This window comes from Mastacembelus armatus, chromosome 3 (genome assembly GCF_900324485.2).
Source record: "Mastacembelus armatus chromosome 3, fMasArm1.2, whole genome shotgun sequence".
NCBI lineage: Eukaryota > Metazoa > Chordata > Actinopteri > Synbranchiformes > Mastacembelidae > Mastacembelus > Mastacembelus armatus.
In genome coordinates this window covers 19,061,711-19,195,205 of record NC_046635.1, presented here as the reverse complement: position 1 = coordinate 19,195,205, position 133,495 = coordinate 19,061,711, and the positions used below count along the sequence as shown (strand labels likewise).

Below are 133,495 nucleotides of genomic sequence, written 5' to 3'. Positions count from 1 at the left end.
GTGATTATACAGTCTGATCAGAAAGGCATCTGATCAGTCTCAAAATATTTCTGCAGCATGACAAGTTCAAACACACAGCCAGGGTAATAAAGAATTACAACGTTCAACCTTAAGGAGAATAAGGATTCCTGTAAGGATTCCAAAATATCAATCTGGGATTAGATTAAGACAGCCTGACTGTACAGAAGAATCGCTACCTACCTACCTATTAAGTACCATGAAAAACAGTGCAGCTTCTATGAAGTTAATTGAAAAATAAGCACTATTGATCATGCTTTTGAAAGAATCCTCACTTGACTTTTCATAGCAAAAACCTTTGCACAGGACTGTATGCTCTGTATTTTCACTCATACGGTATTAATGTATTTATTTCCTTTTAAACATTTTCACTTTTAGACTATCTAAATACAATTAGAATCCATCCATCCATTATCTATACCTGCTTATTCCTAATTAGGGTCACGGAGATCTGCTAGAGCCTAATTTTCAAAACATGTTTGAAAAATAAAAATTATGTATATGTGAAAATGTAATATACTGTATTGTGAAAGAGAATTCTGACTATAGGACTGTATGTAGAAAAGGAGGACATGTATCTTACCGTACTGTGACTAGTTGCAAAGCTAAAGTTGGTTCTTGTCTACAGCTTTGAGCTAAATACTAATGCTATAATGGCAACAGGCTCATAAATACAATGATAATATGCTGCTGGTCAAGTATAATGTTGAACACCTCGGTTTTGCATTCTGTCTAATTAGCAACATATATATATAAATAAAACAATAACAGAAATAATGACAGAACATTAGACCATCACCAACTGGGACACATAATGGCCTCACATGTGAACAAGGCGCCACTATGCACATACCAGGCTGTCATACATTGCATTAAGTACACTCAGTACACATACACATACACACATGGCAGTATCCCACCCCTTATCGTCTCTGTGTGGGAACAACAAGCTCATACATTGTGCTTCCATGCAGAGATGCTCCGCATTAACACTAAACACACACGGCTGATAAGCCTACACGCTTCCAAACACTGAAACTCTTCAGACTGTTATAACATTTCAGAGAAAGGCTACTGGTATTGCTACTCATAACAGCTCAGTCCATTAAAGGACTTTCCACTTTGCATTTTAAATTAAGTTTAAAGTCACTTCCTCCTCTGACCACCAGGAAGAGCCTAAACTCTTAGATAAGGGACTGTCAGCTTATCCAATGTTAATGTGTTTGACAAGTTTATGGTAAATAATATTCTTGTGATTTCTATGAATTATAAAAAAAATAGATTTAGGTTGGTGTCGGATTGGGGTTGGGGTTTGGATTAGGGTTGGACTTTAGGTGCATGGTCAAACTGATTGAATGTGTGTGTGAATCACAGAATAAACGGCTGTGATTGGCCCAGCTCGTTTGATGCTGGAGGAAGAGACTCTCTAAAGGCAGGGGGTTCAGATCAGTGTTAATTTTGACAGCAGATTTTAATTTAGTTTTAGTCATAGTCTTTTGACTACAATGCAATTTTAGTTTTAGTCATATTTTAGTCATCCGCTTTGTTTTAATTTTAGTCTAGTAAAATATATTGGGTTTAATTTAAGTGTAATTTAGTTAAACTATTGTAATATACAAAATAACTTAAAATTAAATTAAAACAAGTTTCATTAAACATATGGAATATGGCCTTTTCATAAAATAGCAAAAATTAGATATGCATTGTTTCTAACTTGCATATGACATTCTTCATTCTTTAAAGCACAAGTGCAACTCCAAAATATTTAAAAGAAAAACTGCTCCACACGGTTTACACAAAGTCTTGTTTGTCTTGACATCAAACGTAAAATTGACCCATATATCTTCTCTGTGTTTTCTCCCAGCTGTTTCCATTTCATTATAGTTTAAGTCACACAGACACCCAATGTACGATGATGTTACTCGATGATGATACTCGCGCATCCCGCGTCGCCGGGTGGATCAGTTACTTTTCAAATGTGCTCGTGCATCTTACATGTCTTACAAGATTAATTCTGATTGGATCTTTTCCAAAAAACGTCACTCACATTTTCGTCTCGTCAGATGTTTCCTGAGGCCAGAGCCACATGAGTCAGATCTGAAGCTGCTGGCTAAGGCTAATATGGTCAGCTTGTTATTGACGTCGGCAGCATTGACACCACTGTTGCCAACTTGGCGACTTTGTCGCTATATTTAGCGACTTTCTAACCCCCCTTTGTGACTTTTTTTGTCAAAAGCAACTAGCGACAAATCTAGCTACTTTTTCTCTTTTTGTTAGCGACTTTTCGGAACTTTTGGAGACTTCGACGTGAAAGCACGTATCGTTCTACTACACTGTACACGACACAAACAGCGAGTGCTTTTGTGAGCCCCTCCCCGTCCCAAAGCACTCAAATGCGGTCAGTCTCACTGTAGCCTCCCGCAGCAGCTGCAATTAGAGCAGAGAGGAGGAGAGGAGACCCACACACCGCTGTGTCAAATGGCAAATGAATCGCGCATGCGCAAAGTCGCCACCGTGCCCGCCTTGTTTACAGAGCGGCAAGTAAAAGTTAAGTTACTACACTGTCACTCTAAAATAAATCATTGTCAACATTTGACTCGCTGCATCAGACGTTCTCAGTCACCTATACCACCTCGTCTACTCTGTGTCTGTGAGGATCTAGCTAGCTCACAATGTCAGTCAAAACTATACAGTCAAAAATACTCCAGGCTCCAGTCCTAAGTGGAGCTAAAACAAATTTAAGAATAAAAAAATAAAAAACACAAAAACACACACACAAAAAACGCACAGAAAACCCCCCCAAAAAAAAACCCACAAAAAAAAAAAAGTTACTCCGCCACTGTGTCTCTTTTAGGTCACTTTGCTGGTCCCAAGCCCAGATAAAGGAGGAGGGTTAGAATACAAGACAAAACTGATTATATGTAATTTGGGTTATTTTGAAAAATAGTCTATTAAATGGCTAAATTAAAAAATCAAATTGACAAAGGATCAACTGAAAAGACATTTACAGTTCTAAACATATTTACAGTGTCTTTTACTCACTTTTTTGCTCTCCCACAATATTATTCCTTTCTTCCACAGTGTCCATTACAAATTGACAAGCAAAATGACACTTATGTAAATTAGGCAATGGCGTCATTTAGCGACTTCTAGCGACTTTTAGGACAGCCAATAGCTACTTTCCTTACTGAGGAGTTGTCAACAGATTACGCCAATCGGAGATCACTAAAATTAATTTTGAGTCGGTTAGTACCCCTCTGGTAACTAACTGACTGAGGAAGGTAATGGCAAATATTGATTGTCTTGACAGATCATGCGATTCCAGAAAGATGACTACAAAGACATTATGCAGAAAGCTAAGCAAGGGGCTGAATTAAAAATGCTGAATGACCTGAGACATTCCAATCCCTAGCCTGCAATTGTTAGCAAATTAGACCTGGAGCAACTGACCAGTAGCAGAGATGAGGATCAAGTGCTTCCTCTGTCCCTGGGCCAAGTCAACCACAAGTCCTGCACAAGTGTCAGCCCATGTCACACCCTGAAGCTTAAAGTCTGTGTCCTCGAGAAAAGACTGAAAGCTTTGGAACCTAACCCCATCGCTCTGTCTTGGAGAAACTATGAGAGATCACAATTGAACCAAACAGCTACACTGGTCTGCGCGGACCTACACTCCCCTGCTTTGGTATGTATTCTGTGACAAAGTTGTATTTCTTATATAAAATAGATTGTTGTTCTTACTCACATGTATTTGATCAGAATATGTTTTTATTAAAAGCATTCTACTGTACAGATATACATTTTGACAATAGGTGTTGTACCAGGATTGAACCTAGGATTTTAATTTTTTTTTTTTAAATTAAATTTGTAGTTGAGCTACAGGAAGCCTGTCTAACACAATGCATTGGCAACAGATAACTATATGATATAATATATAATATAATATTACTATACCATTAATTATTACTGCTTTATACTGCCTGTTAACAGAGAAAGTGCTAATCACATGGTTTCAGCATATTACTGGGCCTGGCAAGAAAAAGGAAAAAAAAGGAAAAAAAAATTGAAAAAAAAGTGCCTGCGATGATGTTTGGCTTGTTGCAGAACAGATAGAAACTTCTTAAGTAAATAGTTCAGAAATATTTCTTAGATTGTATTGACATCCAACCATTTTCTATACCCGCTTATTCCTTAACCAGGGTCAGGGGAACTGCTGGAGCCTATCCCAGTGCTCTTTGGGTGGAAGGTAGGGGTACACCCTGGACAGGTCTCCAGTCTGTCACAAGGCCACATATAGACATACAAAGACAAACAACCACACACACTTACACTCACTCCTATGGGCAATTTAGAGTCACCAATCAACCTAACATGCATGTTTTTGGACTGTGGGAGGAAACCAGAGTATCTGGAGAAATCACAAGGAGAACATGCAAACTCCACACAGAAAGGTCCCTGCTGGGTTCGAACCAGGAACCTTCTTGCTGTGAGGCAACAGTGCTAACCACTAATTATAATGGAATTACAATGGACCCACTGTGAGAGTTGTTCTCAGTTCCTCTCTGCATAATAGACTGAATTTTTTAATGGGACTCTTGATTAGGTGAACAATCTTGATGTACCTAATACAATGTGTAATTGTGGGCTGACGGCTTTCTACAACTTTCTTTCAGACATGCTTGTGAAACCTGCTGTCACTACAAAATTCCTGCTGAAAGTGCAAAAGGAGATGCCAGGAGTTCTCTTTAAGTACAATGCATAATGGTGATGTATACAATCAAATAGTGGCAGCAGATCAGTGTGTATTAATTACCTTTTATTTTCCTGTTACCTTTGAGTGGTTCTGTGGTCTCCTTTCTGGATTTATAATGTGTACAACTGGGCATCAGAAGGGTGTCATCCTGAACATGACGTAAGAGAAGGTGGACAATGTAGAGGAGGATGGTTCTGGAAGGCGAATAATCCAAATAAGAAAATGCTGATGTTTTGGTGTACATTGCTCTATACGTTTAGGTTAGTGGTTAAGCATACACTGTTGTCAATTCAATTCAGCTTTCGCAGGTCCCACTGAAATTAAAAAAGTACATATTTATTATTTTGTCTGTGTATTGAAAAAGTATTAGGTGTTTCAAATGCAGTATTATAATCGCTAATACAACAATCCAATAATGAACTTTTGCGCTCTTTCCTATGTACTGCAAAGCATTGATAGTTACTTCAAATGTGATATTTTATCACCTAATGCCACAATCAATAGTGAAATCTTATCTGTTCTGTGTACTGGAAAGCAGTGGTAACTATCCCAAATTCAGTATTATGTTCCTGAGTCTAATAGCTTTCACTTATATAATTACACTGACTTAATATTTAATGGTATTAGTGTTTTGAGATATACACTCACCAAAAAAATGCTAGATAGGAAACTCCTGCCCTAATCCAGAACTGTGTATTAATAAGTTTGAGATTTGCATGGTTTCCAGTACATGTCAGTGTGTGTTTGCTTTCACAGGTAAGGGAGCATAACACCAAGGAATCATTTAGCCATGCTCTGATTCCACTGTCAAAGTTTGACTACATGTGGATTTACCACTTCATGTGCAACTGCCAAAAACACCCATGTGATGGCTCAACACTACTACTTTCAAACAGCAATGGGGGCCAGTACTGTGTGCATTTCAGTATTGCTGAAAGGAGTTTGGCTTGCTAAGGGCACCAACCTTTTCACTGACTCGCAGCAGCTTCAGTGCTTTTGTAAGACATTGTTTTTTTTTTTAAATAATTACATTTTTTTTGTGGTACAAAAAGACAAAAATTTTCATCTCCAAAGGCTGCAAGGACTTTATTTAGCCCCAGACGACTTTGTAGCAAAAAGTGGCAATCTTTGCAGGAGACTAAAGAAAGACACAGACAAAGAAACAGAGCAACACACAAGAGATGACTCAAAACCAAGAAAATGACCTTAAGAAAGACAAGACAGATTTCTCTCTCTAAGAGAGAATTCTCTCTGATCTTTCTCTCTCTGAGGGAGAGAAATCGCAAGAAAATGAGAAGAGAGACAGCCAGCAGAACAGTCGAAAGAAGGAGAAACCATCACAGATGACGAAATATTGGTTATAAATCACTAAATGTTCTTAGTGTCAGGATCCTGGTCGTTGGACTTCCTGCCCTGGACCTTTATTTTGACATTAATTTCTTGTATTCCCCTCAGTTTTCTGTAACTTCACTTCGTAATTAATTTTGATTGGTTTCACCTGTACCTGCTCTGGCCCCAGTAACCAACAAGATCTGCTTCACCTGGGACCTGTATAAAAGCAGGTCTGCAACCACACATTCCTTGCCAGATTGTGACATTACCTTATGGTACTCACCATCCAGCCGTGCCTGCTGTGAATTCTGCCTGACGAAGACCTGATTCTGGACAGCATTTCCTTTTCCAGAAGGTCTTACCTGTTTCCTGAGGACCTAATTTGTTTCCTGAAGGCACTGCCTGACTCTTGAAGGTCGTATCTGTTTTTTTTCCAAAAGTGAACCTGACTCCTGTGGGCTAACCTGATACCTGAGAGCTCACTTGGTTCCTGAAGGCAGACCCTGATTCCTAAGGCAGTACCTGTCTCATGAAAGCCTCAGCTGATTTCCAAGACATAACCTGACTTCTGAGGTCCTCACTTGACTTCTGATAACCTGACCTTAAGAGGTATTACCTGATTTATTGTGAACTGTTAATATTATTTGACTTTAAGTTCCTGTCCTGGACTCTGAGGGAGACCATAATTTGCCAGTCTAATCTGACTCTGTAGTAAACCTGACTTTATTTTCCTCCTAATTATTACTTGGCTTTTCTTAGTTACTTGTTATGAACCTGATTTGTTTCTCCCTCATGAATTAAATTAAGTTATATATTCGAGTTTCAATTTTGCATTGCCTGTTCTGACCTGAACTTGTCCGTCTCAGCAATTTACTTTGTTCTTTTAATAAAGCACTGAAAAACTCATTCCCAACTGTCCAGCATCCTTTTCTGAGCTCAAACTTAAAAACCCCTTTCCTCAGTGAGTAAAATCCTGAGAGCCAGAAAAATTTAGCTCTGCTGACTGAGGATTTGGTGACTGAGATCGGGATTGTGTTTTCTTAGTTTCTGATTTCTGTTCCCTGAACTTCTGAAATTAAACATCTCACTACAGTATTAGGAATCCAGGTGAAATATCACCGTTCCTATCACCCGCAGTCTGCAGGGCTAGTGGAAAGAATAAATGAAAAAATTAAAGCTCAGGAAAAGTATGGTAGAGAGAGGGAAAACCTGGATGCAATGTTTACCAATAGTGATGCTACACATGCACATAGCACCAAGTGTGAACAGACTATCACCATTTGAAATGCTGTATTGTAGACCTTATCATCTTCCTGAGCTAAAACCATTCATTAAGGAAGATGCTCACATGACTGAGACCATTGCTGATTACATGGCAAAAATGTTGAATAATAAATGTATCTGATTAATGCACAACAGGAGGATCCTGAGCCTGAACCTGACTCTAGAGTGAAACCAGGAGACTGGGTCTTTGTAAAAGTCCTAAAAAGGAAGCATTGGCATTCCCCACGCTGGGAAGGACCTTACCAAGTATTGCTGTGAGAATTGCTGAAAGACCTGGATTCATCTAACACACTGCAAAAAGGTAAAGGTACTGTCTGAGTAATTATGTCAAACCAGCAGGGACTCACTCTAAACTCCAACTAACCTGTGGTGAAGCCTGGCTACAAAGGGGGGTGGGATCAATAGGGACCACTTGTCTCAAACCAGTGAAGAAATCAACCACACCCAGGGGAATTAGGTGAGTGAGGAGTAGAGTGCCTGGGGAGAAGACTGCTCAGAAGTACATTTTGCCATGGAGAGTCCAATATATCGCCACTGGCACCCCTTTAGACTGCTTTGTGGGGTGAAACTGACAATAAGCATATTGACTGTCATATCACTGACCACAGTTATGTTGATTTTGTTTCTCTTTGAGAAGGGTTTGCAACAGCTGGAGAATGCTGCTAACTCCACTGAGATAAGACCTGGCATCTTTTCCTCCCTTGAGAAGGAATTGTGAAAGCCAGGTAATATCATGAACACCACCAAAACAAAACCTCGGACAAAGAGAGCTAATGATGTGCCCACTTTTATCTTTTAGGCCAATCAGGCTCAAACTGTCCAGTTTAATTTTTGTAAAGTGGTTAACTGTGGTAATGTATGACAGGAACAGCTAACATGGGCAGACAAGTATATTTATGTCACTAAAAGATGTAGGTTACACTGATAACACTTAGCGCACACAATGATCCAACAGGCCTGAACTGAACACTGCAGCTGTTTACTTCCACCTGCCCTCCAGCCAGTAAACAATGTCTTTGCATTATTTGATGCCACCTATTCCTGCTGCTACTTCCTTTCTTTACACCTTATAGTACTAATTATACCTGTTTTTTGAGAAATTCCACTTCAGGGAGGTAGGTCAGTGATCTCCACTGGTGCAGCTCTACCACCAATGTGACCATTCCTGGGGCAGGCTGTGACACTTCCTGGTTCACTGACCATGTTACTGCACATGCTGACCTGTGGTGGTATTGTGGAGGAAACCAATTGAGACCAGTGCTCCCACCTGATTAGCAGGGAACCTGTGCTCTTATACAATTGGTGATGCCATTTTGTGTTACCTCTGTCTGGTTCTTCCCTAGACAGCCCACACAATGTGAAAAGACACACTGCAACAGCCGACAGTTTTGATAAGAGTGTATATTGATGCCATCGGAGTGCCCAGAGGAGCCCCTGATGAGTATGAAGCTAGAAACCAAGTTGCAGCAGAGTTTGAATCTTTACTATTTTGATGGTCCTCCATTAACAAAAATGTTGATTGGATAAATTATTTGTATTACAACCAGCAGAGATTCATTAACTACACTAGAGATACTGTCAGTGGCTTAGCAGAGCAGTTGGGTAAAACTAGTCTTGACCTGGCTAAGGAGGGAGGTGTTTGTAAAATGTTTGGATCTACCTGTTGTACCTTTATTCCTAACACTTCCCCAGATGGATCTTTCACTTGAGCTTTACAAGGACTCCAAGCCTTATCTGAGGAGCTCACTGAGAATGCTGGTATTAACAACTTCACTTCTTGGCTGGAGGGAATGTTTGGTAAATGGAGCAGTCTGATCCAGTCCATACTCATCTCAATGGCTGTGATGACTGCTATTTTAGTTACCTGTGATTGCTGTTGCATTCCATGTATTAAAGGCATTTGTCAACGCCTTATTGATACAGCAATTAACAAATGTATCAGTCCATTTCACAGGATGACTAGGACCCTGAAACCTCTCCAGAACCAATGAAGGAAGACATGACTCTCTTTTACAGACTATAAATTTGTTTTAACTTCTGAACTGTAAGGCATAAATGACTCCGACATTGAAAATTCCTACAGAAAGTGATGATGTGATGACTGTTTGCCCATAAAGACAGAAAGTTAAGACATTTATTTCTCACTTCTACAAGTTATATTTCAGTATGCTAATAATCTTAGATTTGATTGTGATCTTGTTTTAATCATAGTAGTTATGATTTTACTGTTTTACCAGAATAATTATCATTTGTGATTTGCTAAACATTTTCATATAGTAGTTATGCTAAGCATAAACAGGAGGGATGTGTTAGATGTGTTGCTCCAACCTTGACTATTTGATAAAGGCCCAGATGTCTTTCTGTGAGAGATCATCTCCCTTTTGTGTTACCATGAAAACTGATGTGTTGGGCTGCAAGCAGCCAGTGACCCTCATGCTCATGCTCAAAGTTCATCCTCTGAGTCTATTTGTTAAAAGAATTTACCTAACAGTGGTCCTCCTCCTGAATCTCCTTATTTAGGAACCTGCCTGGCTATTCACCTGAATAGGGTTGGGAAGGAAACATTAAACACCTCAGAAGAAACTGGTTCCCAAGCCTCAAGCACCAGCTCACAGCCCAGTGATCTAGTCTACTCTGAATTTGCATTGAAATTACCTGCCTTTCCATGTCAACAATCATGTTCTGAGCCTGCCTACCATTCTCCACCACCACCATTTCCCCAGTTGGCTTCTCCAGGGGCTGTGCCAGAGTCCACAGCTCTTCAGAAACCGACTTTTTCAGAACAAAAGGGGAAATCTTATTTAAAAAAAAAAAAAAAAAAAAATCTTGACAACCATAAAGGAACCATCGAAACCAAGCAGGAAATATGTTGAAGTAATTTCTGTCTGCAAGACTTTGTACAGTGTTGCCCCCCCCCAATGGCTGTGAAGACATCACTGCCCAAATCACAATGTTGGTTTCTTCAGTAATCTCAGCACTTATGGACTGTGAAAAACCTGTTCAAGCAATCTGCCCTAAACTTTCTGAACTCCTTGGTCTCCCTCCAGAGTCTCCATTTTCCCCACCCAAGTCTCCAGACCCACTGCCAGAAAAGACTGACTTCATCTCCAGTTTCGCAGCCTCCAGACTCTTCTGCTCTCCAGCCTGGAGAGCACAGCTATTCAGCCAGTGTTCCAGCCAGTCTTCCCTGCCTCAACCAGCCAGTTCACCAGCCAGAATTTCCAGAGTCCCTGCTTGATCCACCTGAGGTCCTGTCTCCTGACCCTCAGTGTGATGACGGGCATATTTTTACTGAGGCTCTGCTTTGGGTTTTTGACCATAAGTATGCCTGCCAGTGACCCTTTTGATGATTACATGCCTGACCCAGCCATGGGTCCTCCAGCAAGTCACCAACACCACTGTAACTTCTATCCCTGACCTGCCCAGTGAATTGGCCTGCACTGCCAATACTGTTCCTGCTTTGTCCAGTGGGTGGGTTGAGACCACCAACACCATTACACTACATCTGGTGAGTAAAATCCTGACACTTAGGAGTGATGTGTTCAAAATAGGGCTCTCAATCGATTAAAATATTTAATCGCACGAGTGTCATAAGTTAACTCGTGATTAATCACACATTTTTATCTGTTCTAAATGTACATTAAATTAATACTTTTTAAAAGTTTACTCTAATCAACCTGGATGCTTTATGCAAATGTATGTTCATTAGTGAAACTACCCTAAACATTCAAAGACGGTAAATATGTTTTTCAAAGAACTTGTCCATGTCTATTAAACACGGGGGGGATAAAACATTTCTAGTTTCTAGAAAACTAGAGAATGTAGATTAGAGAATGTAGCATCAGTCACATTCTCTCTCACACACACAGATTTTACAGCACATAAAATATCTTCATTCTTTTTCAAAGTCCATCCATTTTCTTATGCCTTATCCAGGGCCAGGTCATGGGGGAAGTAGCCTAAGCAGACATGCCTAGACTACCTTCTCCCTAGTTAATTCAAAAATTGAGTACACTGCCTGGATGCTGAGATTTGTACAGACTGCAACAGTCTGAGACAATGAGTCTGCCGGGAGAAACTTCAGCAGATACAGTCCAAGGTCTTTGTGAATTTTTATCAAAAGATAGAATTGTCTGGGTGATGGGTCATTTGGTCCATATAAAGTCTCTGTTTAGCTGTGATTTATTTTTGATTGTAAAGTGCATTGATTATCTTAATTGGGTTTCGGTATTAGCTTGAATACTGGCTAGGATGGGTTTGTAGTGATTTGTTAGTCAACTGCCTATTTGCTGTAAGTAGATATTGTCTGTCCATAACTATGAGGTTGAGTCTGTCTGCCAGTTTTATCATTATATTTGAATTATGGATAAGTTTGTTGTAGGGCCTTGCGTTCAGCCCCCCTACCCCCCCACCCCGTAAGGTATCAGAAATGTCGCCCAGGGACCAAAATCTGCTCAGTGCCTGTGTCTGGCCAAAAGAGCTTGTGTATGTGGAACCCCAACTGGGAGGGATGAGGTTTCCAGTTGGAGGCATGAGTGAATGGCTGGTTTGGTTGTAGATGAAAATAATCCATGAGTTTGATACATCTGTGGTATTTGTGTAGATCCCTCTGAAGTTCCTCCCAGATACAGTATCTCACAGAAGTGAGTACACCCCTCACATTTTTGTAAATAATTTATATAAACAATATAAACAATACATATCTAATTTTTGGTCTTTTATAGAAAAACCATATTCCATATATATTTAATGAAACTTGTTTTCCATTTAATTTTAATTTAGAATATTTTGTATATTACAGTGGTTTTACTAAATTACACTTAAATTAAACCCAATATATTTTAGTCGACTAAATCTACAGTAGATTTAGTCTAAAATCTTATGCTATTTAGTCAACTAAAACAAAGCACATGACTAAAATATGACTAAAACTAAAATAGCATTTTAGTCAAAAGACTATGACTAAAACTAAATTAAAATCTGCTGTCAAAATTAACAGTGTTGGCAAGGGATACATAAATTTGCAGAATGCATTGGGTAAATCTTGTTTCTCTGTAGATTTACCAAACTTTTTCTGTTACCTCTCAAAACTGGGATTGAAACAGCTATTTGCATACTGGGCCCCGGCTTTTCCTGGAGAGAGCCATGACTAACAGTATTGCAGCCTGGACCCAGCACATATCAGTTAGAGCTTACTGTGCTGTTATCAGGCTGTGGAGACAAAGAATGATTTCGGTGACGGTGTGGAGAAGGGGGTGGTGGATGTTGCAGTTGTGATGATTGCAGTAGAGCTTGCTGAGGAATTGGTGGAGCATGCCACTTTGAGGGGCTTCTGGGTGTGAAAATGACACTGGGGGAGGTAGTCAGTTTAGGCCCAGTAGTGATGTGCTTCATCTGGTTGGTGAGGTTCTTGGTGATAGGGGGTAGGATGCCCAGGGAAGATGGTGAACTAGGTGGGGTTTGTGGGGTTGTGGGAAATGAATCCTCACAGGCAGTGTCTGTGTTTGCACGGGGTGTGGCCTCCTCATCTTTGCTCTGACTTCTCTCCATGTTAGAGCATTCGGGGGAGAGTGTTGGCTCTGGATGTTTTGGTGTTTCGTTTTGTTTTGATTCCCCTCGTATCTTGTCCTTGGCAGAGGGAAGATTGTGGCGCAGGAAGAAAAATAGGCTGGATGTGAAAGCTTTTACTCCTGATTTATTTAGGGACAATCCATCTCCCTTAAAAAGATGCCTCCAATCCCAGAAATGGTTAAAATAAAATAAAATGTACTGAATGGACATCACATGCAGTTGAAAGCCATGTGTTCAGTGCTAGTAACCTGCTGAATTTCTCAATTCCTCCTATGACTGGTGGTAGAGGTCCACTGATTTAAAAACTTCTGCATTTAGCGACCTTACTGTGTTTAGCAGATTATTAAAGTCCTTTTGAGGATTTCAGCACAATATCACTTGCCCCTGTGTGTAGTATGAGGTTTTTCAGAGTTGGATTTTCTGCAACAATTCTCAGGATTTTGTCAGTTATGTCAGAGACCATATCTTTTGGGAAATACAGCACTTTTGAGTTGTTACTTCACATCCGTTTCACTTCTTTTATAGCAGAGTCGCCCACAATCAGAGTCTGAGGCCCTGTTAGCTTTCCTCTTAGCTTTCTGTCTTCTGATGTGCTTTCAGACCTTACCCCTCTCTGTGGATGTGGGGGATTGTCAAAGTCATCAGATGAAGATCCAGGGTCCTGCAGCAGTGGCCCGAATCTATTTTGTAGCTGTACAGTTGGTTCCTTAGGAGTTTTGTTGCTCTTCTTCCCTTTAGCTGTTATCCATGGCTGTGTTTTCCTCTGCACAGGAGTTGAGGAGGATAATGCTGGCCAGCCTGTGGCATCACAGATCTCTGAGCGCTGAGTTCTGCCTGTTGCTAGTCCTCTCACATCAAAGGGAAGTGATTTAGGAGGACTGATACCAGTAGTTTTATTTACCCGGACACAACCCTCCTGTTGCTCGGTTTTGTTAATGCTAGTTAGCTGCTAGCATGCTCTTGTCTGCTACTATGATAGTGGTAGAGTAGTGTAATCTTTCCCAAACAGTTCATTTATCTCCGCGTTCATCTCTAACCTTTGCACTTTAGTTTCCAGCATAGTAATTTTCTGTAGGAGTTTGCTGTAATTGTCCTCAGAGAAGGGAGGCATGGTCATGGAAGTTTGATCAAAAAGAAAAATCCTCACTAAAATTCCAAGTACAGTTTAAAAAATAAAAATAAAGGGCGTAAAATGTTAGTGTATTATAAAATCATTAGGTAAGAATAAATGAAAGGAATAAAAGCAAAGTAAAACTGGCAGGAGCAAGCAGAAGAGCGTCTTCACTCTTCAGAAGCAGGAAGTCTAGGAACTATGCAATATGGTTGGGGGGGGGGGTTAGATCTTGTATTGGTTAGATTGGTAGACTGCTCCCGTCGAGTGGGCTTCAGGCCTTCATCATTATTAAATAAGGAGGAGAGTTCAGATTGGGCTTCTGCATCATTGCATCAAGGTCATTTGGACCTTCTCATTTTCTCCATGCTTTGTTTACCTGGATAATCAGTTATGTGCTTCTCTTGGGTTGATTGCATCATCTGACAGGAGGAGTCACCAGCACTGTGTATGGGAGTCAAGGGCATGGAAGAGATTGTCATCGGTTATGACAGAGACATTAGATTTATTGTCAGATTTGCTTAGTGTTACAGTAACTAGTTCCAGCATATGGTTATGTTGTACCTTGGGTGGTGGATGGATCTCTGCTCCCACTATAGTCTTTCCTGGCAGGTGAGGAAGTTTAGGTCTGGACAGCTGGTGGTATGTTGTTAAAACTGGTTGTTATTCTCAGGGTAGCATCAACTGGGTGTTCCTGTGAGGTCTATTCGGAACCTCCAGGTCCCTCTTCTTTGCTGGGTTGGATTAAATGTCAGTGTGATTATTATTATTTTTGTTTGTTCAATTTCAATTCAATTTCAATTTTATTTGTATAGCGCCAACTCACAATACAAATCATCTCAAGGCACTTTACAAAAACTAAAACTAAAAACCCAACAATTCCCTTATGAGCAAGCACTTGGCGACAGTGGAGAGGAAAAAACTCCCTTTAACGGAAGAAAAAAACCTCCAGCAGAACCGGGCTCAGTTTGGGCGGCCATATGCCTCGACCGGTTGGGGTGAGTGGATAGAGCAGAGAGAAAAGAACAGCAACAATAAACAACAAATAGACACTGCAAGTTGGTGGGGCCAGTAACTGCACATCAGCGATAAACAGCTCCAGGACCAGGGACACCTGCAGAAGGTACAGAGAGAGCACAAACTAGGGGAGAGAGAGAGCACAAGGTTAGTAACATTCAATGGTGGAATATACATGAGGTGGGAGAGAGGGGGGGGGGGTTAGGGTAGGGGAGCTCAGTGCACCGATGGTCCTCGGGCAGTCTAGGCCTATAGCAGCATAACTAACTAAGGGATGGTTCAGGGTTGCCTGAAGCCAGCCCTAACTATATGCTTTGTCAAAGAGGAAGGTTTTAAGTCTAGCCTTAAAAGTACAGAGAGTGTCTGCCTCCTGAACCCAGGCTGAGAGCTGGTTCCACAGGAGAGGAGCTTGATAGCTAAAGGCTCTGCCTCCCATTCTGCTTTTGAGAACTCTGGGAACCACAAGTAGGCCTGCACTCTGAGAGCGAAGTGGTCTATTGGGATAATATGGTACTATGAGGTCTTTAAGGTATGAAGGAGCTTGATTATGAAGGGATTTGTATGTGAGAAGAAGGATTTTAAATTCTATTCTATATTTTACAGGGAGCCAATGAAGAGAAGCCAATATAGGAGAAATATGATCTCTCTTGCTAGTTCCTGTCAGGACTCTGGCTGCGGCATTCTGGATTAATTGGAGGCTTTTTATTAAGATATTAGGACATCCAGATAGTAATGAGTTACAGTAATCTAGCCTTGAGGAAACAAACGCATGGACTAGTTTTTCTGCATCATTTTGAGACAGGATGTTCCTAATTTTGGAAATGTTGCGCAGGTGAAAGAATGCAGTTCTAGAAATTTGTTTTATGTGTGAGTTAAAGGACATGTCCTGGTCAAAAATAACTCCAAGGTTTTTTACAGTAGTGCTGGAGGCCAGGGCTATGCCATCTAGAGTAGCTATAATTTTAGAAAAGTTATTTCTGAGATTTTTAGGCCCAAATATAATGACTTCTGTTTTCTCCGAGTTTAAAAGTAAAAAGTTACTGGTCATCCAGGCCTTTATGTCAGTTAGACAGGCTTGAAGTCTGGTTAACTGGTTTGTGTTAACAGGTTTAATAGATAGATATAACTGAGTGTCATCCGCATAGCAGTGGTAATTAATAGAGTGCTTCCTAATGATATATCCTAAAGGAAGCATGTACAGGGTGAACAGAATCGGTCCTAGCACAGAACCTTGTGGAACTCCATAACTAACTTTTGTTCGTGTGGAAGGTTCATCATGGACATGAACAAACTGGAATCTGTCCGATAAATAGGATTGGAACCACTTTAACGCTGTTCCTCTGATACCAATCACATGCTCCAGTCTCTGTAATAAGATGTTGTGGTCAATGGTGTCGAATGCTGCACTAAGGTCTAGGAGGACAAGTATCGAAACAAGTCCATTATCTGAGGCTAAGAGAAGATCGTTGGTAACTTTCAACAGTGCTGTTTCTGTACTATGATGTGCTCTAAATCCTGATTGGAAATCTTCAAATAGTTCATTCCTGTGTAAGTGGTCTGATAGCTGCTTAGCAACAGCTTTTTCTAGGATTTTAGAAATAAATGGCAGGTTGGATATTGGTCTATAATTAGCCAAGACACCTGGATCAAGACTAGGCTTTTTGAGTAAAGGTTTGATTACTGCAGTCTTAAAGGCCTGTGGTACGTAGCCTGATACTAGAGATAAATTTACCAAGTCCAATAAAGATGAGTTCATTAATGGCAGGGTGCCTTTAAGCAGTCTAGTCGGGATGGGGTCCAAGAGACACGTTGATGATTTCGATGAAGCAACTACTGATGTAAATTCAGAGAGATCTATAGGAGAGAAGCAGTCTAAACATAACTGAGGTCCTACAGATGATTCAAGAGCTACTGTAGTAAAAGATTCATTTATTGCAGGTATAGGAAGCATCTGCTGAATTTTATCTCTAATAGTTGTGATTTTATTTGTAAAGAAACTCATAAATTCATCACTGCTGAGAGCTAAGGGAACACTGGGCTCAACGGAGCTGTGACTTTTTGTCAGCCTGGCTACAGTGCTGAAAAGAAACCTGGGATTGTTCTTATTTTCCTCTATTAGTGATGAATAGTATGCAGTTCTGGCTTTACGGAGAGCTTTTTTATATGTTAGTAGACTGTTTTTCCAGGCTAGAAAAATTTCCTCTAAGTTTGTGGAACGCCACTTCCTTTCCAGCCTTCGTGATGCCTGCTTTAAGGTACGAACATGTAAATTATACCATGGGGCTAGTCTTCTCTGAATCACTAACTTCTTTTTCAGAGGGGCTACAGAATCAAGCGTTTCACGCAGTGAGGTTACAGCGCTGTCAACAACATGATCAATTTGGTAGGGAGTAGGATTAAGGCAGCTGCCCTCCATTATGTTTATACTTGGCATAGATGCAAATAAAGATGGAATCATTTTCTTAAATTTATTAACAGCGTTGTCGGATAAACATCTGCTGTAGTGGAATTTTCTTCCAGACGCTGCATGATCCATCATTTTAAATTCGAAAGTTATTAAAGAATGATCTGACAAAACAGGATTTGGGGGGAAAATTATTAGATGTTCAATTTCGATGCCATAGGTCAGAACAAGATCAAGGGTGTGATTAAAACAGTGGGTGGGTTTATTAACGTTTTGAATGAAACCAATTGAATCTAATATAGAATTAAATGCAATGCTGAGGCTGTTATTTTCAACATCTACATGAATGTTAAAATCTCCCACTATAATGACTTTATCTGATCTAAGCACTAAATCAGACAGGAAGTCAGGGAATTCAGTTAAAAACTCTGAGTAAGGAACAGGTGGACGGTACAAAATGACAAGTACAACTGGTTTTTGTGTTTTCCAGTTTGGATGTGAGAGACTAAGAGTGAGGCTCTCAAATGAGTTATAACTGTTCTGAGGATGAAAGTTTAATAAGTTTGACTGGAAGATTGCAGCTACTCCTCCACCTCGACCTGTGCTTCGAGGAACATGATAATTTTTATGACTGAGGGGGGTTGATTCATTCAGACTGACATATTCATCCTGCTGTAACCAGGTTTCAGTAAGATAAAGTAGGTCAATTTGGTGATCAGTTATCAAATCATTTACTAACAGAGATTTAGAAGAAAGGGACCTAATATTTAATAATCCACATTTGACAGTTCTGTTTTTCTGTTCAATAAGAGGAGTGGTCTTAATTTTTATTAAGTTTTTATGAATAACTCCTCTTCTGTTAACTTCTGATTTGTTTGATTTATATGTTCGAGGGGCAGACACAGTCTCTATGTGGTTTGAAGGGGGCGGCGGCTCTAAGGAAACTGCAGAGAAGCGTTTTAGACTGAGTCTCTGCATCCCGGTCCCCACCCTGGATTGTCAGGCTTTAGGTCGGCTAAGAAACTCGGCCAAATTCCTAGAGATGAGAGCTGCACCATTCAAAGTGGGATGGATGCCATCTCTCGCTATCAGACCGGGTTTTCCCCAGAAAGTGGCCCAATTGTCTATGAAGCCCACATCGTTTGCTGGACACCACCTAGACAGCCAGCGACGGAACGACGACATGCGGCTAAACATGTCATCGCTGGTCAGATTGGGGAGGGGTCCAGAGAAAACTACGGAGTCCGACATTAATTTAGCAAAGTTACACACCGACTCAACATTAATTTGTTGTGCGCTGGCATCAGGGCTCCACCCCTTGTCACCTCATCTCACACTCAGTCCCAGGGAAATGGGGCAAGGTAAGATGGGATAGAGGTGGGGTCGAGGTTGTGGTAGGGTAAGGTAGGAGGTCGATTAGATATTATAGGTGGGATGGCGGTTAGGGTCAGAGGGTGTTACAGGTTAGGTTTGGGTTAGGGTTAAATTATCTCAATAGATGTCTGAAGTACAGGCCTATGGAGGGCTACTAGGGGGGTATGGGTCAGTTAAGGGCCCCCCCTGGAAGAGGCTGCTGGTGAGATCTTTGGTAATAAAAAAGGTTTAAAAGGTAAGTAACACAGGGGCAGTGGTATCCTTTTTCAGGTGCAGAAATAAAAATCATAAAATCAAGGGAGAAGGGATTGTGCTTGTGGTTCAAGTCTGAATCTGTTCGAAGTGGGATTTGAACCCAGCTTCTCTGGCTGTTGGGTATATGTGGGTAACCTTTGTGCTACAAGTACGTGGGACAAGTAAGCTTATAAAATGTGGTCATTTATTTTAGGAATGGTCGCCTTAAATTAAAGGGATGGTGATTTTAAAAAAAACTGATAGTGTTACACCTGGCTCTCCTGCTGCCTAAGTCTTATATTAGGAATGTAGTCTATTGTAATTTGTATCATCTTATATTAATATATGGATGAGACAGGAATGGCAGTTATTCCTGGAGGCAGTTATGAAGATGTAGTAATATAGATAGAAATAAAGGTTTTAAAAAAGGGGGGGGGGGGTTAGGTACATGAATGAATGAATAAATATAAAAAAAGTGCTAAAAAATTTGGCCAGGAGGATCTATTATAGGGATTCCCCCCACACCCTAAGTGCTTGAGTAAGTAGTAAAAAAAAAAAAAGTGCTTAGCCATTGGCTTTAAAGCATAGTCAAACATATGCTGGACACAAGTATAAAAAACAACATACAAGATTATAAAACAGACAAGGTTAGTGACAAGATATCTTTTATTCATTCATTCAATAAATATATTGCCCATGAAAGGGATAAAAATTACAAAATAAAAGAATTAAATTTATTAACACAAATGTAAAAATTAAAACCTGTCCCTGCAGTGATGGGGGAGCCTGGCCACTAGCTGTATCTATCCTGGAATCGAAGTAGTTCTTTGGGGGGGCTATCATGAAGGGATAGTGGGAGTGAAATAAGAGGACAGTTGGAATGGGTCTAATAAGAGTGGGAGAGTGATGAGGAAAGGGCAGGTAGAAGTGAAGAAATAATTTAAGGTTAAGGCCTTTTAAAAGGATCAAAGGTTAGGTTAGGGTTAAGAAAGTCGGGCATGGGTGGGAGTTAGAGAAGTCAGGGATTAGGGTTAGGAGAGGTAGAAAGTTTCAAATTAGGAAAGATGGAGGTACAAGGGTGGTTAGGGCAGATCAGGGATCGGTTATGGTTAGGAAGGTCAAGGGTAGGTTAAGATTAAGGGGGTTAGGGTTAGGAAAAGTAGGGAGATTAGGTTTGGGAGAGGTGGAAATAAAGGGATGGTTGGGGTTAGGGCAGGCCAAAATAGGGTTAGGTTTAGGATTACTCCAGGTAGAGTATAGATTGGAACAGAGAGGATGTAAGGATGATAAATAGTGGGAGCCATTAATGCGGAGGGATGGAAAAGGTTAGGTTTGTTAAAGGTAATGGGTGGAAGGAGTGAGAACAATAAAACTGGGGATGGAATGGGTGGGGAAGGTGAAGATGAAGGGACCAGTGATGTTTCTTAAATGATTTAAAATAAATTAATAAATAAATTAAATAAAACAGAAAACAGTGTTATTAGGGTCAACAGGTGTAGTAATGGTTGAGGATAAGAAACAGTTCTAAAGAGCAGCCTGGTCCAATGGGACCCTGTGATATTAAAGGAAAAGACAAGAGAAAGGGAAGGAGAGAGGGAGAGTAAAGTAGATCTGGGAAGAGGGTTGTTATTATGGGGCGTCATTAAGACCCCTAGGAGTTGTGGTCCCCAGCTTCCGTATCCAGAGTTTTTCTGCACAGGTCCAACGGTCGTCAGCCTCCACTACTGTGATGGTGAGGTGGTTGCTGGAATGCTGCCGGAAGTGTGTGTATAGGGGTGTATCTTGTTTGTGTTGTAATATTATAAAGATGTTGTTTTAGCTGGGTGAGTGGGGGATGTTTGGTCTCCCCAACATAGTGTTAGTGGCAGAGAGTGCAGGTGATTATGTAGACGATGTTGCTGCTGGAGAGGGAAAAGGAAACAAGGGAGGGAAATATGGTATTGCTGTGGGGGTTGTGAATACTTTTTCTATCTACATAAAGACCTTGATGTGGGTCCTGTAGTGTGCGGCTGTTACTTGTATATTTGGAACGGACCAAGTAGTGTATTTGACCTTGATGGCTGGGTGATGGTTATTGAGAGTATGTATTAAATGTGGGAATAGACTGATGTAGTGTGTCCATGCACCTGTTATATTGTCTAGAAATCTGAGGTAGAATAAAGGTTTATTTGAGAAGCTCCAGTCAGAAACATTAAGTTAGACCATAGGCAGATGTTTCCTGAGGCCAGAGCCACATGAATCAGTTCTGAAGCTGCTGGCTAAGGCTAATCGGAAATACGCTGAGTGTTTTATTTACGTCGGCAGCAATGATACCCAATTTTAGTGATCGGAGAGTCGGTTAATACCCCTCTCTGGTAATTAACTGACTGAGGAAGGGAATGGCAAAAATGTTTACTGCTGTGTTTTAAAATGTTGTGTGTCCATGCACCTATTATATCATCTGAGGTAGAATAAAGGTTTATGTAAGCATTTGGCCAGTGCCTCTTGCTCCCACTCGCTCATATATATGTTAACGTAGGATGGTGCAAATCTTTGGCCCATGGCTGTCCCGTGGATCTGGATGTAATGCCAGTCATTGAAGCAAAAGTTATTGTTTAGACAGATGGTGAGAAGTTGGATGATTTCATAGTCCGGTCTATTGCAGTCTGGATACTTACTGAAAATGGCCTGTATTGCTTTAACTTCCAGATCTGTGTCAAGATTGGTGTATAAACTGTCAACCTACGGTAAATAAATATGTGCAGAGCGGGACAGCCATGAGCCTGATGATGTCTAGGAAGTGGTATGTATCCTTAATGTAGCTGGGGTGTTTGTTGGATAGGGGATTAAGAAAGTGGTCGGTGTATAGTGAGATATTGTAGGGAAACACTGTTACAATCTGAAACTATGGGCCGTCCGGGAGGAACATCAGAGGGAACTGTCCAGGTGTTTGGATCCTTGTGAATTTTGGGGAGAAGATAGACCTGCCGATGACGTGGGTGGTCTGGTCCAAATAGGAAATCCCTTTGTTTGGCTGAGATGTACTTTTTTTTTTTTTTTTTTTTTAGATGGAGTGACTGAATGATATTTCTAAGTTATATATGTGTAGTGGTCTGTAGACTATCTGGGATGAGTTTGTAGTGTTTGCCTGTTTGCTTCCAGTGTATATTGCTGTCTATCCAAAATTACTACTGCTGCACCTTTAATTCAATTTCAATTCAATTTTATTTGTATAGCGCCAAATCACAATACAAATCATCTCATCTTTATCCGCTGGTTTGATTATTATGTTCGGGTTATGGATGAGTTGGTATAAGGCTCTGCGTTCGGCCCCCGGCAGGTTGTCCGACACATCAGCTGGGGGCCAAAATCATGTGTGGGCCCCCAGCTGGGAAGTGGTAGGTTCCCAGTTGAGGGCATATGTGAAAGGTTGTGGTTGGTGGTCCGGTGTTTGATGAAAGTAATCAGTCAATTTGAGCCGCCTGTGATATTTGTGTATGTCCCTCTGAAGTTCCTCCCAGTCTAATATTTTGGGGTGTGGAATAAATTTAAGGCCCCTCTCCAGCAGCTGAAATTGCACCTCGGATGGAGTAAAGAGTTTGGATAGGTTGTATATGGAGGGTTTATGTGGGGAGGGCTGTGCTATGGTGCGAGTATGTGAATTGTTTTTATTGGCCGAGTAGGTGGAGGATATGAATGGGTTAGGGAAGATGTTGTGAACCGGATGTGTGGTAATTATAAATTTAACTGCCTACACCAATAGGAAAAAATCTGTTGTGCTGTATGAGCTGTCCAATGGATATTATCTTTTTCTGTATGGAACGTATTATGTGGGATCTCTGTCAGAAGTGGAAAGTAGGTGGCAATAGTGTTGTTGATTAATGTCAACTTGTGCTGTTGTGTTGGGGTTAAGTTGGGTGAAAAATTGAAAATGGGAAAGTAAATATCGGCATTTGGAAAGGTAGTAGTGGCCTGTTTATAAAGAGCTTTCAGCTGTTTGATTGAAGTTTGTTTGGTGTCTTGATCTTTGTTTATTCATATTGCGAAGACTACGATTTTGGTGGATGGAGATGGTGTGGTGTTTTTTTTTCCCAAGGGAGGGAAATGTGTTGCTGTGGGGGTTATGAATCATTTTCCTATTTCCTAAGTGTCCTGAGGAGGTGGTGGAGTTGAAGAGCGAGTGGGAGCGAGGGCAGCCAAGGTGCTATTCTTAATGCTTCGGAGGAGACGCTTAGAATAGTGCCTCCTCTTGAGGCTCTGGAAAAGTATTTTAACAGCCAATCTGAAATCTGACTGCAGGGATGAGATACAGTGGAACCGGATTATTTGTGATTTTAGAATACCTTTTAAATGTGTGTTTGGGGTGATAACTAGACTTATGTAACAGGGTGTGGGTGTCTGTATCCTTGAAAGAAACTTTAGTTAGCATTTTTTTTTTTTTTTTAAAAAGGTCTGATCAACGGATTGAAAAAAAAAACTGTGGTACCTAGAAAATGGACCTGTGTGGAATCTATGGTATATTTGACTTTGATGGCTGGATGATGGTTATTGAGTGTATGTATAAAAAGTGGAAGCAGACTGATGTTATGTGTCTAAGCGCCTATTGTGTCGTCTAGGAATCTGAAAAATAACGGTTTATGTACGCACTTGGCCAATGCCTCTCACTCCCACTCGCTCATATATATACAGTGGGTACGGAAAGTATTCAGACCCCTTTAAATTTGTGTCATTGCAGCCATTTGCCAAAATCAAAAAAGTTCATTTTATTTCTCATTAATGTACACTCGGCACCCCATCTTAACAGGAAAAAACAGAAATGTAGAAATTTTTGCAAATTTATTAAAAAAGAAAAACTGAAATATCACATGGTCATAAGTATTCAGACCCTTTGCAGTGACACTCATATTTAACTTGCATGCTGGCCATTTCTTCTGAGCCTCCTTGGGATGGTTCTGCTCCTTCACTGGAGTCCAGCTGTGTTTAATTAAACTGATTGGACTTGATTAGGAAAGGCACACACCTGTCTATATAAGACCTTACAGCTCACAGTGCATGTCAGAGCAAATGAGAATCATGAGGTCGAAGGAACTGCCCAAGGAGCTCAGAGACAGAATTGTGGCAAGGCACAGATCTGGCCAAGGTTACAAAAGAATTTCTGCAGCACTCAAGGTTCCTAAGAGCACAGTGCCCTCCATAATCCTCAAATGGAAAAAGTTTGGGACGACCAGAACTCTTCCTAGACCTGAACATCCAGCCAAACTGAGCAATCGTGGGAGAAGAGCCTTGGTGAGAGAGGTAAAGAAGAACCCAAAGATCACTGTGGCTGAGCTCCAGAGATGCAATAGGGAGATGGGAGAAAGTTCCACAAAGTCAACTATCACTGCAGCCCTCCACCAGTCGGGGCTTTATGGCAGACTGGCCCGATGGAAGCATCTCCTCAGTGCAAGACACATGAAAGCCCGCATAGAGTTTGCCAAAAAACACATGAAGGACTCCCAGACTATGAGAAATAAGATTCTCTGGTCTGATGAGACGAAGATTGAACTTTTTGCCGTTAATTGTAAGCGGTATGTGTGGAGAAAACCAGGCACTGCTCATCACCTGTCCAATACAATCCCTACAGTGAAACATGGTGGTGGGAGCATCATGTTGTGGGGGTGTTTTTCAGCTGCAGGGACTGGACAACTGGTTGCAATTGAAGGAAAGATGAATGCGGCCAAGTACAGAGATATCCTGGAAGAAAACCTCTGCTCAAGACCTCAGACTGGGCCGAAGGTTCATCTTTCAACAGGACAATGACCCTAAGCACACAGCTAAAATAACAAAGGAGTGGCTTCGGAACAACTCTGACCGTTCTTGACTGGCCCAGCCAAAGCCCTGACCTAAACCCAACTGAGCATCTCTGGAGAGACCTGAAAATGGCTGTCCACCAACGTTCACCATCCAACCTGACAGAACTGGAGAGGATCTGCAAGGAAGAATGGCAGAGGATCCCCAAATCCAAGTGTGAAAAACTTGTTGCATCATTCCCAAGAAGACTCATGGCTGTACTAGCTCAAACGGGTGCTTCTACTCAATACTGAGCACAGGGTCTGAATACTTATGACCATGTGATATTTCAGTTTTTCTTTTTTAATAAATTTGCAAAAATTTCTACATTTGTTTTTTTCTGTCAAGATGGGGTGCTGAGTGTACATTGAGAAATAAAATGAACTTTTTTGATTTTGGCGAATGGCTGCAATGACACAAAGAGTGAAAAATTTCAAGGGGTCTGAATACTTTCCGTACCCACTGTATGTATGTGTGTGTGTATGTGTGTGTATGTGTATATATATATATATATATATATATATATATATATACACACATATACACACACACACTGGATATTTACTGAACATGGCCTGTACTGAATTAACTCCCAATTCTGTATCAATATAAACTGTCTATCTATAGTGAATAAATATGTGCAGAGTGGGCCATGGGCCTGATGACATCCAGAAAGTGATATGTATCCTTAATGTAACTAGGGTATTTGGTGGACAAGGGGTTGAGAAAATGGTTGATATATAGTGAAATATTATAGGAAGTATAGACTATGGGGCTCCGGGAGGAACTAAAGAGGGGACTGTCCAGGTGTTTGGATCCTTATGAATTTTGGATCCTTATGAATTTTCGGAGTCCAGTGTTGGTTGGCTTCCAGTACTGTAATGGTGAGGTTTTTTGTGGAATGATTTTGAAAATGAGTGACAAGGTGCATGCTGAGTCCACCTCTCCTAATATTATAAAGATGTTGTTTAAGTCTGGAATGTATGTTGTTTTGTGTTTCTCCTATATAATGTATGTTGCAGAGTGTGCAAGTGATTATGTATACTGCGTTTGTTGTGTTGAGCATGTGTGTGCCAGTGATTGGATAGTCTAAATTGGTGCGTGTGTTGAATATGAATTTCCTGTGTGTATAGTGTGGGTCTGCATTTTTAGTGGGTCTGTGATCTTTAAATTGTGAGCGAATGAGAATGTTGTGTAGGTTTTTGTTTTTCTAGAAAGCTGAAATAATATGTTGTTGTTGTAATGTAGGGTAATGTTGTTGTGGTTCCTGGAAAGATATTTTTACTTCCATGTTGAAGATGTAGAATTTTGAGAGAACGTGGAGACGAAAGGTATTAGTTCTCCTGGGGGGTGAGAGCGTCCAGCAGGGTGGGGGGTGTGGGAGGGGGAGGGAGTGCGGTTCTGATTGGAGTGATGAACTGGGAGAATGTAGGGGGGAGGGGCATGGCAGGGTAGCGAGCCCAGTCCTAGGGTCTGGGGTGGAGGTTGGGCACGAATCGAGTGAGCGGGAGTGAGAGAATTAAGTGTTTGTGTCCGAATGGTTCTCAGGTACTGCTTGGAATAGACCCTTGAGCGAAGAGTGGAGAATAATATTCTGGTTGCATGACTTAAATCCTGTAAGGTAGTTGAAATACGGTAGAATCGGATAAGTTGAGATTTAATGATGCTGGAGAAGGTGTGCTTTGGGTGATAACTGTTTGTGAAGAAGTGCATGTGAATCTGTAGTTTTAAAGTAAACCTTAATATGCATTTTTTAAATGTGTGGAGTCTATAGGTAGTAGACTTGTGTCCAAAAAATTGATCTGATAAGGGTCTATGGTAGATTTGATTTGATGGAGCTAACTGGAGTGTTTGCTGGAGAGGCGATTAAGGAAGTGGTCCAAGTACTGCGCTATGTTGAAGATCCGATACTATTGGTCGGCCAGGGGGAACCTCAAAGGGAATAAGTCCAGGTAGTGGGGTCTTTATGTATTTTGGGCAAAATGTAAAATTATCTAGGGCATGGGTTGTCTGGACCTGCGAGGAATTGTTGTTTGGTGGTGATGAATTTCTTGCTATGGAGAGTGTCTAATATGGTAAGAATTTTGGACTGGGTTTGTGGTTGTATACTGTTGAGTAATGGTTTTTAATGTGATGTATTGGAAAGTTGTCTGTGAACTTCAAATTTGTATTGCTATCTATCCATAATTACAGTTTTAGATCCTTTATACGCAGGTTTGATGATTATGTTAGGGTTGGTTCTGATTTGATGTAAAGCCTTTCTTTCTTCTGGAGAGAGATTATCTGGAATGTCTGGTTGGGGCTGCAAAGTTTGAAGAGTTTTGAGATTTTTTTTTTTTTTGGATAAATTTTTGTATCATTGCTGTAGTCTGGGAAGTGGTCGGTTCCCAGCTAGAATGTTTAGTAAATGGTTGGTTTTTGGTAATTCGGTTTAGTTTGAAAATTATTTATAATTTTAATTTGACGGTGAAACTGGTGAAGGTCCCTTTGAAGCTCCCTCCGGTCTAGCTTTGTGGGGCGAGGTATGAATGAAAGTCCCCTCTCCAGCAATTGAATCTGTGCAGGGGTGGATGTGAATAATTTAGACAAATTAAGAATATTAGAGCCCGAGCTCCACCCCAGATCCCGCCGCAAATCCGTCGACGGCAGGTTGAAGACATTGGCCCCCGGATAGCTGTCCAGCTGCAGGTCCGGGTTATCATGTTCGGCAATCCGGTTAATGTTTGAGTCGCCCAGTACCAGAATGGGTCTCCTAATCCTAAGAAACCAATCCTGCAGTTTGCGGTTGGGTCTGGCTATGTGGGATGTAGGATGAAAGTCAGGTGGTTTAAGAAGTGTCTGATGTGAAAAAGATTGTACATTGATTATCTGTGGAGGGGGGTGTACATTGACATTGGGAGGGGAAGGCTGGGGTGAGGGGCCTCAGGCCTGTTTGGCAACCAGGGAAGGAAGTCCAGCGGCCTGAGGAGTTTCTAATTCTTGTGGGGAGGAGGATTCAGAAAGGGTCGTTTCCTTGGTCATTTTGACCTTTGATGGACTGGTCATCAGCTCCTCCTCACTAATTGAAGGTGGTTTAAAGTCATTGGTATTTTCTCCTCCCAGTGCCGCTCTCATTCCGTCCCCAGTAATGCCTGTAGTGGGAGCCAGGGAGGTGCTTATATCGTCTACGTATATGGAGATATCGGACTCATGGGTGGAATTAGAATGAACTGATAAGGAATTGGAGTGGTTGGTAGTTTGCTAGGGTGCGTGGACCTGGGCTTGGACCTCCTGCTGTATTATTTCCCTCGGTGTACTAGAATTAAGGGGTCTGAAAAAGTTCCCTGTCAGAGTCCTTTGTCACTGTGCCACTTGTTGAAACAGTCCCGTTTGGCCACAAAGCAGAGAGCCACTTGACATGTGGTACAAATGACTGGTGTCTTTCGGCCACACTGCCTGCAGTTTCTCCTGCCAATTGTACTGTCCCCCTTGATGTATTCCGGTTTGTGTGTGGGAATGGGGGCTGATGTTGGTGGAGCTGCTGATGTCGGTGGAGCTGCTGTTGTCGAGGCCACTGGACTGGGGGACCCACAGTCTAGCAACTGCAGTACCAGGGCCTCTCCAAAGCTCTTCTGTGTAAGAGCCTTCTGTTGCCGTGATTTTGCAATGTGGCAGTGCAGGATGTATGAGTTGACTACTGCAATGTCCAGGAAATGGTAAAAGAAGGTCTTGTACCACTTCCTTGTCTTGTGGACAACATATATAAGAGCGTCAGATATGTCAACTCGTCCCATGCTCCTGAAAAGACAGAAAGAGACAAAAAAATGTTATTACAACAGAATGCATAAAATTATGTGACTGGCTGATAAAATTGAAAAAAAAAAAAAAAAGTGAAAAAAAAAAATACAATAACATACTTGTACTCCTGCACAGCAGTTGGTACAGGGACATTCACCATTGTCCACCAGTTGGTCTTGTCTTTGACACGTCTCTTCACTTTGTCCCCCTCATAAGTCCTGTGCATGGTGGAGCACATTATAACCTCCCGCATGTCCATCCAGCGGACAAACAGCAAGCTGTTCACACGCATTCACCTAATTGTGCCCCTGGCAGCTTTTTTTTGGCATTGAGTTCACCTCAGTCCTTGGAAAGCCAATCCTGTTATGACGAATGGTGCCACGTGCCATGGTCTTCCTTTGTAGAAGATCCTGAAAGAGTGTGAGGCTGGTGTAAAAATTGTCAACAAATAGTTTGTAGCCAGTCCCCAACACCTTGTGCTCCAGCAGCACCATCACGGACTCATAGTTGAGCCCTTTGCCGTGTTCTACCACTGCCTTCCCTTCATAAATGGAAAAAGTTCCAGGGGTAGCTACATGAAGAGTCAGCCAAAACAAAGAGTTTATACCCCCATTTTGTGGGCTTGTCCTTCGTGTATTGTTTCAGTGAACTTCTGGCCTTTGACTTCACCATCCGTTCATCTATGGAAATACACTGAAACGGTTGGAAATTAGCCTTGTTATTAGTTCCTTTTTTTTTTTTTTTTTTTTTCCCCCCCATTCTCAGCATCCGTCTTGGGATCACGTAGATGGAGGAATCTCAAAAGCTTCTGGAACTTCTTGTCTTGATGTGGGAAGGCAGTGGGAGGGAATAGATTTTGGGCCTGCTCCAATAGTCCACCAATTTTGGGACCCTTACAATGCCCATGAAAATGATAAGAGCCAGAAAACAGTACAAATCCTCCATAGTAAAGTCTTTCCATGGTTTCTGACCATCCTGCTGATTCATGGCACCATAAGTGTTCGTGTTTGCAAGGATGGTCTGCAGTACAGTTGATGTAAAAAATAACTGCAGCAATTCCACTGGATTGTAGGTGCATGTTGGTATCAGCTGGGGACCTGGAGTTCTTGATGGCTTAAAGGGGAACCTTGGTGGATCGGTATCTTTGATACTGACATCATACCATTGATCTTCAGGAGTTCCGGAGGCTGTTGTTCTTTGTTGCAGTGTTTCCTTCCTGGCTGGAGCTTTTCCCTTCCCCCTTCCTCTAGCTGATCTCCCTTTACCTACTGTAGGTGTGAAACCAGCGTCTGTGGGGGTTGTTCATTGCCCTGCTGATGAGGTGGGGGTTGGGGTGGGTGTTATTGAAGGCCCTGCTGATGAGGTGGTGGGGGTTGGGGAGGAAGCCAATCTCTGCCTCTTGGTATCTGGTTCCCAGTCACTGTCAGAGGTTTGAGTACTGTAAAAAAAAAAAAGAAATGGAATCAAAACTACATACACAGTAAAAACATATGTATCTATATGTGTAATAGTCTCACAGGTCGATAGTATCAATGCATCAACAGCATCTCTGAGAATCTGGGCTGGTTACATAAACATTACCATTTAGCGGTGTAATAATCATTTACTATACTATCATTTTAGTATTCATTTAGCTTTACATAAACAACATAAAAATCTCACACACAAACCCCTCTGACATAAATAAAAGCAAAGACATTCAGAAACTTACCGGTCTAACCCTTCTTGAAACAATTCCTGGTCCAATGAATCGATGCTCGGCTCACTTTCAGAGGACTCTTCACACAACGGAACTTCCTCTCCACTTGAGTGACAAATCTCTGCCAAAATGTCCAATACACGCCTGAAATGCTTCCTTTAAGATGCCATTGTCGAATTCTAAAAAAACCCCCATAATTCTGCCTTTCCAAAACAGTCCGTTTTCTCGTGCGCTCTTCAGGTGATGATGTGTCCTAGTCGCTCCTGTGCGTAAAAGTGCGTCTCTGCCACTGTGCTTCCCCTTTTACGCAGAGCAATTTGCATAACTTCCCAGAACATTTCAGCGTCACATGATACATTCTTGGAAAGGGAATTTTATTTGCTACAATGTGGGTCAATCATTAGTGAAAAGTATTGTGATTGGCAGCTTACAGCTACACGTGAAAAGTTACACCCCTGCTATGAAGTTAGTGTGAAAGGTGGGAACTTTCATTGGTTTACTGGCTAGAAAATCTCAAACTTATTTCAAATTACTTCAAGCTATTTATCATAAAGAAATAATCAACACATGCATTCAGGAACACACTTATCCACCAGGCATGTATAGACAGGTTAGGGTTAGAGAGGGGGAAGGGGGTTAGGTTAGGATTAGGGTCAGGATGGGGTGCAGGTTAGGGTCAAGAAGGAGTGAGGTTAGCGTTCCAGGTAAGGTTAGGTTTATAAAAGATAAGGGTTAAAATTAGGACAAGATACAGGTTAGGGTTAGGTTCAGAATAAAACAAAGGTTAGGGTTAGTTAGAAAGTGGGTAGCAATGGTATTATTTACTGTATTAGAGTTAGGTGGCTCTGCTGAATTGCAGTTAACCGGTGTGAAAAGTTAATAGAATAATAGATATTGCCATTCGGAAAGGTGATAATAGCTTGTTTATGAAGTGCTTTGAGCTGTTTTATTGAGGTTTTCTTTCATCTTGATCCTTTATTTATTCCCAACGAGAGACCAGCACCATTGTGGATGCATCGGGAGATGTTTTCTTGCATATTTTTAGCAAGTGGTAGAAGGTTAGCACCAGGGTAACTCTCAAGCTGGATGTCTGAATTATGGTGTGGGGGAATACGGTTGATATTTGAATCCCCAATGATTATTGGTTTGGTTGCTTGGATTTTCCAGTCCTGTAATTTCCTGTGGGGTCTGGCTAAATGATAATTGGGTTTGAATGAAATTTTGGGGATCTGAATGGGGCACAGCCAGATAGGATGTAGATGAAGCGCTGATTGAGACTGATTTTGTAAACTAGACTGCTCCGATCGGATGGGCATCAAATCTGCTTCTTTATTAAGAGGCAAGGTGGAGAGTTCAGTTTGGGCTTTCCAAGCAGTCAATTGGACCTCCTAAGACCCACTCATTTTTTTTTCTCCACAATGGGTTTATTTAAATTGACAGCTGTCTGGTTGTCATGATCACATTTTCCCATCCGACCGCAGCCGTCAGCTGCACTGTCTATGGGAGAAAAGAAGAAATTACATCCTGAATGACAACTACATTTGATTCATTGTTAAAGTCATCTATTGTTACTGTAGTTAAATCCAGTGTTTGATTTTGTTGTGCCTTTAATGGTGAATGCAGTTGCATTAGGTTGTTTAACCATATTTTGTTTTGGAAGCTCAAAACAAACTTTTTTTCTCCCTCCGGGGCAGAGGAGTCGCAGGATTTGATGAACAAGAAAATGGGGACATTAATTTTTCCCCAGCATCCATTTCTGCAGCAGGTGATGCCGGGGAAACCGATGCAGCCAGCCGAGTTGCCTGCACATAACGCGCAACCTCTTCAGTTATAGAGAACTTCGGGCCCAAATACCAGGACAATTTATGGGTTTTTTTTTGTTTTGGGCAATGGTGGGAAATCCTCCTGGGTTTTCCTGGGTTTACAAATTACATAATTGTGGATGGTCCGTTTCCCTAGCTACCGTCGAGCCAGATTGGATTGGGAGATGAGGTGGATGAGAGTTAGAAATTGGATGTATGTCCAACAGATTTTCAACTGTGTGTATAGTGTCTGAAGTAAGTCTGCAATTTGGAGAGCCAGATGATTTTTCTTAATTTTAGAATGCGCAGACATGGTGTTAGAGTAATGATCCTGGAGAATTATCATATTCTGTTGCACCCAATTGGTGGTATTTTCCATAATTCTACTTCTGGTCTGCTCCATTGGTACTGCTGGTCTGATGAAGTCAGTCAATCGATTAACTTGTCTCATCATCCCTGGAGGGAATGTATGTGTGTGGATAGCCTCATCTATTATCTGCTGGTGGTGTGTTACTTGTATTAACTTAAAATATTGTTTTCTAGTGGATCTGGTCTCTACATCAGGTGGTTCAGTCAATCTAGGAGTATGGGTGTAGATATGTTGTCCTAGTAATGGTAAGGGTACAGTAGGTCTTGTAGTTGTTTATTAATTGCTGGCTGCATTGTACGTGGTCTAGATGGCTGTGGAGTATCATTATGTTTATGTATTCTATGCATATATCTATTCATACCTATACTTCGCTGAATTGCACGGCCAGATGCCTATAAAAGGAAGAAAGAAAGAAGAGAGGGGAAAAAAAAACGTTTTGTTCCTCGATGGTGGAGAGTCCTTACCTTTACCGGTGGAGATTGTAGGTCACAGATTTTCCGAGGCTTCTCTCTGGCTTGTTGTGGCTTGTTGTCCAGTTCAGTTGACGATAGTCCCCAATGTCCTTATCCGGTGGTTGCTGTAATGTCTTAGATTTTCCGGGAGTTTTCTTCGACAAGGACTCCCAAGTGGTGTTAATCAGGTTAGATTTGTGACATTATGCAGGAACCATTAAGGGAAGACCCTCCACCAACAGTTACAAAGTATCTTTATTTAATTTAAAATTAAAAAACGATAATAGGATTTTAAAAAAAGTCCAATTGGAGTATAAAAGGTTATTTTAAAAAAATCACAACAAAAAGAAGAGAAATTCTAAGCCGTACAATAGAGCAAAAAAAAAAAAAAAAAAACATCTGATATTTTGCAATCGTGTTGCTTCCTCAGAGGCGTTCGGGCTGAATAACTTGTGGTGTGTATATATATATATATAAGATTTATGAGTACAATGGGTCAGCCCTCCTAACCAAACTCATGTAGCCAATCAGAAAGTCTGTAGGGTAGGTGGCATTTCCTCTTAGGGCAAGTAAGACTTGAGTTTTCAGGAAGAGGAGGGGTGTATGTGTGTGATTGGTTAACTAAATGGGTATGGCAGGTAAGTGGGTCGATACTTGTGAGACTGTATAGACAGCCAATGCTGATCTGACAACAGGTCTCTTGTGGGTTAAAACAATGCTTCCCACTGGCTTTCCAGGGCACTGGTTCGATCCCCACTGCCGACACCCTGCCCGTAGGCCGTCCACACATCCCGCATGTCACCGCAGGTGTGCAGACTCAGCTGCCCTCACCTTGTGGGGTCGACAATACACAATAATTTTATGACCAAGGATATGGTGTGAATGTAAGGTGTCCAGGAAATCTGTTAACTAGAAAAATAAAACAAGGAATAAGCAGTGTCAAGTGATATCTCAGATTTTGAGGTACTAAGTTTGCAGAAGTCTCTCACTTGTAAAAGACAGCCCACCATAAGAAGATTTTAACTGGATTTCACTCATTGACCACACTTTTGCTCTCCTTTTCCTTTCTTTATTTTTGAGAGTTCGATGCAACGTCAATCAGCCAGGTGAAAAACCTTTAACCACAAATACAAACACCACTTTAGCAGCAAGCACAAGTAGATACAAGCAAACAAAATTTAAATACCAGGTTTTTTTAGATTACCATAGACTAGCACGTAACCATAGCAGATATTTCAACATTTATGCAGTAAATACACTCTAACTAGATGAGTTAAAATGGTTTGATGATTTTAAACATAATCATTTTAAACAGTTTTTTAATCAGAAGATAATATATAAGCAATCACTGCCAAAATATAAATCTATTAACCAAAACAATCATATTGAGATATAAATGATTTAGTTACAAACAAAAGTATGAAAGCTCACCAGCTACATCTCCATTCAATTATAGTGGGCTTACTTCTGCAAACAAGAGTAAGGCTGATGATACACTGGTTTCTCAGTGCTGCTTTCTGTCTTGCTGCTCTACACTGAGTTTGTTTGCTCTACCAATTAGTAGATCAGCTTCACCTGGTGCACCTGGCCAGTGCATTCTGACTAGGAATGGTGCCCCCTGCAGTCAGCAGCAAGCAGGGTTCTGGCCTATAGAGGTTCATCGGACCAAGCTTTAACCTATAATAAACCTAAAGTGAGTGAAAAGGAAAGTAAAGAATAAATAATGCTCCCAACCAAAATGACCAAATAAAATGCTGGACCATTATTCCATGAACATTAGTCTCTGAGGGTAATATTGATTCCTGTATAAATGGAATGTGTGCTATGTCTGTGTCCTTTCCGCTGTACTGTCGGTGGTGTGTTCCAGTTCTGTGTCCATGTAGATGCATAGACAGAGAATCAACAATTGCAGCTATTTTAGAGGCTCACCATAATTAAGGTCAAAAGGTAATCTCAGGGGGGATTTGAACCCAGGTCCCCCAGTTCTAGGATCTGTATCTTCGCATTGCACCATCGTTTTTGGAATTTCTTTAATAAAGATCTACATATCTCTTTGGCTTTTTAATGCTACAGGTCATGCAAGCAATCTACATTCAAAAATAAAAGGAATACAAGTTGTGTGATATTTACATAATGCGAATTACAATCAAAGAGTTAAATAAATGTCATGTTAAGTGCTGTGAGTAGTTCGGCTAACGGGAGGCACGAATTTTGTAGCGCCTCCCCTGCCTAAGTGCTGCAAGGAAAAAAAGAATTATCACTGTCATGCAACTCATCACTCTAAATTCATAAAAAGACAAGAGTTATTTGGTTAGTCATAAAAAATATTTAGTTTTTTTTAGAAAAAGGGTTTTTAAATTTATTTTATATTAATTATTTTCAAATATACAATAATAACTTAAGAATTCCAATTCTAAAAACAGAGTGGCTGTGTTCCTGTTGTATCAGCTCCTGGGAGAGGCGGATCCGCCCCCACCCTGAAACTCCAGGCCAGAAAAAATAAAAATAAAGCTAAAATTAGGGTTGGGGTTAAAAGAGACAACGGGTAGGGTTAGGAGAAAAAAATGGTTAGGGTTAGGAGAAATGATGGGACATCTTTTTTTCCTTGGGTTTCAGAATTCCCTGATTGTAACTGGTCCCTAATCCTAACTGTCATGGACTCGGATTGAATAGGGGAATGAAGTGAGTGAGGACTAGAAATAGGATGTATGTCCAACAGGCTTTCTACTGTACGTATAGTTTCTGTAGTAAGCCTGTTGGCATATCTCTTTCGAGCCCATCCACAAGCAATCTGGAGAGCCAGATGATTTTTCTTAATTTTTGATTGTGCAGAAATGATATAGATATAGTGATCTTGAAGAATTGTTATGTTCTGCTGCAGCCGATTGATGGTATTTTCAAAAATTCTAGTTCTGGTCTGCTCCGTAGGTACTGCTGGTCTAATAGAATCAGTCAATCATTTGACTTGTCTTATCATCCCCAAAGGGAATGTGTGTGTGTGTGTAAACAGCCTTGTTTATTGTCTGCTTGTGGTATATTGCTTATACTATTTTAAAATATTGCTTGCTAATGGATCTAATAACCATATCAGGTGGTTCAGTCACTCTAGGAGCATAAGTGTAAATAAGTGGTCCTAATGCTGGTGAGGGTATAGTAGGTCTAAGTGATTTACTGCATGCCAACTGCATTGTACGTTCTCTAGATTGTTGTGGAGTGTCATTATATTTGCGTGTTCTGTGTGTATTGTGTCCATTCATACCCATACTTCGCTAGATTGCACGGACAATTCCCTGTAAAGAATAAAAACGAGAGGGGGATAAAAATAAAATTCTATGGTGGAGATTGTAGGTCTCGGATTTTCGGGTTTCCAGGGCCTCTCTCTGGTTTATTGTGGCTTTAAGCCCATATGAAAATGTCCAACTGTCAGTAGTCCCTGATGTCCTTATTCTGTGGTTGCTGAGATGTCGGGGATTTCTGCGGAATTTTCCTTGAGGACTCCCAAGTGATGTTAAGCAAGGCAGATATATGACATTGCACGGGAACCAGAAAAGGAGGACCCTCCACCAAGAGTTAAAATTATCTTTATTTAGTTTGAAATTAAAACAAGGCCTAAAAAAAAAGTACCTAGGTTGCCTATTGGACTTTAAAACGTTAAAAGTAATATAAGAGAATCAATTTATTTAAAAACTAGGGAAAAAAAGAGGGAAAGTTCAGAACCATGCAATAAAGCAAAAGAAACACCTGATGTTTCGCAAAGATATTGCTTCCTCAGAGGGTCCTTAGGTTAGGATCGGGTTAGGGTTAGGGTTAGGATCAGGATGGGTTGCAAGTAAGGTTGGGAAAAGGGTGATGTTAGGGATGAAAATGGTTAGGATTGGGATCAGGAAGGAGTGCAAGTTGGGGCTGAGGTCAGGGTGGGGTTCAGGTTAGGGTTGGAAGGAAATTGTTTAGGATAGAGGAGGGGTTATTAAAACATGGAGATTACAGTCCCACCGCTGTCCACAGGCCATTTTTTGTTGACTGAAGGGGAAAATATATCAATAAGTGCTAAAGTCATGTATCACACTAATTCGGAATATATAGGAAAAATTCTTAAAAACACACAATAATATACAAGACATATAAAACATTAAATCTTCTAAAAAACAAACCATACAATAGAGTTAAAATAATTAAGAATACTATTTATTTATTAGAATTAAGTGCTAATGATATTCGATCATTGTCCCCTAAAGGTCAGTCCCAGGAGGAAGTGTGTTAGGGAATTGGTGTGGTGATGGTGAAGGAGGAGAGGTGAGGACCCACGTGCAGGAAACAAACTGACTTTTTCCCTGCATCTTCCAGGGCTCAGGCGAAAACACAAATTATCTTCGCCACATGGCGGACAGGCAGGCAGGCAAACGCCAGTCGGCGTACGGACTGAAAACAAGACAAGAACACTCCTTCAGCGGTAAACGTCAATTCTATACATACGTTACATACACCGTGCAATGCTCCGACGGAGAACAAAGGAAACACAAGAGATACATATAGACAAACCAAGACTAATTAACACAGGTGACACTAATGAACTAACGAGGAATAAAGTTAACTGAAACCACACGGGAGAAAACAGGAGACTAACCAAAATATGAGCCCAGAACCGGAACTCAGAATGCACATCATAACAAAAGTGTTTGTGGCCCCAAGTTATGGGGTTCTGTTTCTCCATGTGTGGTAAGTGCTCTAAAAAAGGTTAAAAGGGAAAGAGAAAGGAAAAAAAAAAATAAAAAGAGAAGGATGTTGGCTGGGGGCCGAAATCTCCACAGGTTCTGTCTGTCCAACTCAATTACTTTTTGTGTCTGAGTCCCCAACTGGGAAAGTGTTGGTTCCCAGTTGGAGGCATGTGTAAAAGGCTGTTTGTGGTCCAGTAGTAAATGGAAATAATCGAGTTTCATCTGCCTATGGTATTTGGTTCTGAACGGTCTGAAGTTCCTCTTAGTCTAATTTGTTGGGACATGGGATGAATGTGAGACCCCTCTCCAACAGTTGAAGTTGTGCTTGGGATAAGGTGAGGAGTGTGGATAAATTGTGGATACAGGATTTGTCTTGGAGAAGCTGTGATGTAGTGGACCTATGTGGTGTGTTCCAATTAGTGGCGTGAGTGGGGGGGGCATGTGTGTTTCGCAAAAAGGTGTTCTGAGCCAGAGAAGGATTTGTTATGATTTTATATTTAACTGTTTACACCAGTGTGTAATCTGCTGAGCTGTATGGGCTGTCCAGTGAATATTGTCTGTTTCTGTTTTGAATGAGCCTACTGAGTCGGTGATGGCGGTTGATGGTGGGGTTGTGCCTATCTTGTCTTCCACTATGTAAAGGCTATCTAAGGTGAGTCTGCTGCCGTATTTCTTCCTGGCCCATCCTATCGCTATTTGGAAGGCACATGGTTATGGGTGACATGTGGATGTGAAGAGATAGTGTCCGTGTAATGTTCTTGTAGAATCAGCATATTTTGTTGCATGTTGCATCCAGTGGGTAGTGTTATGGCTGACTATGGTGAATTCTGTGGGTGCTGCTGGTCTGATGAAATCTATAAGTCTTGTAACTTGCCTTAGCATACTGGGAGGGAATGTTGTGGTGATAGCGTTATCTATGATCTGCTTATGGGGTATTAATTTGAAATACTGTTTACTGGTGCTTCAAGGAGTGCTGTTGTGTTATTATGGATGTGTGGGAGTTGTGTTGCAAAGCATCTACTCTGTCTGGGGTGTGTCTGTTGTATTCTGGGTGGCGGGTATGTCATTGATATGAGTGGTTGTGGAGTGTAATTGTGTCTGTATGTCCTGTGTGTGTTCCTTCCATACATACCTGTTGTTTGCTGTGTGTGGCAGGTTAAAAGAGTTCAAACACTATTAAAAAGCTCCAAATTGGAGTCTCTGTGAATTAACTAACCTAAGGATTGTTAGGATAGGGGATGGGTTAGGGTTAAGAGGGGGTTTGGGGTTAGGCATTAGGGTTAGTGAGGTAGTGTCTGGGGATGGGTGTAACATCTTAGTCCTGTTAGGTTAAATTTTAATCTAGGAAGCGGGGTCTGTGGTGAGGGTAAAAGGTTCAGGGGGTCAAGGGTTGTCGTTTAGACCTCTGGGGAAGATGGTACTTAGTTTATATATCCATAGTTTCTCTGCTCTCTTCCTCTGCCCAATAATCTACTGTTAGGGTACTGTCATGACCCCAGCCCTCTGCTCCCCTGGGCCTGTGTCTGTGTGTCTTGGTTTCCCTTTCTAGATGTTGCAGGACCTGGTTGGGGTGGAGCTGTTGGCACCTGGACGGACCTGGCCAGTCCTCCAGAGGCCTTAAAGCTGAGCTGTGGCAATCATTCCAGGCTCTCTCTCTCTCACCAATGGCAGCCACATGTTTCTTTGTTTGTTTGTTCTCTTTAGGTTAGCTTTTTGCACCTCTACTTCACCTGACATGCAACACTTCTCTCATTCATCACTATGCACACATTTACAGATAAACACTGATTCATACAGCTCATTACTTAAGTTGGAAAGTTAGTTTGATTAAACTTTATTATTTGAACTTCGTCCTGGTCTCCCCTTTGTTTGTCAAGGCCATTGATGAGCCGGTCATGACAGTACCTAACCCCTCCCCCCCTCTCTCAAATATGTTTAAACCAAACAAATTTATATATGCCTTACCTGCTTGTAGAATGCTATGTTTCACTTTGAGCTGTTGCCAGGTGCTTTTGGAACCATTGGATTGCACCTAAATGAATATAAAATGTAGTCACACTATTTTCCATCTGTAGCCTCCTGTTCATAGGAACAGTGTGGTGTTAAAAGGACTATGTGAAAGGACTGTGCATAATGTTACTGTGTTTTGAAACTTACGTGTCAGGCAACAATTTCCTCCCACTCCAGTTCCCTCTTCTTTGATGCTATAGCTCTGTTACTATTCTTTCCTAAAATGTGGTTAAGACCGAATAAGCTCGGTGTAATGCTGTAATAAGTTCATGTTTCTATTTGTTAGACCACTGTAAAACGTAAAAGTTTTTAACAGTTTTAAATTTGTCCATATCAGAAGGAAAATTTAAAATTAAAAAAACTGAAGGTATTTTCATTCCACCTTGAATGTCTGATTCCACTTTTGTGAAGAACACAGACCTTTTTCCTCCAGTTACCACTGTGAATTTTTTAACATTATTTACATTATTTTTTTACAGTCCTCATGCACACTGTTAGCTGAGGGTTAATCTACTCAGAGTTGACTGAACTAACTCTGATCAGCTGAAAACTCAGTTTCCCATCTTAAAGTTAATCAAGTCAGAGTTCAGGGCTTGTCAATATACATTCCACAAGCAGAGAAAACATGACTCCAAATGAATTATATTCTGTAACGACTAGATATCAGAAAAACCAACTGTTTGATCACAAATTTTAAAACACAAACTTTAAGAGATATGTTAATGTGTTGACAGGCTGTTATGCTGCCCACACTGTCACAAAAATTATGCCTAAGCTTACTGCTTCCAAGAAAATTTTAATTACATATAACTGTGAGTAAATTTTAAGTAGTAAATGTATATATTTGTTTTCCCTTCTACTTCTGCTAATTGACAGAATTAACACAGAAAAATAAAAAAAAATTAACAAAATACATTTTATTAATTGTACAAAACAGATGAAATACATTTACAAATTTAACTTATCAAAAACTAAAGGCATTAAATAATATGATTAGTAATTTTGTATGCAGATAACCTATGGAAATGTGTTGAATTGTATTAGGTAATCAACATCCATGGTTAGACCTTCCTTTCTCCTAAGAATGCTGTAAACCTCTGGAGAGTCAGCATTCACCTGGAAAATCGAAAGAAAGATGATGGATGAAAATACTGACACTATCTTAATTTGAACTTTGATTCAGTGTCTTTCCTTGAATGCCAAAAATCAGTCATTTGTCATGTAACCTCCACAGCTATCACTGGTTATAGCATCACTTTCATCAGTTATTAAATTTGACATACAAAATTATAGACAGGTCTTGTTCAAATGAAAAAAAATTAAACCTTATTAGATGCCATCTTATTAAACCACAGGCTCTTGAGTTTGTTTTCAAATTCAAGTTAATTTGTCTTTATCTCAAGAAAGTGAAGGCTTTAATGCTCTTGTGATCTAATATCAACATAAACTAATGTACTGAGAGGTGTAAATAACTGAAACTTTAAATTGTCATGAATTCTGTCATATTATAAGAACAGCACATACAGTGAGTTACAGTTTCTCTTCATCAGTGTCAGCAGTTTGCAGAGATGAGGCCCAGTCCTGGTCTGACGGGTGGTCTGGCAGGATCCAGCCCTGAGGTACCGAAGAACCATCAGGATGATCTGGTGCAACCACAAACACATCCCACTCTCTCCTGAAAGAAAAAGTTATTACAGTGCGCAGATGTGATTACATCATCCTCCAAATGACAGGAAGGTTGTGTATCAGCTGTTTTCGCTGAAGATATGACAGCAGGGAAACCACAAGTGTCATTTATCATCATCGATGTCTGAATTCAACTTCAAATCCACTCCAGTTTGTTTGTTACAAAAGCTACACTGTTGGATAACATTAATACAGGTAGAGTTCTTCAGCAAACATCTAGAGGAAGATTCAAATGGTTGACTTTTGACCAGACTGTTTGAGATATACTGATTACTTTTGATAGTGAAACAAAAAATATATATAATTGAAATGTTACATCCACATTCACAGCACTGAATGTTAAATCATTAGAAATGTTGCATGCTGCTGAATTTGTTTTGGGGTCTTCTTGCCTAATTCACAGTAAATTTAGTTCATAAAGCTGTTTTATTCCAAGCTGCACTAACATCAGAAGCACTAACATTTTCTTCATAGTTCTAGATTTCAAAAACCACTTTTTTTTTTTTTTTTTTTTTGTGAAGGAAAATATGTAAATTCTTACATTTATTTATCGTCAGGGCAAGTATGATGCTCAGTTAGGACTGACTGACCTGATTTGTATTAAAGCATCCAGTGAATGTTGAGCCTGGGTGTAATATTCTCTGAATGGCTGCATAAGTGAATCAGTAGGGTGCTCATCTATAAAAAACAGAGGAAAAAACGAAACATACAATAAATAAACACAGACATGCCTCTATGCAGATGTAGTTTCTTATACTTTTAACTATGATCTTACCCCCAAATAGTATGGAGTCCACTCTCTGCTTCCTTTGCAGCTGTCTCTCTCTCTCCCTCTTCATCCGTCTCTCCTGCTCTTTCCTTCTCTCCTCCTCTTGTTCTCCTTCCAGCATCACCATCAGAGCTTTCTGCTCTGCTGCGTAAACTGCTGTCCTCCTTTTCATCACGGTCCTCAACTGCTCCAGTCTGATGCTGAATGCATCATCATATTCCTGCTCTGTGACGATACCTGATGCGCACACAGACAAAGCATCACACACAAGTTGCTGGATATATCTCCATGTTTGCTGTGGGCTGAGATACTCGCACTAAACTCTCTTTCAGACATGCACCTCTTTATATTAATCTGATTGCAGTTTCACATCTTGGTTCCACATATGAACAAATACCTTGGTCGATTTTATGTAAAAGCAATCTGACCTGCTCTGACAAGACCTGAAATATTTCCATTTGATGACGGGTCTGAACTGAATGATGCCATTTCAACATCAAGGTTTCAGCAGCACAAGCAGAGAGACAGAGAAATGTTTATCTTTCCCATCTCCTGAGACAACTGTAATACGTGCATTAGCTTACCCTTCATTTCTTATGCATAACAAAAATGCATGATCAGGTTATAAAGCATGAAACTAATGTAAATAAGTTGCGTACTTTCATTTTTCCATTTTGCCAGCTGCATAGATTGCTAAGTGAATGGATACATTATTAGATTGAATCGCATGAAATCACTAAGTGAATATCTGAATGTGTTATTACAATGCCTTACATACAGCATTGAACAAACAGGAATTAAATAAGAATCCCAACCTAACATCAGTCAAAGTTTTTGCATATTTGATCAATCAGGAAGCAGAATTTACTCTAACATGCATCCATCGTCTACTGCTTATGCTGGGCCATCCAGGGTCACAGGGGGCTGAAGCCACTCCCAGCTGATATTGAGCAAGAGGTGGGGTACACCTTCATGCACACTTATGGCCATTTTTGAATCACCAGTTAGCGTGAACTCAATCTGCATATTGAGTACCGGGAGAAAACAAAGACACAAGGAGAACATGTAAATGGCAGGAGGGTATGTAATCAATATTCAAATTTATTTATCATTTACCTGACCAAGGAATCCCACAAAGAATGGTTCCTGGACTCCTCCTATTCAATGTTGACATGCTTCTATTTTTAGAATCAAGTTTAGATGTCTTGAGAAAATAAACAACTGAATGGAACAAAACTTCCTTCAATTATATAAAGACAAGACTGAAATTTAGCAATAAATAAAGGAGGTTGACACTCGTGCTCGTCTTGAAACAAACATAATAAAAACAAAAGACGTGTCAAAAATCTAATCATTGATGAGAATTTCAATCTCATTGGCCATATCAAAGAAGTAACAAAATCCTTCTGGTATCTTAAAAACATAGCTAATATGTCTAAAGATTTAGAAAAGCTTATTCATGCTTTCACTTCTTGCCTTGCAGATTACTGCAATGCACTGAGGCTAGAATACTGACAAACACCAAGAAGAGAGAACATATCACACCAATTCCCTGATCCTTACATTTACTTCTGTTAAACAGAACTGAATTTAAGGCTGTGTTTACTGCCTACAAGTCTCTGAAAGGTCTAGGCCCAAAGTACATCAGGGATATATTTGAAGAGAACAAGTCTGTTAGATGTCTCAGATCTGTGGGGACTGGCCCAGAGTACAAACTAAACAAGGTGAAATGGCTTTTAGACATTACACAGCTCAATATTGCAACCTGCAGCATGGTGGATTAGTGGGTAGAACTGTTGCCTCACAGCAGGAAGGACCTGGGTTCACAACCCGTCAGGGACCTTTCTATGTGGAGTTTGCATGTTCTCTTTGTGCTTGCATGGGTTTACTCCAGGTACTCTGGTTTCCTTCCACAGGCTAAAAAGATGTATGTCAGGTTGATTGGTGACTCTAAATTGCCCATAGGAGTGAGTGTACATCTGTGTGATTGTCTATATGTGGCCCTGAGATCGACAGAGAGAGTTGGGTAGCTATAGATAATGGATGGATGTTACAACCTGCTCCCCCACTGTAAGTTATATTTGCTGATGCAACACCACAGGTTTGCATTGCCCTTTAGTCTTTTGATAGGCATGTATATAAGTTTTAGTCAAAATGTAGTCACTTGATTTTTGTTAGCTTTCGTCCACAAAAGATGAAACTATTTTATGTTTATCGTTATGAAATTTTCATCTCAATTTTTTCCTACAAACACTCATTCACATCTAGGGGTAATTTAGTGTTGCCATTACCACAAACTGCATGTCTTTGGAGTGTGGGAAAGAAGCCCTAGCACCCAGAGAAAACCCACATAGTCACAGGGAGAACATGTAAACTCCACACAGAAGGCCCCAGGATGAACAGGATTCAAACCCAGAACGTCTTGTTAGGGCTGCGTGATAACATTTCAGCATTGTCATGTGATGTTATTGCAATGTGGCATGTGCACATCAGGTTTACAAAGCTGAAATGACATATTGTGAGATGTGACAGTGCTACCTAGTGCTTCGATGTGTGCTGCACTGAAAGATGTGATTCATGATTCAAGACTTTGACAGCAACATACATCTTAAAGTTCATCAGTGATGCACTAACATCATCTCACCTTTCCTGGATGCTGCCTCTTTCCTCAGTCTGCGTAGTTTCTCCAGAGATCTCAGGATGTCCTGCATCCTTTTCACGTCTGCCTGTTTCTTCCTCACCTCACAGAGAACCGAGTCTGCAGCCAGCTTCAACTCCTGCTCCTGGCACACAAGCACACAGAAACGTGACCATTAGTCATTAGCCCCTGCTGCTGTATCCACAGTCATCATGTCTACATGAACCACGTCACATGCAGCAATGGATGATCTGGGACCTGCCACCCATTACTCAGTGAAAAAGCCCTCATCTAAGTTATCTCTTTAAGTCTAGACTGTGGATCCCGCGATGACAACTATTCTTACTTTCTTCTTCTCTTCGACGTCGTGTATCTGCTTCATCCTCCACCCGTCTATAGCAGCCTCCTTCTCACGTATGTGCTCCTGTCTGCGGTTCTCCTCCATCAGCATGGCTTGGTTGGCCCTGAGTCTCCGGGCTCTCCTCTTAGAAACACGGGCCAGTTTAGCTTTTAATTGATTTAAACGCTCCCTGTCGCCGACGACTTTTAGTTTGTCCTGTAGCTCTCTCTTCGTGTTTAAAGCAGTCAGATAGGAGTCCGTCCACACACAGTCATTCTCCAGGTTCTGCTTCAGAGTTTGACAGGACTCTTCCAGCGCCGAGACGAGCCGCACCGCCGCGTAGAGAGCTTCCTTCAGGGCGGGGGTAGAGACGGGATCTGGGCGCTGGGTCTGCGGGCTCGTGGACTTCTTAACTCTGTTCTGTACGAACTGTCTGAGCCACTGTATGTCCTGCCTCCTCTGAAGGCCTGCCTCATCCTCCGGTCGTGTTGTTGTCACGGGTCCCCGGTCATAGTCGTGCAGAGGAGGAGGAAGGAGCGGGCCGCCGTGCGGAGCTCCACTATCACGGAAAACCTGTTGTTGTTGCTGCTGCTTGAGGTGCCCAGTTTGAAATGTCCCCGTGCTGCTGGGGTATCCGTGTACCGGACCCGAGGGCACAGTGCCTGGGAAGGGTCCTGGTGGAGGACGACCGAACGGAGGCGGAGGAATGGAGGGGTCAAACCCATACGGAGGGCCCAAGTGAGGGCCTCCCAAACCCCCTCCTCCCGGGGCTGCAAAACTAAATCCATACATTTGGTGTCCGTAAAATCCTGGAGACGGAACCCACGGAGGACCAGTGAGATCCGGTTGTGTGGATTCCATGGAAGGAGCCCACTGTGCCGGTTCAGGAACCGTGCTGCTCGGTGCGCGTCTGTTAGCAGCGTCTGGTATCTGCTGATATGGGTTGTCCATGTCGGCTACGATAGCACACTGTGCGACTGTGTCTGTACAATAATAATATCCAGCCTGTCTATCAGGGTCAAATAGATCAGGGCCAGAAGGGCCCCTGAAAAAAAGCGCACGTTCGTTTTCCAAGCCTTTTCTTCTTCCTCTACTTCTTCTTCGGTGTTTTCTATCTTCTTCTTCGTCGCGTTTTATGGCGGTTGGCAATGTGCGTTAACTCCACCAACTGGACGGGAGTATGGATCAGGACTAACGCTTTCTAAATATTATAAAAAATACATTCAGTATAATACATCATTTCAGATAGTTTTGTAACTGAAACAAGTACCAAGTACTTTTACCACTGATTACTTAGCTGATTTTAGTTAGTGATCAGCTATTGGCTGAGGTTGTATAGTCTGATGGCAGTGGATCATTCTGCTCTACTAAATAAATAAAACGTATCTTCAGAACTTCATTTTAAAATATCTCTCAAATGCTTAATTTCTCTACACTTTAAGATCAATGCTGTTACAGTTATTAATATACACATCCATCGTGCCAAAGAATGGATATGTATTGCAGACTAAAAGACTGCACACCCATAGTCCAATACTGAACTAACACAATATAAATATTCCTTAATGCAGTTGTCTGCTTCCCAATCTCTTACCACGAGACACCACATAACATTTTAATTTAGTTTCTTCTATCAGCTTTTTTTATGTTCACACCCTACATGAGTCTTTCATGCTTCCTTTAGGATATATCATTAGGAAGCACTCTATTAATTACCACTGCTATGCGGATGACACTCAGTTATATCAATCTATTAAACCTGTTAACACAAACCAGTTAACCAGACTTCAAGCCTGTCTAACTGACATAAAGGCTTGGATGACCAGTAACTTTTTACTTTTAAACTCGGAGAAAACAGAAGTCATTATATTTGGGCCTAAAAATCTCAGAAATAACTTTTCTAAAATTATAGCTACTCTAGATGGCATAGCCCTGGCCTCCAGCACTACTGTAAAAAACCTTGGAGTTATTTTTGACCAGGACATGTCCTTTAACTCACACATAAAACAAATTTCTAGAACTGCATTCTTTCACCTGCGCAACATTTCCAAAATTAGGAACATCCTGTCTCAAAATGATGCAGAAAAACTAGTCCATGCGTTTGTTTCCTCAAGGCTAGATTACTGTAACTCATTACTATCTGGATGTCCTAATATCTTAATAAAAAGCCTCCAATTAATCCAGAATGCCGCAGCCAGAGTCCTGACAGGAACTAGCAGGAGAGATCATATTTCTCCTATATTGGCTTCTCTTCATTGGCTCCCTGTAAAATATAGAATAGAATTTAAAATCCTTCTTCTCACATACAAATCCCTTCATAATCAAGCTCCTTCATACCTTAAAGACCTCATAGTACCATATTATCCCAATAGACCACTTCGCTCTCAGAGTGCAGGCCTACTTGTGGTTCCCAGAGTTCTCAAAAGCAGAATGGGAGGCAGAGCCTTTAGCTATCAAGCTCCTCTCCTGTGGAACCAGCTCTCAGCTTGGGTTCAGGAGGCAGACACTCTCTGTACTTTTAAGGCTAGACTTAAAACCTTCCTCTTTGACAAAGCATATAGTTAGGGCTGGCTTCAGGCAACCCTGAACCATCCCTTAGTTAGTTATGCTGCTATAGGCCTAGACTGCCCAAGGACCATTGGTGCACTGAGCTCCCCTACCCTACCCGCCCGCCCCTCCCCCTTCTCTCCGACCTCATGTATATTCCACCATTGAATGTTACTAACCTTGTGCTCTCTCTCTCCCCTAGTTTGTGCTCTCTCCCTCCCTCTCTCTCTCTCTCTCTCTCTCTGTACCTTCTGCAGGTGTCCCTGGTCCTGGAGCTGTTTATCGCTGATGTGCAGTTACTGGCCCCACCAACTTGCAGTGTCTATTTGTTGTTTATTGTTGCTGTTCTTTTCTCTCTGCTCTATCCACTCACCCCAACCGGTCGAGGCAGATGGCCGCCCAAACTGAGCCCGGTTCTGCTGGAGGTTTTTTTCTTCCGTTAAAGGGAGTTTTTTCCTCTCCACTGTCGCCAAGTGCTTGCTCATAAGGGAATTGTTGGGTTTTTAGTTTTAGTTTTTGTAAAGTGCCTTGAGATGATTTGTATTGTGATTTGGCGCTATACAAATAAAATTGAATTGAATTTCATTGAACCATAATCCAAGTATTTCACCCTCTCCGTATCTTGATTTTCTAGTTTTAATTTGTAATATTATTTTTTCCTGATGAAGAGCACCGTTTCTATTTTATCTACAGAAATTCTAAAATCCCAACTTAACTACTCCTTTCCCAATGGCCGTGCTCTTGTAACCTTTTGACAATAAATTATACATTTTTGCCTCTTTTTTAAATTACCCTATCATCTGCCAACAGAAAAAACCCTAGTCCATTTTCCATATTTGAAAAAAAAAAAAACATCATTTAACATAATAAAAAACGACAATAGACTCATTGTACTCTCTTGGGGTGTTCTATTAACCAGTACAAAATTTCCTGAGTAGCTTTTACCAATTATTACTTGAATTGTTCTTAAAGTCTTTAATCCATCCATAATAATCCCTCCTTCCGCAACATTACATATGCCTTCTTTTTACCTAAAATATTGCCATCACACTCGGACAGATTCCAGTTAGTTCATGTCCATGACGAACCTTCCACACGAACAAAAGTTAGTTATGGAGTTCCACAAGGCTCTGTACTAGGACCAATTCTGTTCACCCTGTACATGCTTCCTTTAGGCTATGTCATTAGGAAGCACTCAATGCAGCACATGCAGATGACACTCAGTTGTATCTATCTGTAAACCTGTTAACACAAACCAGTTAACCAGATTTCAAGCCTGTCTAACTAACATAAAGGCCTGGATGACCAGTAACTTTTTACTTTTAAACTCAGAGAAAACAGAAGTTATTGTATTTGGGCCAAAAAATCTCAGAAATAACTTTTCTAAAATTATAGCTACTTTAGATGGCATAGCCCTGGCCTCCAGCACTACTGTGAAAAACCTTGGAGTTATTTTTGACCAGGCCATGTCCTTTAACTCACACATAAATCAAATCTCTAGAACTGCATTCTTTCACCTGCACAACATTGCCAAAATTAGGAACATCCTGTCTCAAAATGATGCAGAAAAACTAGTCCATGCATTTGTTACCTCAAGGCTAGATTAGGCTACTGTAACTCATTACTATCTGGATGTCCCAATAGCTCCATAAAAAGCCTCCAGTTAATCCAGAATGCCGCAGCCAGAGTCCTGACAGGAACTAGCAAGAGAGATCATATTTCTCCTATATTAGCTTCACTTCATTGGCTCCCTGTAAAATACAGAATAGAATATAAAATCCTTCTTCTCACATACAAATCCCTTCATAATCAAGCTCCTTCATACCTTAAAGACCTCATAGTACCATATTATCCCAATAGACCACTTTGCTCTCAGAGTGCAGGTCTACTTGTGGTTCCCAGAGTTTCCAAAAGCATAATGGGAGGCAGAGCCTTGAGTTATCAAGCTCCTCTCCTGTGGAACCAGCTCCCAGCCTGGGTTCAGGAGGCAGACACTCCCTGTACTTTTAAGGCTAGACTTAAAACCTTCCTCTTTGACAAAGGGCAACCCTGAACCATCCCTTAGGTATGCTGCTATAGGCCTAGACTGCCCGAGGACCATCGGTGCACTGAGCTCCCCTACCCTAACGCCCCCCTTCCCTTCCCCTCCCTTCTCTTCCTCTCCTCCCACCTCACATGTATATTCCACCATTGAATGTCACTAACCTTGTGCTCTCTCCCTCTCTCTCTGTACCTTCTGCAGATATCCCTGGTCCTGGAGCTGTATATCGCTGATGTGCAGTTATTGGCCCCACCAACCTGCAGTGTCTATTTGTTGTTTATTGTTGCTGTTCTTTTCTCTCTGCTCTATCCACTCACCCCAACCGGTCGAGGCAGATGGCCGCCCAAACTGAGCCCGGTTCTGCTGGAGGTTTTTTCTTCCATTAAAGGGAGTTTTTCCTCTCCACTGCTGCCAAGTGCTTGCTCATAAGGGATTTGTTGGGTTTTCAGTTTTAGTTTTTGTAAAGTGCCTTGAGATGATTTGTATTGTGATTTGGCGCTATACAAATAAAATTGAACTTTCCTTACCAAATTGTGCTTTCTATATTTCATATTCATATATCAGATGAACTCCTACATATGGACAGTCGACTCCAAAAGCTGTACCGCTCTCCACAAGAACACAACACAACACGTGAAATTCAAAAACTTTTACTGTAAAGGCTCCAAAAAACAAAAAAATAATAATAATTTCAGTGAATTACACAAACACATCCAGAGGTTGTCCATATGTCTCTGCACAGCCTGTCTTTGAGTGTCCCTCTATAACCAGAATGTCCATCTTTTTGTTAACAGGAAACCAGTTTACTGGTGCCACTGTAAAACCATACTATATTTTATACACAGAGTAACACTTGTTTCAGTCCAGGCAGTTTAAGAGTGCAGCAATTATCAGATTTATTTCACATAAGGCAAGGTGCTGTATGTTTTTAAAGCAAAGCAGCTGAGTAACATTTATGTACAGGTTGTTATTAAAATATTGCTTCATCTGTCAAATAAAAAATATTCTCAGTTAACTCAATGATTGACTGCTGAGCTCAGCAGAAAATCTTTAGAATGTCCTGCGAACAAAACTGTTGGAAATGTTCAGAGGAAACAGCTTTCAGGTAAATGTCGCTTCATTGGTCGTCTTCAGATTCCTGGTTACTGCTCAGATGACTCTCCTGCACTTCCAGCTCCTCAGCTCTTACCATGTCAGGACTGATGGCTGCATATCTTGTCCCGTGGAACTGACGCAAGTGAATCTGTATCCAAATTAAAACAACACAGTAAGTAACAGCTGTAGCAGCAAAAAAGAGGGAACTGGAGTGGGAGGAAATTGCTGCCTGACACGCAAGTTTGAAAACACAGTTACATTATGCACAGTCCTTTCATTTATAACTAACCACACTGTATCTATGAACAGTAGGCTACAGATGGAAAATGGTGGATGTGAGTGACTACATTTTATATTCATTTAAGTGCAATCCAATGGGCCAAAAGCACCTGGCAGCAGCTCAAAGTGAAATATAAGAACATTGTACAAACAGGTAAGGCATATTGTATAGGCTCATTATTATAACCTTCTTTGGTTTAAGCATATTTAAGGAAATTAAACATTTTTGACCGATTTTTATTTAAATATGCAGTGGCTTTTGTTCCAAACATGATTCAGTTTCCACATATAGGCTGCATTTCACCTGCAAATCATTACCATCATCCTCTAACATATTTTGTGGCTGACCTCAACATGTAAAAATTTAATAAAATCTTCCCTTGTGGCGCTAACACACCACCTTGAGGCCTGACAGGTGGTGCACTGATTAACAAAATGACAGGTGTTCTAATAGGCCTATCCACAGAGTGCCAGTGTAATAAAACAATCCTGTCAGTAAAAATACTGCCTAACTATTATTCATTTAGTTTTCACTAAACCCACTTTCTGGAATATCTCCTGGCCAGTGATTTAAACCCAGTAATAATTGCAACTAGCTGAACTCCTGTTCATCTTGCTTTCGTGGCTGCTCCACACAGCACCTATTGAAGTTTGGCTGTATTTCTCTTAATTCCTTAATGCTCTTCCTTTAAGCAAAACCAGTATTGACATACCCGTAGAACATAAATATATGTAACTTCAACATAGAGGAGAACTATACCTGTATGTAGAGGTTGACCTCAGCGCTTCTGCACAGGTACGGGAAGTTTCCTCCTGTTTTCAGATGAGCTCGTCTGGCGTTAGGATACAGTTTATACATTTCCTCTTTTGCCTCCAGTGACAGAGCACTCTGATCAAACACCTGAACAACAGTCACAGAGAAATTCTATAAATCAGGTTAGGCCACAGAAAAAGAAATGAATAGATACTGATACAATTCATCCTACTTACATCTATAATGGTGACTGCAACCTCTTTTATTTTATGCGGCTCCACATACGAGTTCTGACAGTTGAGTGTTAGCCGTGATGCTAACTCACTTTGGTTCAGACTCTCCAACTACCACACACACATACACACAGAAGTTAGCATTCAAACAAATAGACAAAATACATTTAAAACTTTGTACCTGTACCATTTCATGACAACAGTGCATTCATCTGCTTGGTACAACTCTGCAGTAGCTCCAGATACAGTGAAGGTTACCAGATACTCTCAATGAGCAAACAAATTAGTTTGGGTTTTCTTTTGGTTTCTTCTTCTTTCTGTGTGAAGCTGCTCCGTCACTACATCCAATTGTTGCTCATCATTAGACAGAAATAGCAGAATACCTACTAAAACCAAATTTTCCATGTGTTTATTGAACAGGCTGACTGAGTCAAATGTATTTATCAGCAGTCAGTGTGGATTTTTTTTTTTTTTTTTTAAAGTCTGGACACTATTTCCCTCTGTCTCTTTATAGTCGGCTGATCTAATCAATATCCTGATTCCAATTCCTTAATGTAACCACAGATATGAGAATGATATCATCAGAACATCTCACTATGAGGAAGAAACTGAATAAGTGACATTATCACTAATGTCGTATTATCTCCAACAGTCCACTCACATCAGACTGATTCACTATTTAAATAAATCTAATTGTTCATTGTAGATTCTGAGGTTTTTTTTTGACACTTCCAGTCTGTTCTGCCTTTTCTGGCATGCTCTGTGTTACATTGGCAGGTTGTCATTTTAAATTTTTGATTGATTATCAAATTCAAGAGGATGTGATATGAGGGCAGAAACCTGGGAGGAAGGGAGAGGGTAGCTACTGACATATTATTGAGCATGATACTTGTGTGCAGTAGATAAACACAAATAAGTAGTATTATTAACTTAAATTTTGGTCTCAGTCAGTCCCTTGAAGCTGAAGTAATTTCATGTTACATAGCCGTAACATAGGTCTGAGCCCTGTGGACTAAACAGATCAGTGTTAATTTTGACAGCAGATTGTAATTTAGTTTTAGTCATAGTCTTTTGACTAAAATGCAATTTTAGTTTTAGTCATATTTTAGTCATCTGCTTTGTTTTAGTTGACTAAATAGCATAAGATTTTATATATTGGGTTTAATTTAAGTGTAATATAGTAAAACTATTGTAATATACAAAATGTTCTAAATAAAAATTAAATAAAAAACAAGTTTCATTAAATATATATGGAATATGGCCTTTCCATAAAAGACCAAAAATTAGATATGCATTGTTTATAACTTGCATATGACATTCTTCATTCTTTAAAGCAAAAGAGCAACTCCAAAATATTTAAGAGAAAAACTGTATCTAGCAGTAATGCCATTGCATCAAAGATGAAACTGACCCATATATCTTCTCTTCGTTTTCTCCCAGCTGTTTCCATTTCATTATAGTTTAAGTCAGACAGAAACCCAGTGTAGGCTATGATGATGTCGTGTACTTGCGCATCCCGCATCACTACGTGGATCAGTTACTTTTCAAATGTGCGTGTGCGTCTAAGAAGATTAATTCTGATTGGATCTTTTCTAAAAACGTCCCTCACTCACATTTTCATCTCGTTTTTATTAGTCAACGAAAATGTCAATATATTTTTATTTAGTTTTCGTCGTCATCACTTAATTTTTATTTAGTCAACGTCTCGTTTCCGTCAGTGAAAACTTGTCGTTAACGAAAATTATAACGAAAATACTTCGTCAACGAAATTAACACTGGAACAGATGGATGCCTCATATGCTACCTTAACATACAGTGGGTACGGAAAGTATTCAGACCCCTTTAAATTTTTCATTCTTTGTGTCATTGCAGCGATTTGCCAAAATCAAAAAAGTTCATTTTATTTCTCATTAATGTACACTCAGCACCCCATCTTGCTCCCCCCCCTCACTAATATTTACTTACCCTGTCAACCATGAAGTCGATGGCATCTGCCATTTTAGGGTCCACGGGTCCTTTCGAAAAGTTCCCCAGAACAATCTTCTTCAACATGAAACCTGGCATCAACCAGAAACTGAGGAGCGACAGAGAAATAAAATATGAATGATGAATGTAAACATGCAGAAGGATACAGTGTAATGGAGTGACTAAGCACCACCTGTTAGCTGTCCACGTCTGATTAAAGATGGAGGTGTCACTGAATGAATTACACAAGATCAGTGAATGAACTCTGGGAGACTTGTGGGTATACTCTGCAAACTTCTGAGCCAAGAATCCACCCAGAGATGCCCCAAACAGATGGACCTGAAGGTTCAGGTGACAAGAGAAGGTCATCATTAGACATATGATTATCACTACACAGAGGCAGAGACATGGAGAGAGGATCATTGTTAGAGCAAAACAACACAAGACCATCATCTCCGAACAGAAACAAAATGTATAAGGTGCATTATTAGCGATGCTTTTTTTTTTTGACTCTCCATGGAAGTGAAAAGAAGTAAATACCACCCCTGCAACAAAAAACACACGTTTCTATAATATTTCTCTAATATTCAGAGTGTGTTCAACAATCAGTAATTCGGGAAAAACATCTGTCCATACTTCACAGACATGGTGGATATGCAGACTGATTATGTTGTCTATGTTTCTTCTAACAGATTTATAACATGGGTTGCACCTGAGATTAGATTCTATCTATTACCTACTGACAGCTTAAGACTTATAGCAGCTTATGGCAAATATGACTCACATTAGGGCTCAGTTTTTTAAATATATAAAAAATGTAAAACTTTTCCACTTGAAAAGCTGCATCCAAGGTGTCTGGCATTTTTGTGCAAACATACTTCAACTACATCACACTTCATTTATGGTTGAATGAAAATGCTGCTGTTCTTAGCGGCACACTGTGTCTATTACAATGCTACATGTTTGTGTTTATCATTGATTACATAGATTTATTTTGGTTATTTATTTTGTTATCTGAAGTGGAAGCATAAAAAATTATCCATTAGGATTGATTGATCTGTAAATGTGAAAACTTTTGTTGTGGTGTCAGAAATGGCTGGTAGGCCATCTGTTCCATTTCCACCACGGTGTGACATCTTTTCCTCAGAAGCATGCTAGTTCCTGTTCGATTGTTTTGCTTCGTGTGAAACTCACTTTAATCTACTCAACCCGGCCTGTTTTTTGATCATAACTTGTTTTTATAAAAACAAAGCTTGAACATGGTCCAGGGTGTATACAGTTAACATAGCTCATTTCTCTATCATTTAATATTTCTATTATCATCTCTATAATTCATGTTTGTGTTATTAGAACACTACCTAAGATATGATACATAAACTATATGCACTACATATCTTTTTTTTTTATCCTATCTCATCTTTTACTTGGTCTATCAACAAAAACTATTATGTTTCATGCCAGCACTGTGGAGGTGATCAGAGTGGGTTAAAGCTAGTTTCTGGAGAGATTAGAGTACGGCAGTCTCACTTTATCCAGTTGCAGGTGATCCAGGAGCTTCCTGAAGCCATCACAGAACTCTGTGAGATCCCAGTAGACAGGATACTGCAGCTGGAAACAGAGGAAACTTGATGGAATTACATCACATCAGTCATTAGCAGTTTCAGTCATTAATATAATGATGAATACACAAAATTATAAATAAAAAAATAATTAGTGCAGTTTTTAACATAGACAAAGTTCTTTTTCAGCTGAACCTCAAAGATTTTGGACATTTTCTATCATGAAGCAAAGGGTTTTTATAGAAAAACTCTTGATCAAAGTAAGTTATTTTAAAAAGTACTGGCCAAGAGATGTTTTGGTTGTGATTAAATCTTTATAGATAATTGTAGAATTCAACAGAAAAGTAAAGTAGGGAAAAGGAAAGTAATGTTCTGTGGCAGGACAGAGGGACAGAGCAGCGTCACTGAATCTTTTTTACTTTTCATTGTTAATTGAGGCATTATGTTTAAAGTGTATTGCAACTGTGATTCCCAGTCTTTAAACCCTTATCAGTAACTACACTGGATAAAATTTAAAAGAACAAACTGCTTTTGCCATAGAGAGTGACTTCAGAGACTTCAGACTTGAACTGGATCGTAGTCAAACACCTCAGACCTTAGTCAGACGTGCATTTTGGGACAAAATGGTAATTATGATGCTGCACAGTCAGAATAAAATGTGAATATTCACTTATGTGATTTCTCATAAGGGATAATCTCTGAAGATAGAAACCGTAAATTAAGTCCACTGCTTGAATGTAAAAAGCCATAACTGATCAACAACTAAAATCAGAGGCTCTGTTGATTGTTGACTGGATAGACATACAGATATAGTATATCCAATATTTATGAGACAGATTACTGATAAACACAAGTTCACATTATCATGTTATCGTGTTAACATTTCAATACCGCTCTATCAGTTCTATCTCTAAGGTGTGTAACGTAAGGTTGGGATATTTGTCTATGTCTTTATTTCTGGAAAAGATCTAGTGTCACAATAAAGATGTCTGTCTTGATGATGACACGTAACGGGCTCGATGTGAAATCCTGAAGCTGCGGTGTCTTCTCAGTCTTGAACTCACCGAGATAACTCTATAACCCCAGCCTGTTAGAGCCAACACCTGCTGGAAGAAAACCTCAGCTGTCCCACTGACTGGAGGGAGGAAGACGATAGGACACCTGATGCTCTTTGGACCGGCATCATACATCGACCATACTTTGCTGTCATCATCATCAACAATAACCTGGAGAAGACAAATACAAAAGTTTAAGAATACAGTTTCTAACAAGAGCAAATTAAGTCTATCTATGTTACAAAATAGAAGATCACTGTCTCGGATTTTTTTTTCCAAGTGAAGCAAAGCAAATTGCAAGATATGTGGATCTATCCATTATCTACACTGTGTATAAAAACATAAAACCTGACACTGAGGATAAACTGCCACCAAACACTAACATTTAACATACTATTAAAATAGATTCCGATTAATTTTCTGTTAAATTAGTATTTAATTTGTCAATTCTACAGAATAATGAACTCTCCACCAAGTATTACCAGTTTACCACATTATCGTCACAGCTTTCAGTACTGCTTCCACACGGAGTACTTGTACTTTGTTACTTTTCACCACTGAGGAGGGGGGCCTACACAGTATTAAGAAGGTGGTTTTAATCCTATGGCTGATCAGTGTAATATTAGAACACGATCAGAATAAAAAAAAGACCGTGTGTCAGGTTATTATTCATTTTCTGCAGTTTTTTTTTTTTAAAAAGCCCTGTTAAAAATGAGGATAACTCATTAGTGTTCATGCAGTGTATTGGATAGAAGTTAGAGGTCAGGCATAACTAGCAATCCTTGGGAATGGGAATCAATCCACAGAGAATGACTAAGACTGACAGACTGCTGAGTTCAGTACACAGAGTGACCTTAACTGATAGCTGACAAAACCAAATGTTAGTTCATACAGATAAACTAACATACGGGTAACTAACAATATTATTGATGTCAAACGTTTACTGTTGCAATTGTGTATGACAAGGTGAGACAACAATCAACACTCCACTAGATGCCTAAAAATATGTGCAATGTGGAAGCATTACTGAAAATATTAATACAAGACAGACAAAAAAAAAAATAATAATAAAATAAATATATATATATATATATATCTCCCATAGAAATAAAAAACTGGATTACTTTATTGACGACTGGGAGAGTTTGCAGCTATGACTGAGACACCTGTGTCACTCAAATCTTACCACATTCAACTGAAACAGGAGGTTTTAGTTGAGTGTCTAAAGGTAGGGTTAGCAGACCATCAGTCCTGGCTCTACAGTAGCATGACATCAAATGATGAGGTAGACCATTGTGACTTATGACACATAGTCAGTAGAAGGTGTATATACTTAGGTCTGTCTGCCTCACTGACTGTTCACCTAACTGACTGGTGACCTGTCCAGGGTGTACCCCTGCCTTTCACCCAAAGAGAACTGGGATAGGCTCCAGCAGATCCCTGTGACCCTGGTTAGGAATAAGCAGGTATAGATAAAGGATGGATGGTTGGTCACCTAACCTGGGATATGCTGTATGTGGGGCTAAGTTATGGCGCAGACTATGACAATGCATAGTAGAGAAGCTGAAATAAAAACAGAAAAGCTATAATAGAATAGGTGAGGGTATTGTGGTAAATTAAAAGATATTAAGAGTTTAAAGAGTAGAATAAAGATTATTTTTTGATGAAATAACTCCAAAAACATGAGGTCTGAATGGTGAGTCAGTTTTAAGAGGAAATCATGTGTGATTTGACATTTCACCATTCAACGCCTGTGTTGTTTTCATCCTCCTTAACCCATTAATATCACGAGTGCCTATCAACACAGGCAGTAAGCTTCCTCCAACATTTACATATCCTGCTAAAAATAAAGTAGTGCCCCACATTACTTCTTTTCACATCTTTACAATTGCATACAAGTACTGTGTTCATGTGCCACTGTGTGCTGATGTGTACTTGATGCTAAGTGTGCCCAGTAATTACACACCTCCACCACCATTACAGATTAGAAATCAGGAGGTACTTACCCTCTTTAGGGGTACTGTGCTTCTGAACCAGTTATAGTCAGGAGACACTTTAATCTCCTCCATCTGAGGCCAGAGAGGAACAGACAGAAAACAAAGAAACTATTCAGTAACAGTGATTCATCTGGGTCTGTGTGTGTGTTTTAAAGGTTTGATTTCACAATTACAAAGATATCAGGGAAAACAAATAAATGTTAAAAAAAACTTCACTTATACTTTCCTGCTTGCATTTAAAAAACACCAAGAATAAGTGGATTATTTATTTTTCACATGAAGCTCTGATCTAATACTGTTTTCTGTTCACATCAAGACAATCAAGAAGGTATTTTCTTCATGAGACAAATCACCAAGAAGGCAACAGGATTTCACTCAGGATTGCAGTCACAAAACAAAAATGGAAACTATTTTGTTTTCACAAGCAGTAGGAGGTCTTTCTGCAAACATCACCCCTGTTTTACAATAAGAGTGCAACATGGTATTTCTTTAGCATTTATAGAAAGGCACAACTTAGCGATTTATAATGAGTGGCCATAGTGTTTAGAGTGTCTGCTGCCCTTAATGGCTTTCATGTTTTTTACTCATATATATAGAGATCCATCCATCCATTATTTGCCTCATCCTGGCACACCCAGGGTCGCAGGGAAAATACTTGCGGCCAGGCACTTGTATTTGTTTGTTTTTTTTCTTGTATTTGTCCAACCTTTTTCTTCATAAACTCAACCAGGTAGTTTGTGCTCTTAACCCTGATCATGTAGGTGTTCTTAAACCTAACCTGTCTCTTATTGTGATACAACTATTGTTATAACAGCATAAAGAAAATTAGTAAATTAAAAAAAAAAAAAAGCATAGATGTGATTAGTGATTGGAAAATGCTGTTATCACACCCCCAAGCCTTTGAAACCACAAGTAGATTGTGGATGAGGGTTAGTGATCAGTGAAAAAGCAGGGTTGGTTATTATCATTAAATAGACGACCTGTGTGTAAACAAGATTTTACCATGCTGTTACCGCCATTAAATATATGACCGGTGTGATGTTAACCGTGCCGTTACCGGTATAAAATATACGACCTGTGTGTAAACACGATGATACCGCGCCCTTACCGGTATTAAATATACGACCTGTGTGTAAACAAGATGTTACCGTTTGTATAAAAAAAAATGTTAACGTGTATACAAATATGATGTTACCGTGCTTGTTGAGAAGCTCTGTCACCGTCTCCGCAGAAGTTTATCCATGTGTCGCCATCATTTTCTCCGGTCATATGATTTCTTTTTCACTTCCGCAAATCTCCTGACCCCGCCCACCCACTTACAGTCGAAACACAAACATGAGTGTGTGCCCGCGCGGATTCACACCGTGTATAACAAATGTGTGTGTCCTGTTTATGTAGAATGAGTGGTGTCTCACACAGTCCAACTCTGACCAGTTTTTATCAACAGTTTAAGGATTCTCCTTCTCTCCCTCTTCTGCTTCTGCTGCTGCTGCTTCTTCTTCTGCTGCTGCTGCTGCTGCTGCTTCTTCTTCTTCTTCTGCTTCTTCGTCTTTACCATGCATGTAAATTACTGCCACCTTCTGAATAGGAATGAGAGTGCCTACATATGTGCCATAACGTTCAGATTCTAGTAATTAATCTATTGTCCTTCAAAACAAACAAACAAAACAAAACAACAAAATATACTTTTAAATATAATTAAGTATATTAATATATATTAGCTTTTTTTTATCCCCTAATTCAAAATCAGATTTTGTTCAAGCTGCAATCTTTGTCTCGCTTCATAATATCTTGGGCACTCTTTAAATATTTAGGCTATGCGATGGTTATTGTGTTAATTCAATAAAAACCATGTACTATTTAGTATTTTATGTCTGTATCTTAATCTTTAAATCTTCCTCTAGATCTGATCTCTAAGAATCCCTGCCCCTGCCTACATTCCTCTGAATTTCTAAGACAGAACTTGCCACTTCTGATTATTTTATCCTTCATTATACTTTTTAAATTCTGACCCATGATATATTTTTAGGTTTAGCTTTATACTAATATTGAAGAATTCAAGTTCACATTTAACATATACATATTTTAAAATAGAACTGACAACACTGTATCCAGCTCACACAATATATTGTGGATGGATGACATTTTAAAGGAAAAACCTAAATAAGCGGAGACCCAAATCTAGATCCTTCCACACAAATGCACTGTATAGTTCAAATGAGCAATTAACATCCATCCATACTGGCATGTATAAATTGCTGATCAGGTCTAGTTGATTCTGATTTTGTTGCAAGGTCACATTACATAGATGTATGCATATTTGAGAGAAAAAATACACACTCTGCTCCTTCTCTACAAAGATGCAGACAAAAATGACATGGTTAAAAGAACTGGCAGGTGCACATGTAGCCTATACATCAAGAGTACAAGCCTTTTGGTTTGGGTCCACTTGAGGGAAGGTTGACTGAAAATTAGTTGGTTCCCTTTATGCTGTGATAGAACATTTCTATCCCAATGGCGGAGTCCACCATCAATCAAGCTGAACACCTATGGGAGAGTTTGGTCTGACTTGTCAGGCAGCATTCTCCAATTTAGATTTATAAGTCAAACACCAGAAATACCAATAATAACAATTTTGTAGAAGTACTATAGATGGGAAAGTGTGGGAAACATCAGCTAACCTCACGCCACAATGTTTACACAACATGATCAAAGTGGTCTTTACTCCTGCAATACTCTCAGATGTGAGATGTGTTTGTGTGTGGGTGGACAGTAAATCAGCTGATTAGGGTTACTGCAGGGTAGTAGATTAAAGCGGCATGTGGTTCTTCTTAAAGCACCTCATCAAATTTAACGTACAGTCCAAAGAAGCTTCACACATGTCTGAGAGGATCCAGAGAACCTGACTGCAGCTCTGACAAAGCACTGGCACTGGTAGGCTTGCATTTCTTTATCATAATATTAACATAGTGTTAATAAAAAAAATATCCTAAAATACAAAAAAATTAGATACATTTCAAAAATCGGTGCAAACAGAGAAACCTGGCCAGTAGACTTTGGTCTGACATTGATAAAAGCCTTAGATATTAGTGATTCTACAGCCTCAAATGTTCTAATCATTTAGGATATTCAGTATCAGTATAATGTATATGATAAATTCATACCACAAAGCTACAGGATTTATTTCAGCAGCTGTAAAGGATTTTCTAGTTTGCAGTTTTGTCTGTCCATTTCTTTCTTTGCTGCAATGCATTTTTGCCTTCATTTCAACACTGTAGATTGATACAAATAATATAACGAATTAGTGAAGCCTTACAGTAAAAATAGAACTGTCTGGAAATTGTTCAACAGCCTGCACATTTTAATCTTTGGTTTAGGTGAAATTACATACTGGATTTAAAGTGGTCTGTGGAACTGCTTTTATACAGTTGATGGCATTTCTCTGGTAGTATGTAAACAAGTGTTTGTGCGTCACCCATGCACAATGAGCTTATAGAGTGTCTGTCCTTTCTGCTGTAAGTCCTGACCATCTGTCTGGTTGGTGTTTTGGTGTTTCCGGGGAAAATATCTGATTAACTTTGACAGGACAGTAGGTAGGCCGAGCTGATTTACCTCTTTGCTTCTGCCTCTGCCTTATGGTATACTCACACTAATACACAGACAAGTGCAATCTGTGTATGTGTGTGCATCTGGTATTACTCACTTTGTAGGACTTGCCTTCCTCATGGGGGCAGATGTTGTTCCTCACCATATGGATCAATTAGTTGTAGAGTGACAGCTTGGTTTAAAGTTAAGGGTAAGTTGGGCTGAAGTTAAAAGCTAGGGTTAGGGTAAGTCCCCAGAAATTATTATGTAAATAAGTATTTGTACATCATCAAAATGTAAAGTTCTCATGATAAATGAAAACAAGGCTGTGTGTGTGTGTGTGTGTGACAGTACAACAGGAACTCTTAGTTCATTGAAATGAACTTGAGGAAATCAAAATATCACTTAATTTCAGTATAGTGAATTAATGACCTTTAAAACCACTGGCAGATGCAGTGACTAGCATTGATTATTTTGTCACAATCGTAACAAGGATTGAAGGCTAAGCCTTTGGGTCTGATCCAACAGAAAAGCTATTGTAGCACAAACTGCTGGAAAAGTTAATGCAGGCTGTGATATACAGGTGTCAGAGAACACAGTGCATTACAGTGTACTTTGAATTTGACTGCATAACTATAGAGTACCCATGCTGACCCCCATCCACCACTGAAAGCATCTACAATGGGCACATGAGCATTAGAACTGGACCAATGGAAGAAGGTTGCCTGGTCACATTATCTCGGCCAGGTGTGTGTGTTTTCCTGATAAAGAGATGGAATTTGCTGAAAAAAACAAGTCTGACCTACGGAGCCCCAGGTGAAGGGTCAGAGCTGATTTCGTGGCATGAGGTGAACCTACATAATATTAGGCAGGTGGTTGGGGTTGTCTGAACAATTCACAGTGTCCATGGACCACTTTATGTGATGGACAATTCATGCACCCCAAGTACAGCATGTGAAAGAAGGTTGATTGACCATTTGCTGGAAATGAAGAAAAGTAACATTTTAATTTGCTCTTGTCTGAAAATTGAATTCAATTCAATTTTATTTGTACAGTGCCAAATCACAAAACAAATAATCTCAAGGCACTTTGCAAAAAACAAAAAAATCCCAACAAATCCCTTATGAGCAAGCACTTGGCGACAGTGGAGAGAAAAAAACTCCCTTTAACGGAAGAAAAAACCTCCAGCAGAACCGGGCTCAGTTTGGGCGGCCATCTGCCTCGACCGGTTGGGGTGAGTGGATAGAGGTGAGAGAAAAGAGCAGCAACAATAAACAACAAATAGACACTGCAGGTTGGTGGGACCAGTAACTGCACATCAGCAATATACAGCTCCAAGACCAGGGACACCTGCAGAAGGTACAGAGAGAGAGAATAGAGAGAGAGGGAGAGAGAGCACAAACTAAGGGAGAGAGAAAAATGATGAAAAGATATGGACAATAATAAAAATAAATATATATGAACAATATCAAATCTGCATAGTTAGATCTGTGCAGTAGCAGATGCATGTATTTTAGTGTTGGATGATGCTGTAAAAATGGATGAAAAGTCAAACTGTGTGTCTATCAGTGGACTGAGCAGTATGGATGGTGTTCCTGTGAAGATACCACCTGCTGTCCCACAGGAAGTTAGAGAACCCATCACAGTGACTGTTCCTGATTATCTCACCGTGCTGCAAGAGACAGAGGTGCGTGTAATTTCCTTGTCTTACCCTCAGACTCACCTGTGCGTGTCCCTCTGTGTGCTTTCTGCCACCACACACTGCTCACTACTGTACCCTCTATGCTGCTCTGCTTTACATGCATAAAGAACACAAATTACTTGCAGTTCTTATGTTTTCAAATTCACTTCTGTGCATTTCAGCTGGTGTAAGAGACCTGCTGCAGACTTCAGACATGACTTTCATTTGACCTGACTCTTTGAAGCTGCCCTAGTGATTTACATTTATGTGAACAACAGATCTGAGTGGAATATAAAATTGTTCCCTTGTAACAATGAACCCAAAGAAATTATCAGAGAACTGCACTGTTTTAGCATTTTTCGTTGTCTACCGGCTGTACAGCCCAAACCTTTACTGTTTCTGTTCACTCTCACCACCTCTCAATGTAAAGGCTTACATTGGCTTCTAAAAACACATACAGGCTAATTCTATAATAACATAGCTAAATGATTATAGACAATGTGAAATAATCTTATATGTTGTGTCTCTGTGTAACAGTATGACTTCAATCTGGAGAACTGGGTGCTAACTGGGCTGCAGAGCGGCTTTACCAGACAGCCCCAGTCACAGCCTTCCTCCTCTTCATCAGGGCTGCTCCCGTCTTGTCCTCCATACTGGATGATGTTCAGAAGCCCTCAGCAGAACCTCCTGGCCAGCTCAGACTTCAGTGAGCACAACCCCCGGCAGCACTCCCACAGCCTCAACCCTGCTGTGCTGCGCACCAAATTGGCCATCTCAGACTCTGAGGACGAAGGAGTGTGCACTGCACAGAAAACCCAGACATGTATGTCAGTGAAAGGCTGTGTGGCTGGAGAGCATCCTGCTGCTTCATGTCAGCGTGGTCAGAGGAAAGCACAGAAAGCCTTCATCCCAGACCTACTGAACCCTCCTGCATGCCTTAGCAGCCTGCCACACCAGCGCCGGAAGAACCTTCGTCAGTGTTCTCTCTCTGTGCTGGATGTTTCCAGCCAACATGATAACAACACAGATGGCCAAGAGCAGAGCCTGTCCTCACCCAGAACCCTTACCACCAGGACTATCAATACCAGAGCCCCCAACACCAGAGCCAATACAGTCAACAACCACAGCACAACACATATGGTAAGAGATTAAAATAAATTTTAATAACTGTGCTCCAGTTTTGCTCACAGTAGCTATTTGAAATAACAGTCTAGCAATTTGGAGTAGATAACAGAAATTCAGTAAGTGTTTAACAGACTATACATGAACAGATCAAAAACTGAGCTGCTTTGAAGATGAAATTAAGATGAAATTAAGAAGTCTACTCTAATATACGTGTGCTTATGTATCTGATGGTGTGTGATGTTTTAAAGCTATATTCTTTCTCACAGCCAATTCAGAGGATCTCATCATCTCAGTTTTTTTCAGCTCACATTTCCAAGAAGTGTTCAGGAATGTGCACTCTCGAAATAAACTGTGTAAAGTCCACTCCCTGAATCCAGCCAGGTTATAAGTGGTTCATATGGATTAGCAGGTGACAATCTTCTGAAAATGGCTTTCCCTGCAAAGATGCACGTCATGGTTCTGTCTTACACAAAGAATCATAGATATAGCCTGATTCAACAATGCAGTCTCTTTCTACTTTGTCCTCACAGCCTTGCTCTTTTTGATAAACATTAATACTCACTACAGTTTCTTCTTTCCTAGATATCTCTTAGTTCAGACTGTAGAGGTCCCTCTGAGACCTCAGCTCCATCGGGTCTCCCCTTGTCTGGTTCAGACTCATCTGCAGAGCTCCTCTCAGCTCTAAGCCCAGAGGAGAGAGAGCTGCTGGGGACCATCACAGCCCGGGGTTACCCCCTGCACACTGCCATCATTGCAATGCAAAAGACGGGTCGGCAGACCCCAGATCAGGTCAGTCATTCACACATATGCTCAGACTTCCATCTTTCCGAAGTTGCTGTTCATCACACACACCATAGATAACAGAAAATGGTCTTTTCTACTACTAATAGAGTTTTTCTGGCCGTTCAAAATAAAAAAAATACTGGCTGATTGTAACACAAACAAGTAAAATGTCTGAAATGTACAGGGTTTAACCTACTTAGCCCAACTTAGTTCATAGACTGAAAACTGCCAGAAATGTCTATGTACTTAACGCCATTACAAGTGGAAAATATAGTTTACAGTAGCTCGGAGTAGAAGCGAACATTGAAATTTAAAATCTTTTCACTTGAGAGTTAAATTGTAATAACAAAATTGAGCCTGCTGTGCATTTTCATACATATGTGTGGAAACAACAATTTATTTTTAACCATCAGAGTTGACTGACAGCCAAGAGCCATAGTTGCTAGGTGACATTTTGCCCATTATGTGTATACAGAGACCCATATACACCTTTTTTCATATTGCCCTAGACATTTACCAGTGAGCCAGCTGGAGGTGGGACTGAAACAGAAATACTAAGCCACAGTATCTAAGCCACTTTAAGCCAGTGTATAAATAGAGCCTCAGAGTTTCCACAGCCTGTTCTGTTGTGGGTGTTTTCCCATAATATGTCTGCTCAGAAGTCTGAATACTTCTCAGGCTGACGGGGAAAATGGCATATCCAGGAAGTGTTACATGTTAAAAATAGCAGATATGTGGTATACATCTGGAGACATAGTTGGACATACATATTTAAAGCTTTCTTGATATAATTCTGACAGATAGAAAACTAAGTTCTTGCCATGTTCCACTTAAGAAACTTATAGTAATATTCTGTGAAATATTCCCCCAAAGTGAATATTTGCTTATTCCAACACTTAACAGTAAATATACTATTTAGCATAAACTTACGGTTGTTTTTTAGAGTTACATGAGTAATTCTGCAAAACATATTATCTGACTCACTGATGAGGTTAATGTTTTAAAGGGTTCAGTATTTCTAAAGCTTTTAGTCTGATTTCAGATCATCCCCTCAGTCTTTCAAGTGGTGTTCAGTGAACTGCAGGGAGAGTTCACTGTCATGTTTATCAGGACACAATAGGTCACTCGGCTCTCATACAGATTGTATTTCACTGCATTCATATCTGAGCATATTCAGTTATCACTTGTCTCAATATGTGTTGTCCCTTAGCGTCTTCACAGATATGCAACAGCGGGGTACATACATGTGTAGTTTGCTTTACAGTGCTTTGCAACCATGGCCTAATGAAATGAATAGTTTAAAGCACAGATTTTAGATTAGTGTGGATTTAAAGACATAGTAATCTTGTAATCCTGTACAGAAAAAACATCCACAGGTTTAATCTTTTATAATAAGCCTACAATCTGACATAAGTAGTGATCACATGCAAAGAGCATGAGGTGTCATCGTATGGTTAGTGCTGTAAAGTAACTAAGTACTCAAGTACTGTAGGCAGGTACAAATTTTACACACTAAACAGTAACCAGTACACTATGGAGTATGTGTCATGAAATGCACATCTAATGATTTCATAGTCACTACTACAGAACAAAAATGGACAAAAATGCAGGTCATACTGTTGGCTAAGACCCACATGTACAGTATGATTAAACATTTTCAATGGTGGTGGGTTCCCCAGTAGCAGGGAAGGTATTGTAGAGCACCGTACACATGAGCACAGTAAGCTTAAAATACAATGCTTTGTTAAAAGTTGTTGATGATGATGTTTTACTTTTTATTGCCTAATGGGAGTTATTTTTACTATTTTCAGACGAGATGATTTGTCAAAGATTTGAAATTTTCTGTCTGGCTGTGCTTGCCTGCAGATCTTGAGTTACCTCTTGGCATGTGACCACCTGTGTCAGCTGGGATACGACATGGCTCAGGTAGAAGAGGCTCTGGAGATGTTTCAAAACAGCAAAACAAAGGTAAGACATGTAGAGAGGTTCTTTAATTGTCTCTGAGACCATAAATCTTTACATCTTTCTTTTCATAAAATTGATCTGATTCAAAAATGTCTACCTCTTGAGGCAGAGGAGTTTCTTCACCTGCTGAGTCAGTTTAATGAGATGGGCTTCCAGCAGAATGCTATCAAAGAGGTACTGCTGGTCCACGAGAACCACCGAGAGCGGGCCCTTGAAGAGCTGATGATGCGTGTGGCATGATGGACAGCAGATCAACTCAGACACACACACACACACACACTCACTTTACATAACTCATGGGCTCAATTCATGGGCTAAAGACACTTTGAAAGAACAACTAAACACCTGACTGTAGTTGAAGATTGACAGTGCCTTCCCAAAGGAAAAGGATACTGTTGCATATATTTATTCCTGCACTGACATGTTATTCATAACTGGAATGAAAGTGTTTATTGGATATAAATGAAAGTGTTAAGTCCCACAAAATCTGATTAGTTCTGTCTGTGACGGTTTTATTAAAGTAATCTTTTTATTCATTCACTTTCTGTTTTTATGGACTTTTTTCTTCTCTATGTTTTGGCTTGATCTAACCCCATTTCCTAGAATTAATCGGTTTGGGAAACAGTTATACAGTTAACCAAGGTTTTGTTTTGTTTTTTTTCCTAGAGAGCAGCAATTTCCATAACAGATTGAGTCCCACAAACACAACGTTTTGAGAAATGTGAACAGGACATACTCGTAGCACAGGATCTTGTCATACTTTAGCTACCAGATAACTGCTGTGATCTACAAACTCTGTTATTTTTCAACAAAGATGTACAAGCTGTCAGACAGTTAGACAGGTTAAAAGCAATCCAAGAGTTTAGACAAGTTAACCCTGATATCTGGCAGGCATACTAAGAGTGAAGCAGATGAAATGTCAGCAGATTCCTCACTGAACAGTAAAAGTGTGAACACAACTATGAGACAAAAGAACGTCAGAATTGAAGCAAAACATCAATCTGTAAACTGTGTTAGATATTTACAACCAAGAGTTTAGGTATTACACAGTTTCTGGTGTTTCTTGGACTTAAATAACATCCAAAATAATAGGAATACAATATAGCAATAAACCAGGGGTTTTTTACAGGGTTTTAGCTGAAATTGTCAGCAGCTCCTATGGGTTATCTGAACATTGTGAGGATAATCTGGGACAGTCACTGAGGTCCCTGGGGGTTTGGTTGTGAGTCAGATCCACGAGGGACACAATGGGTTTAGGAAGCCTCATCAGAAATGTATATATGGATCCAATCCTACCAAAACCTTTCATCTCACACTTCAATCTCCATCTGGAATCTTCCACAGTGTACTCTGTGGTCACATGTCTGCTGAGGGTGAACACAGAGTCTCCTCTGACCACAGCAGTGAGCAGAGAGCCTTTACTGTTGCCATAGTGACCAGGCATGGCGGTCCACTGATCTGAAGTCAGATTGTAGCAGTCCATTACACACATTAAGAAGTCAGCACAGGGTCCATTTCGCATCATATACAGATTATCCTTATGGGCCACCATGTAAAGACCATAACTGTGTTGGCGGATGAGTGTGGTAACCAGAAGCCACTGGTCCCATTTTGGCACATACTCATAGATATCTGTGGCCCCCTTTCCCTTCCATAGGCAGATGAATATCCTGTTCATGGCTATAGCTAAAGCCACTGATGCTGCTGGAGAGGGGAGTGGGGAGACAAAATTCCACCTCCCATCAGAAACACTGTATTGCTCCACAGATGACAGGGTCTTCATGTTGTACTCCCCTCCTATGGCATACAAGCAGCCCTCCGTTCCTGTTAGAGTGAAGTTATAGCGGAGCTGCTGGGTGCCAAGAATAGTGGACCATGTGTTAGCTGCAGGGTCATAACAGAAACCAGTCTCTACTACCTTCTTACTTACATCATGCACCCCTCCGATGATGTAAAGTTTGTTGTCAAGGACAGCCACACCTGCCATGGTGGTGCTGGTGCTCACAGGTAGATGTGTCAGGACCCGCCACTCTCTGTGCTCTTCATCCAGGTAGCACACAGTTCTCTGTGCATCCTGCAGCAGCTCTGTGGAGGGAGAGTGACTGCACACCGCCATGTAGCTGCTCGGGAGAAGAGACTCGATGTGCTCGACCAGTTTGTTGGGCAAGGTGTGAACATCTTCCCACAGGTCAGCGTACATGTCCCTGATGAATAAGGCTGACCTATGGGACAGCTCGAACACGCCATAGGTAGCAGCTGTGTGGTAAATGAGTAAACAGTTTTCAGAATTGATAATATTCATCAAGTGCTTTGTGAGAGCCGGCACCTGGAGAAAAGCTGTACACTCGATTGCTTCCACAATCTGGTCACTGTCAAGCATGGGTTTATCCCCGTTCAGGACCCGCAGCAAGACCAGGAACCCCAGAACCCCCACACATCGCAGCTGGATCTCCTCCTGTTGGCACTCTTTCATTCCTGACTGGAACAATGCTCTGAAGTACTCACAGTTCTCTACCAGAGTCCTTTTATCCACAAAGAAAGCGCTGTCATTAATGTTGATTCTGAGGTTACATGTTGGCATACAGTGTCCTCGTGGGTGATGGATGAAATGTGGACTGCTGCTGGACTCCATCATCTGCAGGGTAGCTGTCATAACATACCCAGCTGATCTGCTCACTCACTACAAAGAGTTTTGACCAGAGTTTGATTCAGACCAAACAAGAGTACAGCCAGAGTGCTTACCATGTACTGCAAGGGAGAGTGAACGCCTCCTATCCAGAGCACATGTTGGCTTGACAGGGGATTCACTATTTGTTTTCACAGCCATGAGAACAGACTCTATACATAGTAGTTCAAGTACATTATGTAGACTTGCAGCCAGAGCAGAAAGAGGAGCTGGACAATGGCAGGGTAGCTGTGAATGTGCTGATGATTCATATTGCCTTTGTGTTAACTGCCAATGGATTTGTCCTTGAGCAGCTGGAACAGCCAAGCTATAACAATAGATTGGTCCTTTTGGTCACATGTTATACATACTATACCAGGATTTCAGCAGTCATTGAAAATTCGAGTGCAGAACCTGCAGAAGTTGTACTTCTAGCTGAATTTTCCATTATGACAGGACTACCTTTTTAGGAAAATATTTAAAGTATTTTACTATTTTTACTTGTACTATTATGTCCATAAATTCAAAATGTTACTTTTATCTCTTCAACATTTGATCAATTGACAGCTTGGAGGTTAACAGTCTGTAATGACAATGAACTGCACCCTGCTAATTTACTCCTTTGCTGTCATTTAAGAATTTAATTGAGTTAAAGTAACATGACACCATTTGTGACCATCAGGAGGGCTTAAGTATTCACACATAAGGAGAAATAAAAATAGCAGAGTTTAATCCATCAAGAAGACATACACACACACACACACACACACACCGTCTGGAAAACTGTTCATCTTACTGAATGTAAATGACCAATATAGTTTCATCATGCCTCAAATGTGAATGTACAATGTAAATACACTTCTATGTGCAATGTTTACATTTATTTTTCAGTGTTTATGCACTTATTATAGTATACTGATTATAGTATATTTTTTATTTGTATTGTGTATACTCTGATTACCTTGGCTATTACTTTTTCTTTTTACACATTATGTGTCAGCCTCCTCTCTGTAATAAAGTTACTGTGTACTTTGGAAAGACCACTGCATAAACTTAAAGAAAGTGTTGATAAAGATATTTATTAATAATAATGATTAATGAAGTTATGCCACTACATGTACGATATGTACACTGCTGGCATTCGTAAATCTAAGTGACTGTTTCAGTTCTGTTCCCTGTAAAAAATAATGAAGTTACGTAAGATAAAACTTAAAATATGAACCCAGCCTGGGGTCTAAAAATAAACTAATTCTTTGTATGTCCAACATACTGTACCTCAACATAGTGTGAGGTTCTTTTAGCTTTGGAGGCGAGGGTGGCAGAAATGTTCTGTTCCTACCAATGATGAGGCCAAACCTATGCCCTGTTTTTTTTTTTATCTCATGATCCATACTACATGATTTTTCACAACATTCTGTTCTAAGGCCTTTTTTAATGACTTGCTGTTCTGTGCTGTGATACATTTTTCAATGACAGACCATATTATGAAGTATTGGTTGTGACATATGTTTGATGACTGAATATCCTGTAATACATTTTCATGACCGGATGTATTTCTTATGGCCATGTTGTTTACTGGAGCAGCTGATTGTGTTCTATAGACTTGAGTTTGTCAAAGACTCGATGAGGTCAATGCCAGTTTTGGTTTAGACTAATATGCCAGACTAAATTAAGGCTGAGGGGGCCTGAAGGATTATTTTCACTATCAATTATTCTCACAGTTATTTTTCAACTGTTCCATTAGTTGGTTGTTAAAACAGTGGAAAGTGAATGTAATTTTGTCCCAGATTCTTTAATAATGTTTTCAAATATCTTTTTGTAGCCAAAACTAACAAAAAGTCTTTTTTTCCCCATTAGCACCCTAAGAGGAGACAGCTTGAGGTTCTCTTTGCACCTCAGAATACGTCAAAAAGAACATCTCAGTGGTCAGTACATTTACTGTCATAAACTGTCAAAACATCAATTTCTTCAATTTCTTTTAAATAGTGGAACTTTGAATAATATAATAGCAAATTATAAAGTGTTTGCTCATCAACAAAGCTTCAGATTTCACTTCATCCAATTACAGGAGACCTGTAATTCAGAATGCACAGATCCACCAAAAGTCATAAACATTTTGTAAATGAAGTCGGATTGAGCTGGGGTGTTGGAGAGGAGCACTCTCTTACTGCAGCTCGCCACTCTTTTGAGAGGGATGCTGTCAGTTGTGTAGAGCTGCCGGTGAGGGAGGGAAGTTCCAGTGCTTGGAGGGAGACGCCATACCTGCTGTAGATATTCAGGGCTGGGTTTAGGAGACTGCTTTAGCTGCTATGGCTCCATGTGTGCAGTGTAAAGAGCTTTGTAACTTCTATGTTTTGTCTATGTTGTTTTCTGTCAATAAGTGTTCTGTTAATTGAGTCTGTAAATGAATTCATTTCCATTTATTACTATTTCTTGGGACCAGGACAAGGTGGCTTCCCTCCAAGAGGAAGACCTTGGAGGAAAGCCACCTGGAACATGATCTGCCACACCTCCTTCTGTCCAAAATGCCTCTTGGAGGGAAGCCACCTTGACCTGGTCCCAAGAAATGGTAAAAAATGGAAACAGACTCATTTTGTAAATGATCTTACAGATTAGTTGTTTGCTAAAGATGTTAATGTGAAACTTCTGGTATGCTTTTCTATTTCAGTGCCTCAGAGGAGCATTATTAGCACTATCACAGTTCCTCGCAGGTTATAGGAGGTGGACTCCCTGGACCTCTTGTGCTCCACCTTCCCACAGATGTCTGTAGTCTCCCTGGCTTTTTTTTTTTATAAAGAGCCACTTTCCAGGATGAAACAGCTAAGATCCATGAATACATCAGAAAGATGGCCCCAAGTGATGATGTTCTTAGTGAATACCTCAGGCAGCAGAACATAGCAGCAGGACATAGCTGGACTGAAAGACACTAATCATGGCAGCACAGGAACAACTCCTAAGTATGAGGTAAATAGAGGCTGAGGTCTAGCACACCAGGCAGAACCCCAGATGTAGGCTGTGCAAAGATGCCCCTGAGACAAGCCAGCACATAAGAGCAGGATGTAAGATGCTAACAAACTGGTAATGGCTAAATGACTGAACATAGCAGTAGTGGACAAACAGGAGAACAAGGCTGTGATAGATATACTTGGCACCTTTCAAAATAAAATAATTTATATTAATCAAGACTCAAACATTTACATTTACACATACCACAAATGAGTCAAATAAAAAAACAAACAAAAACAAAAAAAACTTATTTTTACATATTTTTACAATTTGTCCTACTGTCTCCATGTGGGCAAAAAAGCACATTTATGCAGCTGTATGTATGATAAGCTAAAATAAGTTGCCTTGCTGGTGAATAAAGTTGATAAAGCTGATAAACAAATATTTCCCTCAGAAGCTGATTATGTTGTGACTATCTCTCTCATAGTGAGTGGAGTGAAATGAGCAAGTAAAGACAAATGTCCAGCTGTATGTGTAGATTTCTAGATTTCCAGCTCACTGGATCAGCTGGTATTTCAGTTCAGGTTTTACAGACTTGGTTTGAAGTCTTTTTCCTAAAATGGAGAGGTCAGAGCATGAGTTGCATATGGGACTGTTTTCCTCCTCTCTCTTAAGAGCAGCAGACTCACACAGTGACCACATCACACGATCGGGAATACAATGTTATCGGACCTCTCGGATCTGTTCAGGATTCATTAATTTAGCTTTAACTCATACTTGTCTGCAAGAAAAACAAAGATGCACTTTTCAACCATAGCCTCTCTACATGGAGATTTGTTTTTATTTAATTTATTATTAAGAGAAGAGACCATGGATGATTGTCAAAAATAAGTGCCTGAAGTAGTTTTCTGAAAGTTAAAAACCAATCAACCAACCAACCAACCAAAACCATGTCAATGTTTGGAAAGGTGAAGACTGCTGATAAAAGTCCTGCTGAGTGTAACCTGGTGCTTCTCGGTGTGATGGGCTCTGGGAAATCAGGTCAGGAAAAAAAAAACTTTCTTTATTTTATGTTCAGCCATTAGGGTGACTAAAACTTGTTTTTATATGTAGTTCAGTTCATATAGCTATTCCTTACTACCTTTTGTTACAGCATACTATAATTATCCTCAGGTGAAGATGTTTTAGTTATTGTTTATGGATTGAAAAATGTATTGTTTCCAGTAAGCAGCTGATGGCACAGACCATGAAAATTAAAAGTAATGATTGACTTCATATTTTTTAATGTTCAATTGTATAAGGAAAATGTTTCTTTGTTTTCATGTTTTTCTTCATTCACATGAATTTTGTTACAAATATATTAACTAATTATAGTCATTTTTTCTGAGCATCAGCATGCTTATTGTTTTTGATAAACACCATATTTTTATGGTTTATATGACTATTTCTGTAGCTGGTGGTTTTCTCAGGGCTTTCTCTGACCCCAGTCCCCTGAGGCTTCACAAGCAGCCATGCAGGCAGAAAGTAAAACAGTGAGACAAAGAACAGACAGAGCTGACAACAGACAGACTGTGCTATGTTTTTGTTCTTTGTTTTTGTTTTTTCAGCACTGACAGTAAAATTCCTCACAAAGCGCTTCATCAGTGAATATGACCCCTTTGTAGGTGAGATTTGTCTTCATTCAATTTAATATATAGAAAATCTGTGGTGGAAAGAAAATAAGTCAAATTACTGTAATTCTTGTAATTTACATTTCATCCTACTTTCTACTCCACTGAATATCAGAATGAAATATTGTATTTACTACATTTACTTGACAGTTGCACTGACAATTTTATTCAGTCATATTTTACATAAATAAAAGATTATACACTTTTATTTTTTTATACACTAATGCAATATATTATTAATAATTAAACAAGTGGTTTGCAACCTGGAAGTCTTATGATTTTGTCGTCTGGTTGTCTTCTTGGCCTGTTTCTGGTGTTAGTAAGTTGTTACTGTTTCATAGAACCATTCTCCCCCTAAACTCACATTTTATATATGTTGTCTTATGTCACGGAATCTGAGGTCTTTAAAGGTTAGTAACAAAAATTTAAGAATTACGAAAGTATTAGTATGTTTAATAGTAGTATGTTAATACTAATATATGTTAATATTAATAGTAGTATGTTTAATGTTTTAATCCAACCGTGCATTTTTGCATCTTATCTGGGTCCAGTTTATATGAATTTTTAAACATATAATTTACATGATTAGGAATTTGTAGGACCTACAGAAACCCCTTGTCAAATGATCTAGTGTTTCACTAAAAACCAAGACATAAACAAAAGTCCAAAAGGCAGATTATTCCCTCTTTTTTCCTTTCCCATGAATCATCTGAATCTTCTGACCCTTTTCAGGTCCCTGACTTGAAGCTTGGGATTGAGGAGACTAAAGTAGCTAAGTGTACATACAGTATTTCAGATTGTCTTTACCTCAGTCAGCTCCAACAGTAAAACACTGCTGGAGCATTGATGACAGTATTACATAACAATCTGATCATGCCAGATAGAATCAGATTTCAATGACAGACACCAAACCAATATTTTTACTGCTGACAGCTTAACTACATGAAGTATATATTATACATAGTTTTTGATGCAATACTAGTAATGGACTAATTGATGTAGTTGTATTATATTGTAGTTTTAAATAATCTGAACATATTCAGTATTGTAATAAATATTTGGATCTATTTGTTAAAATGTTACATTCTCTTCTGTGTCCTTGGTGGTCATCTAGAGGATATCTACTCATCAGAAGAGACTGTGGACCAGCAGCCAGTCACAGTGAGAGTGATGGACACCTGTGACCAGGTATAAACATGTGCTCCGAACCACATCAGAGGAAATAAAAAGTGTCTCAGTGGTTTCCAGATTCAGGCACATATCTTTTTTACTCTCTAATCAATCCATGCAACATCCTGAATGAACATAAATGGCAATACAACAGCAACTTGTTAAAGATACTAACAATTATTATTTATCATCATCATGACGAAAAAAATACTTCTAGTTACAAGAAACTTAAATACAAACACTAACCATTAAAAAACATTCAGAACACTCTCCCACCAGTCTGACATCATCAAGCAGTATGTTTGAAATACACAATAATGTTTGTGAAACTTAGAAATTATTGTTATTCTCTCCATATATATGAATAAATCTCCAAGTCTTCAGTGTTGCCATTTGCACATTAAGGACACACAAAAAAGAAATTAAACAAGAAAAGCAGTAAAGAGCACTCTCAAAGATGTGCCTAAACAGTAACAATGTACGTGAAACAAATACTAGTAATACCTGCTATAATAACAACATAAGACATAAAAATGTCAACAGAATAAAGCTATTAGCAGCAGAGTGTAAGCTACATGTTTATTGCTGAAATAAGTGTGTGTTTGTGTGTGTGTTTTACCTTTGTGTGAGTGTGCAATCTTGAGGTCAAGGCCCAGATGCTGCTGAAGCTTTTCCCAGATTGAAGTGGGGTGAAATGTCCATGGGAGGGCTCAGAGGAGTCTTTCACATATAACAAAATGACCATGAGACAAGTGAAGCTATTATCTTCACACCAAACTAAGCAAAACTGTAATAAAACCAAACCTCTGGTCCATTTCTGAGTGAGACCTGACCTCTACTGGTGAAATCCAAGAACTGTTTACAACTGAAGGCCTCAATGCGACAAGATCTTCATACAACAGTCATATAAAAAAAGACAACAAGGTGTCAAGATGACAGATCCACACATAAGTTTTGTGTTATTTAATGAGGACAACTGTTTTATTTTTATGCTCCTTCCAAGTTATACTTGTACTTGTGCTGTCCAGTGGCATGCTGGGATTGTAGCACTACGTGCTGGGATTGTAGCACTACGTGCTATTTTGAATGAGGAAAATGAGGTAAGTGACAAAGTTATGGGTAAACATGATTTACTTCATCCATTTTCACGTAAAAATGTCTTCATGGTTTCTGTCTTTATGACACAAAGAGGACTTGGATTTTTGGTTTGTTTAAAAAAATACAAACACCCTGAGTCCTATCCTAGTGACTTAAACAAAAACTCAAACAACAAAGCAGATTGGTAAATTACTGTTGTGTCTGCACAAACATTTGCACTGCTAAAGTAACACGGCCCCTCTCATTCAATTGAAGAGGGCAAGTACTCTGATGCAGCTGGTAGATCAACGAGGGGGTGGGTTTGTCCAAAATGACACAGCATTGTGAGGAAAAATAGCTGAATCTGGTTCCTACTTTAATGCTTTTTTTTGTTTTATTCTTTTCACAATGTGATGCCATGCAGAAAGGCACTACTTCCATGCAAATGCCCATTCCTAGTGTATTATATATATATGTTGTTTTCTGTGTGTGTGTGTGTTGTGTGTGTGTGTATGAAGGATGGCCCGCTGAACAGTGAACGTTATTTGATGTGGGCCAACGCCTTCCTTGTGGTCTACAGCATTGACAGCATGGAGAGCTTCAAAGGCAGCCAGCTGTACTTGCAGACGCTCGCCCTTCACAACAAAACCTTTCACCCTCAAACTCCCATCATCCTGTTGGGCAACAAACTGGACATGGACAGATACAGGCTGGTATTTGTGTGTGTGTGTGTGTGTGTGTGTGTGTGTGTGTGTGTGTGTGTGTGTGTGAATATGAGTAGCATGTTTTGACTAAAATACAGTAAACATTATAAGTAAAAACCATTGTTTTTTTTCAGCCAGTCATAGTATGTGTTTAGGGTTAGGCAAAGTCAGTCCAGTCAGTACTTTAAATTTGATAGTGAGGAAAATAAAACCGGGACAGAATGTCTTCAATAATATTCATGATATATTGTCAAAACTCTCTAATCAGCATGCTAACATGCTCACAATGACAAATCACCCACTTGAATTGGATGTATATTGGATGACTTTAGAACCCACTGTCGAAGTTGATTGCCAATAGCCAGTGCAAGCTTAGGATATCTATGGAAATTTTGATGCTGTAGGAAAGACCTCCATTTATGGCTGTGAAGGGATTCCTTTTTCGTGACAATAATAATCCTAATATTTTTATAATGTTGTATTATTTGAAGCTTAACCTCATGCAAGTTCACTGAGCTTCTATTCTGTCACATCATCATGATCTCTAAGTTAGAATCTTTATTCCAAAGCCAGTTGATTATGATTATTGATGTGATATATGGCTAATAATATCCCTGTATGATTCTGACAGGTTGCTGTGCAGCAGAGTCTAAGATCTCCACATAAAACAGTCTCTGTCATGTGTACACTGAGGAGTGGCTGTTCTACATTTTAGTTATTCTCTGTCCAATATTTTAACTTGTTTCCTTCATTACACACATTACAAAGCATATTTTAGACATCAAGTAATTCAGACATGTTTTACAAATGGACAGCTCTCTTAAGGTTTGTGTGTTTTGTTTTGAAGTCATAGGCAGAACTGAAAAAGGGAGAAACTTAATGAGAAAGGCCCAGGTAAACACAATGAAGCAGCAAATAACAACACACTGGAAGACTGACAGAGAAAAATCAGAAAACAGGAAAATAAGCAGGCTAAATACAAAACCAAAGATAAAATGAGCTTAGGTAGAACATAGGTGAGGTGATTGAATGGGGGCAAAAGCACAACACCTCAAGAACAGAGGGTATAGGCAAGGGTATTATACTGCAAGTATACTGGGTTAGGTTTAGTAACAATAAATGCTAGGTTCGGCTTAGGCACAAAAAATGCGCGGTCGAATTTAAGAAAAATTACATGGATGTGGGTAGTAACAAAAGCTGTCTGGTTAGGTTTAAGAACAAAAACTACTAAAAAATACTTTACCAAGCATCAGTATTTGAGGACTTGGGAATGGAAACAGGCTGAGAACTGCTTTCTAATGTACTATTCATAATGCATAGGAATTCTATTGTGACCGATCCCCACCATGACCAGAAGATCTTGAGTAAAATTAATAAATTTTAAGTATTTGATCATTTTTGAGAACTGACTATGACATTTTGTAATCATGTAATTTGTTTTATATTAGATTCTGAAGCTGATAAAATGAGAAAATATACAGACAAAAACTGAAACATTATCATTACCAAATTGATGTTTATTGTGTTGTTTTTGTGAAAAAGCAAAACCCGATGTCCACTATAAGGGACCTGTTGTTACAAAAGAAAAACAAAAAGACTGAAAAAACTCTTTTGGACATGTTTCTCGCATTCCAAATACTTAGATTATATATATAAATCAAAATATTAAAACATTTTTCTTCTGGGTCTCAGGAGGAGAGTGTCCTGTTGTATTTCATAGTCTTTTTTAAAACTGTCCCATAAATTATTTCAAATTTGTTCTAGATAAGATAGGCAAAAGAATAAAATGACATGTCTTTAGGAGGTTAAGTTAGACAAGTAACGTTAAACACATTTAATTCCACATGTGGACCACACTGACTTACCGTGTACTGTAATTCTATAAGAGAGACAAACCTCATTTGAGTATTTTTTTTTTTGCAATTTTTAAAAATTTGGCATTTCATTTTCAGAAATGCTAATATTTAGCAGCTATAATGGTCCCATGTTCACCATTTAACTTTTGTGTGATACCATACTAACATTTTCTAATTAGCAGTAAACACAAAATCCAACCTGCAGGTATTTGGTCATTAACCAAAGTACTAGGAACATTAAAATGCTGACCTGGTGCTAGATGAAATCCAGAAATGACCAAAGTGATCAGAATTCATCCTGCGGAAACATGAATGTCTCTGAAATGTTATCAGTGTGAATTTTTTTTTTTTTTTTTTTTTTTTTTTGTACAGTTGTGACAAAGGGCTAATTGTGTCATTGTTCTGAGAAGAACAGCAGGTTGTTTGTTTCACAGGTGTGTGCACTGCTGTAAAACCACATTTCTGCTCTTAGACAGGTGAGTCAGTGCGACGGTGAGGCCCTGGCATCTCGTTTTGGCTGTTTGTTCTTTGAGGTGTCAGCCTGTCTGGACTTCCTGTCTGTGCAGCACGTCTTCTATGAGGCGGTAAGAAGGGCTAGGCATGGGGGAGGGCGTGGTCGCCTTGTACCAGCCATCTGTGTTAGTGAGGACAAGGCACTGCTCAGTGTCCCCTCCTTCACCACTCCTTGCTACAAGGAGCTGCCGGCCCCGGCCACCGCCAAGCTGGTGACCGTGAAGACATCCAGAGCTCTGAGCAAACGGAGGGCCGCCACACTCACTCTGCTCAAAGGCTTCAAAATTTTCTGACATCCCCTGTTCTCCCCCATTATATTACATTGTGGACATTAAAATATGATGGTCTATACATTTTACAGATGACTGGCGAATTTATGGAAAAACCTGAAGAAATGAGTAGAGTGAAAATTATGTAACACATTGGACAATGTTTTCCACCACCTCAAGAAACATTTAATGAGACAATACCCATGGATGATGCAGTTCATTTGAAGCATTGGAAGGAAGCACCACACCTTACAAACACATTGTATCAGACTTACTTTGTCCCCAAATCTGCAAAAGGTTTGTTTTCTATAGTAAAACCTGTCTACTTGTCCAGAGCTGATTGAAAGATTGTAGTGAGTTTCTGATCAGCATTTATGAGTTGACTCAAGATCACAAAGAACAAGAGTAAATAGATTATTATGAGAATTCATTTTCCCCTTTTCCTAACCTGTTAATACGTACAATTTGTTGAAGAGTAGAAATGGGAAAATGGAATGATAAAAACAATAGTGAAGGAAATGATTGGATTGTAAACATGAGCAACGTGAAATGTAGGAAATAGAGGACAGAGTTGAGACTAGAAGAAGCTGACAAATGGCAGTGGGTACAGCAAAGTGGTGGATTTGTAGGGAAATCTGAAATTGAGGCACTGACAGGAAGATAAAAAAGGCAAGTCAGTCTGATTTTCAGATTTTAATGTCTGACCTTTTATTGTTTTTATTTACAGATTTTTAAATGTAGAAAGAACAAGAGATTTGTTGTAGTGTTGTAGTTGCAGCAGCAAGGATCATTAAAGATATTTTAATTCAATTCAATTCAGTTTTATTTGTATAGCACCAAATCACAATACAAATCATCTCAAGGCACTTTACAAAAGCAAAAAAAAAAAAAAAACCCAAAAATTCCTTATGAGCAAGCACTTGGCGACAGTGGAGACGAAAAACTCCCTTTAATGGAAGAAAAAACCTCCAGCAGAACCAGGCTCAGTTTGGGCGGCCATCTGCCACAACCGGTTGGGGTGAGTGGATAGAGGAGAGAGAAAAGAACAGCAACAATAAACAACAAATAGACACTGCAGGTTGGTGGGGCCAGTAACTGCACATCAGCGATAAACAGCTCCAGGACCAGGGACACCTGCAGAAGTTACAGAGAGGGAGAGATAGAGATAGAGAGAGAGAGAGAGAGAGAGAGAGAGAGAGAGAGAGAGAGAGAGAGAGAGAGGGAGAGCACAAACTAGGGGAGAGAGAGCACAAGGTTAGTGACATTCAATGATGGCATATACATGTAAGGGGGGAGGAGAAGAAGAGAGGGGAGGGAAGGGAGGGGAGGGGTAGGGGAGCTCAGTGCACCGATGGTCCTCGGGCAGTCTAGGCCTATAGCAGCATAACTAAGGGATGGTTCAGGGTTACCTGAAGCCAGCCCTAACTATATGCTTTGTCAAAGAGGAAGGTTTTAAGTCTAGCCTTAAAAGTACAGGGAGTGTCTGCCTCCTGAACCCAGGCTGGGAGCTGGTTCCACAGGAGAGGAGCTTGATAACTAAAGGCTCTGCCTCCCATTATGCTTTTGGAAACTCTGGGAACCACAAGTAGACCTGCACTCTGAGAGGGAAGTGGTCTATTGGGATAATGCACTTGCTGCACTTCTATGATTTACACAATGATGTCCATCCAGAATCAAACAACATAAAGCCACTTAGAAACCAGAGAAACAAGAAGCTACAGAACTTCCTGGGAATCAGGATTAAGTTTTCTTCAGTAATCACTGACAATTGTGTGATAATGTACTGCAATGGGTGTACTGCAACAGGATTAAAGTTGATAGTGTGAACATATATGGAGTGAAAAATAGGACTCAGTTTGTAGCTCACAGGCAGCAACATCATGTTTACATAGCCCAAAGCAACATTTTGTCAGTATTCCCTCTAAACCTCTGATCTGGAGCCCTAGGAACCACTTTGATGGGCATAAAAGAGCTTAGCAGATCTTTTAACAGCACCTTAAACCTATCTGATGTCTTTTCCTTTTCGCTGTTGGAAACCTATCTGATGTCTGATAGCTGTTATAAAGCTTTATAAGAGAAAGTCTGAGATTACACTTATTCTGTGCAGTTCTGTGCAGTTATTCTTGAAACGGTGAAGTTGTCTCACCTCACTTTTTTCATCATTCACTCTTTTTCTGTTCTGATTATAACACCGGGAAAACTTTCAGTGAGCCTTAAAGTACACACAGTACAAATCTGTACTTCATGTCCCCACTATAAAGACACACAAATGCAGAGAATTGGAAAGACTACAGAGACAGTTGGACAAGAATATTTTAAATATGGTCAGATAGTACATCCTACAGCCTAGAATAATGAGTTATTACTAGTACATACAGAGTGAATAATCAATTGTCATAAAAATAAAACTTAAAAATGTTAATGCACTGTTTTAAAGAATTTAGAATCAGATAAGGTATGTGATAAATTATATCAGTACATATGATAGATAACATTATAAAACATAGACCACTAATGATCAAATAAAACAGAAATAGTTGTAACAAATTGTTGCAGAAAACATAGCTTTAAAAATGGATGTTCCTACAGATAAAGCTCTCACTGAAGCTTTTTCCAGGGTATGACACACCTGACAACACTACTTCCAGGAAATTCCTGTAATTTGCACAGCCCAAACCTTATTATATGAATAAATACATCAATATATTATTATGAGGTTGTCTAGTTGCCAGATGAAATCCTGCTCACACAATGGACACATCATACAAACTTCAACCCATTTGTGACCTCAACCTGGCAACCTGGAACTTAGTCACGCTGTTAATATCTGCACTGGTAGTAGACGTGGGAAGTTGAATCAAGCATCACTGGTAGGAATGGGAGGAGAAGACTCACGTGGTCCTCTGGCGAAAAAAACAAAATCCAAATTTAAAAACAGCTGGACGAAAGAATTTATTCTCATATCTCAAAGTTGAATTGACAATGCCCACGACTTTTGCAAAGTGTGTCACACTGATTTTAATATCAGACATGCTGGGAAAAAAGACATTACTTCCATCCATCCATCCATCTTCTACCGCTTATCCGGGGCCGGGTCGCGGGGGCAGTAGCCGAATCAGGGATACCCAGACTTCCTCCAGCTCTTCCGGGGGGACACCGAGGCGTTCCCAGGCAAGCCGGGAGACATAGTCCCTCCAGCGTGTCCTGGGTCTTCCCCGGGGCCTCCTCCCGGTGGGACATGCCTGGAACACCTCCCCAGGAAGGCGATCCGCGATCTCGTTCTTTCGGTCATGACCCAGAGCTCTCAGGTGAGAGTAGGAACGTAGATTGACCGGTAAATCGAGAGCTTCACCTTCTGGCTCAGCTCCTTCTTCACCACAACGGACCGGTACATCGACCGCATTACTGCTGCCGATACCCCGATCTGTCTGTCAATCACACGTTCCGTCCTTCCCTCACTCGTGAACAAGACCCCGAGATACTTAAACTCCTCCACTTGAGGCAGGATCTTTCTCCTGGCCTAGAGATGTCAAACCACCTTTTTCTGGTTGAGTACCATGGCCTCGGACTTGGAGGTGCTGATTCTCATCCCAGCCGCTTCACACTCAGTTGCAAACCGCCCCAGCGAACGCTGGAGATCCTGGCTCGATGGAGCCAACAGGACAACATCATCTGCAAAAAGCAGAGATGAAATCCTGTGGTCCCCGAACTGGACTCCCTCAGGCCCCTGGCCGCGCCTAGAAATTCTGCCCATAAAAGTAATGAACAGAACCGGTGACAAAGGGCAGCCCTGCCGGAGTCCAATATGTACTGGGAACAGGTCTGACTTACTACCAGCAATGCGAACCAAGCTCCTGCTCCATTTGTACAGAGACCGGATAGCCCCCAGCAAAGAGCCCCGGACCCCATACTCCTGGAGCACCTCCCACAGGATGTCACGAGGGACCCGGTCGAATGGACCAGCTCTACACACCCTCGAGAGTGTGTAGAGCTGGTCCAGTGTTCCACGTCCAGGACGGAAACCGCATTGTTCCTCCTGGATCCGAGATTCGACCACCGACCGGATCCTCCTCTCAAAGCACCCTGGCATAGACCTTCCCCGGGAGGCTGAGGAGTGTGATCCCTCTGTAGTTGGAACACAGCCTCCAGTCCCCCTTCTTAAAAAGAGGAACCACCACCCCGGTCTGCCAATCAAGGGGTACTGTACCCGAATGCCACGTGATGTTGCACAGGCGTGTCAGCCATGACAGCCCAACAACATCCAGAGACTTGAGGTACTCGGGACGGATCTCATCCACCCCCGGTGCTTTGCCACCGAGGAGCTGCCAAACTACCTCAGTGACTTCGGCTTGGGTGATGGATGGATCAGCCTCCGAATCCCCAGCCCCTGCTTCCCTTATGGAAGACGTGTTGACGGGATTGAGGAGATCCTCGAAGTATTCCTTCCACCGTCCGACAATATCCCCCAGTCGAGGTCAGCAGCTCACCACTTCCACTGTAAACAGCGTTGGTAGAGCACTGCTTCCCCCTCCTGAGGCGCCGGACGGTTTGCCAGAATTTCTTCGGGGCCGAGAGGTAGTCCTTCTCCATGGTCTCACCGAACTCCTCGCATACCCGAGTTTTTGCCTCCATCACCGCCTGGGCTGCAGCACGCTTGGCCCTGTGGTACCTGTCAGCTGCTTCGGAAGTCCCACAAGCCAACCAAGCTCGGTAGGACTCCTTCTTCAGCTTGACGGCATCCCTTACCTCCGGTGTCCACCACTGGGTTCGGGGATTGCCGCCACGACAGGCACCCGAAACCTTACGGCCACAGCTCCTAGCCGCCGTATCGACAATGGAGGTGGAAAACATGGTCCATTCAGACTCAATGTCCCCAGCCTCCCCTGGGATCTGGTAGAAGCTCTCTCGGAGGTGTGAGTTAAAGACCCCTCTGACAGTGGGTTCGGCCAAACATTCCCAACAGACCCTCACAGTACGTTTGGGCCTGCCAAGTCTGTCCCGCTTCCTCCTCCGCCAGCGGATCCAACTCACCACCAGGTGGTGATCAGTTGACAGCTCTGCCCCTCTCTTCACCCGAGTGTCCAAGACATACGGCCGAAGGTCAGATGACACGACTACAAAGTCGATCATTGACCTCCGGCCTAGGGTGTCCTGGTGCCATGTGCACTGATGGACACCCTTATGCTTGAACATGGTGTTCGTTATGGACAAACTGTGACCAGCACAGAAGTCCAACAACAGAACACCACTCGGGTTCGTATCGGGGAGGCCGTTCCTCCCAATCACGCCCCTCCAGGTTTCACTGTCGCTGCCCACGTGAGCGTTGAAGTCCCCCATTATGGAGTCCCTGGTAGGAGCACCTTTCAGCACCCCCCCGAGAGACTCCAAAAAGGCCGGGTACTCAGCACTGTTGTTCGGCCCATAAGCCGAAACAACAGTGAGAGACCTATCCCCGACCCAAAGGCGCAGGGAAATGATCCTTTCACTCTGGGGGGAAAACTCCAACACGTTGCGGCTGAACTGGGGAGCTATGAGCAAGCCCACACCAGCTCGCCGCCGCTCGCCGCGAGCAACTCCAGAGTAGAAGAGAGTCCAGCCCCTCTCAAGGAGCTGGGTTCCAGAGCCCAGGCTGTGCGTGGAGGTGAGCCCGACTATCTCTAGTCGGTACCGCTCAACCTCCCGCACAAGCTCAGGCTCCCCCCCCCAGTGAGGTGACATTCCATGTCCCTAGAGCCAGTTCTTCAGAGGTCCCCGTCCTCGACCACTGCCCGATCCACTATGCACCGGCCCCTTATGGATCCTCCTGCGGGTGGTGGGTCCACAGAAGGACGGCCCCACGTCACTCTTTCGGGCTTTGCCCGGCTGGGCCCCATGGAGGGGACGCAGCCACCAGGCGCTCGCCTACGAGCCCGAACCCCAGGCCTGGCTCCAGGGTGGGGCCCCGGCTTAGCCGGCTTCCTCGTCGCCGGGCGACGTCACGGTCCTCAATTGTCGCTCCATAAGGGGTCACTGAAAGACATTACTCAACACAGTAAATCACAACAGCACAATCGTGCAGCGGAGGCACATTTCGACTTTGATCACTAAAGGAAGAGTGGAGGTAGAAAACTGTTACAGATGGTTTATGTTTTAGAATTTGTAATAATAAAAATATATAAAAAGAAACAGAAGTCACATTTTTATCATTTTTATTATTTATTACTATTATTACTTATTTTTGATTATTATTTTTTTAAGTCTGAATGCAGATGACCACAACAGAGGGAGCCATTATTACTACAACCATCAACACATTTACAATGGATAACTACAACATCATCAGTTAACAGAAACCAATGATAAATCACAGTTCATGTCAGAAGCTGGTAAAGATCCAAACTATTCTGCATGACACCCTGACACCCTCCTCTACAGAAGATATGAACTAACCAACTTTCTCCTCATACAGCTCATTCACTCTGTGATCACATTTTTACTGTGATTACAACCATCGCAGAAAACAGAAAGTCATTTTTTATCAAGCCAGTCATGAGGCTGTGTACAAATAACTTCCTCACAGTGCTCTTACACTGAAATTTCCTTGTTGCTTTGGAATAGAGTTGGCAATGAGCAGGGAGAGCATGTCAGTGGAAGCCACTATGTCAGCGGTAGAGGAAAGGCAACTGCAGATATAACCTTAATGCTGGAAGAAGAAGGTTAGAAAAAAGATCCTTAAAATACGCCAAAGGAAGAAGGTGCTTGGAAATGTGGCCTGACACCATACATTAAGTAGCACTGCTTAAGAAATCAGTGTGGTAGAATCCAGTGACAGGCAAGTAGCCTGAACTTTATACAGATGTTCTGTGGATGTAGGATAGTTTAAGCCAGATTTTTTTTTTAGAGTAAAGAGCTGCAAAGAGTTATCAGGCTACCTCTGAAGGAATAAGCTTCACGGTGACATCACAGTGCAGAAGGCACTAAATATTTGGAACCCACAAGAATGATCAGGTGATACATTTAGTCAACAAAGAAGAGCCTTAGAAAAGTTAAAGAAAAGTTAAAAAGTTCAAAATTACTGAGACGATAGCCACCACTAATCTAAGACCAGATCTTGTGTTGTAGACGAAGGCAGAACAGACTGTGTATTTTGTGGAGCTGACAGTATCACAGGAGGGCACAATAGAAATGAGGTTTAGATATACAAAGTGGACAGCACAGGCAGAAGGGTATGTTTGGAAACCAAAGATCTATCTGCCCAGTAGAGTTTGGCCGTTGGGTTTTGTTAGCAGGTCAGTACTGTCGCTGTTAAAGCAGGTCATGAAAAATAAAGCTGACACTGCCGCAGAACAGCTAGATTACTGAGCTGCCTGTGGCACTCAGAGAAAACTGTCTCGCCAAGCTAATGGGACCTGTCACAGCCACATGGCCTGAGCTGATTCAATGTAGATATGAGGCTGGGTGCTCATACAAAATCACGTCATAAACATATGGCCACCTGCTGACAGTTTTCCACTCAGGGAGAGCAGAAAGTACAAACCATTTTCTCATTTAACCATTCAGAAAAAGATTAAAGGGAGAGATGGGTGTTTTTGGAACATAATTTTCACATTCTTCTTTAGTGTTACATGTTCAGAAGGATACTACTCTTATGCTTGAGTGTTTGGTACAAAGGTGGAATCAGTCCAAACACATGCAGGTTAGGTTAACTGGTTTAAAGGTGTGAATGTGAGTGTGAATGGTTGTCTCAAGACACATTAGTGTATTTGCCAAAATTGATGAGAAATAAACCACCACCACCACCAAAAAAAAAAGCATAAAAAAAAAAAGTATTACATCTACACTGTCATCATACTGTGTGCACTGCATAACGTATCACATAAATCCTCGCACAAGACTCATGTTTGTGTCTATACTGGGCACAAGTTCATTTATGCCTTGGAAGCACTTTGTTTACAAAGAGCTCAGTGAGGAACCTACAACTTAGAAACAACTCAGACAACACAACTATATTTTAACATTTTTCAGTCGTGCAGCATTGGATCATAAAAGACATGGTACATAAAACACAAGACAACAACAAAAAGAAACACAACACTATGTTCAGAAGGACTGATAAATGAAATGAAAGATAAATGTGTTTTAACAGTACAGTACAGTACAGTATGAAATGCGACGTTAAACTAATCTTAGAATTAAAATGGCTCCGCTCCAGTGGCAGCCTGTTGCATTTAACATTTAAAAAATACATTATAAGATGCAATTTCTCTTTGTGGATTGATAAAATATTCTATCTGTTCTGTTGATGGAAGGTGCCAACAATTCTATAAACTACTACGGAGTATCAGGAGTACCCTTTTGTTTCTCCTCCTGTTCATCAGGTTTCTCCTTGTGTTCCTCTTGTTCCTCCTTCCGTTCCTCCTCCTGCAGTGAAAGATCTGGGTACAGGCAGGAGGTGTTGCCGTCTTTCCATGTGACCACAATGTTTCCTGCTAAAACCTCGCTCACCTCTCTGTTGTACATAGGGCTCTGGTTTCCCTGCAGCAACCTGTGAGTGGATGATGATGATGGTGGTGGTTTACTGCTGCTGTTGACTGTGAGCGGTGAAATAATCTGCAGAACCTCACCTTCACTGTTTTGAACCAGAGATGCTGCTGCCTTGTACTTAGCTATCTTCTTTCTATTCCTGTGGAACAAAAGACAGGAATTTATTATTGTCAGCAGTCTTTCAAATGATAGATATTGTTTTCATTTTGCTCCTAGCATTGCTATTAAAATATAATTCAGTAACTCCAGGTCATACTTGTTAGCCATGGCTCCCATTCCCAGTAGCAGAAAACCAACAAGAAGACACACAAAGGCCAGTCCCAGCAGCACAAACGTCCATGTGGTTGCTGCAACAAGAAATACAACAATCTAGTAAATTATTACATAGATACATAGATAACTAGCATTAGACCGCACTCGATGTGGAGACTGAAGGTTACTGCAACACAGTGTTTAAAAAATGAAATGAAATCAAAACACTTTCATTCAGATAAAGTATTTTTGGAGCAGCCATAGCCCTTACAATCCTCAGTGCGATAGTACCATCGGAGATACGCTCTCTGTTCCTCTGTCATGGCTGCCAGCTCGCCTGACTGCTGTTCACCAACCTCAAACTCATCTGGATCATCAGATGCCCTCTTGAGTCCTGAGTTAGACAGACATGTCACAGCAGCTCTGTTTGTTACTGACCATAGGACACTTAAAACAGTAACCTTGACTCTTATTATCAGTCTCATGATAAATACTTCCAAAACATTTCCTTAGTAGAAAATAATCCAGTCATGACTCACTAGTTACATTGCAGGTTAATAATAAAAATACATTTAAAGAGTAAACTACAAAATTTTGTTATTGTTAATAATGGTAGGTTATGATAAGACAAAAAGTCACCCTTTCTGTTTCTGGAGTCATCCTTGACTTACTGAGTTTTTCCTGGCAGATGTCTCCTTCATCCAGGGACTTCCACTTTGAGTATTTACTGTCATAAGCCAGTATCAGACGTTGGCCATCTGCCGACAGTATCAGTGACGTGTTCCTGCTGATTAGTCTGCCCCTGTCACAGTACCACATTAATCCTGCAGAATCAACATCTGTTCCCCTGCAGGACTGGGTCCAGAATGACTCTTTCTGGTGGGCCGACAAACATCTGGATGATGCAACACACATCAGCATGTCCTGATTGGCCCACACCCACTGTTGTGACTCTGAGTCAACTTTGCACTCCTTTAGAAGGGCTTCACCTGTATCTTCCTCCAGACACAGGCCCCAGTGGATGTTGTGGATCATGAATGCCCTCCCCCCTGCAGATGTTGTGAGAATGACAAGTTTAGATGAAACAATGTCATTCTATTAAGCAGTTGTAAATGTGTCTGAGTGAAGTATTCATTTACCTGACAGGAGGAGAAACAGTGTGAGCCAGACATTTAACATATCTGAAGAGGATGGAACACTGTTGTTAATAATCATAGCAATTTCAGTATTGATCAAAGGTGACACAGTAGCAGCAATGCACAAATCTTACATATGCACTTTCTTATAACATTATACAGTCAGAGTTGTGTTTAGAAAGTAAATGTTTATTGTGGTGTTGCCTAATGTACAGTTCTGCGGCTCATTCTGTTCAGTCAGTACATGATGCCACAAGGCTGTATCACCTGCTATGTAGATAAGAAGCAACTTCACATCTCAGCTTCACTGGGTGATGTCACCTCTGTACAATATCACACTATCACACTAATCACTTAATGTTCTCTACAGTTAAATAAGGTCAAAACAGTATTTCGTTATTGGGTAACAGACCAAAAAAGGGAATCTCATTTCACATCTAAGTGTAATTTTCAACTCAACATCTGACCATAAAGAACTTTGCCAAGCTCTCACAATTTCTTTTTTTTTACGTAAAACTTAATTTTGTTTACAGTTTGGCATCCTTGATCACAGTCCTATCACGCATTTGCATTTTAGTTAGTATGTTTGGTTAAAGAAATGCAGAAACTCATTTAAATTGTATGAATGGGATTTCTTGTTTTTACATATTTATATAATTTTAACAACTAATATATGAGATAGGCATTGATTTTTACAAATTATCAGTAGTCTAATAAATAATTATTGTTTTATGTGTTAATATTATTACTGATCTAAGTGGCCACCGTTTTTGTATAAGTTATTAACTTAATATTTATGACATGTAAATGTTGTATCTGCTCCTTGTCCTCTTCTACCTCATCTTTTTAGGAGAATATAAACCATAAATATTGATAGACATTACATTACTTAAAACAATGCAGTGGAGTTTGACAGAGTAGCAGGGATAAAGAAATCTAGAAAGCTGTCATAAATTGGGTTTTCTGTTTCCAGTTTTAGTCTCTTATTTTGGTTACTTCCTGTTTCTGTTCAATGTTGATTATAGGATTATTTATGTTGTTTGCCCGAGCTCTGGAAATAAACTCGTTGTGTCCTGCACTTGGGTCCTACCTCTCCTCTTTCACCAACACCAGACCGAATCGTGACAAAAGCTGGACAGTCAGATTAAACTGTTCAAACAGATTTTAGTGACAAAGTCTAACCGAAAAGTGATAGAATTAGGACTTTGAAAGTTGAAAGATTCAAAAAGATTCATGCTGAAATGTCTCAACTGGCTGCCTGGAAGCTGCAGAGATGATTGTGAATTAGTTCATGACCTTATTCCAGATTACATCATAAAGCACTTGTGTGCATTATTTAATTACTACATGAGTTAAATGTGTTTACAGAATACACTGACAAACAAGCTTTTGTAAATGACTAAAGTGCTTTACAGAGATGTTTATTATAATAAAATGAAAAGGCAATAGATTAATATTGATTGCATTATACAGCATGTTGAGACTGTTGGTGGGAAATACACTTTACATAAATTTGAAATTGAATTTGGATTTAATAGTTGTAACTGCCAAAATGAAAACTTTTTTAATGTAAAAGATATGGCAGGTGTTCAATTTTGAGTTGATTTTCTACTTTTATGAGGTCTCAGAGGAATTAGATAAACTAGGGTCTGGATTCACAGGCAGTATGGTGGGGAAAAAAAAACCTTCAATTTTCACTGAAATAAAAAACGATACAGTGGGCACTGGCTGATCAGAAGATCTGAAGTGTCTCAGGATCAGAGATGTTGGCAAGTACCAAGTCATTGATACTGTTTTAAAAAAAGAAATTAAAAGCAAATTGTGTGCAAAAGAATCTAAATAAATTCTATATCACAATTGTTCAAAGTGAAGATTCCACCATAAGATTTCTGCACCTAATGTACCATGAAAGCACAGCAGACCATAACTGCACCACACCACATAACACGTAAGAGTAGACACAGTATACCATGTGAAGATATGTAACTGCCAATCTGTGACAAATCACATGACCCCACCTTAATGAGCTCAAGGTTAACAAATTCTAACTTCATTTTCCATGTCTTCTCAAACAGCTTTACATAGAATACAAATCTTACATCAGTCATCAAATTAAAAATAATTTACCAGCCTTATACTAACCAACAATCGTTTTGTTCTGGCATGAAATTAAAGCTACATGTCTTAATAGTTTGACACTTACTTCTGTGATGTTCTGTCTGTGGCTCAGTTCAGAAGGAAAGTACGTTTGACTGTTCAGCAGAAAGAAGGTTAGAAAAAAGGTTTCCAAAGTTCAAAGGGAGGAGTCTGCAGGCTATTCTGTTTTCTTATTGTGAACATTGAGTGAGACAACTGATGTCACAGCCACAGACACTAGTGCCACATTTATGGTTGAAAATGTGATCTAAAGGAAGCAAAGCTGTTTGGTGGTCTCAAGTAGAACCTCTGGGAGCACATCAGTTTTCATGCACACTACATTAAGTTGAGACTGACTTTTGAAAAGTTACAGCAGAGCTTTAAAATAATGTTCAGGTAGTTAAATTTCAGGCCTTTGACCCTGTGGCTTAGTTACTGTTTAGACAGTTTTGTAGAGACCTTGTCCTTCTGTTTATGAGGGTATGTGACACATCGGTCAAACACCTGCATGAGCGTGCACACACACACACACCTACACAAACGCATACACACACAGGCAGTTGACACATTTGGCTATGAAAGGATATTTTTATTGCAGAGATGTGGAGAGGTGAAGAACCTGTATCTGCAGGAATGACAAGGTCATGTGAAACTTAATAATTCTAAGCATGGGAAGTCAAAGTCAAAGTCTGCTTTATTGTCAATTCTACTACATGTAGAGCACATACAGAGAATCGAAATTTCGTTACTCTCAGACGCTTGGTGCATACAGATAAACTCTAAAACTAAATAGTGCAACATAAAAGTTACAAATGAGGGCAGACAAGATTAACCTGATAAGACAAAGTAAAAAGATAAGTACAAATAGCATAAGGCACATGGCAGCTTAGCGAAACCAATGCAATATATGAAGAGTTTAGACTGGATGGTAGTGCAGTTAAATGAGCTTATCAGTCTTGATAAAGTTACTTTGGTGCACAGTTCCACCACACCTACCACAGTCGTGTTATCCGCAAACTTAATGAAGAGGTTGGAGCTGTGCATCGGTGTGCAGTTGTGGGTCAGCAGAGTGAAGAGGAGGGGGCTGATACACAGTTCCAAACTATTCATTAAGTTTGAAGACGTGAGTGTTATAATGGAAAGTGTATTACAATGGAAAGCAATGTGTAATACAAAGATCACAGTGAAAACACAGTCTCTTTTTGTCTGTGATGATGAGTTACTGGAATTCAAATGTATTCAAACCAACAGTGAACTCTGTCATCCAGGACCTTCAGGTACTAGTATTGCGGTGTAGCTCCCTCTCTTGGACATTTTGAGCTACTGCACTGATGAAACTTTATACTCAAGACAATGCTTCTGGTTAGTATAAACTGATGGTTCACTGCAACACATTAATTACAGGGAACCATCATAAATAACTGCAACACACACCATTTAAAATATTTACAATATTTATTTGAATGCTGATATCTTCTCTATTTACAGCTACAAAGAAATGTTATAAATCTACAGGAAAGAACAAATCCATACAGCACTTTAGCCCACTATAGTAGGTGGCTGGATTTTCTTAGTGAGGAACACATACATACTTACATATCAAGCTGCTGAAGGATGACAATGCTTGTGAGAGCTGCTTTCTTATTTGCTTGATACTACTTTTGTGATTCTATTTATAGATTTCTGTCCCATTTGTACTGTTCTGTGTTTTCTAATTAACTGAAAACATTTCCTCAAAAATATTATTCGAACACAAATCATTTACGTTTTATTGTAAATGAATTTTACTAGAAATTTTCTGATACTGGTACCATTAATCAATGGGAACATTATTTTACTGAAATGTTCCTTTTCCAGTAGAAATCATCTTGGCATATTTATATTATTTCCATATTTACATTACATATTTATTAATCACCAGCAATATTTTTGAAAAAGTAGTGAAATGTGACAAAAAGTGACAAAGCTGAAATTGCTCTATCTTACTGACAAACTGTCCTTGTTTTAGTTGCATGTATAACGTCCTGGACATGTGTAGCAGTAAGACACATAGCATGACCCTGTTGGGGCCTAAAAAGACACATCTCATTTCATTCTTGCCACATTTGTTGTGGTTGTGGCCTCAATATATAGGCATGAGCTGTCACACAATGAAAAGTCAAGGCCAAGCTTCTATTCTGTATGCTATTTGGTTATTTTTGTTGTTGTTGTTGCAGTCTTCACAAGGGCTGCAGGAAGCTGAAGACTCTACAATACATAGCTACTGAGTGATCAATTAAACATGTGTTTATGTATATGCTGGTGTTTGGAAACTGACTGGTCACAGCACACCATCTAAAGTCAAGTGTGTGCGCAGTGCAAAGAGGCCTGTATCACAAAGTCAGCTCACCTTAGTCTGGCTCTCTGAGTTATCAAGCTTCACTGAGCGTAACATTGGCTATACATAACTCGTATGCAACTCTGTTAAATCCTGATTTTCCTACCACTCTATGAGCATGTTCATGTGAAATACATGATTACACTAGAAGAAGAAGAAGCTATAGAGACAATGGAAATATTGTTCAAATATTAAAGAAATGCTAAAACTGTACTGTAAATTAGCACAGTATTAGTATAGGGGCTTTAATGAGTGAGTACATTTTTTTTTCTTTTGTCTGATGAGAAGCTATTGTGAGGTAGTGTAGATAACTACTCATGTCCAAAAATTTCTGCTGCTGGAGAGGACAGTGGAGAGGAACTACTCCTGATGTCAGTCTCCTTGCTATGTTAATTTCTAATCATGGGAAATATTTAATAGAGTATTGATTTGTTTTCAAATAAAATTTTCCAATTAAAATTTAATGACGTGAAATAATCTTCATACAAAACATCTTAATTGTTAACAAAATCTGAAAATAATGGCTGAAAAGTGTCCATATATCCTCTTACATCATATTTAAATAACATAAATCCTTATGTACTGCTTATAAATGCCATTCAAACTTATAACTTTTTTATATATGGTTCCATACAAATGGAATACTTTACTGTTACTACATCTGAACAAATCACAGTATAGCACAGTTCAGAAAAAATAACAAATGTTACACAGTTGTGCCCAGGTCCTTCACACTGAAGAAAAAAAGTGACTGAAAATTTCAACAACAAAGAGAATATTACTATTTATTTTAAATAATAATACTTTAAATAAAAAATAAAACTTAAATATTTAAATTTTTTATTGAAATTGATGTATCCAGATAATAGCTATTCTGGGGCACCAGGTGTCGTGTTGGGCAGACTTACCCAAATTCTAAGTGCAATTAATATGAACAATAATACCCAAACCAAATTGTCACTTGAATGATCAATTTATAATTTGAAGAATGAATTCTAATGCAGGGACTTCATCATCTCACAACACACAAAAACAAAAAGAGTAGAACTGAATTTTGTTTAATGATAGAGTACATGATAAAGTAGTGGAACAAAGAATATTGAGTGTCTGTTGAAATATGAGCAATTTGGACTGATTTAATCCTATAAATCTAAATAAGCAAAGATGTAATAAAATTAGTTTAGATGTTAAGTATGAAAAAACACTATTATTTGACAAGTGAGAGAAACTAGCGAATTAATAGGCAATAGTCAATAAAGAACAGTATAGCAAGACAACAGCTTGATTACAGAATTAAAATATGGACTGCATACTTTTGATGTTTGCTGGACCTGGAAGTGGAAAGAAGGACAGTACCCACAGCAGTTTCTTGTGCTGGCTCATACAATATTTCCAAGCACCACGCGGCAGTCTTTACATGTTGTGATCTTTGTCATGGGCTGGCAATGTAGGGGCCAGTGCTACGTACCTTGAGAAAAAACAAGTAAAAGAAGAAGAGCCTAGAAAGTGCCTGCGCTTTTCTGTGGGAAGGTGGCTTGTATACTGATATCAGGCTGACTATGCAGATGGATCATAAAAGTTGAGCTGGGGGGATGTGGCCCAAGCTATGCAAAAGGGCAGTATTTAGGAGAGGAATAGTCATTGACAATGGGAGTGTGTGTTTTTTGCTGGGCCATTTGCAGAGGGGTCCAATAGGTAATGGGTGTCCTCTTCATTTTCTCCAGGGCAGACAAACAAAATGTATGGTCTCATTTTATGAGTTATTTTATGTATGCAGGATTTTTGATAGGGAGCGAATACTAAAATTTAGGCTATAGCGTTCATAACAAGACATTTTCTTCTTCTGAAGTGGTACGGAAATGCTCCCAGTTTTTGCCAGGAGGTGGCAGTATAGCACTTTGCTTCTGCTATGGACACTCTTGGTAAACAGATTGGAATTCATCCTGCTGGGCGAAGCTGCACTGAACCGAAGCACTCTGCTGCATGTCTCCTTCTTTCTCCTGTTTAGGACTTAGTCTGCTATGGTCTTATCCTCTATATCATAATTTTGACATGTGGGTTTGTCCAGGATTGATGACAGCCTTCACTGGAGAGAGAAAAGGCATCTGATAAATAGTGACAATGGGAGAAACTGAGAGAAAGAAACAGGTATGCACTGTTAAGAAAGGAACTGTCCACCTCACAGGAGATGAGTTGCTTCAGCTAACAACTGACACTCTGCACCAGAACAACACCCAACCAGCATGATGAAGTAGGCTGCATTGATTACATATGTTTATACATGGACAGTGCACTCTTACTAGATTTAGAATCAGGGCATGCTACTGTTGTTACACCTGTACGATAGTACTGGTGAGATGATTGCTGCAATCATGCTGAACCTAGTGCCATTCACAAAAGCACAAATGCAAAAGCAAAAGAACTAGCTGATTTGGTCCCCAAGTCTAAAACTATTTAGGTAGATAAACATGTTTAATCCCTAAAGAGAAATTCTAGATATTGCAGAGCCTGATGGCTGTGAGGGTGAAGGATGTCCTGTATCACTATGCCCTACAACAAAGTGAGGTAAGTCATCTACTGCAGCTGCTTCTCTGGTTTATCACTTAGGTAAATGAATTTCCAGCTATGACAATTTATGCCAAAAGCTGAAACAGTGTGGTTCTCCACTGACCCAATCACCAGCCAATTTTCAGCTCAATGTGGAAAGACCTTCCCCTCCTGCAGAGCCAAATGAGTTTGAAAGTTTAAAAGAGTTTAAAATTCGGGGGTGAGTCAGGGTGGTTGTGCATCCTAACCAGTTGACCCACATACAAGCCAATTTAACATCAAACAGATTTCACTTGAATATAATTACATTTCAGATATCTACAATTACATTTTGACTAGTCACAATTCTATTTTGGATATCCAAAATGGCGTTACTGACATTGTGCTGTTTTACCAAAGGAATTCACATTTAAGATATGTAATATATTTATGACTAGATATGTGGAGTTACATTTGCACTAGTCAAAAGTCTCATTCCGGATATCTACAACTACATTTTGACTAGCAAGAATTGCTCATTGACTTGAATGGGGAAACCAATTTCAGATATCTACAATTGAATTTTGACTATCCACAATGCGAATTCCAGATATCTGCAATTACATTTTGACCAGTCAAAAGTTGAATTACAGATTACTCTAATGGACTTTTAACTAGCTATAATTCCAATGAAAGATATCTGTAATTGGACACATTTAAGAGATATTTTAAATATCTTTTTGGATATCCAAAGCTAATATATTACTAGTCACAATTCAATTGTAGACATCTGAAATTCAAATTCTGACTAGAGTGACTATCCAGACTTGCATTTCAGACACCTAAAATTACATTTTGATTAGTCAAAACTACTTTGTGACTAGACACAGTTCTAATTTAAGATATCACGATATCAATTTAAGATACAATTACATTCTGAGTAGTAAGAATGACAATTTCCAATATCTACAATTACATTTTGATTGGTCACAATTTCATTTTGGATATCCAAAATGACGTCACTGACGTCAGACGCCTGATGTTGCCATGGCGCCCCCTTCAGATTAACTGTGGACATACTTGGTGGTAGACCATAGTAAAATGTTAGCTGATGTTGTGCGCCCAGTCGACATATCAGATGAAGCTGAGTCTGCAAGTGTTTTCTACAGGTTTTTACTGGTGCTACTCATGCAGGACAGGAGCTCACGACTAGCATTGGATTTGATCACGGCTTGGTGTAAAGAGGTTTTCTTCACTGTCCTGTAGACATGCAGCAGAGATTTAAAATGGACAATACAGCAGGGGACCAGCGTAGTGAATGGAGAAGTGGTGTGATAAAACTTAAGTAGATTAAAAACCAGATGAACAGCAAACTTCTGAAAAATCTGCAGATGAGCTGCAGAGGATTGAGTCCTAGATGGAGACTTCTGAAGAGTAGTTTCACACAGATCTAAGGGCTTCTTACAGAGAACTGGGGAGTAGTTTTGACCATTACTAGAAAGGTATTGCAATACCTTGCCACTGAAGAGAGATCTCCACAATAATTGCAAAGGATAGTACACTACAGTGGGTATGGAAAGTATTCAGACCCCTTTAAATTTTTCACTCTTTGTATCATTGCAGCCATTTGCCAAAATCCAAAAAGTTCATTTTATTTCTCATTAATGTACACTCAGCACCCCATCTTGACAGAAAAAAAACAGAAATGTAGAAATTTTTGCAAATTTATTAAAAAAGAAAAACTGAAATATCACATGGTCATAAGTATTCAGATCCTGTGCTCAGTATTGAGTAGAAGCATCCTTTTGAGCTAGTACAGCCATGAGTCTTCTTGGGAATGATGCAACAAGTTTTTCACACCTGGATTTGGGGATCCTCTGCCATTCTTCCTTGCAGATCCTCTCCAGTTCTGTCAGGGTGGATGGTGAACGTTGGTGGACAGCCATTTTCAGGTCTCTCCAGAGATGCTCAATTGGGTTTAGGTCAGGGCTCTGGCTGGGCCAGTAAAGAACGGTCACAGAGTTGTTCCGAAGCCACTGCTTTGTTATTTTAGCTGTGTGCTTAGGATCATTGTCCTGTTGAAAGGTGAACCTTCGGCCCAGTCTGAGATCCTGAGCACTCTGGAAGAGGTTTTCTTCCAGGATATCTCTGTACTTGGCCGCATTCATCTTTCTTTCAATTGCAACCAGTCGCCCTGTCCCTGCAGCTGAAAAACACCCCCACAACATGATGCTCCCACCACCATGTTTCACTGTAGGGATTGTATTGGGCAGGTGATGAGCAGTGCCTGGTTTTCTCCACACATACCGCTAAGAATTAACGCCAAAAAGTTCAATCTTGGTCTCATCAGACCAGAGAATCTTATTTCTCATAGTCTGGGAGTCCTTCATGTGTTTTTTGGCAAAATCTATGAAGGCTTTCATGTGTCTTGCACTGAGGAGAGGCTTCCATCGGGCCACTCTGCCATAAAGCCCCGACTGGTGGAGGGCTGCAGTGATAGTTGACTTTGTGGAACTTGACTTTGACTTTGTAGAACCCAAACTTTTTCCATTTGAGGATTATGGAGGCCACTGTGCTCTTAGGAACCTTGAGTGCTGCAGAAATTCTTTTGTAACCTTGGCCAGATCAGTGCCTTGCCACAATTCTCTCTCTGAGCTCCTTGGGCAGTTCCTTCGACCTCATGACATGCTGTGACATGCACTGTGAGATGTAAGGTCTTATATAGACAGGTGTGTGCCTTTCCTAATCAAGTCCAATCAGTTTAATTAAACACAGCTGGACTCCAATGAAGGAGCAGAACCATCTCAAGGAGGATCAGAAGAAATGGACAGCATGTGAACATTAGCTTCTGGAGGCTTTTGCCAGGGATCCCAATGAGGAGTGCATTACAATAGTTCAGCCTGGAGGAGACAAGGGCGTGGACAAGCTTTTCTGCATCTGCAAAAGTGAGCATAGGGCAAAGTTTGGCTATGTTCCTCAGGTGGAAAAAAGAGGTCTTACACAAATGTTTGAAGTAATCCTCAAAGGTCAGATAAAAGTCCAATTTAACCCTCTGGGGTCTAAGGGTGTCTTGGGGCCCTGGATAAGTTTTGGCATGCCCTGACATTTGTGCTTTTTTCAGTTTCTTTTAAACATATGAATGGCTCAAATCTAATAAACACAAACAAACTGGGCTGCAATAATATGTGAGCAGCAAGTTTATACATAATTGTGTTTTTGAGAAAACAGCATTTATGCATGGTTAGTGAAAACCTAAAATTTTTAAGTCACTGAAATAAGACCATAAAGCACATAAAGAACATTGGTTCACAAGACTTTTAAGAACTGGATCTTGTAGCTTAGAGTTTTTGCTTCAGAATGGTGTGAAAATAATCTTGTTCACTCATTCACAGAAAACAATACACTGATTAGACTTTTCTAAGGCCCTTTTTTGTAGAAAAATGTCTCATGTCTTTGCGGTAAGTATTCGCCGAGATTCAGGTTGTTTTATTTACGTGTCTGTGAAGAGAGCCTGTGAAGATTCTCAGTCATCCAGGGAAGGTTATCTAGAGGTTGGAGGGAGTCATGGCAACTGGACTTTCAGTTTTTAAGGCTGAAACGTTTCACCACCCATCCAAGTGGCTTCATCAGTCTGAGAAAAGCTGGACTGGAACCTTAAAATTTATCTCCCAGGTTGGTTTCACTCCACCCCTAGTTCCATAGGCTCAGTAGGTGAGCTAAGCAAATCAGGTGAGAGTCGTTAGACCCACGCCCCTGAGTTGTTTTCACGTCACACCTGGTCTGAATAGGCTCGTTAAGTGAACAGAAGAGTGAGCTCAGGTGAGGGTCGTTGGACCTAATGGTGGATTCATTCTGATTCCCCAACTGTCTGCAGGGTCTGCCCTTCCTGGGAAACATTTGAAATGTTCCTTAATTTGCTGGGAACAGATGAAAGGGCAGCCTGGCATATTGAAGATAGATTATGTCTGAGTCCTCCACCCCTGTTGACTTAGGGTTTCTCCACTTGGACATAGATAGCTTCCCTGACTCCTCTTTAAAACCATTTATCTTCTCTGTCCAAAATGTGTACCTCACTGTCTTCAAAAGAGTGTCCTGTTTCCTGTGGTAGAAATTTCTTTAAGTTTGAGAGTTGCTAATTCTCAGAAAACAACCACAAGTGTGATGAATCATCTCAGTTTAATCACGGGCCCGGAGAGGACGTCCTTGCAGAAAGTCCTCTCCCGTCTGGGTTACAAGAGTAGCTTATATACCATACGTTAAACTAATCCTGAACAGACCCCCACATTGTTTGTTCAGGTACTATCTTCAGTCTTCTTACCATCAAAGAAACAAATTGTTGGCAGTTATTTACAACTTCCTACCCTAAAACACTAAACCAATAAAACAGACAGAACCACATACCATGAAAGGGTCAAGCAAACATTCAACCCCCACATTGGTTAAGTTAGTGACCATTTGCGCTGTTGTAAAATCCCACATTCCTCTAAATGGAGGTGCACAGCTGACTGTGGTCCTGAGGAGCTGCTCCTCCTGTGGTGGGCCATCGTCCGGTTTAGTGGTTGTTTGGTTTCTCTAATGTAGAGTTCTGAGCATTCTTCCTTACATTGTACGGCATACACCACATTGCTCCTCTTTTGTTTTGGTATCTGGTCTTTAGGGTGAACCAGTCTCAGTGTGTTGGTGGGTTTGAAGTGGACTGGTATCTGATGTTTCCCTAAAAATCTGTTTAAGCCTCTCAGAAACACCTGCTACATAGGGAATGACCAGGTTTTTCCTTTGTGGATCTTGAGGCTCATCTGTGTCTCTTGTTTTTCTGACTGATATGGATGTTACCTTGTTGAAAGCCCCCTTGGGGTAGCGACAGGTTTTGAGGCTGTCTTCAAGTGAGTGTCCTCCTTTCTTTTGGCCTCCCTAGAGGTAGGGATGTTGTTTGCTCTGTGTCGTAAGGTCCTGATGACTCCCAGTTTGTGTTGCAGTGGGTGATGGGAGTCAAAAAGAAGGTATTGATCTTTTATGTGGGTTTCCTGTATACTTCTATCTCTAGGTTCCCATCAGACCCGATGACAAACTCACAGTCCAAAAAGGCTAGCCTGTTCTCTCTGGTGTCCTCTCTGGTGAATTTGATGTTTGCGTCTACTGCATTGATGTGATCTGTGAAGGCTTGAACTTCCTGGGTTTTGATTTTTTCATTTCAGCCTTAAAAACTGAAAGTCCGGTCTATGAAGAGAGGTGACAGAGAGAAGACAGACAGAGAGCGCACCCTGTCTGCTTTCTTTATTTTGCAAAAGCACAGCATTTTGTTGTTATGAGTGTATACAAATAAAAGCAGAGCCTTTACAGATTCAAATTATGTATTGCTCTTAACTGTATAATCAAAACTGAAAGAGTAATTTAAGTTCTTTTTGGCGTTATCAGGAGAAGATGCCACAAATCACGCTAGCGTGTTCGTTGACCCCTGAGGGTTAACGCTCAGGTTGGTGACTGATGGCCAGAGAAGGGACTGCTGTTAATGACAGATGTTCTTACCTGGTTTGGAGTGCCAGTTAGGATGGCTTCAGTCTTGGAGCTGCAAGAAATTTTACTTCATCCTATATATCATAGATCACATATCATATCTCCTCCAGGCAGGTGGTCAAAGTGGAAGATGGTAGAACAGCAGATGGGGTTTAGATGGTCCTGACGTAGAGTTGAATGTCATCAGCGTAGCAATGAAAAGAAATTCCATGCCGGACAAAAAGTGATAAAGTTGTTACACCTCTCTTCTGTAACTCAATTCAATTCAATTCAATTCAATTTTATTTGTATAGCGCCAAATCACAATACAAATCATCTCAAGGCACTTTACAAAAACTAAAACTAAAAACCCAACAATTCCCTTATGAACAAGCACTTGGCGACAGTGGAGAGGAAAAATTCCCTTTAACGGAAGAAAAAACCTCCAGTAGAACCAGGCTCAGATTGGGCGGCCAGCTGCCTCGACCAGTTGGGGTGAGTGGATAGAGCAGAGAAAAAAGAACAGCAACAATAAACAACAAACAGACAGAACAGACAATAGAACTCCAGACTGACAATGAGTTTGTGGTTTAAGGTTGCGACTGATGGTGGAAAAAAGATTAGCTGCAGAGGCCTGGGAATGAACTCAAATGATGTGAAGACTAGCTGCAGAGGTCTGAAAACTGTAGACAAGTTCCAGAGATCTGGGATAAGTGGCTGAGGTGTAAGGACAAGTTCAATTCTATTCATTTGAATTCAATGAGACGAGATGAAAGATACACTTAAAGTCATAAGTAGTCAGCAGTGGGGATGAAGGATCCCCTGTATTGTTCAGTCCTGCAGCACAGTGAGGTGAGTTGTCCACTGCAGCTGCTTCTCTGGTCCATCAGGATGTTGTGAAGGGGATGGTCAGCGTATTCCAGGATGGCTTCTACCTTTTTCTGTGTGCATCTCTCCACCACAGCCTCCAGTGAGTCCACCCTCATTCCAGTCACTGAAGCAGTGACCAGTTTTTGCACCAGTTAGTTCATCTGCCTTGCATCTTTATGAATTATACTGCCTCCCCAGTAGACTGCAGCATAAAACAGCACACTTGCTACCAAGTTTTGGTAAAACATGTGCAGCATCTTCCTGCAGACGTCTAAGGACCTAACCTACCTAAAGTAGAAAAATCGTCTCTGCCCTTTCTTATGTAGAACCATATGTTCAGTGACCAGTCCAACTTATTTTCCAGGTATATGTCTAGATACAGTATATGTAGGCTGGCATCACACCACTGTCCACACCACAGATGTTGACTCGATAAGGAGGGGCTTAGACCTTCAAAAATCCACCACCATCACCTTGGTTTGAGAGGTGTTCAATAGGAAGATAGATAGATAGATAGATAGATAGATAGATAGATAGATAGATACACACTTTACCCCCCCCCCCCCCCCCCCATGAGGTAAATTCAGATTGTCCAGCAGCTCTTATATTTACTTAAAACAGGAAATTCACTATATACTGTACAATATGAACAGTTAATGTTAAAATGTCTAATGGCTGTGGGGATAAAGGATCTCCTCAACCTCTCAGTTTTGCAGCGCAATGAGATGAGGCTCTCAATGCAGCTGCTACTGTCTTTAGCCAGGATGTTGTGGATGAGGTGTTTATTATTGCCCATTATAGCAAGCAGCTTCCTCCATATCTGCTGCTTCTCCGCAGTTCTTAGAGGGTCCAGCCCACAGAACTGGCTTTTTCACCAGTTTGTCCAGTCGCTTACAGTTTCTGTCCGTAATGTCACTCTCCCAACAAACAACAGCATAGAACAGTGTACTTGCCATGACAGTGTGGTAGAACATGTACAGCATGTCACTGCAGACGTTGCAGAGACCAAGCCATTTCAAGAAGAAGAGGCGGCTCTGCCCTTTCCTGTACACTGCATCCACATTGGCTGGCCACTCCAGTTTTTCATCCAGTATACACCCAGGTACTTGAAGATCTGCACAGTCTTTATCTCCTGTCCAGACACTCTGTACTTTTAAGGCTAGACTTAAAACCTTCCTCTTTGACAAAGCGTATAGTTAGGGCTGGCTTCAAGTAACCCTGAACCATCCCTTAGTTATGCTGCTATAGGCCTAGACTGCCTGAGGACCATCAGTGCATTGAGCTCCCCTACCCTAACCCTAACACTCCCTTTCCTTTCCCTCTCTTCCTCTCCTCCCCCCTCACATGTATAATCCACCATTAAATGTCACTAACCTTGTGCTCTCACTCTCCCCTGGTTTGTGCTCTCTCCCTCTCTCACATACATAGAAGCTTGTCTCTCAGTATGGGAGGCTGTATAGTGTTGAAACCACTGGAGAAGTCGAAGAACATAATCCTCACATACAGACACATCCAGATAGGCATATGCCCAGTGCAGCATGTACAGCACCGCATCCTCCATTCCCATATGTTTCTGATAGGTAAACTGAATAGGATCAAGATTCTCCTCAACCTGCAGCCTCATGCGACGAACAAGTAGCCACTCCAAGGTCTTCATGATGTAGGATGTCAAAGCCACTGGTCTAGTGGGATAGTGGAGGTAGAGGGAGGAGCCTCAGAGGTGGAGATTGAGGGAGCAGCCTCATAAGTGGAGGTAACAGCTGCAGAGGTGGAGGTAGAGGAGACAGCTGAATATGTGTAGGGGGAAGCCTCAGAGGTAATAATGGTGGAGGGAACAGCCATAGAGGTTGTTAGAATAAGGGCATTGTAAATTGCTAACTGTGTTATGAGAATTGTCATTTTGCAGACAGATTTATGCAAAGGGTGTAACCAGGCATGTCACAGTTGAGGAAACCCAGGTTTTCTGTGCAAATCACCAAGACATGCGAATGTATGGATGTGAACTCTGTATGAACTCTGAAGTTAACCTATGTTTCAACTCTCCCCTATTGTGTAAAGTGAGACGGTGCCTGGAAGTCATGTAACCACCTCCAGATATAAATTAAAGTGTTCTGAGCGGGCTCGGGGCTGCAGCCGGAGATAAGCAACAAGTTTGCATCTCCTAACAGTCACGAGCTCAACCTAGAACAAAGAAAAGAAAGTCTCTGTGTAAATGTTTGATTAGAACCAACATTTATTGGTGTTTCCGCCCGGTTCCCAATACAGCATCAACGGTGAAGAGGAGGACGAGGACGCTGGAAAACTGTGCACAGTCGGTCCCATAGGGGACCGAGGAAAATCCACCCTCGTGAATTCGACGGGAGGTCGGTGTCTACTCGCCTGAAAAGATCCTCTTCACTTCTGCTGCTTGACGGAAGCCGGACAAGAGACGTATCTGCAGAAATAGGTGAGCTGCGTTGACTTCTATGTCTGGGACATAGCAGTGTCAGGGACACTAGAAAGCAGCTGTAAGTTCGTCAGGGACGAAACCTATGTCAGGGACATAGTAGTGTCAGGGACACTTGAAAAGTAAAAGCGCTATTCGTCAGGGACGAAAAGAAAGTATCAGGGATACTGAAACACGTGTGAGTGAATGAGAGCGTGTGAGTGAATGAGAACGTGTGATTGATGGTAGTTGACGGACTATTGTCGGCTGAATAGAGCAGCGTCACTACCTATTTAAACTGTGTGTTATTTGTTGGGCACAAGTAAAAATTGAAAAGTTGAGTGTGGTGGACGGCTGTATCCGCAGGTAATTAGTACCTGTAGAAGCTTGATACAGTGGACGATCCCCGCGCTGTTGTGACTGATCGTTTGCTTGTGCCAAAGTTGCAACTATGGGAAAGGGAAACAGTAAACCCCAATTAATAGGGGATCCTAAATTTATGAACACTTATTCTCCTGGATCAGCGAGATATTTAGGAGAATGGAAGAAAAAGTATGAGTTTCCTGGAAAATTGGAAACCTGCGCATGCGATAAATTGGTAACTTAGTTAAAAGCAGAAATGGCCATAGTAGAACCTAGGAAAATTGATAAATTTAAATTGCAGCTCATTGAGGCAGTAAAGTGGCAAGAGCAAGCTGAGAAGAGAAGAGAAGAGAAGAGATAAAAAGTCCCTCATAGCAGCCCTCCAAGAGGACCCAGCTGATTTTGTAGGGCGTCCACAAGCGTTAATTCAACAAGAAGAAGCGGCTGCTGCGGCTGCCGCACCTGTGATGGGGGCAGCGAGGACAGCTGCGACCCCGCCTCCTACGGCTGGACCTGCTCTAATCAGTCCTAGCCGCACTAGATCAGGAAATCTGTATGGTCCTTTAATTGATGAGGTCCAGGGACTGGCAGAGGCTATGTCAAAATTAAGTCCGTTTAGGGACTTCCAGGGCGATGGGTTAAGGATGGGGCCCCGTCCTGATCCGCCGCCCTGGCCACCATTGATTGACCCAGCCAGCATCTTTCCAGCCATAGAGGTGCCTAACCCTCATTTTGGAGTAGGGAATGACAACAGGCCCCTTCTCCTGGTAAGGAGCTGGAGGATGCAGTAAAAGGGCTAGGGGACCCCTTCGTTAATGTTCGTCAATGGATTGAAAATCTGCAACAACTTAGACAAACTTACAATTTGGACGGGCAGGAGATTGACTCAGCGTGCAGGAAAGCTTTAGGACACAGATATGGAGGAGTGAGGGGAGGATATACAGGGCGGACTCCGGCGGGGGAGGTTTTGGCCCCCGGAGACCCAGTCTTAGACAACCAAGTTGCATTACTGACAGATAGAGTAAAAAATGCATTTGTTAAACCTCCTGATTACCAAGCTATTGCCCAATGTAAACAGAAAGAAGGTGAGGATGTGTAGTACTATAGAGGACGGCTAGAGGAGGTGTTTAAGACAAACAGTGGTTTGGATCCCTCTGACACTGTTGCTTCCCCCTATCAGCAACAACTGAAACAGGCCTTGCTGAGTGGGTTTCTTCCGTCCATCACCCACCACATCCGAAAACTAAATATTAGTACACCCACAAATGGAGTGACTCGAATAATGAATTATGCACAGCATGCCCAAGACTTACAGAAACATAAATCAGAACAACAATCAAAAGCTGCAGTGTTTGCACTACTGGATGTCATGAGTGACAGGGGAGGAGGAGGTCCTTCACAGTACAGCAGGAGAGGATTCAGAGGCAGAGGCAGAGGTAGAGGGAGCTCAGGAAGAGGCTTTGGAAATAGGAAATGGAAGGATGATGTATGCTATAATTGCGGTAGACCAGGACACTTTGCCCGTGATTGTGATGAGCAGAAACAGAGCTCAGGGAGAGATGAAGGCAGACGATCAGAAGAGTATAGGAGACCGGGACCCTTTAACCCCCAAGCATGACTAGGCCCTACTGTAGATGAAATGCTGGACCTTGAAGAAATTGTAGACACTTATTATAGTGCAGAAGGGAATAAGGTAATGCCCATTAGAATGTTAAAAATTAATGGAGTGAAAATAGAGTTTTTGTGTGACACAGGAGCAGACAGAACAGTTTTGAGGGATAGAATTCCTGGAGTGACAAGAGGTGATAAAAATATTTTTGTAAAATCAGCAAATGGACAGGTCACCCCTTGCAGTTTCTCCCAAAGTTTTGTGATTGAGGATGAGGCATCTGGCTTTCGGGAAAAGGTAATGGCAGTTTTGTGTCCTAACTGTCCTGTGAATTTATTGGGCAGAGATTTGTTGAGTAAGTTAAAAATATCCCTAGTGCCTACTACTAACGGGATGGCAGCCATAGGCCCGGGGGAGGAGATCCCCTCTTATGTAGTGCTGAAACAAGGGGCACCACATTACTGGTGGTCCCTAGATCTGCCCATGCCTGACCCTGGACGCACAGGAGAGCAGCTCCTGCGCCTGCTGCCTGATCCTCAACCACCACACTCAGAAAGTCTCTCACCAGAGCAGATGCATGTCACCCTCTATTATAAACACACTCCAGGTCCAGATTTTGACTATGTACGGAAGTTTGAGAAGTTAGGGCCACAGAGAATAACGCTTAAGACCCTTTATACTGATAGGAAAGGACAGGCAGTCTGCTCTGTTAGTCTTCCTCCAGAAGCTAAGCGCCTCTTGATGGGATGGTCACCTAATCCTCACTTGTCAGTGTCTAAGACGAATGACATGCATTGGGAGGAGTTAAAGCAGTTTTTGAATAAAGCTGAGAGTATTTGTGATTGGCATGAAGAAGAAGGAGGCTGGTTTAGTAATAGTGTGGGAAGCTGTTTTTACAAAAACTTAAATTGGGTTGTAACGGCCACTCCCCGTGCTCACATGGGGGAGGATGACCGAGAATGAGTGTTACTTCTGGAGGAGTTAGATCCGTGTTTGGCTGAGGTGCCTGACAGTTTCTGGTCTCGAAGCAAAACTGATGTAGGCTTAATGACCACAGCTCCAGAAGTTATTATTAAACCTAAATCTGACTATAGACCTAGGATAAAGCAGTATCCCCTTAAACCAGACGCGCTTCAGGGAATCAGGCCGGTAGTACAAGAGATGCTTGATGCAGGGATCCTGGTGAGAGCACCAGAGGCTCAGTGTAACACCCCTATATTTCCAGTGAAAAAAGCTGATGGGAGGAGTTGGAGGATGATTCAAGACTTAAGGGAAGTAAATAAAGCAGTTGAAAGTAGGGCCCCGTGTGTCCCAGATCCTCACACTCTGCTGAACCATATAAAACCTGAAATGAAGTGGTTCACGGTTGTGGATCTCAGTAATGCTTTTTTCTCTATCCCAGTACATCCGGACTCACAGGGATGGTTTGGGTTTACCTTTGAGGGGAAGAAACTCACCTACACCAGGTTGCCACAGGGTTATGTTGATAGCCCTACTATATTTGCATCAGAATTGGAAAATTGCTTATCTACATTCCATGTGCCTACACATAGCCAAATTTTGACCTATGTGGATGATATCTTAATTACATCAGACACTCAGCAGCACAACAAAGACACGGCGATAGCACTGTTCAAACATTTAGAAAGAACAGGTAACAAAGCATCTCCAAAAAAGCTACAGTGGGCTGCTGCTGAGGTTGTATTCCTGGGTCATAAACTAACACCAGAAGGCAGAGCCCTGACTGAATCCAGAAAAGCAGCGGCGCAGGGACAGTTTGGAAAATGTAACCTATACCTCATGGAAGAAGTGAAACAGCCTATAGACCATGAAGTACTTTCAGACATGCAGAAAAGAGCCCCACCGGCTGAACAGCAACTCTGGCTCAAAGAAGGAGCCATAATTGAGCAAGACCTTTTTAAGATTAAAGACAAACTTTGCCTACCTAGAAGTCTCTATCATACGGCAGCTATTTTGACGCATGGGCCTTGCCATGTGTCAACAGGAGGGATGGTATATGCAGTGGAAAAGTATTTTCATGCACCAGGTTTTAATAACTACTCAAAAAATTTTTGTAAATCCTGTTTGACTTGCTGTAAGCATAACCCACAGGGAAATCTCAGACCAAAGAGAGGGAGATTCCCCAATCCGGACTATCCATTCCAAGTTATTCACATGGATTTCATAGAGTTGTCACAATGTCAGACATACAAGTATTGTCTTGTTCTGATAGATGCATACTCTAAGTGGGTTGAGATTGTGCCTAGCAAAACTGCTGATGCACTGACAGTGGCCAAAGCGCTATGCAAAAGTATAATCCCAGATCATGGGATCCCACAGCGAGTCTACAGTGATAATGGTCCACATTTTGTAAATGAAGTAGTTACGCAGATGTCTAAACATCTGGGTTTTGAGTTGAAGAACCACTGTTCATACCATCCCCAAAGTGCAGGCCTGGTAGAAAGAACTAATGGCACTATAAAGATGAGACTGAGGAAAACTATGGAGCAAACGGGAAGAACATGGGTGGAATGTCTCCCCCTGGTGAAAATGTATATGAGGGTCACGCCAACAGACAGAGGCCTGACCCCGTTTGAAATCCTTTATGGAAGATCTTTTACACTTCCCATCTGTGAAAATGTGTGTGAAAAACCTCAAGGAGAAACTACTCTAGCTGAATGGATGATCAAGATGTTGCAAACTAGAGAAGTCATGAGTGCAAATAATCTGCCAAGAGATGTTTTGTCTCCACAGGTGCAGAGAGTCAAGCCTGGTGACCAAGTCCTGATAAAGGTCATCAAGAGGAAGACCTGGTCCACTCCTAAGTGGGAGGGGCCCTATACAGTGATCCTGACCACTCCCACTGCAGTAAAGATTCAGGAGAGACCTACGTGGATTCATCAGAGCCACTGCAAGATACTACAGCCACTAGGAGCCGAGTAAGGTGGAAGTCAGCCGGTATCAAAACCCTTGGCTGCTGAAGAGGCCATCTGATCCTTACTCCCAGCTATGGCTCTCCATCGGCTGATTTTGTGTCTAGGGACACTAAGTATTGTCTGTTATGCAAGCACAGACTGTAAATATTTACAAGACTGTAAATACCACTTGCTCCCAACAAAGGGGTTTCCAATTTGGCATACAGCTACAAAAACTACGGATCAGGACCTACCAAGTATCCTCTTGCAGACATGCTACAGGTTGTGTAAATACTGATTATGTGTGAACTGTTTGTGCTCTGATAGAGGACCAGAGGTGGTCGCCCAGGAGCCTGGGGGCCGGTTGGGAATTTTTCCTTTACAGAAGGTTTTCGCCCAACCCCTCACAGAGCCTTGCTTCTCCAAATCTTGTTTAGTCATAATGACGAGTTTCCAGAAAATCCTACAAGGAAGATGGAAAACTCTGATACTATGGTGAAAATGACAAACAGGAGGGAAATGTTAGAATAAGGGCATTGTAAATTGCTAACTGTGTTATGAGAATTGTCATTTTGCAGACAGATTTATGCAAAGGGTGTAACCAGGCATGTCACAGTTGAGGAAACCCAGGTTTTCTGTGCAAATCACCAAGACATGCGAATGTATGGATGTGAACTCTGTATGAACTCTGAAGTTAACCTATGTTTCAACTCTCCCCTATTGTGTAAAGTGAGACGGTGCCTGGAAGTCATGTAACCACCTCCAGATATAAATTAAAGTGTTCTGAGCGGGCTCGGGGCTGCAGCCGGAGATAAGCAACAAGTTTGCATCTCCTAACAGTCACGAGCTCAACCTAGAACAAAGAAAAGAAAGTCTCTGTGTAAATGTTTGATTAGAACCAACAGAGGTAATAATGGTGGAGCAGCCGTAGAGGTGGAGGTACAGGGAGCAGCAGCAGCTGTTTTTCCAACTTTTTCTTGTACTCCACCTTAGCTTGCCTCAGTGTCTTTTTGAGCTCCCGTTATATACTCCTCAGCTTCTCCTTATCCCTATCCTGGAAAGCCCTCTTCTGTTTCAGGAGGTCTTTAATGTCACTGGTGATCCATGGTTTATTGTTAGGATAGCACCGTACTGTGCTAGCTGGGAGTACAGTGTCTCTACAGAAACTAATGTAGTCAGTGATGATGTTGACTCTCCTGTCCAAGTCATTGTCCAATTCTTGCTCCTCCAGCAGTACATCCCAGTTTGTGCAGTCAAAGCAGTCTCTCAATGAATCCTTTCCCTCTAGTGTCCATTTCCTGAAAGATCTGGTGGTAACAGGAGGCTTCTGCACACAGGGTCTGTATGTGGGCCGAAGATAGGCCATGCTGTGATCAGTTCTACCCAGTGGTGGAAGAAGTACACATTTACATTAGCATAGAACACATCAGATGCAACATCTGCAGTATCATCAGAATATTTCTGAATGTGGCAACACTCAGAATTGTACGTGAAGTCTGCTGTGTACAGGAATGGAGCCAAAATCTGCTTTGGCCATGGCTGATACAGTATCAGTATCAGTGAAAGACATCTTGTCTAATTCCGGTGCCCCTAACAGGATGACCAGTAGAGCTGAATGACTATAGACCGGTGGCTTTGACATCCTTCATCATGAAGATCTTGGAGCGGCTCCTTGTTTGTCGCATGAGGCTGTATCTTCAAAATTTGATTATACAAATATTTTGTTTTCTGGTTTACCTCATGCTAGTACTAAAAGCCTTTAAATGGTCCAAAATGCTGCAGCAGGTATCTTAACTAAGTCCAAGAAGTATGATCATATTACGCCTGCATTAGCTTCTCTTCATTGGCTCCCTGTTCATCTTCAGTTCAGTTAAGGTGCTCCTGGTGACCTGTAAGACTCTAAATAGACATGCCCCTGTATATTTCAATGATGTACTCAACACTTATATTCCATCTCATTCTCTATGATCACAGAATGCAATGCTCCTGTGTATTCCTAGGGTAAAGAAGCCAGCTGGTTGCAGAAACCTTTTCATATGCCCCTTTTCTGTGGAATAACTTGCCTGCTGAAATCACGCAGTCTAATTCAATATCTGTTTTTAAATCAAGCCTAAAAACTTATTCTTATGCCAAAGCCTTCAAGAGATAAGTTACTTATCTATTCCAGATAATGCTCATGCATTATATTGTAATGGGTTTTGCTTTTACTGGTTTTCATAAAACTTATTTGTCTCACTCAATATCTCGTAGAGGATCAGGGTCTTACTGCACTAGTCTGGGGACTAGCAAAAGAGGTCTAGGGTGTAGTTGCAAATCTGTGGACATTAGATGCAGAGGTATAAAGACTAGTTTCAGACATCACAGTACTAGTTGCTCAAGTCCAGATCTTGGTTGCAGGAATTGGTCTAGTAAAAAAGCTGCTGCTATGTGAGTACTAATTGCAAAAATTGCAAATAAGCAAATTAAGTCATTTCAACCATGTAGAGGGAATACAGTGAATAGTAAAATTAAACAACATTCCCATCATGCTTCATAAAAACAATTATGCATCTACAAATATCTAATGCTTCCTACACATATCAAGTACTTTGACTAAGAGCCCTAAGCTACATAAAGTGAACAAGTGCATGTGGTACAAGCAGTGCAAACAGTACATTACACCAGTGGTTCCCACTTCTGACTGACTGAACTTGAGCCACGTATTCAGCAGTGGGCAGGACAGTGAGAGATGGATAGTTGGAAAACAAGCAGGGCAGTGTTCCGTGACGACCAGGATCGGGAACTACTGCATTTGACAAGTTAGAAGACAAAGGCACAACCAGTACAACCAGGGGTTGTAGTGAGTTAAGGTGCACATCAAGGTAGTTCAATATATTTAAAATGAATGTGATGAAATTTAAACATGACAAACTACTTGGCTGCTATAATGCAGATAAATGATTTACATATCAGTAATCTGTATTATTTTTAGTGATTAGCAGCCAAAATAATGTGCCAGCTATCCCATTGGGCAAAGATCCACTGGTATGGTTAATTACACTCACAGCAGAACTACTTCTGATGCAGAAGATAAAAGATTTGGATTCAGACCCCAAAGGACCTTTCTGAAGGTACTGTAATAAAACTTTTGATCTGTAGTGGAAAATCTATTTTATGAACTATATGAAGATATCCTTGGTATGGAATTATTGGTATGACACCGATTTGTCCTTGTTTTGCATTGCTGTCTAGACTTGAGATTCACTTAATCAGTCTGTTCCCTGTCAGGGACAAAGACTGGCCCTGAGCAGTTGTTGTACCCATCCTGATACTGCATAAAACTTACTGTGCATTTTTGTTTCTCTGTCACTCTTCAGAAGACTGCTTTAGCACTCTGTCGTGACGGTGACCTCTTTCCAAAGACAATAAAATTTTTAAAACACATTTAAGTCTCAGTCCATTTCAGATTCGCCATAGAATATTGAAATTTCAAATTCCACAACAGATCTTTTCCAGAAACTATGTGTGTTAGTTAGTTAGTAAACTACTCAAGAGAAATAATACATTGTGTTCACATGAAATTAATATTTCACACCTGTGACCCTATAGCTGTTCATTAAAGTAAATATTATTCTAATCTTAACCAAAGAAGCTCACCAGAGCTAAAGTTGCCTGCCAAATCAATGTGCTGACAGAAAAAGGTATCTAAAAGACTGCCCACCACACAGCTATGAGATGATTTGCCTAAAGATGAATCTGGTATCTGTAACAATTAAAATTATGGTATATTATGATATATATACATTTAAATCATGATATTGTGAAAACTGATGTTACAAATATGGTCGTGTTGCTGGAAGGTAGGTCTGGGCAATAAAACAATGAAGAATTATTAGTTAAAAAAAAACAAAACAAAAATAAATCTAAACTAAAGCATAATTTTCAATTTGTGTCTCTACTACATCTGAGCGAGCTGATGCTTAATCCTCCTATTAGACCACAGCAAAAGAGTTATGTAGCTCACACTTTTAGGGTCATGGAAAACAAAGAGCTGAATGTGAAGACAGATGAACAGGATGATGAAACTGTGAATAAGAGTGATTGGAAGTGGATAGCTATCCACCCTATTGTAAGGGAGGAGGTACAGTAGGTACGAGGTAAATACATAGAGCACTTCTTCCACTGTTGAGCAAAAGTCAATTGCCTTTCCTTTCTAATTTAACACTGTGTTAGAGAATGCTGATCAAACAACACATTGTAATGTTTTGTTAACAATAAAAACAGCTCAGAACATCAGTTATGTAACTTCCTCCTAAAGCTGCAGGTAGTCTTACACCATTAGCACCCCCACCCTCAGGAGACAGAGATGAAGCTGCTGTGCTGAGTGCACCATACATCTCCTGAGGGAGGGAAATTGCTCTTTAAAATGTAAAGAGCTTATAATGGGCTGGAGGAGAATTATAGAAGAAAGGTTGTGTGTTGATTGGGTCATTATGATCAGTTCTGCAATAATGAACCTGCAATGTTTTCTAAAAAAAGAAGTATGTGATTATTGTGAAAATGTGATGTGAAAATTAAGAACATGTTGAAACAATAAGATTATTTGAAATATAGCCTCCTGCCGAGTACATGGGTAGATTAATGGATAGATGAGGGGCACCATATAAAGTTTTAGATAATGACCTGTTGGTGGTTCAGACTATGATTTTTTACGATCCATCCATATATCTATTATCTGTACCATTCATCCTGTAGGGTGATCACAGGGTACTGGATACTATACTAGCGAGATGCAGAGTACATGCTGGACAGGTCACTAGTCAGTCACAGAACTTTTAACATGTTGACTCAATTGAGAATATTTAAATGCCTGTTAATTTTGTTTTTCTTATAAATGACCCCTGTAGATGAAGTAAATGAAATGTTCTTCAAAGTCCTTGAGGAAGAGATTTTGCAGAAAAGAGCACAGTCTTATTGAGTCTCCATCTCTACACAGTTAAGAGTGACAGCAGAGCAAAGGAAGACATAACAGGACAGTGTGTCTCACTCCATGTCACACTGTTGCTTTTTAAATGACAATAGCTCAGAAACATTAATTTACATATGACATGTCTAACAATAGATTTGTAATTGACTGCAGCCTTTTTATTGTTCTCTGGGTCTCATTATAAAACAGGTGAGATGAAGGAGTGGCTGATGAGGAGTTTCTCAAGGAGAGGCTAATTGTCTGACCCTTAATAATAAAAGAGTCCAGGAGACAGAAAGATAGGACTGATGAAGACACAAATGGTCTAAAAGCAATGTCACCTCTGGGTGCTACAGAATTCATTTTGCAAAAGCACACATTTCATTGCTTTAATTGAGACTCAACTTGCCCACCACCAAAAGTTTCTGCCTCTTTAAAGTATATCTGTGGGTGGATAATTGTGTAATCAAGGACACCGTCATACCACTTACATTAAGATTTTGTGCTCAGAAAGATATTTCTCTTAAAAGCCATATGGGGCTAGATTCCTGATTCAAACTGTCACTTTCTGCTTAGAGCTGCAGTATGTAACTGTTCAGCATTTTTTATGGCAAAACATCTTTTAAAGTGCAAAAACAACTACCTTTTAAAGTAAATAGCAAAAGTGCAAAAACAACTACCTTTTAAAGTAAATAGCAAAAGTGCAAAAACAACTAAGCTGTATTCACATAGCATTCAATTGTTTTTCACAACTACTGGAATTAATACTGCAAACTTTAGTGCCGTTATCTAGATCAAAACACAAGATAGGAATGTAATCAAATATGTGACAGATGTATTAACCCCACGAGCCTGAGGCAACTTCAGTAATCAGTAAGCCGCAACAAACACTTATATATCTATGAAAGTGACATTTGGGAGAGTTTTGAAGTCGCCACCAGCAAAAATTTCACCTAAATTTAAGGGGTGAAAAATAACTTTACAATAACCACTCGTTACTGAACCTGGTCAAAAAATTCATAATTGCGATTCTAGTCAATGTGCCACTGTGTAAATGAACCACAACAATGCAATACTATAAATATTAGCCATTTGGTAAATTGTGGTGAGCCAATAAATAAAGGGAGCCAAAAAGTCAGTTTAATCATTTCATGTGGGCCTTTATTTATGTATTCTGGTGGTTCATTATTTGTTGTGGTGGTTTGTCTTTTGACATTGGGGATTGTCTTTAGATTTGTTTTTTTTGTTTACATGATGTGTTTTTTGTTCTAACGTGGTGCTTTGCTGCTCAATGTGACAGTTTGTTATTAGACATGGTGCTTCGTTGTTCGAAGCGACACTTTGTTATCAAATACGGTGTTTCATTGTGGGATGCGACACTTCATTATCAGATACAGCACTTCATTGTAAGATTTGTAAAGAAAGCATCTCATTGATTATATTCTGATATGATGTACGTTTTGAATAAATGACACCCAGGTGAAGTAGGGAAGGTTCAGCGGAGGTGAATAATGCTGCGCTTTGGTTGTGACAGTGATAGGTCAGATTTGAAATGAGTGTTCACAAAGATGTTTTAAGTCCAGCAAGCTGTGCATGATGTTGATGCAGTGCCTGTATATTTGTGCATTCACAATCAAGCTAATAGGTTTTGTGACACCTGTTAGCAGAAAGGAGGGACTGCATGTTGGATTTTTTTAGCTCGGTGCAGGATTACATTTTGAATTGCTACCGCTGTGCATGAGGTGTGAAACAGTTAAGCTTGACAAGATCACAAGATCAAAGATGAGCTGGGGGGAGTTTTATTTAAACTGCTGGTCAGTAAAATTAATTCAATCACAATATAAGCTCCTCCCACATCACAAAATTATTGATTCAGTTGGTAATTTAATATATATAAAAAAAAAAAATTTCCCGTCTCACCCCTATGGGTGGTGTGTCTTCCTCAATCTCGGGTCCTCTACCAGAGGCCTGGGAGTTTGAGGGTTCTTCGCAGTATCTTAGCTGTTCCTAGCACTGCGCTCTTCTGGACTGAGATCTCTGATGTTGTTCCTGGGATCTGTTGGAGCCACTCTCCCAGTTTGGGGGTCACAGCCCCGAGGGTGCCGATTACCAGGGGGACCACTGTTGCCTTCACCTTCCACATCTTTTCTAGCTCTTCTTTAAGCCCTTGGTATTTCTCCAGCTTCTCATGTTCCTTCTTTCTGATGTTGCTGTCACTTGGGATCGCTACATCTACCACTACGGCTTTCTTCTGTTGTTTGTCCACCACTACTATGTCCGGTTGGTTAGCCATCACCTGTTTGTCGGTCTGTATCTGGAAGTCCCACAGGATCTTAGCTCGGTCATTCTCCCTTACCTTTGGAGGCGTGTCCCATTTTGACCTTGGGACCTCCAGCCCATACTCGGCACAGATGTTCCTGTACACTATGCCGGCCACTTGGTTATGGCGTTCCATGTACGCTCTGCCTGCTAGCATCTTACAACCTGCCGTTATGTGCTGGATTGTCTCAGGGGCATCTTTGCACAGCCTGCACCTGGGGTCCTGCCTGGTGTGGTAGACCCCAGCCTCTATCGATCTTGTGCTCAGGGCCTGTTCTTGTGCCGCTACGATCAGTGCCTCTGTGCTGTCTTTCAGTCCAGCTTTTTCCAGCCACCGGTAGGACTTTTCGATATCAGCCACTTCTTGTATCTGTCGGTGGTACATGCCGTGCAGGGGTTTGTCCTGCCATGATGGTTCTTGCTCTTCGTCCTCTGCATCGGGCTTCTGTTGCCTGAGATATCACTAAGTATTCCATCGCTTGGGGCCATCTTCCTGATGTAGTCATGGATCTTGGCCGTTTCATCTTGGATGGTGGCTCTGACGCTCACCAGTCCCCGGCCTCCTTCCTTCCTCTTAGCGTACAGTCTCAGGATGCTGGATTTGGGGTGAAGTCCTCCATGCATTGTGAGGAGCTTCCTTGTCTTGACATCAGTGGCTTCTATGTCCTCTTTTGGCCAGCTTATTATGCCAGCGGGGTATCTGATGACCGGCAGGGCGTAGGTGTTGATGGCTTGGACCTTGTTCTTCCCATTTAGCTGACTTCTTAGGACTTGCCTTACCCTCTGTAGGTATTTGGCTGTGGCTGCTTTCCTTGCGGCTTCTTCCTGGTTCCCATTTGCCTGTGGGATTCCAAGGTACTTGTAGCTGCCCTCAACATCCGCTATGCTGCCTTCTGGGAGTTCAACTCCTTCAGTCCTGACAACTCTCCCTCTCTTTGTTATCATTCGACCACACTTGTCCAGTCCGAATGACATTCCAATGTCGTTGCTGTATATCCTGGTGGTATGGATCAGTGAGTCGATGTCTCGTTCAGTCCTGGCATACAGCTTGATGTCATCCATGTACAGGAGGTGGCTGATGGTGGCCCCATTTCGCAGTCGGTATCCGAAGCCAGATGATCTGGCTGAGGGGGTTCAGGCCTATGCAGAACAGCAGCGGGGACAGAGCATCTCCTTGGTAGATGCCGCACTTGATGGAGACTTGTGCTATTGGCTTGAGGTTGGCTACTGGGTTGTTTTCCACAGTCCCATTGAGTTCCTTATGAAGGTTCTTAAGGTCCTATTGATGTTGTACAGCTCCAGGCATTCCAGGATCCATGTGTGAGGCATTGAGTCGTAGGCTTTCTTGTAGTCAATCCAGGCGGTGCACAGGTTGGTCTGCCTGGTCTTACAGTCTCGAGCGACCGCTTTATCCACCAGTAGTTGGTGTTTTGCTCCCCTGGTGTCCTTACCTATTCCTTTCTGGGCCCCGCTCATGTATTGAGCCATGTGCCTACTCATCTTAGCCGCTATGATGACCGACAGGAGCTTCCATGTTGTGCAGAGGCAGGTTATCGGACGGTAGTTGGATGGGACTGCTCCCTTTTGGGGGTCCATCAGGATCAGGACTGTCCTGCCTTCAGTTAGCCACTCTGGGTGGGTCTCATCCATTAGCAGCTGGTTCATTTGAGCTGCCAGGCGCTCATGTAGGGCAGTTAGCTTCTTTAGCCAGTAGGTGTGGATCATGTCAGGCCCTGGTGCTGTCCAGCTCTTCATGTCTGAGACCCTCTCTCGGATATCGGCTGTTGCGATGGTTACTGGTTCCTGTTCAGGGAGGTTGCTGTGGTCTGCTCTCAGGTCTGCCAACCACTGGGCATTGGTGTTATGTGATGCCTCCCTCTCCCATATGTTTTTCCAGTATCGTTCAGTCTCCAGCCTTGGTGGGTCGGCCCTCGTGTTACTGCCCTCCCACTGAGAGTACACCTTGGATGGTTCGGTGGAGAACATCCTGTTTATTCTCCGCGCTTCTGTTTCTCTGGTGTACCTCTTCAGGCGTGTGGCCTGTGAGTCGTTGTTTGGCAGTCTCCAGGGCCTCAGGTATGGACAGCCTGCTGTATTTCTTACCCAACTTCATCCCCCTTCTCTGCAGTTCTGACAGTTGGCTAACTTCTCTCCGTGTTGCCCTTATTTTTGCCTCTAACCTCCTTCTCCATGCAGGGTACTGCTCCTTGGTGGTGGAATGTATTTTGTGGCCAAGCATCTCAAGGATCACTGTTGCCGTGGTGTATATCAGCTTGTTGGTCTCGGTGATGGTCACAGTGGGGATTGTTCGTAATGCTGGATTCACATCTTCTAGTAGACTTTCAGAGAGTACTTCACTTAGTCTTGGTAACCGGTTGCGGAGGTTCCAGGTGTCCATCTTGCCTACGATCTTCACTCTCAGGTCAGCTGCTCTTGTGTTGAGCGTGTCGGGGCTTGTCATTGGGGCTTGGTACCCAATCTCGGGTGGGGGTGGTGTTGTTTCCCCCCTGACCTGGCGTCCTGGCTCCCCCTTGCCGTAGCATTTGTGTTGTATTTCTTCAATCTCTAGTTGTGATAGCAGCTGCCGTTTGCGGATGTTGGAACACTGAGCTACTAGATGCTTTGGCCCTAGTGTGGATGGTGGGTTTCGGAGTATCCATAGGTCCCACATCCTTTTCATGTAGCCCCTATCGCTGGGGTTACTCGTGTAGTAGCATTCCAACAGTTCTCTATTATCAGCCCTCGTCCACGAGTGTCTTGTTCCAGTAGCCCATTTCTCATCAGGTTGCCCTGATGATATATATATATATATATATATATATATATTTATATATATTTAATTACCAACTGAATCAATAATTTTATATATATATATATATATGTTAAATAAATGAATTGTCCTGCAGGAGAGTTTTTTTTTGCCAAATGCTACTGACAGGCAGGTATGAGCCTGAGGAAGAGTTCAGTTTTAGCAAACTGTTCAAAACAACAGGAGAAAAGTCAAAGTGATACACCTTGCCACAAAAAGGTCCACCAAGCAACTCCTCAAACATTCTGAGGCTGCTCTTTGGATAATACTGTGGCATTAACATCAACAAGGATCAGTAAATGACGTGCTGGTTGACATGGACCTCAACTGGCAATTCATTTGTTTCATATATATGTCATTTCTGTCATATTCTTTGTGACCCTATCTCCTGGATCTTTTAAAACTTAGATTTAAAAAGAAAATGTGAGAATTTGTGTTCCCCTGACTGCTAATATGTTCATGTCCTGGCAACTAATCTAAACTAGATTTCTATTATTACATATCTTTTAATTTTTTTTTCTCCATGTGTGTCTTGTCTTACACATCTTTTTCCAACCATTGGCCTCTTTCTCCCCAGGCACCTTAAAAAGTGAGCGTCTATCACCATGACCCTGATGCCCTAATCTGCCAGAAATGCCGAAGAATCTAAACTCATGACAAACTGAGCTGAGGCCTTGACACCTTGCAATTTATTCATGAGTTGTGCTTTATAGAGCTGTGTGCAGTGGAAAGAAAAACACATTAAAAAGAAATGTGGCATGAAGCAGAGATGGTGAGAGCTGGCAGAATCACATTAAGAGGAGAGAATCTCCGTGGAGCAGTACGCTGTGAGGATTTAGGGTCTGAGTCCTATGTATCATTGAGGGGGATGCTGTGTTTGTGAGTGGGCAGGCCACATCTTATGACACATATTGTCGCACAAGAAAGAGAGAGTAAGAGATTTGGAGGAGGGAGAAGAGGGGGATGTGATTGAAGTGGAGGAGATGAAAGCATAGAAAGACAGAAAGAGCAAACATGAAAAGAAGATTAAAGTGATGACAGTGTGGAAGACCTGTAAATGTGAGATCTATATTTCTGTAAGAACTTCCCCCTTTTTCATCTATGTGTCTATAGCGCACAGCACAGACAGTCTTTTGTCACTGTTTGCTACAAACAAAAAATTACTGAATAAGCTTGAATTAATCAGCACACACTATCATCCCTCAGTTTAAACCTAATGATAACCTCAACCTACTTCTAATTATGTCTTAAATCTTTAATCAAAATCCTCACTCAATGTTAACCTTAATGTTTCAAATTTCTTTATGATAATAATAATAATAATAATAATAATAATAATTTATCTGGAAGGTGACCTTGGGTGACCAAGGACCAAGATAAAACAAAATAACTTTATAAAAATAACACTGAACAATATTAATGAAACAAAAACAGAGTAATAATTTAAGATACTTGAAGACAAATAACTTGAGTGGAGATGTGAGTGCAGTCTTACATCATGTAGGATAAGTGGTTCTGAATAAATGAGTCTTAAGGTGAGATGTGAATTTGGTTGGAGAATCTATGTTACAGATTATGTCTGGGATAGAATTCCAGAGACGGAGCAGTACGGCTGAAGGCTCTAGAACCCATGGTGGTCAAGCAGGAAGGGGGTGTAACTAGAAAGCTTGATGAAAAAGAGCAAAGAGTGCATGAGGGGGTGTAGAACTGAACGAGCTCCAATAAGAAAGGGGGAGCAAGATTATGAAGGGCTTTAAATGTGAGGAGGAGAATTTTAAACTCTATACAGTATTTGATAGAGAGCCAGTGAAGTTGTTGGAGGGTGGGGGTAATGTGATGCATTAAGGGAATCTGGGTTACGATACAGGCAACAAAGCTCTGAATAATTTGGAGTTTATGTAGGAGTTTCTGTGGCAGGCGAGTTAAAAGAGAATTGCAGTAATCAATACGGGAGGTGACCAGAGCATGTATAAGAGTGGCAACAGTGTGTGGGGTGAGGAACGGATGAAGACGAGAAATGTTGTGTAGCTGGAGGTAACATGATCTGCAGATATTGTTTACATGGGCCTCGACGGATAGAGTGCCATCAAGCATAACCCCTAGGTTTTTAACCTGAGGAGAAGGAGAAATTGAAGAACCATCGATGCAGAGTGAGAAATTGTTGGACTTGGATAAGGTGGATTTTTATCCATGAGAAGAACCTCTGTCTAATTGCTGTTAAGTTTGAGAAAATTGCAGGAAAATTACATGTTCATTTTGATTAAGCAGTTGGTAAGACAAGAGGGTGGAAGAGCAGAGTCAGGCTTTGTGGAGATGTAAAGTTGCATATCGTCTGCATAACAACGGAAATGTATACTGAATTTTCTCAAGATAAGACCAAGAGGTAGAAGATAAATGAGGAACTGAAGGGGACCAAGGACAGAGCCTTGGGGAACACCACAGCTAACTGGGAGAGGCTGAGAGCGGAATTTTTTTAATTGCACAAACTGGGTACGATCAGAGAGGTATGAAGTGACCCAGGCAAGAGATATGTCAGCGATGCCGATTGTAGCTAAATGGTTTAATAGAATTGAGTGAGAAATAGTGTCGAAGGCTGCACTCAAATCTAGCAGGACAAAGATTGTCAATAGTCTGGCATCAGCAGTCAACAAGAGGTCATTGGTAACTTCCACCAGAGCAGTTTCCGTACTATGCTTAGAACGGAATCCAGATGATCCCAGATAATGATTCAAAAAGGTTATTGTCATTGAGGTGAGTGTGAACCTGCATTGAAACTACTTTTTCCAATATTTTAGAAATGAAAGGAAGATTTGAAATTGGATGGAAATTATTGAAATCATTAATATTAGCACCAGATTTTTTAAGACTCGGAGTAATTGCAGCTGTTTTGAGGGATGAAAGAACAATGCCGTAAGTTAGAGGAGGAGAGGAGTGAATAATTTGAGTTATGAGAGAGGAGAGTGAGGGAGTACAGCCTTTAACCAGTAGGTAGAGGATCAAGCTGATATGGAAGATTTAGATTTATTAATGAATTCTGAAATGTCAGATTCAGTGGGGAGTTTAAAAGAGAAAAAAAGAGTACGCGACTGGTCAGCAGATAGACTGTGAGGTGAGCCGTGTGGGTTATTTGATGAATAGGCTAGCTGTTTATGAATTTTAGTGATTTTGGCATTAAAGAGGGACATAAAAGCATCACACTGAGCAGTGCAATACAGGTGGGGTGGAAGAGTGTCAGATGGTTTCAGAAAGCTGTTCACAGTGGAAAACAAGACATTTTTATTCCCTTCACCACATGCAAGCAGATTATTGTAGTGAGCAGATTTAGCTGAAGTCAAAGTGTTTTTATAGAGGAGCACATGCTCGCTGTACATTTCTCTGTGTACAGTAAGTCCAGTTCTTTTGTACAGGCGCTCCAGGCGACAGCCTCTGGATTTGAGCTGATGAAGCTCGGGAGTAAACCAGGGTGCAGAGTGAACAAAGGAGACAGTTCAAGTTTTTTATAGGTGCAGTAACGTCCAGGAGGGTCTGTAGTTCAGAGTTGTAGTAAGATACCAGATCATCAGGGATAAAACCTAAAACCTAAAGCTACTCTGTTAGATGATGGAAACACAGGCACAGGGAAAGTAATGGACATGCCCTACCAGACTAGTGGCTCCTGTATGTTATGCAAATATTGAAGCTTTCCAAAACTCATCACCATATGGCACAGCGTGTTCTTACAATAAAATCTGGAAACCTGAAACAGGCATCATGTGTTTGATTAATCTACAGACCGTCTAAATGCAGCTTGATCCATTTCTGATCACTTCTGGCAAACACAGGGTCTCCATACACAATTACATTACAGAAGGAGTGGACAATCCATGCTCATTGAGGGCCACTGCTCTGCAAGTTTTCCAACAATGCTGCACTACCCACTGCTGATTACCTAGATTAGGTGTGTTGAGCCAATCAGAAAAGGGAAGCTACCGTCTGAGATGAATTAATTCATTCATCCACTATCTATACCCACTTATTTCTATTTAGGGTCATGAGGATCTGCTAGAGCCTATCCCAGCTCTGTTTGGGTGAAAGGCAGGGGTACACCCTGGACAGGTCATTATTCCATCACAGTGCCACATATAGACAAACAATCACATATACACTCCTATGGGCAATACATGATTTTGGACTGTGGGGGGAAACCAGAATACTTAAATAAACTCCACAGACCACAGAAAGAGGGCGGAGTGTTGGAAGATAAACTGAATTGGTTTCTTCCAGTTTCTAATTGGTTGCTTTTCTGGTCCATCTGAATGTTGTCAAGCGGATAGTCAGCGTATTCCAGGATGGCCTCTACCTTTTTCTGTGTCCGTCTCTCCACCACAGCTTCCAGTGAGTCCAGCCTCATTCTAGTCACTGAACCAGCAGCATCTTCCTGCAGATATCTAAGAACCTATACTGCCTTAGGAGGAAAAGTTGTCTCTGCTCTTTTTAAAAATGTTTAAAAAAATGTCCCTCCTCACCCCTATGGGTGGTGTGTGTGTCTTCCTCAATCTCGGGTCCTCTACCAGAGGCCTGGGAGTTTGAGGGTTCTTCGCAGTATCTTAGCTGCTCCTAGCACTGCGCTCTTCTGGATTCTGCGCTCTGATGTTGTTACTAGGATCTGTTGGAGCCACTCTCCCAGTTTGGGGGTCACAGCCCCGAGAGTGCTGATTACCAGGGGGACCACTGTTGCTTTTACCTTCCACATCTTTTCTAATTCTTCTTTCAGTCCTTGGTATTTCTCAGGCTTCTCATGTTCCTTCTTCCTGATGTTGCTATAACTTGGGATTGCTACATCTACTACTATGGCCTTCTTCTGCTGTTTGTCCACCACTATGTCCGGTTGGTTAGCCATCACCAGTTTGTTGGTCTGTATCTGGAAGTCCCACAGGATCTTAGCTCAGTCATTCTCCACCAACTTTGGAGTTGTGTCCCATTTTGACCTTGGGACCTCCAGCCCATACTCGGCACAGATGTTCCTGTACACTATACCAGCCACTTGGTTGTGGCGTTCCATTGTATGCCCTGCCTGCTAGCATTTTACAACCTGCTGTTATGTGCTGGATTGTCTCAGGGGCATCTTTGCACAGCCGTCTGGAGTCCTGCCTGGTGTGGTAGACCCCAACCTCTATCAATATTGTGCTCAGGGCCTGTTCTTGTGCTGCTACGATTAGTGCCTCTGTGCTGTCTTTCAGTCCAGCTTTTCCAGCCACTGGTAGGACTTTTCAATATCAGCCACTTCTTGTATGTGTTGGTGGTACCTACCGTGCAGGGGTTTGTCCTGCCATGATGGTTCTTCCTCTGCATCAGGCTTCTGTTGCCTGAGATATTCACTAAGTATTCCATCGCTTGGGGCTATCTTCCTGATGTAACCATGGATCTTTGCTGTTTCATCTTGGGTGGTGGCTCTGACTCTCACCAGTCCTCGGCCTCCTTCCTTCCTCTTAGTATACAGTCTCAGGATGCTGGATTTGGGGTGAAGTCCTCCATGCATTGTGAGGAGCTTCCTTGTCTTGGCATCAGTGGCTTCTATGTTCTCTTTTGGCCAGCTTATTATACCAGTGGGGTATCTTACTCTCTGTAGGTATTTGGCTGTGGCGGCTTTCCTTGCAGCGTCTTCTTGGTTTCCATTTGCCTGTGGGATTCCAAGGTACTTGTAGCTTCCCTCAACATCCGCTGTGCTGCCTTCTGGAAGTTTAACTTCTTCAGTCCTGACAACCTTCCCTCTCTTTATCATTCGACCACACTTGTCCAGTCGAAATGACATTCCAATGTCGTTGCTGTATATCCTGGTGGTATGGATCAGTGACTTGATGTGTTGCTCATTCCTGGCGTACAGCTTTATGTCATCCATGTACAGGAGGTGGCTGATGGTTAGTTAGATGGTTCAGGCCTATGCAGAACAGCAGCAGGGACAGAGCATCTCCTTGGTAGATGCCGCACTTTATGGAGATTTGTGCAATTGGCTTGAGGTTGGCCACTATAGTTGTTTTCCACAGTCCCATTGAGTTCTTTATGAAGGTTCTTAGAGTCCTATTGAAGTTTCATAGCTCCAGGCATTCCAGGATCCATGTGTGAAGCATTGAGTCATAGGCTTTCTTGTAATCAATCCAGGCCGTGCACAGGTTGGTCTGCCTGGTCTTACAGTCTCAAGTGACTGCTTTATCTACTAGTAGTTGATGTTTTGCTCCCCTGGTGTCCTTACCCATTCCTTTCTGGGCCCGCTCATGTATTGAGCCATGTGCTTACTCATCTTAGCCGCTATAATGCCTGACAGGAGCTTCCATGTTGTGCAGAAACAGGTTATCGGGCGGTAGTTGGATGGGACTGCTCCCTTTTGGGGGTCCATCAGGATCAGAACTGTCCTGCCTTCAGTTAGCCACTCTGGTAGAGTGCTATCCATTAGCAGCTGATTTAATTGAGCTGCCAGGCGTGTGCAGTTAGCTTCTTTAACCAGTAGGTGTGGATCATGTCAGGCCCAGGTGCTGTCCATTTCTTCCTGTTTGAGACCCTTTCTCGGATATCGGCTGCTGTGATGGTTACTGGTTCCTGTTCCTGAGGTTCCTGTTCCTGAGGTTGGTATGGTCTGCTCTCAGGTCTGCCAGCCACTGGGCATTGGTGTTATGTGATGCCCCCCTCTCCCATATGTTTTTCCAGTATTGTTCAGTCTCCTGCCTTGGTGGGTCTGTTCTCATGTTACTACCCTGCCACTGAGAGTACACTTTGGACGGTTCAGTGGAGAACATCCTGTTTATTCTACTTGATTCTGTTTCTCTGGTGTACCCCTTCAGGCGTGTGGCCATGGTTGTGAGTCATTGTTTGGCAGTCTCCAGGGCCTCTGGTATGGATAGCTTGCTGTACTTTCAGTGTTCATCCGACTTCTCTGCAGTTCTGATAGTTGGCTAACCTCTCTCCGTGTTGCCCTTATTTTTGCCTCTCAGCTCCTTCTCCATGCAGGATACTGCTCCTTGGTGGTGGTATATATTTTGCGGCCAAGCATCTCAAGGATCACTGTTGCTGTGGTGGATATCAGCTTGTTGGTCTCAGTGATGGACACAGTGGGGATTGTTCGTAATGCTGCATTCACATCTTCTAGTAGACTTTCAGAGGGTACATCACTTAGTCTTGGTAACCGGCTACGGAGGTTCCAGGTGTCCATCTTGCTCACGATCTTCACTCTCAGGTCAGCTGCTCTTGTGTTGAGCATGTCAGGGCTTGTTATTGGGGCTTGGTACCCAATCTCGGGTGGAGATGGTATTGTTTCCCCCCTGACCTTGCATCCTGGCTCCCCCTTGCTGTAGCATTTGTGTTGTATCTCTTCGATCTCCAGTTGTGATAGCAGTTTGCGGATGTTGGAACACTGAGCTACTAGTTGTTTTGGCCCTAGCATAGGGCCGAGCCGTTATGACTCCAGTATTTCTATCGCTCATATGTAATGAGGTAGGCTAGTAGCGTTAAGGACCTTGCTTAAGGGCCCACACTGGTGATGCCCTGGTCGGGCGCTCATGGAGTGCAGTTAGCTTCTTTAGCCAGTAGGCTAAAATGTGTTTCATATTTACTCAATCTCAAGACCGCTTGAGAGAAAGCTGACTGACTATAGTATAAAAGAGTGTAAAATGATTTACCATAATGAGAAAAATACTAATTAATGTAATTGGAAAGTTGCAAAAATATTGACCTTAACCACCACAATAACCATGAGGTCCTTTTAACATGACTGTTAGCAGTCCCTTCCTTCTTCAAACACTACACTACAGACCTGTCACTTTGACATCTGTGGTGATGAAGTCCACTGTTTGGGCACCTAAACAATCACTTGGAATTGGATAAGCTAATGGGATTTTGCCTGGTAACACACAGAGAACCTAACATTATTGCATCACTGCTTGTAAGAAAACCTGATTTGATAGTATCATTTTTTTTAAAATCACACAGACGAACAGAAGAATGAAATCGTGTGTATGAATTTTTGACTGGTTGGTTTTCTTGACACCCATCATTCCATATTGTACTGCTTTGGACTGTGGGAGGAAGCCAGAGTACCCAGAGAAAACACACAGACACAGGGAGAACATGCCAACTCAACACAAAAAGGCCCCAGGGTCAAACAAGATTTAAAACCAAAAGTCTTCTTGCTGAGACGGTGTGAACCACCAGTCTACTGTGCCACCACTTTTTGACACCTTCATTTGTTTTCAGTTAAGGTGACCTTTTTACTGTCCTCTTATTTTATTAATAAGATTCTCGTAATGAAATATTTTGTTATTGTATAACATTGCACAGTAGATTGTTTTTTAGGGACTGGTTATTTATTCCCTGGTTATCTCATGATGGCATAGAGCAACATGTCAGGTGGCTAAATCAAGTTCTGAACAAGAAATATGTTGGCTGGTGGGGGAAACTGACTTATTAGGAGCTACAGTTGCTGTAGACTGAATGAGGCTAAGCATTAGGACAATATTTTTTTCATGTCCATTTGTCCATCATGTAGTTTTTCATTTATCATTTAGTTTTGAATAATTGATGAAAAATGTAAAACATGTACCTATCCTTTACTCAAAGACAGCTGGAATAGGCTCCAGCAGATCCCTGTGACCCTGGTTAGGAATATGTGGGTGTTGATAATGGATAGATGGATGTAAAACATGTAGTCACAGGTCTCATTTTAAAAGTATATGTTTGGTAGTGTTAATCTAATTTCTGTCACAATAAATAGGATTTTTATCCTGCTCAAATGAAATTTTAGTGATTTATCCTATCTTATACAGCTATGTCAGCTTGCACTGTGTTTGTTTTTAGTAAAAACTTCATATATATATTGCACAGTTACGTATAAAGGCATGATGTCAAAAGTGGCTTGAGATCCTGCTTGAGTAGTTGTGTGCATGTACAAGACCAGTTAATATGAAGTTAGTTAGATAGTTCACCAGCTACTATTTGACTCTGCCTGCTGAGTCTTTAGTGTACATGGATTTCTTAGTGTACATGGATTTCTACAGACTTTTCTTTAAAAACAGCTGACTGCTGCTGCAAGATTGATGAAAATTGAGTTTGTGGGCAGAAAAAAAAGTGACCTAAAATGCTAAAATTCTTTGTAGAAGGGAACTGCAGATTCAGAAAATTATGAGATCCTTTGTAAATATGAAACATGAATTTGTGCAACATATGATCTATGACTATATTTATGATGGCACCTTCCATTTTATAACCTGCAACTCAGCACGCCATTTATCAAAATTTGACCATTATCGTCAAAATGTTTACACAGCACATTTGTAACCCAGAGAAGCAATTCTTTTTCCAAAGGGAAGCCAGTTCAGAGCCAGGCAGCACATTGTGTATGCTGCATTGTAAAAGGTGTTTTATGAAGACATGAAACAGAAGCTGTTTTTCTGCAGAGAATTATCTCTCTCACAACATTTGGACACATCACCTTCCACACACACAGATAAGTGTGTCATGAGCTTTCCATCAGACGCCCTTTGTAGCTCTATTACACTAAAACACAATTCTTCTTGTGGGATTTGATTCTCTGCCTGTGCATTGTAAATAATTAATTTCTCCAATAAGAGAGGGAGTCATTAATATACGTGACAAACACAGCAGCCGTGATTTATTATAGCTGTTTGTTAATTGCACATGATAAAAGGTTGTTTACACCTTTAGCCTATTTCCTTTTGGCCCCAGAGCCATATTCATGGGGATTGTATTTTTCTCCTGCCACTGGATGCTCCTAAATTCAGATACATGTTGGACTCATTGTGTTTGAAAAGGAAAACGGATGTTAGTGATTGACCTTGCAGTATGAGATCACTTCTCAGGTATGTTTTGCCAGTTGTTCACACCATTGATTACTGCTTACTCGGTAAGTTTAGGAAACAAACAAAAACATGAGTTATATGCATTTCAGCTGTGTGTGTGTGTGTGTGTGTTATGCTGAGAGCTGCACTGCAATGAAATTTAAAGGACAACTCATCCATTGTGACTACCATCATTAATGCAGTACAGGTTGAGCAGGTTCTGGATCCTACTGGTGAATGTGTGGTGACTAATGCCCTGTGGCTGCGTCTGGAAACAGCAAGGTGCCCCCTCATTGGGCCGCATCTTTTTTGATCCACCACTCCCAGACCATGAAAGGATAAAGGCTCAGGGACATGACAGAACATTTTAGAAAAATAACACCAAATTGAAGAAACACTGACTTTGTCTCCTCTGGTGATCTATGGAAACTCTAACCCTTGCAGTGATTATAACTGGGGGATTCCTTAAGACAAGACTATTTTGCACAGCAGTACATGTGAATGGAAACCTCCTTAGTTAAACAAATTCCTGGTGCCAGAGCAGGTGATGTTAAATCCATATATATATCTATCTATATATAGATAGATATATATATATCTATCTATATATAGATATATATATGTATATTGGCCCTCGATACGCAGCTCAATAGCATAATTCACAAATCCGCACCTTAAAGCAGGCATCACAAAAGCTGGAAAGGAAATAGCGCTCCACAAAGGAGGTGGGGCATCTGAAAAAATAATGTAAAGCCAGACCTGCATACTATTCAACACTAATAGAGGAAAATAAGAACAATCCCAGGTTTCCTGTCCGCTGTCACAGATCGGCCAGGCTCCCCCCTCAGACAATCACTAAAATCCGTCTCACCTGAGTCCTAACCACGATCACCTGCACCGCATTACCACAGCCACAGATAAGAGCACTCTCCACACTCCCTTATTTGTCCGATCTCGTATGCACGACCTGGACTCTACTCCTGCGAACTACACGCCAAGCCGTTACTTCTTGACTATCATCCTTTGTGACTCACCTCCTATTCCTTCTCCTGATCCTGTTCCTGTTCCTCGCCTTCTCCGCTCCTACCAGGCCGTGAATCTCCGTTGTCAGTTTGCCTCGGTACAATAAAGCATCTGAGTGACTCCACTTACCTTTGTGTCCGCCTGTATATATATTACATCCGCTCTGTAGCCAGGCTGAGAAAAAGTCACAGCTCTGTTGAGCCCAGTGTTCCCTTAGCGCCCAGCGGTGATAACTTTGAGTTTCTTTACAAATAAAATCATAACTATTAGAGATAAAATTCATCAGGTGCTTCCTGTAGCTGCACAGACGTATCTTCTACTACAGTAGCTCTTGAATCATTTGTAAGACCTCAGTTATGTTTAGACTGCTTCTTTCCTACAGATCTCTCTGAATTCACATCAACAGTTGATTCATCTAAATCATCAATATGTCTCTTAGACCCGATCCCAACTGGACTGCTCAAAGACACCCTGCCATTAGTTGGCTCATCTATATTAGACTTGGTAAATTTATCTCTAGTAACAGGCTACGTACCTCCGGCTTTTAAGACACATTGATCAAACCCCTACTCAAAAAGCCTAGTCTTGATCTAGGAATCTTAGCTAATTATAGACCAATATCCAAAGTACTCTTTGGTTGTCTAAAATCCTTGAAAAAGCTGTTGCTAAGCAGCTATGTGACCACTTACACAGGAATGAAGTGAGATTTTCAATCAGGATTTAGAGCACATCATAGTACAAAGGCAGTATTGTTAAAAAATCTCATTTGTTTGTCTCTGTTTTCTTTGTAAATTCGATCTCTTCACCTTATACATGCTTCCCAAAGTTACTAGGAATCATCATATTAATTACCATTGCTATGCAGAAGACATCTGCTGTATCCATGTCCATTAATAGCCATGTAAATAAAATCTCTAGACCTGCCTTCTTTTACCTGTGCCATATTACCAAAATGGAAAATCCAGTCTCAAAAAGATGCAGATAAACTAGTCCATGCAGTCTAGAAACAGTTCAACAGGGTAACGGGCTTTTACTTACATCTTCCTCGCCTGTTTAATTACCACAGAGGTGCTGAAAGGTTCCTTCATGCAGAGCACACCAGACAAAAAAAAAATACAATATTCCAGGTGATTCTACATCTACATGGATATGTATCTCTTCTGCAAAACTCTACAATGTTTTTAGGTGCATGTTAACCTTGCCTACCTCTTACAATGACTTGTAGATACTGGAATTCTTTTACGTAATAAATCAT

The 133,495-nt window shown here is 40.9% G+C and overlaps 6 protein-coding genes across 7 annotated transcripts; 2 read left to right on the top strand and 4 right to left on the bottom strand.

The window, feature by feature from the left end:
- Positions 1 to 40,625: 40,625 nt before the first annotated feature.
- pdcd7 (programmed cell death 7) lies at positions 40,626 to 46,268 on the bottom strand. The gene is made up of 6 exons (XM_026294452.1): positions 45,168 to 46,268; positions 44,828 to 44,966; positions 42,190 to 42,420; positions 42,005 to 42,092; positions 41,253 to 41,403; positions 40,626 to 40,844 (listed from the first exon to the last, which is right to left on the bottom strand). Exons 1-5 carry the CDS (start codon positions 46,110 to 46,112, stop codon positions 41,259 to 41,261), a joined length of 1,548 nt encoding a protein of 515 aa, XP_026150237.1. The 5' UTR covers positions 46,113 to 46,268; the 3' UTR covers positions 40,626 to 40,844; positions 41,253 to 41,258.
- A 4,352-nt stretch (positions 46,269 to 50,620) lies between these two features.
- Positions 50,621 to 60,170, bottom strand: spg21 (SPG21 abhydrolase domain containing, maspardin). Of its 2 annotated transcripts, none has more exons than XM_026294349.1 (9): positions 60,102 to 60,170; positions 58,696 to 58,758; positions 56,699 to 56,860; positions 55,603 to 55,683; positions 54,269 to 54,414; positions 54,076 to 54,184; positions 52,114 to 52,221; positions 51,884 to 52,024; positions 50,621 to 50,992 (listed from the first exon to the last, which is right to left on the bottom strand). In XM_026294349.1, exons 2-9 carry the CDS (start codon positions 58,756 to 58,758, stop codon positions 50,867 to 50,869), a joined length of 936 nt encoding a protein of 311 aa, XP_026150134.1. In that variant the 5' UTR covers positions 60,102 to 60,170; the 3' UTR covers positions 50,621 to 50,866. The 2 variants fall into 2 exon arrangements, with proteins under 2 accessions (XP_026150134.1, XP_026150133.1); XM_026294348.1 differs by lacking the exon at positions 60,102 to 60,170 and adding an exon at positions 59,882 to 60,078.
- A 3,662-nt stretch (positions 60,171 to 63,832) lies between these two features.
- ubap1lb (ubiquitin associated protein 1-like b) lies at positions 63,833 to 68,169 on the top strand. Its single transcript, XM_026293933.2, has 5 exons — positions 63,833 to 63,958; positions 64,490 to 65,092; positions 65,660 to 65,866; positions 67,727 to 67,828; positions 67,931 to 68,169. Exons 1-5 carry the CDS (start codon positions 63,854 to 63,856, stop codon positions 68,063 to 68,065), a joined length of 1,152 nt encoding a protein of 383 aa, XP_026149718.1. The 5' UTR covers positions 63,833 to 63,853; the 3' UTR covers positions 68,066 to 68,169.
- On the bottom strand, positions 68,103 to 70,582 carry kbtbd13a (kelch repeat and BTB domain containing 13a). Its single transcript, XM_026293932.2, has one exon. The coding sequence runs from the start codon at positions 70,476 to 70,478 to the stop codon at positions 68,982 to 68,984; it is 1,497 nt and encodes a 498-aa protein (XP_026149717.1). The 5' UTR covers positions 70,479 to 70,582; the 3' UTR covers positions 68,103 to 68,981.
- Positions 70,583 to 74,126: 3,544 nt separating this feature from the next.
- rasl12 (RAS-like, family 12) lies at positions 74,127 to 81,394 on the top strand. The gene is made up of 5 exons (XM_026293968.1): positions 74,127 to 74,477; positions 75,044 to 75,100; positions 76,221 to 76,294; positions 77,872 to 78,062; positions 80,386 to 81,394. Exons 1-5 carry the CDS (start codon positions 74,387 to 74,389, stop codon positions 80,717 to 80,719), a joined length of 747 nt encoding a protein of 248 aa, XP_026149753.1. The 5' UTR covers positions 74,127 to 74,386; the 3' UTR covers positions 80,720 to 81,394.
- A 2,022-nt stretch (positions 81,395 to 83,416) lies between these two features.
- On the bottom strand, positions 83,417 to 92,864 carry LOC113122661 (uncharacterized). Its single transcript, XM_026294150.1, has 8 exons — positions 92,810 to 92,864; positions 90,610 to 90,651; positions 90,142 to 90,519; positions 89,742 to 89,864; positions 89,475 to 89,565; positions 89,026 to 89,357; positions 86,623 to 86,704; positions 83,417 to 83,435 (listed from the first exon to the last, which is right to left on the bottom strand). The coding sequence occupies exons 2-8, from the start codon at positions 90,647 to 90,649 to the stop codon at positions 83,417 to 83,419; spliced, it is 1,065 nt and encodes a 354-aa protein (XP_026149935.1). The 5' UTR covers positions 90,650 to 90,651; positions 92,810 to 92,864.
- Between the last annotated feature and the right edge of the window lie 40,631 nt (positions 92,865 to 133,495).

Bases quoted from the DNA above. Each gene is read 5' to 3' on its own strand.
- pdcd7 (XM_026294452.1), bottom strand. From the start codon at position 46,112: ATGGACAACCCATATCAGCAGATACCAGACGCTGCTAACAGACGCGCA. The intron at 44,967-45,167 runs GTAAGAATAGTT...CTTGTGTGCCAG, and splicing joins ACGTCGAAGAGAAGAAGAAA to GAGCAGGAGTTGAAGCTGGC. The intron at 42,421-44,827 runs GTGAGATGATGT...TGTGCGCATCAG, and splicing joins AGAGGCAGCATCCAGGAAAG to GTATCGTCACAGAGCAGGAA.
- ubap1lb (XM_026293933.2), top strand. From the start codon at position 63,854: ATGGATGGTGTTCCTGTGAAGATACCACCTGCTGTCCCACAGGAAGTT. The intron at 65,867-67,726 runs GTCAGTCATTCA...GCTTGCCTGCAG, and splicing joins GTCGGCAGACCCCAGATCAG to ATCTTGAGTTACCTCTTGGC. The intron at 67,829-67,930 runs GTAAGACATGTA...CTACCTCTTGAG, and splicing joins TTCAAAACAGCAAAACAAAG to GCAGAGGAGTTTCTTCACCT.
- kbtbd13a (XM_026293932.2), bottom strand. From the start codon at position 70,478: ATGACAGCTACCCTGCAGATGATGGAGTCCAGCAGCAGTCCACATTTC.
- rasl12 (XM_026293968.1), top strand. From the start codon at position 74,387: ATGTCAATGTTTGGAAAGGTGAAGACTGCTGATAAAAGTCCTGCTGAG. The intron at 74,478-75,043 runs GTCAGGAAAAAA...TTGTTTTTTCAG, and splicing joins GATGGGCTCTGGGAAATCAG to CACTGACAGTAAAATTCCTC. The intron at 75,101-76,220 runs GTGAGATTTGTC...GTGGTCATCTAG, and splicing joins TGAATATGACCCCTTTGTAG to AGGATATCTACTCATCAGAA.
- LOC113122661 (XM_026294150.1), bottom strand. From the start codon at position 90,649: ATGTTAAATGTCTGGCTCACACTGTTTCTCCTCCTGTCAG. The intron at 89,865-90,141 runs GTAAGTCAAGGA...TGTCTAACTCAG, and splicing joins CATCTGCCAGGAAAAACTCA to GACTCAAGAGGGCATCTGAT. The intron at 89,566-89,741 runs GTAAGGGCTATG...TTCTTGTTGCAG, and splicing joins GTACTATCGCACTGAGGATT to CAACCACATGGACGTTTGTG.
- spg21 (XM_026294349.1), bottom strand. From the start codon at position 58,758: ATGGAGGAGATTAAAGTGTCTCCTGACTATAACTGGTTCAGAAGCACA. The intron at 55,684-56,698 runs GTGAGTTCAAGA...CTCTGTTTCCAG, and splicing joins GGGGTTATAGAGTTATCTCG to CTGCAGTATCCTGTCTACTG. The intron at 52,025-52,113 runs GTAAGTAGGATG...ACTGTTGTTCAG, and splicing joins TTGCAGTCACCATTATAGAT to GTGTTTGATCAGAGTGCTCT.